The sequence below is a fragment of the Catharus ustulatus genome, chromosome 28, assembly GCF_009819885.2.
Source record: "Catharus ustulatus isolate bCatUst1 chromosome 28, bCatUst1.pri.v2, whole genome shotgun sequence".
Classification (NCBI taxonomy): Eukaryota; Metazoa; Chordata; class Aves; order Passeriformes; family Turdidae; genus Catharus; species Catharus ustulatus.
This window is the reverse complement of record NC_046248.1, coordinates 4,893,134-5,008,582: the sequence shown is the minus strand read 5'-3', so window position 1 is coordinate 5,008,582 and position 115,449 is coordinate 4,893,134. Positions and strand designations below refer to the sequence as shown.

The window sequence follows — 115,449 nt, the reverse complement described above, 5'->3', positions numbered from 1 at the left end:
AGCAGTGCCAGGGCTAAACCCGGCCTTCCAGTGCCACCTCTGGACATGGAACACCTTCCCCAAGGCAGCTGCACAGTGCCAGGAGATCCTGGCACAAAAACAACGCTGGGTTTGCAGCTTGTGCCCACACAGCCAGGGAATCCTGCCCTGCAGGCACTGTCCCCTTGTGCTGTGACCTCTGCCAGCCCTCCCAGTGCCCCCGTGGTGCTCGGGGTGAGGACAAGCTGTGACAGGCACCAGAGAGGTGACAGCACTGCCTTCAGGGCACTTTGCTGAGCTGGGCTCAGCTGGGGATTATTCAGCTCATGTTTTGGTGTTTTGTTTCTGTTCAACAAGATGGGGACAATGAGGGGAGGGAAGGGTGGGATTTAAGGATTTAAGCTCTGTCACCAGACCTCCCTGCAGCCAGGGTCAAGGGTAGGATGGTGCATTGGGAGTCAGAGGGCAAGGGGATGGGCTGGGGGTCAGGGAGAAGGGTGGATAGGGTGGGCTGGGGGTCAAGGGGCAGAGTGATGGGTCTGGGGGTCCAGGGGCAGAGAGATGGTGCTGGATATCGAGGGAAAGGCTGCTGAGGGTGGGCTGGGAGCAGGGCAACAAGGACAGGGATGGACTCGGGGTTGGGATTCAGGAGCAGCGTGGCCAGAGTGGAATGTGCTGGGTGGGCACCAGAGATGCAGGGAGGGCAGAGAGAGGTGCAAGGACAGCACAGGGATGCAGGGAGGGCAGAGAGGGGTGCAAGGACAGCACAGGGATGCAGGGAGAAGTGCAGGGAGGGCACAGAGGTGTGGGCACACAAATGTGAGGGGTGGGCACGCAGGGATGCAGGGTGGGCACAGAGAGATGTAGAAAGGGCACACAGGGATGCGTGGAGGGCAGAGAACAGTGCAAGGAGGGCACAGAGGTGCAGGGTGGGCACAGAGATGTGCAAGGTGGGCACACAGGGATGAGGGGTGGGCACACAGATGTGCATGGTGGACACACAGCGGTGCAGGGTGGGCACACAGGGATGCAGGGTGGGCACACAGGGATGCAGAAAGGGCACATAGGGATGAAGAGAGGGCACATAGGGATGCAAAGAGGGCACACAGGGATGCAGAGAGGGAACACAGGGATGAAGAGAGGGCACACAGGGATGCAGAGTGGGCACACAAATGTGCGGAGTGGGCACACAGGGATGAAGAGAGGGCACCCAGATGTGCACAGAGGGCACCCAGCTGTGCACGGTGGGCACCCAGATGTGCACGGTGGGCACACAGATGTGCGCGGGGGGCACACAGGGATGCAGAGAGGGCACACAGGGATGCAGAGAGGGCACATAGGGATGCAGAGAGGGCACACAGGGATGCAGAGAGGGCACACAGCTGTGCACGGAGGGCACCCAGATGTGCACGGTGGGCACCCAGCTGTGCACGGAGGCCACCCAGATGTGCCGGTCCCCCTGCCCCCCCGGGCAGAGCTCTCAGCCCAGCCGAAGCCCCGCTCGGCGGTGCCCGCAGAGCCCGGTCCCGAGCAGCAGCCGAGCCGATCCTGCCGTGCCTCCTCCCTCCTCCTCCCCGCCCTCCCCGCTCCCTCCTGCCTTGGCAGCCCGCATCGCCTGCCGGGCGAGGTGACCCCGAAACGGCCCCGGACGGGGGTGCGGGGGCCCGGGGGGACAGAGCGGGGCTTACCGGACATCCCGAGCCGGAGCGGGCAGAGCCTCGCCAGGTGCCCGCAGCAGCAGCAGAGGTGGCCCCGGCCCCGGCCCCACGAGCTGGCCAAGGGGGCAACAGGAGTCAGGCTTGAAATTTGGGGGTGAAGGGACCTGCCTGCCTGGTGGCAACGGCAGGTGGATCCCGACAATATTATTGTTTTATCCCTACGGGTATAAGTTTGAGTTTTTCTCTCCTAATGCCAAGTATTTAAAACCTCTAGAAACCAATGATTTGACAATCAATGATTGCGCGATACTTTCAATTTGAATATTCAAAGGCTCCACAAAATGGGCTATCTTTTTGTGAAACCGAGCACATCCCCATCTAGCAGAGGGTCTGGGGGAATAGGATTTGGTGGGGTCACCCTCCCCACCCTTTGCTTTTGGGACATTTGCAGGGTTTTATCCATCTTTCCCTGAATGAAGCAGATGCCTCCAAACCTGCTCAGTGTTTTCCCCTCAGATGCACAGGCTGGGCTCCAGCCCTCTCATATTTCATTTGCTGCCTGCAGTGAGCACTCTGCAAGGGGCTGACTTAATTTTTGCACATTTTTTCACGTTTTAAGGCCAAATTCTGAGGATTTGGGGCCAAACTGGCAGCGGGCAGGTGTGGCCTAACAAAGAGGCTGCCCAGGGCACCCAGGTTGCTGAAGTTACCTGAACCCCACTTCTTCCCACAGCATCCCCTCCCTCTGCCTGGCTGCTGGGCTCACACTGGAGTTTATTTGTGTTCTCCCCCAATTCAGGATGTTTGCCTGTGCTGCACAAATCGGCCTTTTCCTCCCAAGCCTCAGTGCTGGCCTGCCCTGGGAGCTGCAGGTGTGGGGTTCAGTGTGTGGCTCAGAGTTTTGGGATGTCCATCCCCTCACAGCACTGCCCTAACTGGGTTTTTGGGCTGCCTTTAAGCTTTTCCCTGGGGACCACGGCCTCTGCCACGGGCAGGGAGTCGAGGCAGGGAGCAGGCCAGGCTGTTAATCATCTACCAGCAGCTCAGGCTGGCTGTTGTCACGGCCAAATCTTTTATTTTCCTTCCAGTTGAACAAATAACACTTGATTTCTGCGGGGAGTGAGGCCATTCCTGGCTCTGAAATGTGGCCCTGCAGCTCCTGGTAGGCCAAGCCTTGCCTGGGACAGCTTTATAGGTACACATCCCTCCAGGAGAGGAGTCCACCTGCCCCAGAGCACAAAGGAATGTGCTGGGCAGGGAGGGGGGGTTCTCACTGAGGAATTTGGGATCTGAAACCCTTCCCTTAGTGGGGCTGGGATGATGGTTCCCCTGTGAGCAGAGGGCAGAGCCTGCCCGGCTGGATGCCTTCAGGGAACATGAGGTAGCTGAGTTCTGGCTGTTCCTGCAGGGCTTCAGAGCGTTTCCAGGCTGATAAAAACCCTGCCTTGACTGGGAGCTGAATGCCTGAGTGGGTCAAACACTTGGAAGACAGCTCAAAAGCTGTCTCTGCTTCTCCCTCAGCTCAGAGCAGCCCCTGGCTGGGGGAACAGCTGAGATGGTCACTGGGATTCAGCTGGGGAGTGGGACAAAGCTGGACTCAGGTTTGGGGCAGCAGGGGCACCCTGAGGTCATGGGGGAACAGCTCTGGCTGGGCAGGGACCACCCCAGGATGCTCCACACCTGCCCCTCATGGTGGTGGAAGCTGCTGTGAAGGCTTCAAATGCCCCAGCAGCACCAGGAATTGAGGATAAAAGACAAGAAGGGATTTAAAGCTTCTCATCCCTGCACATTCCCGGGGGTTGGGATGCTCCAGAGCCTCTTGGTGCTGCTGCTGTGGGTGCCAGGGGTGAGCTGGGCAGAGGGGTGACCTCCTCCTTGGGAGCAGCAGCCGGGATGTGCTGGCTCTGAAAGGGTTCGGCTGGCTGTGTTCGTGTGTGCAGAGCTACCTCTAGTGGCCACGGGCCCCCGAGTGTCCTGTCCGGTCCTGTCCCTGTGCCAGCACACCTGGAGCAGCCAGGTGGGGATGGATCTGGTGTGGGCAGGGAGGGAGGGGCTGTGCCGTTCAAAGGGGATGTTGGGGAGGGGGCGTTTGGTGCTCTGGGGTCAGCAGGGCAGTGCCCACACCCCGCAGAACCTCTAAAGCACTGAGGCTGGAAAAGCCCTCTGAGAAGGGATCCTTGTTGGGAGGAAAAGCCTGCAGAGCACAGGCGTTTTTCAGGCTGAGTGTTTTGCTTGTGGGGCTGGGAGAAATTCCTTCCACGAGGCACTAGAAGGCACCAGTCTGAGCTAAGGGTGGTGTGTCCAATGATTGTATTTCTAACCAGAGCACAAAGCATCACGTTTGAAGGAGCAGTTTTAGGGAGGAGTGTAAAATTTGCTTCAATAATCATCTGCTTCTCTTTCCTCCAGCTCTTCTCTCCCCTCAATAAGTTCTCCTGCCTTCATAAGTCCCCCAGAGGGCACTTCCATCCTCTTTAGGCCAGGCAGAGTGCTCAGGAAGGTGTGCTGGCTCCGAGGGCTGCTCCAGGCACTGGTGGCTCATCCTGGAGGGTTCATTGGCCACGGCCACGAACGGGGACAAGCTGTAGGGCGAGGTGGCAGCGTAGCTGGAAGAGTAGTGGACATCTTCTAGGGGGTGCAGAGGGTAGGGCTGGGCTCCAGGGATGGCTGGGGTCCAACCTGAGCCTCGGAACGGGGAAACACCTCCGGATTCAGGCAGGGAGAGGCAGCTGGAGCTGGCAGGGAGCGCCTGCAGAGGGTCTGAGCAGGCACTGTCAGAATGGCTGAGGCTCTCGGGTGAGGTCTGCTCCCACGGCTCTCTCTGCAGGGAAACAGGGAGACAAGGCAAGAAAACCTTTAGGAACAAAAGCCTGTCCTGGAGGTAATGGAATATCTATCCCCAGAGGGTTTCTGTGGCTCTGGAGCAGTGTTTGGTGCTCTGTGAAAGGAAACATCCATCCTGTCAGGGCCTGGAATGGGGTCCCAGTGGGAATGAGCAGCCCTGATCCTACAGGATCCAGGAGCTCTGTGGTGGGGCTCTGATCCTGGGAAGTGACAGGAACAGGCCTGGAGTCACCAAGGAGAGTTTCTAGAAACTCAAGGAGAGAGGGTCAATAAAATCCTAAAATCACAGAGTATCCTGAGCTGGAAGGGATCCACCAGGATCAAATCCCACTCCTGGCCCTGCACAGGACACCCCAGCAATCCCACCCTGTGCCTGGGAGCAGTGTCCAGAGCAGAATGGGATGTCCCCAGAGATGTCTCCAACACGAAGAGGGGACAATTAGATGGAACCAAAGAGAAAAATCTTTCCCCCAAAGCCCTGCCCCACCTGCCATGGCTGCTCCCCCACGAGTGCCTCTGACTGAACCCCACATTTCCCTGGGTTCTGGGGCACAGAACCATGGAGCCACTCACGAGCAGGAAGTGCCCAGTGTCGCTGGGGAAGGATGGCAGCAGAGGCGGCACGGCCGGAGGGTTGAAGAAGGAGCTGGTGGCAGCTGGGAGAGCAGGAGCACGGTGATCCCCAAACTGCTCACTGAGATAGGGCTCCAGGAGGGCTGGGTAGCCCTGGGGGGCAGAGGAGTCACAGGAGAAGGGCTTGGAGGCCAGAGGGGAGGAGTAGACATCGCTGACAAACTGCTTGGTGCTGTGGAAATCCAGCTCGGCTGGGAAGGATCTGCGCACGCCGTAGTAACCAGCCGTGGTGGGTGAGCCTGGGGGCCACAAAAAAGGGTGGGAAACTGTAAAGAAAACTCCAACAGCTGCCACAGAACGATGGACACCTCTGTGGGTGCAGAGCAGAGCCCTTTTCTGTGCAGCATCACCCAGGAATCCATCCTGCCTTGGCACAGGTGTGTGAGCCCAGAGGTGCTTTTGGTTCCATCTGGTGACCTCCATCTGCAGCAAACCAAAAGTGTTTGGGGAGCTTTGAATAGGAGGGCAGGGAGACCGAGGTCAGCTCAGCCAGGCTGTGCTTTTTCCTTCCTCTGCTACAGCCCCTGGGGAGGAGGTTCCAGCCTCACTCTGCTTCCCCTGCTGAGAGCTCAAGGGATAAAACAGGTCAGCTCCTGACTTTGTGCTTTGTCTCTCCAGCTCCAGGGAAAATGGGAAAGCACAGGAGGAAAAGGAGGGATTGTGTTTGGCTCCTCTGCTAAAAGAGGTGGGAACCACTCTCTTTGAGGATTTTACACAAGATTATTTCTGTTCTTTTTTAAAATTATTTTAATTACTCTCCTCCTGGGCTCCCTCTGAGGGGTGGCCCCGCTCTGGGGTTTGTTTCACATCCTCTGCAGGAGGACAGACAGGGCTGTGCCACTCTCCCACCTGCATGGAAGGTGTTCAGCAGCGGAGGGAAAAGCTCACCTGGCATTTGGCCAAAGGGCGACTGCGCTGTGCTGGTGCTGCCCTGCAAAAGATAAAGAGATGTTTGAAAAAAAAAAAGACTTTTCAAAGCAAGGCAGCTCTCTGATGTAATTCACGTGCATTATTCGAGCCTGGCTACTCTGAAAGGTTTAACTCCATGATTTCCTCGGAGGTATTAACTGATGTAGGCTAAGCAGAGATTTTGAAGGTCTTGTGCAGAGCTCAGAAGGGGAGTATCAAGATAACTGGCTTCTTCCTCCTGTCCCACAGGGCCCCTCAAAGCAGGCAGAGTGCTGAGGAGTCCTCTTGGTGTTGGCACAAGCCAGGCAAGGTGAGATCTGAGCCCTTGAGTGGCCAGAATGGGCAGATTCCAGCCCATGTTCCAGCTCAGCTGTGCTGCCCCACAGCTGCTTTACCTGGCTGGGTGGAGAGAGAGTTCCTAGATCCTATTTGGGTCCTACAGCAATGGTTATCATCATCATCATCACCATCATCATCATCAAATTTTCTCTCTTCTTGATCCCCAGGTGAAGGAGTATTCCTCCTGGAGTGACCCTGATGCTCCCAGTCCCTAATTCCTTACAAAGCACCCTGGCAAAGGCACCTGCTCCTCTGGAATCCCAGTGAGTTCTGGTTTTGGGAGCTCCAACCCCCCAGGGCAGGAATGCAGAGCCCCCAGCTCGCTGCTGTCAGCTCTGCTGTCCCCTGGCCAGTGCTGGTGGCACACTCTGGCCAGTTTGCATAGTGCAAACAGGAGGTTCCTGCCATAGCAGGCAACCAAATTTAGAGGTTTAGATTTGAATTAAATTTGCCAGCTCTGAGGACTTCCTTCTACTGCTCAGGGAAGGTTTGCAGCTGTTCCCTGCTCTGTCATGGAAATGAGCTCTGAGCCTGCACAGGCCACACGGGCTGCAGAGGTGGCAGGAGGTGACAGGAGGTGACAGGAGGTGGCAGGAGGAGCCCCTGGGCTTGTGGACAGAGCAGTGTTGGTGTCACACAGGCAGGGCTTGCACCTGTCCCCAGCTGAAGTCATCACATGCAAATCCAGGTCCTCTCCCAGCATCCAGGTCACTTTTAGAGGGAAAAGCTGAGCTGGGAGGTTCAAGCAGCACAAGAGGACGAGGGGCTGCAGTGAGGGGAGCTGGGATGCTCTGCTGGAGGGACAGGAATGTCCCTGGGTTCCTGGGCACAGCTGGCAGCCTCCAGCAGGGATCATTTCCAGTTGCCAGAGCATTTAATCTTTGATCCTGTCTGTTCAACAGCTGCTGGAACTGCCTGGCTGTGTGTACACACCTGTGGTGGAGACTCCCAGGGGTGCCAGGAGCTACCAGGGCTTTACCTGCCTGAATTCAGGTGCAGGAGCCTCTGCTGCAGCCCATCCTTGGCCTCATCATGCAGAGCCCTGCATTTCATTCCTCTCCTCGCTCCTTAATTGAGACCCATTATTTCATTTCCTCCCTGCACTGCTTCCTTTCCCTGTCAGGGGAATGGGGAGCCTGGATCTGCTGCAGGTCTGCTCAGCCTCCCTGGGGCCCACAGCCTGTCCAGCTGTTGATAAGCTGGGGCTCAGCCTGCCCTGCCCATGGCCAGGCACAGATCCTGCCTCGGATCTCTCCAGAGAGCTCTGCTGCCTCACTGCCTCCCAGCTCACCTACAAATCTGCCTCAATTTAAGGATCCAGCTCAAAATAATGACCTGGCCCTGGCCTTTGGCAATGCTTTGGCTTCAGAGCATCACCTCTCTGGGCCCAGTGTGTAGTAGAGCAGCTGAAGGAATAAAAATTGTCTGTGAAAGCAAAGCTGAGCCTGGGCAGGGCACTGCTGAATGTGTGTCCCTGGTCTGGGAGCACTGCTGGGCACTCAGCAATGAATTCTCTTCAAACCAGAGTGCTTCACCTGTGCAGGTGTCCATGTGCACACCTCAGAGAGGACAGGAATCCTTTCACCCTGCAGAGGACAACTGCAGGTTCATCCCTAAGCAAAGGCAAAGCCAGAGCCTCCCTAAAGCCCAGCTCTGAGCTCTGCACTTGGTGCAGAATCCCCAATTTTGTGTGGCTCTCCTCACAGCACACCCTGATTTCCCATCACTCGATGTGTGCAGGGCCTGGCTGTCAGGAAATTGTTGAAACCTCAGCCCAAAACTCTTCTCTGCTGAGCTCTGGCCTTCCCTGCTCAGCACAGGCCTTCCCTCACACCAACAACAGCCAAGGGAATTTTTTTTTATTATTTTTACTGGACCAAAGATCACCCTCAAACAAAAGATGCAGCTGAATTACCCTGTGCATCATCAACAGCCAAAGGGGTGTTCAGTTATCTGCCCCTGGCTTTGTTTCTGGGCTCTATTCTGCCAGACAAACAGAGCTGCACTTACAGCTGCTCTTTTCATGATACGTCTGAGCAAATACGGATGTTTGCCCTGCACAATAATTTTTTGTCTCTCGTGAGGAATGAGCAGCAGGGCTGGTTTTGCATCAGATACACACACACACAACTGCTGGGCTCTGCAGCACAAAGCCAAGGGCAATAAAGCAAGGAGGATTTTACAGTTCCAGGGAGTTTGATTGTGGCTGTTGAAGCTGCCGCCTCCAGAGAGGGAGCAGGTAAATGTGATAGCATCAACCAGGGGCTGTTTTCTCAGCTGCTTCCTGCTGCTCCCCAAAGAGCTCTTCCCAAATGTCTGCCTGCTGGGAGTGACTCTCCACGGCCCAGGGGGCTTCTGCCTTCCTGCAGCAGCTGAAGCCTGTGGGGATGGGGCTGTGGCTGCATTTTGCTGGGTTTGGTGATGCCCAATCCTGGGTTTTTAATTTTTTCCCTGTTTTGTCACACAGAGTTAATGGGCCTGAAAGTCACAGCAGGAAAAGTAAGTCCCTGTGAGGCCTCTTCAGCAAAAAAAAAAAAAGCCAGAGGTGAATGGCTTTTGGGGAAAAAAAGCATCAGAATTCCCAGTTTCTCTGCTCAGAATTTGCAGTTTCTGTGTTCCAGTGATCCAGGGCTCTGCTCTCTCTCTCTCTCTCTCCTTCCAGGACACAGCTCCAGCTCCCCCTCCTGTGCCAGTGCCCAGAGCTCCCAGCCAGCCTGCGAGTGAGGAGCTGCTGCCCAGCAAAGGTGAGTCCCAGCAGCAGCCAGGGAAGGGCTGGTTGTGCCACTGGATGCCACCACATCCAACACTGTGTCCCCTTCTGGGGACAGCCTCGCTTTTCTGGCTGTCAATTGAGGAATAAAAACAATGTTGTGTAGTAGGACTTGGCTTTCCTGTTGCCATAGAACCACTTAAAGAGGAAATCATCTCTTCCAAGCTGATGCTTGGCCTCTTTCCAGCCCATCACATCCCTGCAGCTCCCCTGGCTCTCCCAGAGGAGCTGGAAGGAGCTCAGCACTCGGGGAAGAGCAGCTATTTTCAGGGCTCTGACTTGCCCAAGTGCAGCTGGTGGCAAAGGAAGTTGTCTTGGGAAGGTGTCACATGTAGGATGTGAAAGAAAAGAGGAATTTCACATCACTGAAATTGAACATTGAAAAAAAACCCAAGGGCTTTGAGGCATTTAAGGTTCACAGATATGAAAATCAAGGAGCCATCAGTGATGCTTTGGGGTGAGCATTAGTGCTGCAAATGGTTTTGCTGTTGTGTTAATATTGGCAAACTCTCTTCAAAGCAGGGGATGGGATGGGGTGACTTTATGGGGTTAAAAAGGGCTGGGGGGACGGGACTCACGCCGAAGGAGCCGCTGCTCTGCCGGGATCGCTTCTCAGCCAGCAGATCCTTGACCGTGTGCTTCACTCGCACGCCTTGGTACACGCGCTTGCCAAAATCTGCGGGGACTGAGGGAATGCACGGGTCAGGGGCAGCACAGAGCAGGGAAAAAGCAAATTCATCACCTCTGTGCATCGAGCTGGGGAGGGAAAATACAAACCTGCAGCTGTTAGATACAGAAATACAGACATGTTTCTAATGCAGAAATATTTCTAATACAGACACAATATTTCTAGTACAGAAATATTTCTAATACAGAAATATTTCTAATACAGAAATATTTCTAATACAGTAATATTTCTAATACAGTAATATTTCTAATATATATAAATATTTCTAATATATAAAAATATTTCTTATATATATAAATATTTCTAATATATATAAATATTTCTAATATAGGAATATAGGAATCTAGAAAGTTATAGAAGATGTATACAAGATATAGAAGATATATACAAGATATAGAAAATATATAGATTTATAGAAAATACAGAAAATATATAGGAGATATAGATTTATAGAAGATACAGAAAATATATAGGAGATATAAAAGATATATAGAAGATATAGAAGATATATAGGAGATATAAAAGATATATAGCAGATATAGAAGATATATACAAGATATAGAAGATATATAGAAGATCTATAGAAGATATATATGATATATAAAAAATATATAGAATATATAGAAAATATATAGAAGATGGAGAAGATATATAGAAGGTATAGAAGATATAGAAATATATATGATATATAAGATATAGAAAATATAAATATTTAAATATTAGTATTATTAATGTTAATTAAATGTAGTGTATTAATAATAATAGTAAATAATATGTATTAATCTATTCATATATACATATGCATACTATAGAAATATTTCAATCTAGGAAATCATCCTTAGGAGCCTGACAGTGAGAGCAGAGGAAGGATTGATGTGTTTTTCCATGCAGGTCTCTCCCTCTGCCTGGTGGTTTGTGGATTTTGTTTTTCCAAGGGGAAGCCCACAATTCCCCTTTGGGCCAGCAAATGTTTCTTTAGCTGCTGCTTTCAGCAGAGGGGGGGTGGCCCAGCCCTGCTCAGCTCTGGTGCCATGGAATGCCCTCCATGGATGCAGTGACTCCTCTGAACCCCAAAGGAGAGAGGAGCTCAGCCTGTTTTGTCTCCACAGCAGGCACAGGCAGGTGTTTGGGGGCTCTGTTTTTATCCAGGTTTTTGGGAGGGCACAAAGTGTCCCCTGCCGTGGCACCTGGAGGGTCTGGCCCTGGTTTTTTGCCCTGGAACACAGCACAACCTAAAGCAGCTCTGGGTGGCTTTGGCACGAGGGATCTGCACTCTCCCTCTGCCTGGATGGAATTTTGGGAGCTGTGCACAGAGGTTTTGGCACAGGTGAGGTGCAGAGCTGAGGGACAATGGCAGGGACAGCTTTTTTATCCTGGCCTGAACTCAGAGCTCGCACCTGTGGAGCCAGGGAGGAGTTTCCACGAAGCTTTTATTGAATTATCCCGGAAAAAAGCTCCCTAACTTTGAAGTTAATCCCTTGGAAAACACAGAGGCACGCTCTCCTGAGGGAAAACAAACTGCCAGTGCCCAGCTGATGTGTTTGATGTCTAGGGTTTATCATTTGGCTCTTCTGCTCTTCAGGATGTGTCCCTTGGCTCCGTCTCTGGTGGCATTGTGACCCCAGGTGCACTCACACAGGGGGGATGAGAGGCTTTAAACAGCACAGTGCTGCCTTGGCCTTGCCCCAGATGGGTTTATTTTGGGTCCCAGCAGCTGCAAATTTAGGCAAGTGGAATTTTATTTTGGTGTTTGAGTGCTGAGCAGAGTTTCAGCCAAGGCCAGGCACAAAGCAAACACAAAGCAAGGGATAGGTTCCCAAAAACGAGGGGAAGATGAGAGTCTCACACCAAAAAGCAACAGAAGTGGCCAGAAATGGAGATCAGCTCTCACAGGGAGAGGAATTCCAGCAGGTGTGGTGCTCTGCAGGTTCTCCTGACACCTTTGCTGTGCTCTAAAGGAATTAAAAAGCACTTCCACACCCCTCTGCTTTTACACTCTGTGCTGTGCTGTGCTGTTGAAGTCACTTCACTCACATCCTCAGTTATTATATTTTAATTAAGCAATGCTCAGCCCCCTAACCCTGATCTGAAGTTATCACACAGCTGAACCTGTTGCTTCCAGGGAATTATCCAGAGGCATCTGATGCTGAGCTGTCAAAACTTCAGAGAACTCTGCCACTGGCTGCACTGGGGAAGAAAATGCTAATTCAGGCCTGAGTTTATATCATTTCCAAGCAAATTGAGTCCAATTTCACATCACTTTGATCTAATTGCCTTTTGAAAAAAAAAAAATAAAGCATTGCACTGTGAAGGAATATAAATTCAGTCTGGAGAAGGCAGAACATGCTAATTAAATTCTTGGGACATTAAGATGTCACATGGCTATTTTAGACAAATTTTTGTGGGGTTTGTTTGGGTTTTTTTTTCAACAAGAGCCCAAGGACAGCAGAGTTTTTTCCTTCCCTGATATTACCATGAAGATGCCTCAACTATTGAAAATCTGAGCTGCTGGAACTCACCTGTTTCCATTGTTGGTGCTGCTGAAGAGTCCCAGCTCCCAGATCCTGCAGGAATTTGGGGAAGATCTGTCCCTCATGAGCTTCCCAGAGCAGAGTGAAGCCTGTGCTCATAATTCCCTGGGAAACTTCCAGCTGAGCCTGGCGGAAATGGATTTTCTAGAATTTAGGGATGTCTCCAGCACCATACCTCGATTGGGATTTGCTTAAATGCAAATCCCTGGATCTGTGTTTCACTCCAATTTGCATGGTCAGTGCTGGTCCTTCCCCAGGAGCCTCCTTCCTGTCCAAGCTGACATTTCATGGATGAAAACGAGAGGTTTATGGGCAGAAAAACCTGGGGGTGAACTGAAAGTCTGGCAAGGGAGGAACATTTCCTTACAGGAGAGGAATCTGGCTGGGAAAACAAGCCTTGGGATGAGCATTTTCTCTGTGTGAGTCTGAGATGCTCATGAGCTGTTGGAGACCCTACCTGGGCAGGAATTCTGCTTTTCTGGGAGCCCACTGACTGCTCTGGGCTTTCCACAACCCAAACTGTGCCTGGGAACCTGGGGGGCTTTGCAGGGAGAGGGACAAGATCCAGGAGAGGGAGGGGCAGGAGCATCCCTGGGTTTGGCTCCCTGTTATCAACTGAGGGTTGAGGAGAGGGAACAGCAGCCAGGAGAGGAGCTCCTGACCCAGGTTAAAGGTTCTGGTGGCCAGAACTGCCATGGCCACTCCTCTGTGGGCAGCAAGACTTGATTGTGCAATATCCTGATGCCTTTTGGGGCTACCTAAAAAAAAAAAAGAGGCCAGACATAGTAAAGGGAATAAAAGCAGTTATATTTATTTAAGGGTTTTCAGATATCTTTAGGGTAGACAAAGCCACCCAGGGGCTACACCCAAAATGGACAATGGGTCCCAGGTTTGCACACTTTGATAAGTTTGGTCCATTTGCATATTGGAGGTTAATCTTCCAATTACAGCTTCAGCTAATGAAGGGCAAATATCTCCTCCAAATTGATATCAGGAAGTTGGGGGGGGTGAGTTTTATTTTACAGTGAAAGGGGCCAGCATTTATATCCAGGTCCCTCTAAACCTAAGGGCCTAACCCTAACAGGCTCCCAAAAATGAGGTGAAGATGAGAGTCTCACCCCAAAAAGCAACAAAAGTGGCCAGAAATGGAGATCAGCTCTCACAGGTAGAGGAATTCCAGCAGGTCTAGGCCTAACCCTCACACTAAGACCCTAACCTTAATGACCTAACCCTATCCTAAGGGCTAACCCTAACCTTAAGTGCCTAAACCCCAAGTTTGCTCCCCCAACTCACTTTTGTTTCCATCTCTCAGGGCCTGGGACAGGAATTGTTTTGTCTGACCAAAATGGGAGAGCAGCAGCTCCCACTGGATTTGGAGCTTAGAGTTCTACACTAAAGAGCTACAGGATTACAAATAGATGAAAACCAGAAAAGCTAAAATCCTAAGGCATCAACAGAACCAAGAGCCTTTAAACCCTTCTTTAACCACTGGAATCCTGCTCTGAGACATCCCCACGTTTGCTGTTTGCCTTTTCCCTGCAGGGTGGCTGGCCCAGAGGATCTCTGGGGTGTCCAGCAGTGAGGGCTGAGCACCCCAAAGATCCTCTGTGCCTCTGCAGGGTGGCTGGGCTCATCTGGCAGGGCAGGAGCAGCCTGGGCTGGGCTCATCTGGCAGGGCAGGAGCAGCCTGGGCTGGGCTCATCTGGCAGGGCAGGAGCAGCCTGGCGCCGGGATGCTGCTCCTAATTAAATCTCTCTCCTGCTGGAGTCTGCTGCCAACTCGTGGGGCCATTAGGTAAAATCCTGCCCTCCTGCTCCTTCCATGAGCTCTGCCCAGCAGATTCATTCGGCCTCTCACGTGGTCTGCCTTCCTGGGAAAGGTTTTTTGGTTTTTTTTTAAAGTGTAATGATTTTTTAAGTGTAATTATTCTTTCCCTTTCGGAAGAAATTAAGAAGTACCAAGAGCAGCAGCAGCAGCTGGGCAAGGCAGGTCTGGAACAACATCCTGGGTAATTCCCAATGAATTTAGCCTCAGAATCTCTGCCTGCTCAGGGCTGGGAGGACACCACACCATGAACACTCAAGCCCCCATGTGCAGACTCTTTCCCAATGTGTGTGAGAAACAATGCTCACTCTCTGAATAATTTTTTAAAAGTTTAATAAAGGACAATAATAAAAGAGACAATATCCAGCACTGAGGCATTTCTAGCTTAAAACAATATTCTTATATACTGATCCATTACAGGGGTATATGCATATTCATGAGGTTTATTCATTATTCAAACATTCCTGTGAGTTTAGGTGTTCCAGGAATTCTTTTGCTCGTTTTTAAGCTTTGACTTGTCTGCATGCCATCCTTCAGATTAAATCAATATATTTTATTTCTTCTCATGGTTCCATCCTGTTGTTTTTACACTCCCTGATAATGAGGAGTCAGTAAATTGGCCTCTGGTTTTTTTCACTGTAATCTTATAATTCAGATGAGATAGTCCACAAATGTGAGGAACAACATAATTATTTTGCACCATTCTCTGAGTTATTTACATAAAAAAAAAATTTTAACATTACATAGTCTCTATTTTAATATTATGCTAAGGCCTAAGATACATTTATCACACAACAATTTATATATATAGGATATATGGTGCATACATAAACTGATAGATTATATTATATATGTTAAAAGGTATATAACATACTTTTTTATTATATTATTATATAATATATATTATACCTGTTAATAGGTTAAAAGCAGCTACAAGGGAATTATAAATTGTTCCATATTAAAATCTTTGTGATTAATAACAATATGCAAAAGGTAATACACAAATGGGAAAGCCAATACTGTATTGTTATTTAGAACACCAGTGTCTGGGTGGATTTCTATATAAAAAACAGAAATATCCTTCCCCTTTTTGGGGAGGATATTCAGGTTAAATCCCAGCCTCATTCCGTGTCTGCTCAGTCCAGGTGTTTTCTGTGCTGACTGCAAAGTAATTCCATTGGAACCAACCAAACAGAGAGAAAACAAAAGCTCAGCCAGGCTTGTTTTGAAATTAAAACCTCTCACCTGGTGTTTTCTTTTCGAAAATCATCACACCCATATTTTCTGGCTAGTTTGGTGGATTTGGGCACGTGTTTTCCATTCACATCAGGGCAGAGCTGGGGTGAGGTTTGCAGAAGCTTTTGTGTCTTGACACGACACACTCTGGGCACGTTCTGTACAACCCCTGTCTAAAAGGAGTTTAAACCCTTTAAAACGCTTTTTAAAGGCGGTTTAAACCCTTTAAAACCCTTTTCAAAATCCGTTTACCTGTGCCAAAGAAAACTTTGGGAACTGTGCTCTGTGTAACAAAGAGCCTGGCACAGCAGCTGGGACAGTCAGCGCGTATTTAATGCAATCTGTCTACTGATGGAGCAGGGAGAATTTGTTGCATTATCTGCTAGCAGAACTGCTGGGTTTTGTGTTCAGTGTTTGCCGGGATGGGTCTTCAGTATCAGGACTCTTGGTTAAGCAAGGAATTATTCCGGAAGCACAAAAAATTGACTTGGAATCACGGAATGGTTTGAGTTGGAAGGAACTTTAAAGCTTCTACCGTTCTACCCCTGCCATGGGCAAGGACACCTTCCACTACCCCAGGTTCCAGGCATGGAATATCCACAGCTTCTTTTCAGTGAACAGCGCTCCTGAGACCGGCTTTTTCCCAAACCCGAAGAGGAATTAATGCATGATAATTAATTAATTCTCCAAGACCCGAAAGAATCCCGGAACCTTTGTGTCACAGCGCTGTTTCCTGGCGGGGCCGCTTGGCCGCCGCACGCAGGCAGCGGGATCCTGCACGGTGATTGGCTGGCGGGCGGGCGGCGGCGGCTGTGATTGGCTGGCGGGCGGGCGCGGTCCGTCGCGTTGCGGGGCCCCCCGCGGGGCAGCGGCGGGCGGAGGGGCGGCGGGGAGGGGGTCGCGACCCCGCTCTCCCCGGACTCCGCGGGTCCCGCCGGGCTCGGGACCGATTCCGGACAGCAACGGGAGCCCTGGGCGGCCCTGCACCAGCCCGGCCATGCCGCCGGCCCGCGGCGGCGGTAAGGGGGCTGTGGTGCTGCAGTGCGAGTGGCAGCAATGCTCCTTCGTGGCCTCGGAGATGGAGGAGTTCTGCGGGCACGTGGCGCAGCACCTGCAGCAGCACCTCCCTGGCGGGCACCGCGACGAGCTTGACCCTCTGGGTAAGGCTCAGGGAGGACCTGGCTCTGCACGAGTTCCTGACAGGAAAGGGCAGCCAGGGGGACGTTCAGCTTGGACATGAGGGGGAATTCCCTTATGGGAAAAGTGGTCAGGCATTGGAAGGGGCTACCCAGAGAGGTTTGGTGTCCCCATCACTGGAGGTGTCCAAGGAAGGGCTGGAGGTGGCACTCAGTGCTCTGGGCTGGGCACAAGGTGAGGGTGGGGCACAGCTTGGACTTGCTGTTCTTGGAGGGCTTCTCCAGCCTAAATAACTATGGTTTTTTGACAAGAGAAAGCTTCTGGCCTTTATTCACTTCTCCCTGAGTAGAGCAGGGCTGGGATTTCAGGAAAATACACGCGGTGTTGGTTCTGTGTGGCACAGGAGCAGTTTGAGTGGCACAGGAGCAGTTTGAGTGGCACAGGAACAGTCTGTGTTGCAGAGGAGCAGTCTGTGTGGCACAGGAGCTGTTTGAGGGACACAGGAGCTGTTTGTGTGGCACAGGAGCTGTTTGAGGGACACAGGAGCAGTTTGTGTGGCACAGGAGCTGTTTGTGTGGCCCAGGAGCAGTGTGTGTGGCACAGGAACTGTTTGTGTGGCACAGGAGCAGTTTGTGTGGCCCAGGAGCAGTTTGAGTGGCACAGGAGCAGTTTGTGTGACACAGGAACAGTTTGTGTGACACAGGAGTTGTTTGTCTCTGTTCCAGAGGAATACACGTGCCTGTGGCAGGACTGTGGTTTCTGCTCCCCGGAGAGCTCAGCCGATCTGGTGCGCCACGTCTACTTCCACTGCTACCACACCAAGCTCAAGCAGTGGGGGCTGAAGGCCCTGCAGAGCCAGACAGATGTCAGCCACTGCCAGCTGGACTTCCAGAGCAGGAATATCATCCCTGAGATCCAGGAGAACTTCCTGTGCCTCTGGGAGTACTGTGAGGTGAGAGCAGGGGGGCTCAGTGTGAAAGGGGAGGTGTGCTGTGCTGCAGCTCACCTGCACAGCAGCTCACCTGCACAGCTGCACAGCTGCTGGCTCTGTCTGGAGCTTTGCAGGAGCATCTGGGCTTGTTTTGGTCTCTTTTACCCTGTTCTGTCTGTCCTTGCCCCCCCTCAGAGGTCGTTTGACAACCCTGAGTGGTTCTACCGGCACGTGGAGGATCACAGCTTCTGCTCCGAGTACAAGGCAGCAGGGAAGGAGAACCACGTGGTGCTCTGTGGCTGGAAAGGTTTGTGGCAGCCTGCAGGGCCTCTGCAGAGAGCTTTGGGCTGGATGGCAAACATGTACAGGGGAACAGGTTTCAGAGAGCCCCTTGGCCTTTAAAAATCCTTGTGTGCATGGTTTTGAGTGAAATATTCCTGCAAAACTTCCTTCAGGGAATCCAGATGAGTGCTTAGTACAGAAGTTCCTGTTTATATGTAATCAGTACTTGGGAGAAGAGGCTACAGCTGGTTTCTTTTGTACTTTGACTTTTTTTTCATTAATTTCTCCTGTGTTTGTGCAATTGCCTTAACTGCTTGTGGGGGGCACACTGGTTGTACTGTGGTGATGTCACCCTGCTCTGTGGGGATTTTGGAGCCTTGCTGGCCAAAACAGGATGAAGAGGCTGCTGTTCAGTGAGGCTGTGTCCCATGGGAGGGCTCTCAGCTGTGCTCTCCCTCCCCAGACTGCAACTGCAGCTTCAAGGGCCGCTGCAAACTGCGGGAGCACCTGCGCAGCCACACGCAGGAGAAGGTGGTGGCCTGTCCCACCTGTGGGGGGATGTTTGCCAACAACACCAAGTTCTTCGACCACATCCGCCGCCAGACCGCCCTGGACCGTAAGCCCTGGGGGCAGGGAGGGGCTGGGGGAGTCCTGGGCTGGGATACTGGGGTTGCTGGAGCTGCCTGTACCCTGTGAGCCAAGGGCAGGGTGTGCTTGGAACAGCCTGGCTCCTCTGCTGACTGATGGGAGTCACAGAATTCCAGAATTGTTTAGATAGGAAAAGAGGTCTGGGATTGAGTCCAGCCTGTGGTTGATCAGCCAGCCATGTCCTGACCAGGGGTAGGGACTCTCCCACCTCCCTGGACAGCCCCTTCCATCATCTCATCACCCTTTCCATGAAGAAATTCCTCCTGATGTCCCACCCGAGCCTCCCCTGGCCCAGCTTGAGGCCGTGTCCTCTGGGAAGTGTCTCCTTGCAGAGGCAGGATGGAGGCTGTTCCTCCTGTGGGGACACCAAACCCCCTGTGACACCTCTGCTCACTGCTCTCTGTGCTGTCCCCTCCCTGCTCTCTGCTGTCCCCTCCCTGCTCTCTGCTGTCCCCTCCCTGCCCCACTGCTGCAGAGCAGAGGTTTCAGTGCTCCCACTGCTCCAAGAGGTTTGCCACCGAGAGGCTGCTCCGCGACCACATGAGGAACCATGGTGAGTGAAGGCCCCTGCTCCCAGCTCAGCCTCTGGGGGCTGTGTGCTCTGCCCTGCTCTGGGCTGATGTTTCTCCCCCCTTTTGGCCCAGTGAACCACTACAAGTGCCCCCTGTGTGACATGACGTGCCCGCTGCCCTCCTCGCTGCGCAACCACATCCGCTTCCGGCACAGCGAGGAGCGTCCCTTCAAGTGTGACTACTGTGACTACAGGTGAGGGCTGGGGCTGGCCCTGTCCCCAGACCACCCAGAGGCCTCTGTGTGTGTGTGTGTCCTGCATCTTTGTTCCCTCACTTTGTGCCTCCAGCTGCAAGAACCTCATTGACCTGCGGAAGCACCTGGACACGCACAGCAAGGAGCCGGCGTATCGCTGCGAGTTCGAGGCCTGCAGCTTCTCTGCACGGTCCCTCTGCTCCATCAAACTGCACTACAGGAAAGTCCATGAGGTGGGAAGGCAGCAGAGCTTGCATTGCTCGTGGTAGCCCATGGCAGTCTTCTCAGGGAACTTCCCTTCCCTGCACCTGTGGGCTCATGGGGTGCTGACATCTCTCTGTGTCCCTCAGGGTGACTCCGAGCCCCGCTACAAGTGCCACGTGTGTGACAAGTGCTTCACACGGGGCAACAACCTCACTGTGCACCTCAGGAAGAAGCACCAGTTCAAATGGCCCTCGGGACATCCTCGCTTCAGGTACTGCCCACCTTGAGCTCCCCAGCACCTCCTCTCCAGTGCAGGACACAACTGGAGCTGCATCCTGCATTGTGCTGGCAGTGTAAATTTGTTCAAGACCCTTTTCCCAGTCAGTAAACATTCAGTGGGATCTGAGCAGTGCTGGGTGCCAGCTCAGGGCAGTGCTGCCATCACTGCTGCCTCTGGTGGGACACTTCTGAGCTCGGCAGGGGCCAGGTCCAGGTGTTCCCCTCTAAAGAGATGAATCTTGGGACAGAAGCCTCTGCTGCACCCTCTCTAGGAAATTCCAAAGAGTTTCCAAAGCCTGAAAGCTGGGAGGGGAAGAGGATGGGGTTGAAATGCTCCCAGTGAAACAGAGTGGTGGAAGGAGGTGGGCTGGGGAGGTGACTGAGCCTGGCACAAAGCTCAGAAGCTGCCACATGGGTGTGCTTTTGGGGAAGTAGAGGCTGAAATGCCATCTGTGCAGCACAGGGATTGAAACCTGGGATGTTGTGCCCTTTCTTGGCTGTTGCCCATCTCCTGGGAAGGGGAGTGTGCCTGGCTGACCCCTCCTGTCTGTGCCCAGGTACAGGGAGCACGAGGACGGCTACATGAGGCTGCAGCTGGTGCGCTACGAGAGCGTGGAGCTGACAGAGCAGCTGCTCAAGGACAGGGAGAAGCGTGGGGAGGCTCTGGATGGCTCCAACGAGTGCATGGTGCTGCCTGAGGGCGAGGGCAACCTGCAGGGCATCCTCCTGGAGCCACCAGCAAACCCTGCCCTGGCAGAGAACAGGATGCCTGAGCTGCCCGTGGCCCCAGCCCTGTGCTCTGCTCCCAGCCCTGAGCCAGCACGGCCAAACCCCTTCCCAGGAGCTTCCTCCTCCTCCTCCTCCTCCTCAGAGCCAGGAGCCAGCAGCACAAGCAGCCCCATCATCCGTGTGGTGAACAGGACCAACGAGCAGGGCCACAGTGAGACTGTGTATTACGTGATGGCCAGCACGGCCTCGGAGGAGCAGGGCACAGCCCCCCTGCCCGTGGAGCTGGAGGAGAACGTCATGGACAGGCTGCAGAAAACTGCTGAGGAGCTGGGCATCCACATTGTCTGAGGGGAGCTTCAGCCTCCTTGGGATGTGCTGGTGGAGGAGTGCTTGGGGACAGGGCTGGGCTTGTCTTCAGCCCAGCCTCGCTGGCTGCTGGTTCTGGTTGGCAGGGGAGAGGGGAGGGACAGATCTCCCTGGTGTGAATCGAGGGATCTGAGCTGGAAAAGCTGTCTGCCTCCTCCTTTTGGGGGCTAGGGCCTCTCCCACCCTTCTGGGAGGTTTGGTCTAGGCCTGGCAGGGTGGAGTGGTCACCAGCTGTGCCCTTCTGAGCTGATCCCCGGGCAGGATGGTGTGTGGAGCACACACTGGTGCTGAAGCCTCTTCCCTGGGAACATGTGTGGCCTGTCCTGCCCCATCCATGCCTTCCCCAGGGGATATCATGCCTTCATCAGCACTTCTGCACACATTTCCTGTCTCACCTGGTGCTGTGGTGTTTGCCTCCTTGATCCTATAACCAGCACTGGTCTCAGGGGGACAGTGCTGCAGGTTCTGTCCCTTGCAGACCAGTGCAGCACTGGAACACTGGGAGCTTTTTGCTGCTTGTGACATCCCCTGGCTGTCCTCCCCACATTGGGGTTTGGGCTCCTGGGTGGGCAAAGTGTACTTTGGCAAGACAAATAAACATCAGGCTGCCAGGCCCTGCAGTGTGTGGATGTTTTTCTGTGCAGCCCTATCCCTGCCAGCTGTGGTGAGGTGGGAGGATGGCACTGGGACAGCTGCAGCCTGCAGTGCGGGAGGGGGGCACTGAGCAGCTGCCAGGCTCTCCTGGTGCTGGAGTGTGCTGCTCCCCAGAGGTGGCACTGCAAGGCCAGGTTCAGCTCTGGCATTGTGTTCCTGCTCTGGGGCTGAGTTTTGCTGCCTCCCCCAGGGCTGTCTGCTGCCTGCTCTTGAATGCAGGGAGTAGCTGGGCTTGAGAGCAGAGCCAGCTCATCCTCAGTTGAGTGACTGGACAAGGACAGTGAATTTGGGCTCCCTGGGGTGCCATTTAGCCCCTCCCTGCCCTGTGTGTGGAGGTGATGGACGCAGGGAGGCACCTTGCTGCTCTTGGCTGGGCACTGACTTTCCCCCATTGCTCCTTTCTCAAGCAGCTGAACAAAAGCCGTTGGAATTCCAGGTTGCTGGGGGAAAGCACTGGATCCCAGCAGCCCTGGGGGGAGGCAGAAGCTGTCCCTGACAGCACACACTGCTGCAGGCAGTGAATCCCTGCCCTTGGCACTCAGCATGGCTTGCCCAGCCTGCCTGGCCCCTGCTCCTGGCCTTGGCAGAGCTGTGCTGAGGCTGCCTTCGAGAGAAGGGCCCTGTGCCAGCTTTGCATTCGCAGCACTCCCAGCCTGGCCCTCTTTCCAGGCTGCTCCAAAGGCACGGCTGTGCCTGCATTCTGCTGGCTTTGGGTGCTGGGAGTGTCCCTTTAAACACTGGGTCCAGGCTGGGTAATCTGCCAGAGATTATCTGCTGGGGAGAGGATTGGCATTAAAGGGAATGTCTCCTCCCTTCCCCCATGTCCTGCAGCGTCCCCTGGCCTGGGTGTGAGTGTGGAAACCAAGTTCACTTTCTCCTGGGTGAGGAGAGAGGGGGCTGTGGTTGGAGGGGCGAGGGGAGGAGGGCAGATGATGGCACTGGGCCTCCTCTTCCTCACCGTGCTGGCCATGCTCGTCTCCTGCCAGGACCCAGAAGGTAACGACAGGAGGCTTGGGGGATGAGGGGGGTTTATGGGCACCAGTCCTGCCCAGTAAGGAGCAGGACCAAGGCTTGGCACAGGGGAGCTGAGGTGCCCAGCAGCTCCATGTGGGGCTCTGAGGGCTGGGCAGCTGCTGGCAGTGGTGTCCAGCTCCCCCAGCCCAGCTCAGCCCTGCCTTGCCCCCCAGGAGACCTGGACACTTACTGGTCTGGCACGGCTCCCATCTGCCTGGGGGGCTGCAAGGGGAGGCACAAGGAGCTCAAGAGGAGCCAGTGTGGGAACGGCAGCTGCTGCTGGCTGGGCTACAAGTCCTTCTGCAGAGGTACAGCCCGGGGGAAGGACGGGGGATCCCGGGCATGCTGCAGGGCTTTGTGCCACCCTCCCGTGTGCGAGTGCCTCCACGTGGGGACACAGCCTGGGCCACCACAGCCTTGTCTGGGTGACCTTGGGGTTGCCCCCGTGGCCAGCAGGCTGCCCAGGCTGCCAAGTCCGCTTGTTGGCAGTGAACTGTGGGCGGCCCGAGGCGGATTTTAACTCGGTGGTGCACGGCAATGACTGGTGGGTGGGCTCCGTGGTGCGCTACAGCTGCCGGCCCGGATTCCTGCTGCTGGGGGACCCTGCCAGCGCCTGCCAGTCCGACGGCCACTGGACCCCCAAGCCCTCCTGCCTCCGTGAGTGCCCCTGCAGGATCGTCCCCAAGCTCTCCTTGTCCCGGAGGGCTCCAGGAGAGCACGCTGTGATGGCTCTGTCCTGTCCCTGTCCCTGTCCCTGTCCCTGTCCCTGCAGGGATCTGCCTGCGCGGCCGCATCCAGATCAGCGAGCGGGACATCACCGGCAAGTGCTCCTCGTCCTGCAGCAGCCAGGCTCACCTGGGAGCCTTCCTCAACCACGGCTGCATCAAGATCTCGGGCTGTGTCACCAAGCTGTCGGGCTGGCCCCGCTGGTTCCAGCGCTGTGACACCTGCGAGTGTGACTGCCACGTGCCCTGTGGTGCGTCCGGGCTGGCACTGCCCAGCTGAGCCTCACTGAAGGTCAGCACTGGGAGAGGGGAGCTGCAAACAGCTCAAAATCTGCTGTCTTTGCTCTCCTCAGGTTCTTCCAGGTAGAGCTGTGGCCACTGGCCCCGTGCTGAGGGAGGCTTCCAGCCTGGTTCTGCTTCCCTTCACCACGTGTGTCCATTGCTGTGCTCCTTCCATGAACTCTGTCTGTCCCGAGGCTGTCAGCTGAGAGGAGAAGAGATGTTCTGGACTCGCTCTTGCAGGGCTGGCTCATCCCAGGACTCTCCAGGGGCAGGGGAGCAGCAGGTGCTGGGATCTGTGTGTGCAGCTGGCCTTGGGGACAGTGGTGTCACCATCCATTGGCCTGGGGCAGCACCTGTGCCTGTTGCAAAATACCTGTCCTTTGATGCTGCAGGTTGTGATTTCTCGTGTCAGGTAATTGCAGGCCCTCTGAGAGGTGGAGCTGCCCTCTGAGCTGCTGAGGCCAGCTGCCCTCTGAGCTGCTGAGGCCAGCAGAGTGTGGCATCTGTCCCCATGCCACGGGCAGAGCAGCGTGGCCAGGGCACAGCACCCACTGCTGAGGAATCCAGTGGGTCAAACTGCCCTGCAGCCCCCCTGGCAGTGCAGGGTGGGGAAAGGTCTCATCTCCCAGGTGGAAAATCTTTCCTACTGGCTGCTGGTCCTTCTCCTTCCAGGGGATCTGTGCTTTCCCCATGGGCTTCTCCTCCCAGCAGCTTGGGGCCACAAAGGGAGAGATTTGGCTGCAGCCAGGAGCAGCTTTGTGCCCCTTGAGGACACCTCTGGCTCTCTAGAAAGCAGCCATGGAAGCGGTTTTATTGCCCCAGGGAAGGAGAGGGTGGGCTGGAGCACATGTGGTGGCATTGCTGAGGGTGCAGGTCATTAAAGATGTATTTGCAGGGAATCACACGGGTTTTCCTGTCATGTACAGAGGTTCTGCTGCCTGCTCTGTCCCTGCAGCCCTGAACACAGATGACAGCACCAGGACAGGCTCCCTCTGCCACTGTCCTGAGCAAGTGAGCCACCACGAGGTCACAGCTGTGGACAAGGCCACTTTGGGAAGGTCCCAGCTGGGGATCAGAGGGATGTGAATGTGCCATGGCACTGGGCTCCATCCCTGCCACCTTCCACCTTGAAATGACTCCCCAGCAGCTGCTGGTTGCTTCCTGGCCACCAGTTTGGGCCCAGCTGAGCAGAAAGGGGTTTAGCATCAATGAGGTCACTCCCAGGCCCTCCTTCTGCCCTTCTGCTGTTTGGCACTGCACAGAGCAGGTCTGGGCAGGGACCTGCTCACGGGGACTGCCCCAGGGATGGGAGGCAGCTGTGTGCAGACACAACTGGCTGAGTGCCACGTGCCTTCTGCTCCGTGACAAGGTGACTTAAGAGCTCCACGAGGAGCTTGGCTCCATGGATAACTCCTGGTGCCCTCCCCTGGTCTCCTCTGCCTGCATCCCACCCTGAGATGTGTCCCAGCCCTAAGCTGGGAAAGCTGTCCTTGGCTCAACAGATGGGTTTTTTAATTAATACTCTTGCTGGTGCCACTCATTTCCATATGTCTTTCGTGTTTAAGTGCTGTGGTGGGTGAGAGGTGTGAGTAACAGCGAGGAGGGAGCCAGGCGTGGTGCTGGGGAGGTGCAGGGGGATCCAGGTCCTGCAGCATGAGCTGCAGCAGGGAGGGTGTGCTGGGGGCAAAGCCCTGAAGGGACACCCCCTTGCCATGACCCTTTGTGAGCAGCTGTCACCTCCCTGGCTGTCCCAAGCCCTGGCAGCCCTGCTTGCCCCCCGTGCCTGTGTTGGGGTGTCTGCACAGGGGTCTGTGCAGGGCTGAGTGGGTTTAGGGCGTGCTGGGCTCACTCAGGGGGGTTTGGGCTGAGGGGGCAGTGGGGGGAGCTGCGGGGGCTGTGTCCCAGATGTGAAAAGGAGCCGGCACTGAGGTGCAGGGGGGTGCAGGGGCAGGGCTGCCAAACCCCAGGCGTGCGCTCAGGGATGCTCAGGGCCTGCTGGCAGGCAGCGAGAGGAAATAAGGCCGGTCCCTTTAAGAGGATTTTTCGCTGCCTGGCAGCTCTGCCCGCCCGGGCAGCCCATCCATCCATCCATCCATCCATCCTGCTGCCCATCCTGCTCCCCGCACGGCAGCACCGGCCACAGGGCTGGCGGAGAGGGGCGCCCCCGAGCCCGGGGGGCTGCTAGCCACTGCGGGGCTTCTGCTAGCCACTGCGGGGCTGGGGCCGGAGCGCCCCCCGCCCGCCCTGCCCACCCAGCCCCGCGGAGGGATGGGGAGGAGACCCGGGCCGGGCACCCGCGGGGGCAGCGCCCAGCCCGGCTGCGGCCGCTGAGCACCGGATCGGATCCGAACCGAGCCGAGCCGAGCCGAGCCGGGCTCCCCGGGCATCGCCCCTTTGTCTGCGGAGGAGGCGAGGCGGGGGCGCTGCGGGAGCGGAGCCGCCGCCCCGCACCCTGCCAGGTGAGCCTGCGGGAGAGCCGAGAGCATCCCCGGGGCCGGGGGGGCTGGGGCGGAGGGGGCCGGCGGGGAGCAGGGATGAAGGAAGAGCATCCTCGGGCAAAGCCTTCCCGTCCCCACCCCGCGCCTCGGGGCTGGGCTAAGCCGCCGAGAGCCGCTTGCGGGATTTAGCGCTCCGTGAACGCCCAGCCGGAGGAGTCAAGGTGAGCCCGAGGGCGCTCCGAGCCCGCTGCCCCCCACCGCCACCCCCGAGCCCCCCGCTCCTGCACCCCGCCGATGCTGGGAGGGGACCCGCGGGCTGGGAACCCCCCACCCCTCCTTCTCCGGGGCTGGGCTGGCTTCCTTCCAGCCCTGAGCGGGGTCTGCCTGCGGCAGGGAGTGGGCTGGGGGATCTCCCGCAGCTGCCGGCATCCCTCGCGGGCCGTGTGTGCGCGCTGCAGCCGCAGCCCGGCTGATGTAGGTTAGCGAGGCGGTGGGACCCGGGATGGGAGGCGAGATGGGTGCAGGGCACAGCGCGCTCAGGCACAGCCCGAGCTCCTTTTCCTGCAGCCGGGAGCATCCCCGATCCTCTCCCAGCCCCGGAGAGCCGCGGTGAGCGTGCTCCCCGCCCTGCTTGGCTCAGCATCCCCCGGCACCGCAGAGTCCCCGAGCCCAGCAGACGCGAGGAGCTCGGCCGTGCTGCAGCCGGCTGAGGAGCACTGCAGGCAGGAGAGGGCTGGGGCAGGTGTATCAGCGTCATGGCCCCAGTTCAGTGCTGGCCTGGCCTCTGAGGTGTGCTCTAAGAGCCCCGAAGGTGAAATGATGAGCTGAGGAAGGCAGAGAAGGAATGGCACCAGCAGGGCCCCCTCCCTGCTCTCTTAAGGCTCTCCCAGCAAGCCCAGGGGGACCCCAGGCACTCTCTGAGGGTCTGATTGATCCAGGACTGCTCTGCCCCAGGAGCACGGCATGCTTTGTCCATTAAACCAGCTGGAATAATCTGCTTGTTTAGGATTTCATACCTGTGTTCCCTAAGGCCAGGGCAGGGCTGGATCCCGGTGAGTCCTTGGGGACTCAGGTGTAGGGCAGGACATCAGCTCTCCCACCTCCCATCCTGCACCCACCGGGACAAATGGGATTGGGGCAGGAAGCCCTGGGATTGGGGGAGCTGAGCAGCTCCGGCAGCAGAGCTGGACCAAGCTGCAGGAGGTGCATGAATTATTGACTGTGGAGCGGAACAAAATCCTGCTGCTCCTCACCCCGAGCCCCTCAGCGCAGGCTCAGCATCCCTGGCTGGGTCCATCCTTCCAGCCAGATGTGAGAGCTGGCCACAGCTGGGCGGAGGGGACAGCGAGGCCTGGAGCCAGCAGGAGAAGGAGAGACAGGACTGGCTGTGGGCTGGTCCCTGCAGTGCCTGGAAGAGGGAGCCCGCTGCGAGCCCATCCCCGTGCGCTCCCCACAGAGCAGCAGGATGGCGGAGAAGGGCATGGATCCCGCCTGTGTCTCCATCGCCCTGGAGGACACGGTGTGCCACGCCGGCCCTCCGGACGCCCCGCTGCTCACCACCCACTTGAAGAAGGTGGAGAACCACATCACAGAGGCCCAGAGGTTTTCCCACCTCCCGAAGCGCTCGGCTGTCAACATCGAGTTCATCGACCTGTCCTACTCCGTGCGGGAGGGATCCTGGTGGAGGAAGAGAGGTAGGAGCTGGCGGGTGGGGAAGGGCAGGGAGGGGAGGGCACCTGCAGGGCTCTCACACCCCGTTCCCATTCTGCATGCCATGATCTCACCCTGCTCTGCCTGGGTGCCCCCTGGCACCCCCCCGGCTCTTTGTGGCCGGTTGTTTGTTCTGGGTGCCCGTGGCAGGAGGAGGCAAGGCTGGTGTCCCGCAGAATTGGTGCTGTGCCATCCCAGGGCAAGGCTGGGGTACTTCCCCAATTCCAGGGAAACCTCTGGCCAGGGCAGATGTCCAGGAGGAGTGGGGTGGGATTCCCCAGCACTGCTGTTTGGGGTGTGATGGCTGTGTGGGATTCAGCAGGAGACCCCAGGGGTGGCCCAGCTCAGAGGCTGGCAAGGAGAAGGTGTGGTTTGTGGGGGATTTCCTCTCCCTGTGCAGCCCAGGCCGTGGCTCCCTTCCCTGTGTGCAAGGGAAGGGGAGAGGGGAGGCAGATGGCGGCTGGTGGGTGGTAGTCTGCTTTAATTAGCGCTCTCAGTTAATGGGATGCCAATCAGGCAGCCCGGTAAGATGGAGGGTGAGCTGATCTGCAGAAGCTGAAGCGGGGACCGAGGTCACAGGGCTGCTCGGTGAGGGGCTCTGCCAGCCAGGAGTGGCTCTGCCCTGTCCCCAGGCTGTGCAGCTCGGGAAACCGAGGCGCTGGAACACGGTGGGAGCAGCCCCGACATCTGCCGGGCTGGTGCCTCGCTGTTTATCCGGGATGGTGCCTCGCTGTTTATCCGGGATGGTGCCTCGCTGTTTATCCGGGATGCTGAGGGAGCATCCCAGGAGGATCCATGGCACCACCGCGGGCTGGCCAGGGCGCATTGTGCCGGAGCACCCAGGAGGGAACCGGCTGCTTGCCAATGCCCTGCAGGGAGGGAGGGGGAAAGGCTGGCACAGCTGGACCGGGTGGGAGCAAGGCGAGGGGTGGCGGTGTCACTGGGATGGCGGTGGGAGGGATGCTTTTCTCCCCGCGTTGAGGCAGAGCTTTGAGGCTTTGGCCACAGCCCCCAGCTCCGGCTGGCCCGCTGTGCTGAGGCAGGAGGTTACTGGCAGTCAATGAACGTGAGTAACCGCTGCGCAAGCTGCAGTGGCGCCGACGTGAGCAGCATGCGCGGTGCGGAGCCCTGCGCTGCCGGGGGGCTGCTGGCCCTGCTCGCCACTGGCCACCCTGAGCAGCCCCCTGCCCTCCCCTGGCCGCCCCTCTGCCCGCGGGACCCCCTCCTGCTGCGGGGTTCCTGACCCCGAGGGTGCTGGATGAGCTGTCCTGGGGATGGACGAGCCCCAGGGCACCCCCAGTGAGGTGGGACTGTCCCTGGGGTTGCCTCAGTTTGAATTGGTTGCCCCAGCTTGGATTGTTTGCCCCAGCTTGGATTGTTTGCCCCAGCCTGGATTGTTTGCCCCAGCTGGTGTTTGTTGCCCTTGCTGTCTGGGGCACAGAAGGGACACAGTTCCATTAAGGGGATGCTCAGGCTCGGTCCATGGTGTTATCACCCCCTATCCCGTTGCTGCTCAGCCAGGGCTCCATTTCAGGGGCAGCTCCTGAGAGCCTGAGGCTGTGCTTGTTCCTTACTCCCGACACATCATGTTCCTTCTGCCAGAAAATGCTAATCAGCCGCGTTTAAAGCAGAGATAATTCCAGGTCTGATTAGCAGTGGCTGCTGCCGGGTGCCACAGCGTGAATGCCAATGAAGGCAACAGCCGGATTGGGAATTCTGCCTGCCCCCTGCTGCCCTGCTCCGCGCTGTCCCTCCCCCCCTGGCCTTAGGGATCAGCATCTGAAGTCGTGCCCAGGACCAGTGTCACAGCCTGGTAATCTTCCTTAGCAGCTCTGTGACCTGACCCGGGGATTTCCCTGGTCTTTGCTGTGATCCAGGTCAGGAGCTTCTTCAGCACTGGGAATGTGTGGGACCAGCCAAGGACCAGGGGCAGGGATCATGCTGGAGGTGACAGCATGATGTCACTGTGGCCATAGCCCTGGGCTCACACAGTCCTGGCATGGCACATGGAGGTCCTGAGGTGCCCCAGGTGCTGGGATGGCATCGCAGTCCCTGTAGCAGCGCTGTCCTGGGAAGCCAAACTCTGCTGCTCTCTCCCTCCAGGGTACAAGACTCTCCTGAAATGCCTGTCAGGGAAGTTCTGCCAGCGGGAGCTCATTGGGATCATGGGCCCCTCGGGAGCTGGGAAATCCACACTCATGAACATCCTGGCTGGCTACAGGTGAGGCTGGGGGGAGCTGGGGGGCTGGGGGTGCAGGGCTGTGCTGCACTGCCCCACTCCTCTTTCCTGCAGGGAGACTGGGATGAAGGGGCAGATCCTGGTGAACGGGCGGCCGCGGGACCTGCGCACCTTCCGCAAGATGTCCTGCTACATCATGCAGGATGACATGCTCCTGCCACACCTCACCGTGCTCGAGGCCATGATGGTGAGCTCTGCAGGACACCCTGTGGGCTGTCTCCTTGTGGGCACTGAGCCCACACTGACATCAGGCATTTCCAAGGGCTCTGGGATGTGGGAACAAAATCCTGCTGTCTGTGCGCCCTTCATCCTGAGCTGACGGGGTGGAACCAGGGTGCAGCCAGTTCTGTTCCCTACATCTGACATGGTGTCTCCCTGGCCATCCTCTCCCTGCAGGTCTCTGCCAACCTGAAGCTGAGCGAGAAGCAGGAGGTGAAGAAAGAACTGGTGAGTGCTGAGGAGAGTGGGCCCAGACCCCCTCATCTCTCCCCAAGATGGGGATAAGGGGAGCAGGTGACGGGGAGGTGGCAGGGGTGGGATGAAAGCCCATGAAAACCCTTGTCTGTCTCACAGGTGAATGAGATCCTGACGGCCCTGGGGCTGCTGGAGTGCTCGTACACGCGCACCAGCTCCCTGTCGGGGGGCCAGCGCAAGCGCCTGGCCATCGCCCTGGAGCTGGTCAACAACCCTCCCGTCATGTTCTTCGATGAGCCCACCAGGTGAGGCCACAGGGGCTCCTGCACTGCCTGCCCAGCTGGGCTGCCCCTGCTGGCATGGCCAGTGCCCTCTGTGCCCACCTGAGCAAGGGATGGGACTGTGCCCCTGGGGCTGATGCTCTTCTGCATCCATCTGAGGGGAGTGGGGGCATCTTTAGGGTGTTCTTCTTCCCCTCTCAACTCTCCCCTTCTCTCTCTGCTGTCTGTTTCTCCTCACAGTGGTCTGGACAGTGCCTCCTGCTTCCAGGTGGTGTCCCTGATGCGGTCCCTGGCTCAGGGTGGGCGCACCATCATCTGCACCATCCACCAGCCCAGCGCCAAGCTCTTCGAGATGTTCGACAAGGTTTGGGCTGGGACAGGCTCCCTCTGGCCCCAGGACCCAGGAGAGAGGCCATGGGAGGGGTGGGCTGCAGGCATTGGGGCTGGGGCAGGGTGGTGGGCAGGGTGACAATGCCCTGGCTGCCCTGCACCTGCCACATCCTGACTTTCTCCTGCAGCTCTACATCCTGAGCCAGGGCCAGTGCATCTTCAAGGGCGTCGTGACCAACCTCATCCCCTACCTGAAGGGCCTTGGCCTCCACTGCCCCACATACCACAACCCTGCTGATTTCAGTGAGTGTCCTGACCCCAGCAGAGGATGGTGAGGTCCAAACCCAGTGCCCAAGCCCTGGGAGATGCCCAGGTTGCCCAAGAGAGACACCTGTGCCCTTCCTGTTGGGTGCTCAGCACCGCTCAGGGGTCCTGTCCTCCTCCACAGTCATCGAGGTGGCCTCAGGAGAGTACGGGGACCTCAACCCCGTCCTGTTCCGCGCTGTCCAGAACGGGATGTGCACCATGGCTGAGAAGAAGAGCAGCCCTGACAAGGCGGATTCATCGTGCCCACCGTGTGGGACGGTGAGTGGGGGTCAGAGGAGCCTCCTGTGCCAGCAGGGGCCCCGTGGTGTCAGCCTGACCCACGTCCCTGTGGTCTTGCAGGATGTGGATCACATCGAGAGCCACACATTTGCCACCAGCACCTCAACTCAGTTCTGCATCCTCTTCAAGAGAACCTTTGTCTGCATCCTAAGGGACACGGTGAGGGCAGGGCCAGGGCTCGGCGCTGGGCTCTTTGTGGGCTGGCAGCACCAAGGAGTTAAACGGGGTCTGCTGCTCCTTTGGGATGTTTTTGGGGGCCTTGCTGAGCCCCCCCTGTGCCTGCAGGTGCTGACCCACCTGAGGTTCATGTCCCACATCTGCATCGGGGTGCTCATCGGGCTGCTCTACCTGCACATCGGCAACGACGCGGGCAAGGTCTTCAACAACACCGGCTTCCTCTTCTTCTCCATGCTCTTCCTCATGTTCGCTGCCCTCATGCCCACCATCCTCACCTGTAAGGAGCTCCTTGCCCCAAAACCCCCTTGCTGCTCCCAGCTGTTGGGGTGCTCCTGGGCAGGGTGTGGGGAGACACAGGGATTGGGCAAAAGGGGGAAAATACGAGAAAAGAGAAAAAAAAATTGAAGAACCAGGGGAAAAGCTTCTGTTTGCCTGTATTGCAGTTCTGCCCTTTATTTGGCTATAATTTGGTTATTTGACTTGTGTTAGCTCAAAGCAGAATGCTGGAATTTAAAAATTTTGTTTTTGCAATCTGAGAAAATGTGCGTAAATCTGTATTTTCTGCTTCCCTTCTTTGCTTAAAAAGCCCCACCCAATCTGACTTTTCCACATGGAAATTTCCCATATCAGTCACCGATTTTTTTTTCCCCACTGAAAGTTTGAGCACCCTGTCATGATGCAGGCAGGGAGGTTACCTGGTGAATCCCACCTGCCTGCACCAGAGTAGGTGGGAGAGGGGCTGGAGCACCCCAGGGCAGGAAATTGCTTTGTTTCATTCCTTGTTTCCCTGCAGTCCCCCAGGAGATGACCGTGTTCCTGAGGGAGCACTTGAACTACTGGTACAGCCTCAAAGCTTATTACCTGGCAAAGACCATGGCAGATGTGCCCTTCCAGGTGAGCTTTCCGTGGGTGTACCCACCGCCCTGATGCCCACATGGCACAGCCAATTGCCACCAGGCTGGCTGTGGAGGAGTCCCTCCCTCCTGCAGGGAGCTCTGTGGGTGGGGATGGCCCAGCAGGACGGTGTCTCTGTCACTGTGTCCCCTCTGTCCCCGTGCAGGTGATCTGCCCCATCGCCTACTGCAGCATCGTGTACTGGATGACGGGCCAGCCCCCCGAGGCCACGCGCTTCCTGCTCTTCTCCGCCCTGGCCACCGCCACCGCCCTGGTGGCCCAGTCCCTCGGGCTTCTCATCGGAGCTGCTTCCACTTCCCTGCAGGTGTGACGGGGCTTTGCCTCTTCTCTGGCCCCAGTTTGGGGTGGGCAGGGATGTGACCCCCACGGCCTCTGCTCCCCAGGTGGCCACCTTTGTGGGACCCGTCACTGCCATCCCCGTGCTGCTCTTCTCGGGCTTCTTCGTCAGCTTCAAGACCATCCCCACCTACCTGCAGTGGAGCTCCTACGTCTCCTACGTCAGGTGGGCCCCCAGCTCTGGCCAGAGCTCCCTGTGCTGGGCTCCCCTGGTGACCCTGGGCTCCCTGGTGACGCTGGGGTGTGCTGTGCCCTAGGTATGGCTTCGAGGGGGTCATCCTCACCATCTACGCCATGGAGCGCGAGGACCTGGAGTGCCTCGAGGACTTCTGCCCTTTCCAAAAACCCATCAAGATCCTGCAGGAGCTGGACGTGGAGGAGGCCAAGCTCTACCTGGACTTCCTCATCCTGGGCATCTTCTTCGTCATCCTGCGGCTCCTGGCTTACCTGGTCCTCAGGTACAAGGTCAAGTCTGAGAGATAAAGGGGCCGTGGGGTCCCGGTGCCGTTCCCGGGCCTGGCCTGCTGTGAGAGATGTTCTGCAGATGGACACGGTGCTCCTGCAGGTCCCAGACCGTGGCAGAGGCACTGGGAGGTGCCAGCCAGGCCTGGCTCAGTCGAGAAGGGTTTTGAGACATCTCGGAACTGTTTTAACCTTTCCACACACTCTTCATTGCAAAACGTTTTGTACAGCCCTGGCATGTGCCACCCTTCCCTCCAGGACCAATAAGCCCCACGGAGCTTGGGTCCCCTCTGGTGGTCCCTGCCCTGGGGACAGCAGGGACAGTCCTGCAGAGGTGGTTTGTGCTGAGCACGGAGCCTGCCCCGTGCAGGGGGAGCAGGGGCTGGGCTGGGCTGGCAGGACAGAGCTGCACAGTTGGAAGCACAGCTCATTGCCCCGCTCCTCGCCCTCTGTGAGTCAGTGCTGAGAAGAGCCCAAAGATGCCACCATAGGTGAAGTTGCACAAGGCTTTAGTGTTTCCTGTCTCCGTAGCCACAGAGATTGCATCTCCCTTTCTGCATAAATCCTCCTTCTTTTTATTCCCTTTTTCTTTCTTTTTCTTTTTTTTTTTTCCCCCACAAACCCCACTGCATCCCAGTCTTCATGGAAGGGAAAGGGAGCCAGCAGAACTTGGGGTTCTGTCTCAGACTCCTGCCATCCTCAGAGATGAGATCTTCAAACCAGGGTCTGTAGGAGCAGGACAGTGTTCTCAGACCTTAGGGAGTCTCACATTCAGTCCCTGCTGTCTCTGGGGTCTGAGACAAGAGGGTCTGAACCAAATCAACCAACACGGAGAGAAGAGACTGTTCCCTTACATGGAGCCAGGAGGATTTAGGTTCCCAGGCCCTGCCGGTTCCAGGAGGCTGAAGAACAGGGCTGGGCTCAGCTGTGTCATCACTGGAGCCTCTGCTGCAGGAGGAGAGCTGGCCCTGAGCCCTTCCCCTGCACCCTCTCTTCCCCCAGCACCACTGGGGCTGTCTCAGCAGGACAGGGCGGACGAGCCTCGCTCAGCACCGACTGTGCAAGGAGGGGATGCCAAGGACACCCAGCCTGTCACAGTGCCAGCCCAGGGTGACACTGTGCAGAAGGGGGTCCCAGCAGAGCCTGAACTGGAAACCAGGTGAGATCCCAGAGTGGTTTGTTTGCAGCGGGCAGCCTGGACACTGGGAAGGCTTTTGCACTTTGTGACTGGTACAGGAAAAGTCCCTTTTGGCACAGGGCTCTGTGGCTGCTCCAAAGTCACACACCTTGCAGAGGGAAGGCAATTCAGCACCTTGCTGGCTCTCCAGAGGAACTGAGCTGAGCCCAGAGCTGGTGGGGCATCTGCACGTGCTGCTGTGCTGGGAACACAGCGCCCTGCTTACCTGCACAGCACAGGCTCCGTGGGCGTGCTGGCACTGCTGGCACCGGGCTGCACTGTCACCCACAGACATGGGAACCCAAAGGGTTTTGGTGAGCATGGACGTGGGAGAGGCACCTGCCCCACCCTGGCAGGCTGGCCCTGGTTCAGGTCAGCCTGAGGGATCCTGCTCCTGGCACTCTGAGCAGCCAGGGATTGCAGGGCAAATGTCAGATTGCAGCAGAGGAATTCCTGGAGGCTGATCTTTGGTTTTACTGGCTTGGGTTGGGGCTGCACAGCAGAGTCTGGCTGGGCTGGCCCTGCTGCTGGGCACTCAGCAAGGCTGAGTTTCCCCTGCCTGAAGAATATCAAGGAATGTTTGGCCATGGGGCCCTCCTGCACAGAGGGTCTGGAAGCAGGACACATCCTGCTGCCCTTTCCATGCTGAGCATCGGGATTTTCCCCAGGGTTGTCTGACTTTTCACTATCCCTCACAAAATTCCCCTCTGCTCCTGGATCTTCCTTCAGTGCTGTGCTCTGCAGTGGAGCTGTGCCAGCTGGAGGGCTGCAGTGCTGCCAGCCACAGCCACAGGGGCTCGGGGGAGTGGGGACAGTCCCTGTGCCTGCTCTGTCACAAGGTGCATGGATGGGCAGGGAGCTGGGGGATGTGGGACTGTCACCCTTCTCCATCTCCTTGTCCCTGGAGTTGATGGGAATGATGCTCTGCTTCTGTCCTGCTCTTGGGCTGGGACTAGTTGAGCCTGGCCTAGCACAGAGCGTGCTCTGCTGGGCTGAGGCTTTTCCCTGGCTGGATCCCAAGATGCAGGTGACAGTGGGGCAGCTTTGCACAGCTCCTGCTTCCTCCCTGGAATTTGGGGCTCTCATGGTGGGTCCTGTCTTCTGCACCCTGGAGGTGCTGCTGTCCCCAGTGCTGTGTCCTGGACACCCCTGTGCCATCACAGCCAGGGCCACCCCTGCTCCCAGGAGGACCAGGACAAGATGGACTAGTGTGTGGAGCAAAGGGGCTACCAGCAGGCACTGCCCATGTCCCCCACACACAGGAAAGGCTTTGTTGACCAGGCTCTGCTGCTTGCAGAGAAATGCTGTGGAACAGGCTTCCCCAGCTTGGAGCACCCTGCCAGGGCAGGTGGCTCCCAGGGCCTGGGATGGGGCAGCTGGCAGCACCCCCGGGGTGTCCAGGAGGGCTCAGCACAGCCTGTGCCTCCTGTGCCCATCAGATGCAGTGTCCAGCTGAGCAGCTATGTGGCCACTGCAGGGCAGAGGGCCAGGACAAACCCTGGAGCTGCAGGATGGCTGTCCCTGAGCTGGGCAAGGGTCGGGGGAGTGGAGGTGATGGGACTCATCCCTGAGGCAGCAGAACACAGCGAATGTGTTGGTATGAAAGGGCTGATGAGTGAGGGATGTGGCACAGGGCAAAGGCTCTGAGGAGCTGAGCCAAGGTGGCATTGCCCTTTCCCCCTCTTCAAGGACACTCCCAGAGGTGGTGAAAGGTGCAGGGAAATTCAAGAAGCACGTTTGCACTGAGCCCCCAGGCTGGCGTGGCTGGGCTGGGCACCTCGGGGTTTATTGCCTGGGTGGTCCCTGCCCTGCAGGAGCAGGGCAGGAGGGGTTTTCTCTGCCCAGGCATGGCAGAGGGATGGGGTGCAGCCATTCTGCTCCAGAGGGCCCTTAGGGAGGCAGCAAGGATGCACTTTATCAGAGCAGGGAAGCGGAGCCATGGGTACTCCTGGCTGCAGGAATCCCACGAGACAACGCGTCTGGATAATCACGAGGAGTGTGATGGAGGAGAGCAGGCTTCTTCCCCCACATCTCCTCTGCTGGCCCTGCCTTCCCTTGTGATGCACTTTGAGTGGATGAGGCTGGGGTTCAAGCTGTGGCTCTGGGTCCCTGGGAACACCGGTTGAGCCTCAACCCACCAAAAACTGCTTCAGCCCCTTTGGCCCACGGCTGGATCAGGTTCTGCCCCTCCTGGGCGCTGTGATGGCAGGCAGGGCTATGGCCACTCACCTCCATGCATGTCCAGGCCCCCTTTGTCACACGCACAAGAAGAGCAAATGCTTCATCACCCGGCTGGGGTTTGCTGGAGGGGAGACTGGGCTAGAACAGGGAGGGGATGGGGCTTCTCCCAGGGTTTCACCCCTCTCCCAAATCAGGCAATAAAACAGTGTTTCCTTCTCACTGTGTGTGGACACCATTTGTCCTGTCCCTCTGCCACGCTGGACCCTGTGGTTTCCCAGCCCTCACCGTGTCCACACGTGCAGAGCAGGCTGGACAGTGCTGGGCACAGAGAAGTGCAGCCATCCAAACTCACATTTCCACAAGACCACAGGTGTGAGCTGCTTTCTCCCTGTGACAGCTTGCCAAAATAAGATGCAGGTAACAGCTCAGAGGCCGAGGGAGACTGCTGGCACAGCTCTGTTGTGGCAGCTGCTCGGGTGGCATTTGCCCAGATCTTTCTGCCTTGCTGGGAGCAGGCTGTGAAGCAGAACCAGGGCAGTGCTGCCCACAGGTGCAGCCTGGCAGGAACCAGGCAGGGTGGAGGTGAGGCCCTGGGCTCTCCAGGCTGGGCTGCACAAGCAGGTAAGTGCCCCGCAGGGACGGGTGCCAGGTGCCAGCTTGCTGCTGGCGCTCACCAGTGCCAGAGGGTCCCGGGAGCTGTTGGGCAGGAGGAGCTGTTGTGGTTTGTGTCGGTGTTTCCGAGGTGCCAGCTGTACTTGTTGGATTTCACACATCAATAAAACTTATATTTATAGTGTACTGCCTGGATGTCTCCCGTTCCTGAGAGGCTCGAGGGTGTGATGGAGGGTGTTGAATTTGGGGTAATCTCAGTCCCAGCACCCCTGGGTGGGCTGGCACCTCCCGGAACAGCATCCAGGGACTGAGAAGAGTGCGTGTGACACCGCTGTCCCTTGCTGGGTGTGCCAGCAGCAGAGGGCAGGTACTGGTGTGGCTGTTTGTGTGTTAAACAAGCACAACCGGGCGCTGCCAGCACAGCCTCCTCCCGCTGGGGAGGGATTCTCTGCACAGCAGAGCTGACCCTTGCCGGCTCCAGCCGCACAGCCGGGCAGCAGCTGGCGATCAGACCCGCCAGATGTGTCCGCACATCCCCGCCTCGCAGCACATCTGGTAAAACCGCAGCCGCCCCAATTCCCCGCGTGTCGGGGCGGCCGAGGAGGGCAGGCGGGTGTTCCTGCCGGCTCCAGCCGCTCTCCCATCCTGCGGGGGGAGCTGGCAGCCGCGGCCGTGGGGCGGGACGGGGTGGGATGGCGTTGCAGGAAGTTCTGCCGGCGGAGCCGCCGCCTCCGCAGGCCCGCTATGTGCGCTCCGGCACGGGCAGCTCGGCTTTCCCGGCTGGAATCCTGCTGGACGAGGTAACCCCGCCGCTGTCGCTGTGTCGCTGTGTCGCTGTCGCCTCGCTCGGTGTCCCGGGCTGCTGTCCCCGCTCCCCACGGCCTCGGCATGGAGCTGGCAGGACACGAGTGCCACCGGTCCCCAAAGGTTCTGCAGCTCAGAGCCCCCGGCTCGGCACAAGGGCTGGGAAGGGGCTGCGAACCGGCCATGAGACACCCTGGGGTTTGTTTTGTGCAAAGGTCGGGACACTTGTGTTCAAGGTCAGCTCCTCCCGTCCCTGTGCCTCAGTTTGTTTGTCTGGATGATATAAAAATGGACTGTAAACAGCGTGGCTTGTGGGAGGTGTCAGTGAGCGAGCTGTCACCCTACTCGTCCCTTTCTCTCTTTTGCTTATATCTTTCTCCCCCGTGCCTCAGTTTCCCAGGATGCTGGGGGCTGTGAGCACCGCCCGTGCTCCTGGAGGATCGCCCTGCTGAGCCTGAGTCACGCCAGCACAGCCGGTTCTGCCGGACTGCACCGCGCTGGGGCAGGTAAGGCTGGGCAGGGCTCTGCTGCAGCACATCCCCCTGAGCTCTGCTGAGCACCCTGGAGCCCCTCACTCACCTCCCTTTATCTTTCAGCTTCAGGATGTCCCGGGCCATGCAGTGCCAGAGCTGCCTGCCCTGGGGCAGCTGGGCACAGCTGGCACGGTCCCTGGCAGGGAGCAGGGGTGTGTCCGTGTGTGCTGCTGCCGTGCCAGGTGAGCTGGGCTCTGTGCCTCAGGGACATCCCTCCCCAGCTCTGCAGGGATGTGGGGCACCCTAGCAAGCTGTGAAGCCAGCGGGCTGGGTGGTGGAGGCGGCCATCCCTGACCATGTGCGTTCTTCCATCCCCCCAGGTCCTGCAGGCAGGTGTTTCCTCAGGAAGAGCCTTCACACCAGCAGGTACAGTCAGTGTCACACGGCTGGGACTCTGCCACAGCACCTGGGTGGCTGAGCTGGCACCAGGGGCACTGCTTTGCTTCCACCTAGAAAAACGCTCAGACCCACCTCCCTGCCTGCTCTGACTCCAGCCCACCTCCTGTGCCTCACCTCGGGTTTTCTGGGAATGCACAGCCCACAGCTTGCTGACCTGCCTTCACCTCCCAGCTGTGCCCCTGCACTCTCCCGTGCTGTGGGGGAAGGAAGGGGTGAGCTGGCTCCTCTCAGCACTTCCCACAGCCTCACTTGTGGTCTGTCCCAGGAAGGGTTTGGAGCTGCTCCCCTGATGCTCTCCCTCCTCCTGCAGGGGCTGTGTTCGCTACCAGGGAGACTCCCAGGAGAGCTCTGCTCAGCACAGCTCCTCTCACCATGGTCAGTCCCATCTGAGGGACTTTTCTGGTGAGTTGGCAGCTCTGGTCTGGAGGGAGGGTCCTACACAGTGGGGTGGGGGCAGCTGCTGTCCTGGGCAGTGTGAGGGTTCCCCAAAACTGGATGTTGTCCCCTCTCTGTAGTGGCTTGGGGCATGAAACTTCCCTAGTACCCCCCATTGAACAACCGTTGTCATGTCCAACACCTTCCTCCTTCCAGGTGCCATCAAGAAGCACCAGAAGAGCCTGTCTGCGTGGTTCAGCCACCAGCCCAATGAGGAGAGGCAGTTCGGCCCTTCCTTCTCACTGGATGCCGTCCACGTGGACCCAGTGATCCGGGAGAGCTCCCTGGAGGAGATTCTGAAGCCTTCCCCTGATTTAACCGTGCAGAACCAGCTCCAGCAGCCCTGTAGAAAGGTTATCAGCCTCCACAACCTCTTTGACGTGGACGCCTGCGGGCGGCAGGTGAAGAACGTGGTGCTCTACGGCACCGTGGGCACGGGCAAGAGCACCCTCATCAAGAAGATGGTGGTGGACTGGTGCCACGGGCGCCTGCCCCGCTTCGAGCTGGTCATCCCCTTCTCCTGCGAGGACCTGTCCCACAGCCATGCCCACGTGTCCCTGCGGCGCCTCGTCACCAAGAAGTACCAGCACCTGCGGGACGTGGTGCCGGTGCTGGAAGCTTCCAACCTCAAGGTGCTCTTCATCCTCAACGGCCTGGAGCGCCTCAACTTGGATTTCCGCCTGGCTGGCACAGAGCTGTGCTGTGACCCCAACGAGCCCGTGCCTCCCTCTGCCATCGTGGTCAACCTGCTGCGGAAATACCTCCTGCCCGAGGTCGGTGTTGTGCTGGGAAAAGTTGGGGGTGGGCCCTGAGGCATCGCAGGGCTGCTGTGATAATTATTTGGCTGGGAGCAAGCAGGCAGCCTCTGTTCCTGGAGGGACTTGCCAAGGTGGCCTCATGTAATGGTGGGGTCTTTGGGGAGGCGTGGTGAGGTAATGAAGGCTGTGGTTTTCCAGCCTTTATTTATGTCTGGGAGGGAATGGGGAAAGTTCTTCTGTCCCCTCTGCCTGGGCCAGGTTGGATCCAGCGCCCTTTGTGCAGCAGCTTTGTGAACCCAAACCTTTGGATGGGGTGATCCCTGTGGGTTATGCCCTGCTGGGCAGCCCCAAACTCTTCCATCCCTGTGTCCCCAGGCCAGCATCATCGTCACCACGCGCCCGTCGGCCGTGCGCCGCATCCCCGGCAAGTACGTGGGACGCTACGCCGAGATCTGCGGCTTCTCCGACACCAACCTGCAGAAACTCTACTTCCAGATGCGCCTCAGCCAGCCCGGCTGCTCCGGAGAGGAGAGCCAGGATCGCAGCTCAGCGGAGCAGGAGAACCTGGTGGAGATGTTGTCGAGGAACTTGGAGCGCCACAACCAAATAACGGCTGCCTGCTTCTTGCCCTCCTACTGCTGGCTGGTGTGCACCACCCTGCACTTCCTCTACTTCACCAGGACGGTTCCTCCCAGCCAGACCCTGACTGGCATCTACACCAGCTTCCTGAGGCTCAACTTCAGCGGGGAGGTGGTGGACAGCACCGACCCCACCCACATCTCCATGATGAAGTACGTGGCCAAGACAGTGGGCAAGCTGGCCTACGAGGGGGTGATGTCCCGCAAGACCTGCTTCTCAGAGGAGGACCTGCGGCAGTGCTTCGAGGTGGAGATGAAGACTGAAAGCGAGCTCAACCTGCTGGAGGTTTTCCGCAGCGACGTCTTCCGCTTCTTCCTCAGCCCGTGCGTGCAGCCGGGCAAGGAGCACACCTTTGTGTTCACCATCCCCGCCATGCAGGAGTACCTGGCAGCCCTGTACGTGGTGCTGGGCGAGAAGAAAACCCTGGCCCAGAGAGTGGGGAAGGAGCTGTCAGAGGTCCTCGGGAAGGTGAGCGAGGACGTGGCTGTGGTGGTGAACATCATCTCCAAGGTGCTGCCCCTGCGCTTCCTCCCCGTGCTCTTCAACCTGCTCAAGATCTTCCCTCGCTACTTCTCCCGGGTGAGCGGCAAGGACAGGGACGCCATTGCGCACACCATGGCACAGGAGCTGTTCAAAGAGGAGGACTACTACAACGACGATGTCTTGGACCAGATCAACTCCAGCATTCTGGGCGTGGAGGGCCCCATGCGCCACCCCGACGAGGCCCCGGATGATGAGGTCTTCGAGCTCTTCCCCATTTTCATGGGCGGGATCCTGTCCCGCCGCAACCGCGCCATCCTGGAGCAGCTGGGCTGCTCCATCAAGAACCTGGCGGCCTTCGAGATCGCCAAGGCCATGAAGAAGACGGTGATCAGGAAGGGCCGCAGGGGCCTGCCCCCCTCTGAGCTCATGGACTACCTGTTCTTCCTGCACGAGTTCCAGAACGAGCGCTTCACGGCCGAGGCCGTCCGCTCCCTGCGCGCTGTCAACCTCTCCTCCGTCAAGATGACCCCTCTGAAGTGCTCTGTGCTGGCGTCTGTCATGAGCACCACGGGTCATGAGGTGGAGGAGCTGAACCTGACCTCCTGCAACCTGGACAGCAGCAGCTTGAGGACCCTCTTCCCTGTCCTGCTGCGATGCAAAGCTCTCCAGTGAGTACACCCCCTCCTGCCCTTGGGCACTGCCCAAAACCTGGGTTCTTTCTGCCCATCACAGGGATGCTTTAGGAGCCCAGTTATGGAAAAGCTAAGGATGGGAATGTTTATCCTCAGTGCAGACCTAGGGAACTACAGCTTCCAACATGCAACACTCCTGGAGCAGCCTTTCTAGGGCACTGCATGCTGGGATTTGCAGTCCCAGCTCACCCTCCCGCAGGAATTTTTGGGAAGTTCCCTGCAGCTGGTACAGGCTGGGCTGGCTGCCAGCTGTCCTGGCAGAACCGAGTCCCTACGGGGAGTTACCCGGCATTCCTGTTAGCTCTGTGAGGAGTTTGCTGTCCCAAAGGTGGGAGTCTGGGCTGTGCAGATGTTCCCACACACGTTCCAGAACATTTGTGGAGCTGCAGGTCTTCCTGCCGCCCAGGTGGTGGCGAGACGTGCTCAGCACAGATGGATCGGGCTGTGCAGCTGGGCTGTGCCGCACTTCCTTCCTCCAGATGCTCAGGAGGGTTTGATGGAGCCCTGATCCCTCCTCTGACCTTCACCCACCCCCTGAAGACTCCGCCATCCCCTTCCCCTTGCCCTGCTCCTGCTGGCACTGGCTCTGCTGGCTCATGCTCCGGTGCGGTGTCACTGTGCTCCCTTTTGGGGAGGAAACCTGGAGTGGCCTAGTTTGGGGAGCCCAGGGAGGATGGTGATGGGCAAAATGGAGTGGGCAGGGCTGCCAGGCTCACAGGTAACAGCCATTTTCTTCCTGTCACCCCCGTGTCTTGCTCTGCACCAGTCTGCAGCTCAACAGCCTGGGCTCCGACGCCTGCAAGGAAATTCGTGACCTGCTCCTGCATGACAAGTGTGTGGTGAGCAACCTGCGGTGAGTACGGCCCCCACCCCTGCATGACACTGCCAGTGCTGCCCAGCACGTGCCTGGGCACTCCCTGAGCTCCCGTGTCCGCAGGCTGGCCAATAACCCCGTGGGCGAGCAGGGCGCTCGGTACCTGGCCGAGGCGCTGGCCAAGAACCGCTCGCTGACCCAGCTGTCCCTGCTGCACACCGGGCTGGGGGACCCCGGCGCCGAGGCCATCGCCCAGCACCTGGCTGAGAACCAGCACCTGCAGGAGCTCAACCTGGGCTACAACTCCCTGACGGACACGGCGGCCCTGCGCGTGGTGGAGGTGGCCAAAAGGCACGAGACGCTGGACAAAGTGCAGTGAGTCCATTCTGCTGCATCCCTGCCCTTTTGCCCATGCAGTGTCCTTGTCCTGTCTGCCTCTGTCCTTCCCCTCAGCCCTCACCAGTGTCTCCTGCTGCTTTCCCAGCCTCTACTTCAATGACATCAGTGAGGATGGCAAGAGGGCACTCGACAGCCTGCGCATGGACCGGGACGGTGTCAGGGCTCTGGTTTTCCTCACGGCAGGCACCGACGTCTCTGATTACTGGTCCTACATCCTGAGTGTGGTGCAGAGGAACCTGCCCTTCTGGGACCGTGAGCGGGTCCAGCAGCACCTCGCCCTCCTGCTGCAGGACCTGGAGAGCAGCCGCAGCCAGACTGCCAATCCCTGGAGGAAAGCCAAGTTCCTGCGAGTCGAGAGCGAGGTCAAGAAAATGCTGGGGAAACTGCAGGATGGGAGCCTCTAACCTGCTGCCCATCCACCAGCCAGGGGTGAGGCAGTGGAGTGTGCCCAGCAGCACATTCCCTGTGCCCTTACCCACCTGGAGATGCTGTGTGGATGGTGCTGTCAAAGGTGCTGGGGGTGTGGGGCTCAGCCTCACCTGCAGGAGGCTGAAGTGTGGGAATGGGACAGAAACCAGGCCAGGAGCAAATGGGACTTGTTCTTCTGGGCTTGTGGAAAGCCAGCCCCTGCACCTTGGCCAGAGTGGTGGCAGGGAGCAGGATTGGGGGTGTCTGTGAATCTTTTGGGAGCATTAAAGTGCACCACTTTGTTTCCACTGAAGCACACTAGTACCGAGACTTGACCTCCTCTTTTGGCCCTTCCTGGGAAGGGATGTGGAGCTGCCCCTCCAGCAGCTGCAGTGGAGGGTTCTGCCTTTCCCCATCTCACAGCATTGGCATGCAGCAGCTCACCTCTGCTCCAGTGCTGAGCCAGTCATTCTCCCCTCCATGTGTCCCCCCTGGAAGCCACCAGGAGCTGTCCCCAAGCTGGGTGTCCCAAGGTGCTGGTCCCTGCTCCCAGCTCCGACTGGCAGTGCCCTGGGGCTGGGAGGGCAGGGGAGACTCGGGGCTGTTTAACCATTAAACCTGGGGCGTCTTGGAAGAGGCGGGGACACTTCCCTGCCACTTCACCCTGTACCTTGCTCCCTCCGGCAATCCCTGCAGCCATGAAGCAAACAAAAGGTATGTGAATCCTCTGGAGACCCTTCCCCACACACAGACCCTGGGCCAGATGGAGCAGGACAATGTCAGAGCCCAGGCAGCCTGTGGAAAGGAGCCTGAGGCATGCAGGAAAATGTCTCCTTGTGGGGATGCTGGGGAGGAATCCCGTCTCTGGGTGTGGGGTTCCTTGTGCCCAAAGAGGTGTGAAGGGGTTTAGGGGTGGGGGGGGTGTGCCAGGGAAGGTTTCTGTTTCCTTCTTCTGGCTCCAGCAGCTCTCTGGGGTCCTGGTGAACCTTCTCACCTCTCACTGAAGAACCCTGTAAACCTCCAGGACTGAGCCCCATCTGCTTGGCCCTGCTTTGGCCCCAGCAGTGAGTGGGACCTGAGCAGCAGGTCCTGCTGTTGGGAATGCAGGAGGACAGTGGTGACAGGGCCAAGGAACAACCTGTGCTGAGAGACAGAGGGTCTTGGGGGCTGTGTGGGCTTAGCAAACCCCTCACCTGGCATGGCAGGCTCAGCCTGCAGGTGGACAAGCCGAGAGTGCTCGAGAGCTCCCAGCCCACCACCTCCTGTGCTGACCTCTCCTCTCCCTCTGCAGGGCTCGAGGGAGACAAGATGTCCATCATGTAAGTGCTGATCTCCCCTTGACCAGGGGCTTTCTGGGGCACAGGAGAGATGTGGGGAATGGTCCAGGAGGGAAATCCCTTCTGGCTTTGCCCAAAAAGGAAGCACAGGCTCCCCAAGGATGGGGGAGGCAGGGGCAAGGCCATCCTGCACTAATGTGGCCTCTCCTGCCCTTTATCATTGCAGAAAATTTGAATTTAACCCCAAAGTTGGGATCGACAACCCTGCCTTGACACTGACTGAGGACACGGGTAAATACCTGCCCTCATCTCCCAGGGTGTCCTTGTGTCTGCACGGGGTTGTGGCACCTGGGTGTCCTTGTGTCTGCACGGGGTTGTGGCACCTGGGCACTGCTGGGGTCCTGAGCTCTCTCACACTGGGGACCTGTGGGAGGTGAACACAGAAGGGATGAGCAGATCCTCAGCTCAGTGTGGGGTGGAGAACTTGTGTGAGGATCCCTGCAGAGCCCTGTTCACAGGCTGTGCCCCCACACAGACGGTGAGGGAGTGGGGGAGCCCCGCTTCTACCTCCTGACCAAGGAGAACACAGAGACCTTCGGCTTCTGCCTGCATGAGGAGCTGGTCTGCCCTGGCCACATCATCCGGCAGATTGAGATGGGGGGGGTGGCCCAGCGCAGGGGGCTGCAGGACGGGGACCGGCTGCTCCAGGTCAATGGTCACTTTGTGGACGACATGGACCACCTCAGGGTAAGCTGGGAGCATCCTATGGGGTCCACCCCAGCCGGGGGCACAGAGGATGCATGACCCCTGCTGACCACAGGGACCCTGATCCCACCCCATCAGAGGGGTTCCTGCCCAGGGCTCACAGCCTGGGTCCTTGCAGGTGGTGCAGAAGATCAAGGCCAGTGGGAACCAGGTCCTGCTGGCCGTGCTGGACGGTGACTCCTACGAAGCAGCCAAGTCCCTGGGCAGGGACCTGTCCCAGATGCTGCCGGATGACATCCGCCCGCGCCTCTGCCACGTCACCAGGGACAAAAGTGGCTTTGGCTTCAGTGTGTCGTGTCCAGAAGGTAAAGCAGGATGCTGCCACCATGAGCCTCCCCTTATAGCACCTCACTCATCCCAGAGTGCCTCTTCTCCTCCTCCTGCAGGCACCAAGGGCACCTTCCAGCTGTCGGTGCTGCAGGACGGGCCAGCGGACAGAGCAGGGGTGCCACCGGGCTCCTGGCTGCTGGAGCTCAACGGGGACAGCGTCAAGAGCTACTCCCACACACAGCTCACCAGAAAGGTGCCTGCTCCTGGTATAGGGGATGAGGGACGGGGCTGGGAATGTCACTGAGCACCCTGTGCTTCCAATCCAGCTACTCCCACACACAGCTCACCAGAAAGGTGCCTGCTCCTGGTATAGGGGATGAGGGACGGGGCTGGGAATGTCACTGAGCACCCTGTGCTTCCCATCCAGCTCAAGCAGAGTGGCAACAAGGTGACACTGCTGGTGGCATCCAGCGCCGTGGAGGAGTTTTATCGCCTGCGGGGCCTGCGGGTCACGGCTGCCTTGGCAGACACCTCCAGGCTGCCCTTCAAGGTCCGGGAGCTGCACCTGGTGAAGGGTCCTGCTGGCTACGGGTTCCTGCTCAAGGAGGATGACTGCAGCTCGGGGGGAGTAGGTGAGGGGGCTGAGAGGGGCAGTTTGTAGCTGAGCAAGGCATTTCTGAGGGTTGGGAAGAGGTGACAGCTCTGTGCCTGCAATGGGACCCTGTCCCCACCTGCACACGGGGCTCAGCAGAGGCAGGTCCCTCTGCGAGCCTCTCCCCATCCCTGTGCCCTGCTGTGGCAGGCCAGTTCCTGTGGGATGTGGATGCGGGGCTGCCGGCTGAGCAGGCAGGGATGAAGGAAGGGGACCGGGTGCTGGCAGTGAACGGGGAGAGCATCGAGGGGCTGGACCACGAGCAGACCGTGGACAGGATCCGCGCCCGCGAGGACCAGGTGACGCTGCTGGTCATCGACCCCGCTGCTGATGAGTTCTATCACTCGGTAGGTGTTGGCTGGGCTGGGGAGCCCTGGGGTGCTCTGAGGCTGCACGTGGATGGGTGTTGTCCACAGGGGTTGTGTGTCCATCCTTCTTCTGCTCTTCCAGATCGGGCTGTCCCCCCTGCAGTTCTTTGAGGACAGTGACCCCGCCTCAGGCTCCTGCACGCCCTCCCCGCCCTCTCGGAGTGGCTCCCCTGCACTCTGTGATGTGGAGGTGGCACCCAAGGGACCCATGTCCTGGCTGATGGCTGCTGCCAACAGTATAGAGATCATACAGGTAACTCCTCAGGGCAGTGTTCACAGCCTGGCAGTGCTCTGAGTGCTGCCACCCTCCTGTTGTGCCCATCCTGACATTCCCCTAGCACCTGTGGTGCTGCCAGGAGGAGGCTGTGTGGTCCCCTGACCACAAGGGCCAGGCAGAAAGACCCCTCCAACCTGTGTCCCCACAGAGCCAGCGCCAGGAGGAACACACGAAGCTGTGCCAGGCATTCTAACAGCCCAGGAGCCTCTGGACAGGCTCTCCCACACAGCACCTCCACACAGGCCACATCCAGCCCCTCGGGCCTCAGCACTGCTCAGCATGGACCCTGCACACGCAGCTCCTGTGTCTCCATGCCTGGCTCACAGCATGACACTCCCAGGGACTCGTCTCTGCTCACCGAGGCTGGCTCAGAGCTTTTACCAACCACAGTGGCAGCTCCTTGCAACCTGACCGCAGACCTGTGTCTTTACCTGCCCAGCTACCTCCAGGGATTTCTCAGGACATTGCACTGAAGCCCTCGCCCAGCTCCAGGCTCTGGGAGTTCCCAGGAGAGCTGAGGCACTGCCTTCTGCACCATGGGACTTGAGGGTTGGTTCAGATCTGCACGTGCATGGACATCTCTCCTGTGCTTCTGCTCTCCCTGAACCTGTGGGCAGTGAGTGTCCACCACCACCCTGTTCCTGCACCGCCCTTTTGGGGTGTGATTAAAGGACAAATCCACACTGCTGTTCGTGTGGTGATGTTATGGACAGCACTGCGACTTGGCAGCACTTCCCAGGGCCAGATCCATGCTCTCTTCCCAAGCCTGGAGTTGGACAGTGGATGTAGGAAGCTCTCCAGGTGTGCTGCTGAGAGGGTAGGGACTGAGAGCCATCCTGAGAGCCCCTGAGAGAGCAGTTACCTCCAGGAATTTGAGGACAAACTCCTGTAGCAAACTCCATGGAGAAACATCTCTTGTGCTCCATGGCCAGGATTGTTCCTGAGGGTTCCCCTCGCAGGTGACACATCAGGAGCATCGGTTCCTGTCCTGCAAGGCCTGTGACAATGCTGGGGGAGGGGGACAGGGGGGAATCCCAGCAGGGGAAGTTTCACCTCTCTGCTGAGCGTGGGAGAGTGAAAATGAGCACGGAGTTTTGCATGTGGCCAAGAACCGCAAACCTCTGGCTGAGGTTTTATCTCGGCCCCTTCCCGAGTGCGAACAGAAACACAACACTGGAGCATCACCCATCAGGCAGGGAAGTTCTGCCTCTGTGTCCTCTGAGCTCAGTGCAGGCATCTGGGCTGCAAGAAGTTCTTGTGCAGAGCCTTTGGCGGCTGACAGCTCGGGAAGGAGCAGGGCTGGCCTGCTCCAGGCTGGTTTGGGGCTGAACGGTCAAGGGAAGAGTTGGGAAAGCTTGGCTGGGAGCCCCCAGCAGCACTGAGGTGTGGGGTCCCTGCACCCAGCAGTACCAAGTGAAACCCTCCCAAGAGTCCCAAGTGAGACAGCCACAACAGTCCCAAGCAAAATCAACCTTTGCTTGAAGTCTCACACACAGCTACAGCCCCGACGTGGAGTGAATCATGCCCAGAGAAGCAGATAGGCAGGAATGCAATTACTCAAGCGTGTTCCCTGATCTCTTTGGATCAGAGCCATGGTGATTTTTGTACTTGGCTCTCACAAAGCCAGTGTTGCCCTCCCCAGTTCTCTCCCCAGGTACTTGTGGTAGAGTGGAGCTGGCCAGGGCACCTGCTGGTGGTCAATCCGGCTTGACTATTAGCCAGAATCCATTAGCACCTAATGGGAAAAGCCTCAGGAACACGGCCTCAATAAACGTTGACATATTTGAGGTCAATATAATCCTTAGGAAAATTTGCCCAGGTAATTAAAGCCAGACGAGGAGTTGCCTGTCCTAGAAATATTTACCAAGCTTTACCAAAGGCAATAAAATGAAAGCAGGGAGTTTTATAACCAATCCATGCCGGGCTCCCTTGTTGTGTTTAGTGCTGCTTCCTGCTGTGGTGGATGCTGTGTCCATCTTGCTCCTCAGCAAGTGGGTGCCACAGGGGAAGCAAAACTCCCTCGAGAAGGTTGGATCCAGAGGTTGGGGCTGTGTGTCCAACCCCCAGGCCTGAGTTTGGGGTGCTCACGTTGACAGAACTGCAGCACCCCCAGTTTTCCTCTGCCTGGTTTCCCGTCGCAGCCCCTGCGGTGAGGCTGACGCCGTGTGGTACCAGCCACAGCTGGTTTGTGCAAAAGGACGTGTCTTTCTGCCTGGGAGAGGAGATGAAAAGAGGATCTGAAGGCAGCAAAGAAACAGAACTCAACTGACTTTCAAACCCATGTTGCAATTTTTTTAAAGTTTGGTGGTGTCAGCTCTGACAAACTCACTCCTTGGTTCCCTTTAAATTCCTTTTTCTCTCTTGTCTCCTTTTCTCCCTCTGGTTCGTTTTCTTCCCTGGTCCTTTTTCTCCCCCTGGTCCCCTTTTCACTCTCTGTTCCCTTTTCATTCCCTGGCCCCCTTTTCACTGCCCAGTCCCATTTTCTCTCCCGGGTCCTCTTTGCTCTCCCTGCCCTGTTCCTGCTCCTTCTCCCGTTGGAGCCGGGATGTTGAGAACAGGAGCTCGGCCCTGGTGGGCGCTGTCTCCCCCGCCTTTGCCAGGAGATGCCTCAGGTACCTGCCCGGTGCACTGGACTCTCTCCCGTTCCCGTTCCCATTCCCTCCCTGCCATGGGGATGCCGGTGCTGTTCCTGCCTCGGGCACATCCCTCTCTGCGAGAGGGGGGGGATGCCGCGCCGCTTCCCCGCGTCCGGGCCGTTCTTAGAAAAGGGAACGCGTCTTCAGGAAAGGGGAAGCGCTCCTGTTTCGCAAGCTCGGCGAGGGGCACGGGAAGGGCCGCGAAGGCCGCGGGTCCCTGCCGGGGGCGGCGGGGCGAGCGCGGCCCCCGCGTTCCCATGGCGACCGCGCCCCGCCCCGCCCCGCCCGCACCAAACATGGCCGCCGCGCCGCCCTCACGCCGCCTCGCCGCGCACGCGCCCCCTCCCTCCGCCAATCAGCGCCGGCTCCTCCCCGGCGGAGGGGGCGTGGCCGGGCGCGCCGGGGGGCGGGCGGCCAATCAGCGCCGGCGAGGAGGGCGGGGCCTCGCTGGAACCGGGCACCGCCGCCGCCGCCACCGCCCACGGCCGCCGCCGCCGCCCTGCCCGGCCCGGCCCGGCCCGGAGCGCCCTCAGCCCGGTCCCCTCCAGGGCCGCGGCCCCGGTGCCGGACGGGCCCCACGGGCCGGGTGTGGGCGCCCCCATGTCGGCACCGCTGAAGAAGGGCCCCGGCGGGCTCATCGGGCTGATGAAGGACGCGTTCCAGCCGCACCACCACCACCTCGGGCCGCACCAGCCCGGCGCCGTGGACAAGAAGATGGTGGAGAAGTGCTGGAAGCTCATGGATAAGGTGGGGAGGGCGGTGGGATGGGAGCGGCCGCGGGGGTTGGCGTGGCTGTGAGACAGGGCTGGCCTGGGGGGTTTGGGACTCTGGGATCTGGGGGGATCTGGGATGAGCCTGCGGCTGGGGCTTGGCTGGGAGAGAGGGGTCTGTGGCTCCAGGGGAGATACCTGGGGGGCTGAGAGGTGTGCGGGTGCAGAATGGGGTGCAGCGCTTGGGGGGAAGGATGTAGTGAGCATGGAGTGACAGGACAAGGGGAAATGGTTCACACTGATGGAAGGCAGGGTTAGATGGGCTATTGGGAAGAAACTTTTCCCTGGGAGGGTGGGCAGGCCCTGGCACAGGGTGCCCAGAGCAGCTGGGGCTGCCCCTGGATCCCTGGAAGTGTCCAAGGCCAGGTTGGACATGTCTTGGAGCAACCTGGGACAGTGGAAGGTGTCCCTGCCAGGGACTGGGACAGGATGGGCTTTAAGGTCCTTCCAACCACAACCATTCTGTGATTCCATGTGAAGCCTGATGGAGAGGTGAGCGATGGACGAGAGGCCAGAGGCAAGATGGGAATGGGATGCCAGGATGGGAAGGTATGGAGGGAGATCAGCAGCTCTGCAAAGCAGAAGGACAATTTGGAACGGAGGATTCAGACCTGCCTAAGAGGATCTGGGATGCTTCCCCAGGGCAGTGGTCACAGAGCTCAGCATTTGGACAACACTCTCAGACACAGGCTGGGATTGTTGGGGTGTCCTGTGCAAGGCCAGGATTTGCACTGGATGATCCTTGTGGGTCCCTTCCAAGCCAAGATATTCTGTGACATCTGCATTAATCTATACAAGTATAGATAATGCCACTCCTGTAGGTGCTGGGGTGGCACTGGTGGTGCTGGGAATGGGTAGGGGCTGGTGGAGAGCTGCAGGTAGTGACAGCAGCAGGACAAGGGAGAAGTCTGGGATTTGCTCCTTGGAAGGTTTGCCTTGGCCTGTGATAGAGCCTGGTGTGTGGGTAGAGGATGGGGAAGCTTTGTGACAGGTCAGGTTATTCCCTTTGGAATGGACAAGAATGTGTTGCTGCACTCAAGACAAAACCTTTTCCTTAAAAGTGGGAGCTGAGGAAAAACTAGAAACCTGACTGAACCGTTTTGCAATAACTGTAACATGTAGTTACAGAAAGATAAAGTATCAAGTGATGTTAGACAAGAAAAACTCGTGGCGTAGGAGTTGGAAAGGCCTTTTCCAGTCCCACACCTTTAGGAGGGGCTCTCTGGGGTCATTAAGACTCTCCTCTCCTCCTCCTCCTCCTTTTAAAATGCCAGGAAATGGCTCTTGCCGGGGGCAGGACACCAGACCTTTTGGCCTGTTGGTGTGATGGGATATTTGATTTACTGGCCTGGCTAGGTGTGCTGGTCAGTCCAGTGTTTTCAGAAATCCTGGGGAGTTGTCAGGAAATGATCAAGTGAGTGAGTGCAGGCACTCAGAAATAGGCACAAAATAAAAATGTAACGTTTTTGTGGAATGTTTATTGATAGTAACTGTTCAACCCTGAAATCAAGGCTGGGCTTGACATGTTGCAGTCTGAAATGTGCAGTGCATTTTATGACACTGAGTTCAGGGCTCTAAAAGTAGTGTGCAGTAAGAGCATCACCCAAGTTGCCCCCAGGCCTTGGGGACTGTCACCTGGCCACCTCCTTCCCCTCTGGGAGCAGAGCAGGCAGGGATTTTGGGCATCCCTCATGCAATTGCCCCTCAGGCTTCTGCATTTTCCTTGTCTTTGCCCTGCATTGTTTATCCATGCAGTGTCTGAACCTCCTGCAGTAGGTGCTAAAAGCAGGCAGAGCAAATGACTTCTTTAAAACGTATTAAATTATATTCCTGCCAAGAAATCACTCTGTGCTGGCTGGCTCAACAAAAGCCACAGTTTATAGTTGTGCCTTGCTGTGCCTGTGATGAGCTTTGATCACCTACAGCGAGACTGGGGCAGAGGAAAAAACCCTTCTGAGAAGTGCCTGGTACAGACACTGAGGGCCAAGCACAAGGGCTGATGTAGGAGAGGCAGTTTGGGCATGGAAACAAGACCCTAAATAAATGTAAGCTGTAAGAATGCACATCTTCATGTACAGAATGTGTAACTTGTGTTTGACCTCATAACACGCTCTATTCAAAGGAAAAGCCAGCCTGGAAAAAAAGCTGATTATCATGGCATTTTAAAATGCAGTGGGATGTGTTTTGGGGGGGAAATTTCACAGCTTTAGGTCTTTGTAGCAGGTTGGATGTGTTCTCTCTCCACTGACAGAAAAGCCAAGGCTGCTGCTGTGTTTGTCACAAGTTACATCAACCTCTTTGGACTCCAGGTTTGCTCATAGGCAGCATCCAGACACTCTCAGGCTTGAAGTCTTGCTCAGTCTGATTTGTACAAAAGGGGAGATCTGGCTCAGAAAAACCTTTCAGATTTCAGTTAGATTTCAGCTGTACTTATGCACACTGAGAACACATCTGAATTAAAATCTTTTTAGTGGTGTAGCAAACACCCAGAGAATCTTATGGGGAGAAGGGCTAAATGAATGGAAGGTGTTGAGAACAAGTTAGATTTCTGGGCCAAGAATGTGAAATTCCAGGTGCAGATAACAAACCTGCTTGTGTGCATGTTTAATAGATGATGTTTTTGCTTCTGAGAGCTGCGTGCTGTGTCTGTGTGGGTACACTACACTCACGACCTCATTTGTTAGTCTGCATAATTAGCTGATGTTGTCAAAGTATTCGTGCATCTCTGCTTTGGGATGTGACTGATGAATTTCCTATGCAAGTTGATTCTTGTCCAAATATTTCCCCTGTAATGCTCTCCATAAGCTGCCTGATGTATTTATGTCTTTCAGATTCTTTCATTTGAAGCCCTCATTTTTTTGTCAGTACCATTCCTCCCCCAGCTCCACGTGGTCACACAAAATAGCCCTTTCCATCCCTGTTGGATGTTCCCTTCCAGCTGAACGAGGTGATATTGATGCATTTCTGTGCAGAACAGAGATGAAATGCAGCCCCCTGGAGCTCCCTGCTGTGGGTGGGATTTGAGGAGTAGGTGGGTTAGTCATGAGCTGCTTGGGATGGAGCAGAGTGGAATAAATGTGGGAAGGCACGGAGGAGGAAGAGGAGCTTTGAGATAAAGCTTCTCTAAAGGGTTTCCTGATGCCATTCAGTTCCTAGAACTGATATAGAGAAGTGCCACTGCAGGTCACCTTCATTGTGAGGAGAAGAAAGGCCAGACACAAGCCTAGCAAGAGATAAGAGATGTTTGACTAGGTTTTGTTTTGCTGTTGGCTTGTACTGGTCAGTTGGCTGTTCAGCTGCTAAAGGAAGGGAAAAATGCGTTTTCAGAACTGCCCTGGAAGGGAAAACCTTACCTGGGAGTAGCCCCTGGATGTTCATCAGGCTCTTAAAGGCAGAATTAGTCAAGGAAAGCTGCAGATTATTGAGGGGAAAGATTCAGTTCCAGGCCTCAATTAGATGAGATTATTTTTCCTAGAATAAGCAGATAACAGACTCTTCCCTCAAAACTCAGTTGGGAAATCTGGGTTTTTTTATTTATTTTTTTCTCCTCTTGCATTTGGAAAATGGAAAATGGGTGAAGTCAATTTTCAGGTTCTTCACAGACCCACCTCTCTTCTTGCAAAGCTTTATTGGTGTGTCTAAAAACCCAAAAATGTCTCCCTAAAAGGCTTGTTCCTCAGAGAACACAACACAAATCCAGGCAAACTTTTGGATGATAATTTAAAACCATGGATTGCTTCTGTTCGTTACCATCACACCTAAACAAAAAAATATTTTTTTTGCTTTTTTTCTTGATTTCCTTCCACGTTGCTGGTCCCTGTGGAAGGCTGCTGAGGGGCAGCTGTTCCCAGGGCTGGGAACATTCCTTTGCATGTTGTCATGATGCTGCAAGTGCACACGTTAGAGAAACAAGGAAAATGCCACTGCTTTTGTGGCTGCTGTGCTCTAAAAGCACCAAGTTTGCTCAGGAAGCAGCAGTTATGCAGTTCCTAGTTGTGCAGTGTTGTTTAACTGCTCTCTTAGCTAATTTTGGTCTGCTTGGTAAATAAAGAAGCTGATTTGATAGTAGAATACCAGCAGTTTTGACCTTTCTGTTAACTCTTTGTGGTATCTGCTTCTTGGGAAACATTTTCCAGGGGTTCTGAGAATGAGCAGTTTGCAGAATTCTGCTGCTGTGGGGGAATTGTTCTAACTGATATCAAAGTCTGAAATGCAGCAGGTCTGCTGGGTGTTTTCAGAGGGTAACAGCCAGATTGTTCTCTATTTCCAGCTGACTGAGGGAAGTGCAGGCTCTGCTTGCTTCATGTGGCTTCCTCCTCAGAGCTGACTGTGTTAAGGTTTTAAACCCACTGTAGAATAAACAATTTCTGCTGAAGAAAAGGTTTTGCTGCCCAGAGTGCAGCTCAGCTGGGTCTGAGGAGCATATTTAGAACCTATTCATGCTCATAGTGAAACTACTTTATTTTTCAGGGGACAAATGTGTTGACTCAATTTGTTGATATGGTTCACTGTACAATGTTCACAGGCTCCAAGGAAGCAGCAGTTGAGGCATCAGCATCAATTGGCTAAGTCAGCTGTCTGGCCATCCATCTCTTTATCTTAAAACCTTGGCAGCCTCCTCAAAATGGAGGGAAAGTTTGGGTAGTTTGTTTTTCCCATGTATTCTTGCTGAGGCTTTTTTAGGTGTTTATATTTTTTTTACCGTCAGTCTGATTTTTCTGGTTTGAGTTTTGATACACTGTGTTCATTTCTCTTGGCTGGAATTGGGACTTTCTCAGGTCAGCTGTTGGTACAGGCACTGCTGTAATTCAGATAAAATTGGAGGTGTCACATCACAAGGTTGCTTTTTGCACATGCCCTAAATGGCAAAGTGAAATGCTGAAGCACTGTTTCAGAAGGAATGACTCTGTTTACCATCCATGTTTAAGGGAAGTAGGTATTTAAGTGTGCACTGCGGGGAACTGCTCAATTCCTCTTGAAGGTTTCACAAGGTTTTGTGGAAATGAGGTACTGCAAAAAGATGTTAAATTGTTCTGCTTTTTATCCACTTAAGTTTTGCATTCTGCACTGTTTGATATCTGTAATTCCCTCATACCTGGCAGTGTCGTGAGTTTAGACCTCATTTATGTGCTGGGTGTGAAGCAGCCAGATAATACTCATTATAGGGAAGAACTTTGGGAAAATGTAGCTACATTTTGTGCTAAAGTTTATTGGAAATCACAGAATCTAGAAGTGTTAGACTACTGCTTCTTACCTTGCAAACTTGATCCAAACCTGACCTCACAAATCTAATTCCAGCCTTTTCTATAACTGAAAATTCACCACTTAATTTTTCAAGTGGTTGCTTTGCCATCAACTCTCCCTTTAATTCTCTCAGTTTAGATAATGGAAAAATTTGGCTATGGCGGATGGTGAAGTGGCTTCCTTTCCCCTCCCCTGTCACATAAATTTATTATCATGAGTTTCATCAGTCCACATGCACTTCAGCCTAGAAATTGCATTCTTTTATGGTGGCTGGAGAAAATAGCCTGGAGAAAAGGAGGCTCAGGGGAGACCTTATCACTCTAAAACTCCCTGGAAAAAAAAGTTCCAGCGAGCTAGGGGGTGGGCTCTGCCCCAAGCAGTGACAAGAGTGAGGAAATTATCTCAAGCTGCAGCAGGGAAGGGTCAGGTGGGACATCAGGAGGAATTTCTGCATGGAAAGGATAGTCAGGCTTGGGAAGGGGCTGCCCAGGAGTGCCTGGATGTGGCACTCAGTGCTCTGGTCTGGTCGGTGAGGTGGGGACCAGGTTCACTCAATCTCAGAGGTCTTTTCCAGCCTCACTGGCTCTGTGATTCCATCTGGACTCGACCAACAAACAGGAATTGTTGCAGCAAACGTTTCAGAGCGTTGTGTTTGCACCAGTAAATTGTGTTGAACCCCTGCTGGTGCGTTTCACCAAGCTCCTTTCTCCCTGCCCAAACGGGAATTGTTGCAGCAAACCTTTCACAGCGCTGTGAATTGTGCAGAACCCCTGCTGGTACTCCTCTCCCTGCCTTTTCACCAAGCTCCTTTCTCCCTGCCCACAGGTGGTGCGTCTGTGCCAAAACCCCAAGCTGGCCCTGAAGAACAGCCCTCCCTACATCCTGGACCTGCTGCCTGACACCTACCAGCACCTGCGCACCATCCTGTCCCGCTACGAGGGCAAGATGGAGACCCTGGGTGAGAACGAGTATTTCAGGGTCTTCATGGAGAACCTGATGAAAAAAACCAAGCAGACCATCAGCCTCTTCAAGGAAGGGAAGGAACGGATGTATGAGGAGAACTCCCAGCCTAGGTAAAGCAGAGAAATGGTTTCAAGTGTTTGTTGTAGGAATTCAGTGTGTTGGAAGCGTTAGAAGAGTTGTCAGCTCATCTTTCATTTGGTACAAAGGCATAGCTGAGCTCAAGGGGCATCTTCAAGGTGAGCAGCACTTCAAGGTGGAGGTAGAAGCTGCACTTGCTGAATGTAAGGCTCTCTGGAACAAAATAATACAAATTTAATGTAGCTGAGAAGGTGTTAGCTCATTACTTTAAGGAAAGGAAAGACAAGGTGATTTAAGAGGAGAATAAAGCTGTGGGAAAGATGAATCTTGCACATTTGCAGAGATATACAAGGCAAACATTTGTAACACTCATGTCAGTTTTTTGATGTAGATGCTGAAGTTTTTAAAAAAAGGGTGGAAAAAAGTGTGAAAACCACCCAGTGGCTGAACATAATTGCCCTGGGGAGAATGTGGTTAACGGCCTGGCAACAGCTTGGAATTACTGGAAGGGGAGAAAGTGCTGGCACATGTTTCTGGTTTAATATTGAACTCTGTTTAGCTTATTCCATGATACTGTGACAGTGGCTCCAGAAGGCATTGCTGGTGCTGCTTGGATTGCTGCTGACTGTGTGCAAGAGTGGATTAAGAAATGGAAGTTTCTTTCTGGAGTGTTGTTAACTGTGTGTGTCAAATCTGGACCATCTGATGAGTAACTGATGGCTGTGTCAATCATGAATCCAAAATCCCAGCTCCAGTGCCTTGGTTTTTCAGAGAGGAGCAAAGAGAAGTAATTCCAGAGGGTTAATCATCCTGGTTGGTTTGTAATGCAGCTAATTGACTAGAGGGAGCAGGGGAAATGCAGATGATAGATGTGAATGTCAGGACTGCAGCACAGGCTGCTGTTCTCACAGCAGGCATGGCAGTCCTGGGGGAATTGCTAATTGTCCCATTTATGAATAAACAGCTTTAGCAGGGAAGGAACTGTGGGGAGACTTGTGTTAAACACAAGCATTAAAACAGCATCACATCCTGGCCACTCTCATGGCATCTTCCTCAGCTTCTGCACAGCCCAGGAAGCAGCAGTGGCTGATCCTGAAGGGGTAAAGCAGAGAGCTTTTCCTTGTGCTGGTGCTGGGCTTGGGAGCATTCTCAATTCTTTCATTTGTCACAGAAAGGGACAAGATTGGAGCAGTCAGTGCATGTGGTTTGGGTGCAGGTTCAAGAGATACCTGCACAAAGAATGAGGGTTTTGCTTTTGGAGGTTCTGTTAAATGCTGCACTGCCAAGTTCCATGGTTGTGGGAGCTCTTGGAGCACAATCACTTCAGTGCTCTTTGTTAATTAAATTAAATTAATTTCTGCTATAAATGCACCTATGGATATAAAATACATGTATGAATCTAAGGCAAGGAAACTGAAATTTTCTCACCTTGCTAAGAGCTGAAGAAAAATAGTCTTTTTTTTTGCAAGAATTAATAAATTAATATTTTCAAAATTAATAATAATCTGTAATAATTTATTTGTACATTAATAAATTTGTGTACTCCAAGTGTGGGAGGAACTTTCTGGAAGATGGTCAAAAGCAAACAAATAGAACCTGAATCTGGTATTCACTGGGAATGTACTCATGGCAGTGTGTATATGTGCATATATATATTTTTATATATTAATTTTATATATAATCTAGTTGCTGTTGGTCTCATGGAGGTTTGTGGCCTTTAATCTACAGTGTTTTAAGAATAGGATTTTAAAAGTTTAATAAATGTGTTGTTTTGATTTTTCTGACTTTTTTTCCCTGGTGTTAGGAAGCTTTTTTCCTCCTCCCTTCCAGACTTTGCATTCATTTTGCCTCCTGTCGTGTATGACCTTATTTTCTCCCCCAAATGGCTCCTGGTGTAGAGAAAAAGGCACAGTTTTGACATTTGCATCAGCAGTGGCAAAGCTGTAGTTTGCTCCTACAGAGCAGTCATGAGAAATGACTGAAGGAGGATCAGAACTGCCCTGATCACTTGAGCATCACCCTCCTGTTGTTATTTCCAACTTGCTCTTTGTGTTTTTCCTCTCAGACACTTGGGAGGTCTCTGCAGCTCTGTTTTGGTGTGCAGTGGTTCAGCCTATAAATATATAAATTAAAATATAAATTAAAATATAAATTAAATATATAAATTAACCATGGCTGTACCTCTCCTGCCTTAAACTCACCCTGCCATTTTTGTGAGGAGAACTCACTTATTTTGTTAGGAGAGCTTTCAAGATGCAATTTAAATTCTGCTTTAGCTCACTTCCATGTCTGTTTAAAAATTCATGCTGCTGAGGGTGCTTTTAAAGCTCTGTGTGCACTTCCTGACTGATAGGTACAAGCAGTAACTTCTGGGTGCTGTTTAAAACTGAATTTTAATTTTTAAACCAGATGCAACTCGGTGACTTTGGGGTTTTTAGCAGAGATACTGTGTTGCTCCTCTGAGTTTTGATAGCTAGAAGTAACATCTTGGAATCAAATAGTATTTCTGGAGTTAATAATTTTGGATATTGTGTTTCATGTTGTAATAAGGTAAAGGCAAATCATCCAATGGTTGGTTGGCTGTGTGCAGTAATTAGGAATTCGTGAGGCTGAGCACATTTCCAGAGGTGCTGCTTCCTTTTCTTGCTATATCCAGGGGTAAATATGTGACTTCTCTATTGAGTTTCTGTTTTAACAAAAAAAAAAGGATGTAATAAACATATTTTTCCCTGCAATGTGTGGTTCCATTGCCTGACAGTGCCACTGTGACTCTGAACATGCTGAACCTGCTCAGATCTCGATTTCAGTTTCATTTCCAGGCTTGCTGGTTTTGCTGGGCTATTTTTTTTTTCTGTTTCCATTGCAGAAAGCTTTTACTTCTCAGCCCTCTTGCTTGCACAGAGGAGCTGCAATTTGTCAGCTTTCCACACTACATAAATGACTTCTTGCAGCAGTGGTTTTGCAGTTGTGTAAATAGATTATACTTGACATAGCAGGAGTGAAAAATAGCTTGTTGATTAGGAGGCAGGTAGAGGAATTGTCTGTTCCTTGGGAAAGGATTAATTAAGCTGAAGAGTCCATTTTTCACTAAAGAATCAAATTTACTAATTATATTAAACCAGTCTATAACGAGGGAAAATTCAGAGAGGTTATTTTCTAAATAAAATCAGAGCACTGCAAATATTTCCACATTAGAACACAGCTGTAGAAGCTGCAGGGTGAGTGGGGAGAAGTAATTTTTCAGGATGTGGACTGGATGTTTAAGGAATAGAACAAGTTATTTTTCTAGTTCAGCTGGCTGTTAACAATGCCAGTTAAAAATAAATATATCTGTAGAGAAAATGGGGTTAAGCAGAGAATATAATAAACTGAAAAAAGCTTTAATTGTTTAATTGTTCTGACAACAGCTTAGGGGATGCTGGCTCAGCAGGATTTCATATTCTTCTCCAGCTCCAATGTTAAGACTCACTAATTTACACAGGAAAAAGCTACCAGTGTTTAATGTCTCCTGGAAATGACCGTGCATATCTCTGAAGGGGAAGGAAGTGCATGAAGAATGACTTGGAGAAGAAAAAAAAAAAAAAAAGGTTGGAATTTAAAGAGATTTAAAGAGGAAAAAGTTGGAAAACACTTGTGTTAACCCCTGAACCAGAAAAGCCTCTGGGAGGAGGAGGGCTGGTGCTGTAATCTCATTTTTGAGACCTCTTGCACACATTCCTGCCCAGTGAAAATGAGATAGTGCAAAATGTGGAACTCAAAATGGTGCGTGAGTCCTCTTTCTGTCACTTCCTTCTAATACAGCAGCACTTTTTTTTTTTTGTAAACAAAACCCACTAGTGTGAAGTCTACATCTGCATTTAAATTAGAACATCTTAAAGAAAAGAACAGGCTCCAAAGCTGCCCACAAGAAAGGTTTCCTTGCCAGGCTCCAGCATATGAACACTAACTAACTGCTTATTACCCAAGAAGAAATTCATTATCATGTAAATGTTGTTGGAGGGGAGGAATGTGAATTATTTCTTTCTAATTTGGTTTTAAATTGCAGTTTAGGTGATAGTTTTGGAACTTAAGTAACACTTAGCATAATTGGCTGAAGCTTGCATTCATTATAGTTTTCTCTCTGCCTAAAATTGGACCAGCGTCTTGAAAATCAATTTGTGGACAAATGCAAGATTTCAGATGATTGCATAATAAGGAAGGAAGATTTTTATTCCTCTTTCCTCTCAGAGCCTGTAAAATTGTAGAGTTTTATGGGAAGCTGTGGACTTGCTGCTGTGGGTGGAATTACAAGCACGTTGGTTCATTTGTAGTAATTATCATTGGAAATGGGATGGATTTCTCCTTGCTGGCAAAAAGGTGTTGCTGCTGCTGGTTAACAAGTGTGCTGTGTCTCTTGGCTGGGGTGTTCAGGGCTGGGATGCCACATTTGGGATTTTTGGGGTTGGATTTTAGCCCATCCCACCCCCTGTCAGGGGCAACCTCACCTTGGGCACTCCCAGGGATGGGGCAGCTGTTCCCACCCTTAGAATAAAGAATTATTGCATAAATAATGGATTAAATAATTAAATAAACAATAAAAATAGATATTAAAGATTTTTAATATCTGGCTCCTTGTCATTCCCCCTTGGTATCCAAGACAGTTTTGAGGTGGCTGGAGATGAATCATGAAATATGGAATTTTCCTTGATTTGGAGACAGGGCTTTTGTGCTCTGGTTTTCTCTTTAACTGTTGCAAATAGCCCCTGAAATACAAATTTTGATTCCAGTGCAGAGAGCCCAGAATTAGGTGTAATGAGAAGTGTCCTGAGCAGTACATTTTTGTGTAATCCCCTTGAATCTTGTAAAATAAATTAATCTGTTACCTAAGTGAGAGTTTTATCCTTTACCTTGTCAATCCTCTGAATATGTGTTGAGCTCTTTAAAACCCATTAATATCAAATATATTCCTCTATTTAAAGCATTTCCTCTAAAATTAAAATTTTAAAAGTGGATTTTTAGCTTCTTAGCAGTGAAAAAAAAATATAACACCAAGACTTGTACCTAAAATAAGAAGCCCAGATCCTTTAAAGGTCTCTTGGTTTGGTCCTTGTGGTCAGCACAGTGACCTGATGTCCTTTCTGCTTCACACCACTCACAACCATTTGCATACTGATAAAAATATATAACAGCTTGGGGTGGTTTATGGCCTGCAGTGTGTTTGTGTGACTGAAGTGATGGGCAGGCTCTGCTCACAGAGCTCAAGGTGTTAAAATTTATTTATGTGACGTAAAAAGTGCCAGGGTTCAGCAGAGCACAAGGAAACTGCCCTGTAAAACATAAAGCACTGAAAAGGGAGCTCTAGAACAAGCAATAAATTGAATTTAATCTGTTCTTTTAGCTACTCTGAGGAACTCCTGTAAATGTTACTCTCTAAGGTGCCTTCTGTTGAGCCAGCAATAGTTAAGTGGAATTTCATTCACTTCCTGTGTTGCAAGTTTTGTTGAAAGTAGTTCCGCTGTTTCTATTTTTAACCTCGATGGCTGCGTGGAGAGGAGCAGCCTCAGGGTTACAAAAAACAGCTTGGGATCACCTCGAGCATTTCCACTCACTGCTGCTGTGAACATGAGCACAGAAAACTCCTGGCACAGCATCTTCTTCTGTTTGAAAAATAGAAATCAAACTGCTCGTGCCTGGTGTGTCTGAAAGCCCCTGTGACATGAGTGCTCACATCTTTGTGGTTTCTGAAAGGTGTATTTTACTTGTTGGAGTCGTTAAAAAGCTGGTTGGTTTTGGTTTGGTTTGTTTTTTTTTTATTTAATTAAGTTTTTTTAGCTCTTCAAGTATAAAATTGTAAGATGTAGTTACAGGAAAAAACCTGTGGGTTTGTGGTTTATTTTCATGAGTAGTGGAGCTTGCACTTTATCCAGTGTCACCTAAACAGAACCTGGTGGTAAAAATGTGAGAATAAGAAATAAGGACAATAACTGCAGAGAAGTGAAGCATTTTGAGGTTGGTTTCTTGTGCACAGCTCATAATTCCTCTGTGTTTGTAGCATGCCTTCAGCAGAATGAGCTTCACAGACACGACTGCATGCACATCAAATGATGGCATGTGAGCACAATATTGTGACTAAATCAGCCTGTGGAGCTGATCCCTGCTCCGTGTGAGGAGCTAAATTATACTGTGTCAGCTCTGAGGTAGGTGAAATACTGGAAGAAAATGAAAAAGTCATAGCTGGCAGTGGCAGAAATGGTTGTGCCACGTTGACGTTGCCTTGAGGGGAAAAGGCATTTAGTCACAAAGCACATTAATTTAACTAATTGTGTCAGTGTGGCTGACAGAGACATCCCTGCTTAAACCATCCTCTGCCTTCCATGGCCTTCCAAGACTGAGCCCATCCAGTGGAAAAACACTTCTGTCCAGGAAACTGGGGAAGAAAAATCTGCTGAGAGTCTGGAGGGAGCCAACACCACCAGAACCCCCAGGTGGGGCTGGCAGCGGGGGCTGCACCTGGAATTTTCTCCTCAGCCTCTGGAATTGCACAGAAATGTGTGGAGCAAACCCATCCTGAGGCAGGAAGGAAGGAGCAGAACCACAGCAGAGGGGGCTCAGAGCAGGAAGGAGGGGGAACCTGGGGTAACTGAAGGAACTCCTGCTTGGTGCTGGTTTTGGTTCCCCAAAGTTGTGTTCAGAGCACGGTGGTGTTGAGGCAGCAGGGACTGAACAGGCTCTGGAGCTGAGTCTGGGCTGATCAAAACAATTCTCAGCTCACTCTGTGTGCACAAGGACTGATCCCTCCATGCTCGAGCTGCAGCTGTTCCTCCCAAGTGCAACACTTGTTTACTGTACACAGTGGAAAAAACATTTGGCTTTTTGCTTGTTGATTCATTATTTCCAACCAGAATAAACCGAAAGCTTTGCACGGATGTGTGAAAGCACTGGGGGCTGTGAAATCCCACCTGAGCTGTTGCTGTGAGCACAGAACACAGAGCAGGCTCTGCTTCTTTGAAGCTGGCCCAGGTGTTGTTGCAGCTGCCTGCACACACTGGGGACACTTCACTGATGTAACATTTTCAGCCCTGCTTGGGTGACACTTGAAATTCCCCAGCAGCAGGATTTAGGTGCTGCACTCAGCTCTTCTCAAACTGGGCTTTCCATTTAATTCTTCTACTTGTAAGATTTAATTTTAATTAATTTTTGTAAGATGTAATTCTAACTTGTAAGATTTAATTCTTGAACTTGTAAGTTAACTTGTGGTGGAGCCCTTGGTGACATTTTTTGTGTGGATTACTGTGTTTAGATCAAATTTTGAAAAATGGCCATCATGGGGCATTGCTGGAGGTCTGTGGCCAAAACTGTTTGGGAATCTCCAGTCTAAGAGCCACAAATGTTCTTTGAATACATTCCCCTTTTTCTGGGAGTACATTCACATCTGTTTAGCTGAAGCAATGGCAATAAGGACACTTCTGATGTTACTAAAAATAAAACATAGTCATCAGTAAGCTTTGATATGCCAATAAAAATATTCTCTGTAATTGCAAGTGTTTATTTGGTCTGCATAGATTTACAAATATGTAAATTGTCAAAATAAAGACAATGTTTGTCCTTTCAGCATAGGATTGGTAACTGCTGTATATAAAAGTCAGTAACAAACTATTCTGCAATTTGCTGCTCTTTATGTTCACTTCCTGTGGTTTTTCCTGTAATTCACCTACAATATAGCTGAATAAATATAAAAAATATAAAATATGATAACCTTGAGACTTTAAAATGTTCAGCTAGGCAAAATGGTTTTGGAAACAGAGTCCTTCAATGTGTGTGTGTAAAACCATTTGTTTATCCATATTCAAGCCTGAGGAAGTTCTTACTTCTCTCATTAACTGATGTGCTCAGCTGAGTGCAAGCACTTCCTGGAGTTCAGCTGAGGCAGAAGAGATAAACAACTGGGCCCAGGAATATTCCCTGGCTGCTTCTTGCAGTGTTTTCTTTAAACCATGCACTTGTTCAGGGTCAGAAATGCATCAGTGCTTGTCTGTCATACCCAAACTTCCCCACATTGTGCTGGGCAGCAATGGGACAGTACAAAATCAGCAGGTTTATTAAAACCTCTATTTTTATAAACTCAATAAAAAAAGCCATAATTTTTCACTGGATGGATTAAATGATTGGTAAGAGCCTGGTGTTTGCTTTTTCTTCTTGCACTAACACAAACTCTCCTCTTTTCTTTTTGCCATTTTATTTTATGGGAGGGCTTTCAGAAATCCACAGCTCACACCTCTGATTTGCAGTTTTTCTGGTGTTTATCAGATAAAGGCATTGCAGGGACATGGTGGGAGGGAACTGGGGTGTGAATTTACAGTGCAATCATCTTCCTGTATCACGAGCTCACAATCTGAGCCTTCCCCTTGCAAATGCAAAGACACAGCTTTGAATTACTGAACATGCCCAAGCCAATCTCTGAACTGCTTTCAAACACCCAGTTTGAGTGTGTAACACATCCAGAGACAGCTGGGGAATGGGACAGCTCCTGCAAGAGCAGCTGGGGCTTTTCCTTGTGTTAATCCCAAGCACCTGCTGTTGTTGGACACATATGAAATGGCAAAAACCAGAATTCCTTCTTTAGCTGGTGCCTTCCATAAACACTTTGAGTGGCTTTCACTGCTGTGCACTAATTAAAATGTAGCTGAATAAATATGGGTAAGACAGAACTGCTGTCAGAGAAAATTCAGAGTTTTGGGTCCTTCTAATCTACCCAGATTGTCAGGATATGGAGAAAGAGCTCATAAGGGACTGAGTAAATACTAAATATATGCCAAGCAATGTTATCACTTCCAGTTGAGTCTAGACCCTGTGAAAATATGGGAAATGTCCCAAATGTCCAGGGAATTTCTGTGGAAAGGCTGAAGGCCAGTTCTGCAGTCAGGCACATTAAGAGGAAAAGTCTTTCAAGTAGAAATAGCATGTTTGGAGCAAGTGGCATCTGAAAAACATCCAAGATGAAGTGCACAGGAACCAACCCAACCAGAATACCAGAAAGTGGTGAAAGGCTGGAGCCTGGGGAGTGGAGTTTGCTGCCATCACCAGTGTCTTCTGCAGCAGCAGCAAACTCAGGGAGAGAGATGGGACAAGAAGAAAATCCAATGTGACTGGGGATGTTCCCTCCCTGTGTGGTTCAATATTTAAATAATCAGTGCCATGAGTGAGTCTGTGCCATGCCTGGGTGGCTGATGCAGTTCTCTGACCAGCTCTGCTGTGTTGTTCTTGCCCACATGATTCAAATTCCTTCTTTTACCTTCAAGCACGTGATGAAAAAAAATCCTCTGGCCTAGAAATCTCCCTGTCTCTTTTCAGGAAGTTTTCCTAGCAATGGAGTGGAGGAGAAGAGAGGCATCCTTTATTTGGATAAAATAGTGAGAGAAAGGTGCCTGTGGTGAATAGAGTAACAGAAAATATCTATTCTCTTCTTCAGCTTTATCCTGTGGGATAGAGCACTCCTGATGTCTCAGTGTCATCAGGCAGAGAAGGGATTTGAGGTAGCAGCTGTAATTCAAATTGGATAATTAAACACAATACATCTGAGAGCTCTGGCCATGGAGCTTTTTTGTGCAAGTTGTTACCATTTCAGGAAAAACCTGCAGGTGTTTTTGCATTCCCTTGGGAACTGGGGCCTGTTAGGATCAGTTTGACATTCCCTGAGCAAATCTATTGTGTTGGGAGCCTCTGGAGACCTGGAAAGACATTCAGCTTCCATTGTCTGGGGCAGGAGTAGTTTTATGTGCTCTCAGAAGGAATTTTCAGAGCCAAGGCTGATGAAGTTTTGTCTTCAATACTCAATAGGTGAGGTCTGAGTACTGATTTTGCACATTTTCTGCGATTATGTTCTTCCATGGGAGGATTTTTGGCTGTCCACTTTATAGAGATTATACAGATTTTGTGGAAGATATCTTGACAAACACACACCTTGCTGGTAGTTCCCATGTTTTGGATGTTCTGAATGCTGGGGAAACACTTCAAAGAGAGCCCCAAATGAGTTGTGCATGCTGGGATCATTCTTGAATTGCAACAAGTGCTGGTTCTGCTTTGCTCAGAAAGCTAAACTCTTGTTTTTCTAAAAGAAACAATTTCTGTGGTCCTTTGCAGGAGGAACCTGACCAAATTGTCCCTGATATTCAGCCACATGCTGGCAGAACTCAAAGGGATTTTCCCCAGCGGCCTCTTCCAGGGAGACACGTTCAGGATCACCAAGGCAGATGCTGCAGAATTTTGGAGAAAGGCTTTTGGTGAAAAGTAAGTTTGTAACTGTGCTGAGAAATAGAGGTGTGGGAGCAAATTGCACACAGTGTTTCTTAAGAATTCTGTTCAGAAAGGTTAAAATAAATGATGGGAGAGACCTGCTGGTCATTTGGTCCTTCTCTGGGGCGAGGTAAAGAATTATTCCTGCATTAAATTTCCCAGTTTTTGTCCTGTCTGGTTTTAAATGTGTGTGAATGAATCTTTCCCCAGGAGACTCTTTTATTGTCACAGTGCTTCCCGTGATTATTCAGCTCAAATTTTCCTCTCCTTGATTTATTTCTTTAACTTGTAAGTAAGCTCTACAAGCTATGCAAAATAATCCTTTATTCTTCCAAAGGTTACCATACCCCCAACATGGGTTGTGCTTTAGCTAAGCCATAATATTCTATTCTTTTCATCTTCCCTCCAATTAGTCTTTCTAATCATTTACTCACCTCTCTCCTTCTCTGAATTTCTGTTTGCAAAATGGCATTGCTGAGAGTGAAGGGGAAAGGGAAACGCAGCAATCTTTGTGTGCAGACTGCTGAAATGTCAGCTTTAATTTCTGTGTCTAATGAAACACTGACTAAATGAACCATGGAGGTGTTCACAGCAATGTTTGGGGATTAAAGTTAATGGATTGGGTACTGCTTTCAAACTGAGGGAGCTGAGGTACTTCACCTAAAGAGTTTAATTAGTAGCTGTCAGAACAAAAAGCCATAATGTATTTACTCATGAATAGCACAGTTGTCTGAAGTGAGGCTCTTTTTTTCTCTGCTTCTATGCCACTTGATATATTTAAAAAAGGAAAATATTCCTTTAAACAGGAGCCTGTGTTTTGGCTTCTGATTAGCTTCCTTCTCCAGTTAATCCTTCCTTAGAGAGTTGTTTGCAGCTTTTTTTTTTTAATCATATAGACTTAACTCCTTCTCTGCCAGCTGCAACATTGTGAAATTATTGTCAAGTGATGCTGTGGTAGAACTGCAGAAAGAGGGAAAAGAGAAACCGGGGGGGACTTCTAATTCCAGAATTTTGCATGTGCAGAGAAAATTGTCTGAAGTTCATTTGGCTGCTGATTTCCTGCAGTACCAAGCAATCCATGTTTGTGTGACCTGAGTAAATCTGTGGAGCTATTTGTGATTTTTCTCTGTTCTATTCTCACACCATGGATGCTGACAGGGATGGTGTAGGTGTGTACATGGTGGTGCTGCTCCTCAGCCATTCCCATTCCCTGCTTTTCCCCAGGACCATTGTTCCTTGGAAGAGTTTCAGGCAGGCCCTGCACGAGGTGCATCCCATCAGCTCTGGGCTGGAGGCCATGGCCCTGAAATCCACCATCGACCTGACCTGCAATGATTACATCTCAGTCTTCGAGTTTGACATCTTCACACGACTCTTCCAGGTAAGGATTGAGGAATGGCAATCACCTCAAGTGTCTCAGTGCTTCAGGTTCTGCTCTTTTTTATGCAGGCCAATACTTTACACACATTATTTATACTCTGTGGCATTTGCTTGTCTTACCCTCCTTAAAGAGTAATATTTTAGATCCCCATATTGCAGTAAAAGTGGATGATATTTCTGGCTGTAGAATTAAAAAAAATCCCTAAATATACACTGCAACTCCCAGGCACATTCAACATCCTGCCATGAATCAGGTTTTCTCTTTCAAAGGTCACTTTGAGACTGAAGCTCTGACACAGCTTCTGCAAGCCAGGAAATGTGAAGCTTAGTTTATCACTCTCTTCCCTCATCCTTTTCTTTATTGTCAGATTTTTTTTCCATGGAGGGGGGGGTTGTTCAGGATGGAGCTCAAACATGGAAATTTGGGCTTCCTATCTTTTGAACTGACTCAGCCAGGATGTTGTGAACGTGTCTGTGTGTGTGAGAAATCTCTGTGTCACTGAAGGGATATTAATAGTAGGTATAATTCTTCTCCACAATCTCTAATAGTGCTAAATTCAAAAACACAGCTTCTGCTGGTACAATTGGGTATTTACAAGAACAATCACTTACTTCTTTGGCTCTGACTTGTCTTTTCCCATGTGATGGGGTGGGTTGTAATTAAGATATGTCTAGATGAAAAATTCCCATGTTTGGTGTTGCAATGTAGCTGATCTCATTCAGCACTTTTCCCAAGTGTTGTACATAAAGAACAAGTCAAGAGCTGCTGCACATTCCAGGGGATGCAGAGTTCTTAGGGAGTGCTGATACCTTCTTGTAGAGCAGTTAAAAAACTTGGAAAAATGAAGTGAGATTTACACACCCAAGCCTTTCTCAGGGGTGGGAGATTTCAAATGCTTGCTGTGCCTTTTGGGGCATCATTTTAAGCAGTATTTGAGATGTGTGTGCTGGTTTCTTTATTCAGATCTGAGCCCAGGCACAGTCCTTGCCACACCCTGGTGAGGTTGGGTTGGTGAGGAATAGTCACAAGTTACAGACAGTGAAACTGAGCCACAGAGGGGAGGTCACTGTCCCCAGGCCATGCAGGAAGTCGGTGTTGGAGAGCAGACCAGTCATGGTTCCTGGGCCTGTGCATAATCTCATTAAACTCCTGCCTCTATCCCTGTCTGGGGAATGAGTCATGTTCTCTGCAGAAGCAGCACAATTGATGGCTATTCTTAAGCTGTGACCTCAGTGACTTCTCCTTTTGTATTTATTAAAGGAGTTTTGATTAAGGTCTGTCTTAGGTGATGATTTTATTTTCCAGCAGCCAAGGAACTGAAATGCCAAGTGCTGCATGGGAATGAAGGTTTTGGTTCCTCTGCTGGATTCCTGGTGGAACAGCAACATGTTTCTCTAAGTGAGGAACCCTTTGATTCAGGAATATTGACCCTTCCCAGAAGTGTGTGGTTAATTTGTTTCTTTGGTGCTTCCCCAGCCCTGGTCATCTTTGCTGAGGAACTGGAACAGCCTGGCAGTGACTCACCCTGGCTATATGGCATTCCTCACCTATGACGAGGTCAAGGCCCGGCTGCAGAAATTCATTCACAAACCTGGCAGGTGAGAGGGAGCTCAGGCAGCAGGGCCCTGCTGGGAGTCCTGATTGCAGCAGGGCTGGCACATCAGCTCTGGGCCTTTCTGCAGCTTGTGTGCTTATTCCTGAGCTGCTTTTAAACATGGAAACCTCCTGCTATCTGTTTGTTTGTTGGCTTTTTGAAAGTTGATTTGAAACAAATGATTTTAAGGATGTTAACTTCTCTTGCTCTGGATTCTGGGTTTAATTTCACCTGGAGACCAATGCTTGGATTCTTTTCTTATTTTGTATCATATTGCAAAGTTCCCCTTTGAAACTGCTACAAATCATCAAGTTATTCCTACTAATTTTATTTGCTGTCTTGATATGGCCAGACAATGGCTGCCTGCTTGTCACTGAATCTTTTCTGTCTGTTCCAAGCTGAAGTTTCTTTTCCTCTGTGTGTTCTCAGTTACATTTTCCGACTGAGCTGCACCCGCCTGGGTCAGTGGGCCATCGGCTACGTCACTGCAGATGGGAACATTCTCCAGACAATCCCCCACAACAAACCCCTTTTCCAAGCACTGATTGATGGCTTCAGGGAAGGCTTGTAAGTAATTTTATAAAAATTAGCACAACAAAGCATTACATTTTGAATAGTCCCATTGCTGGTAATGGAATAACTCATTGCTGAACTATTTTGGCACTCAGGAATTACTGACAGCTGTCTTTGCACTGGAGAGCTGTGCAGTAGCAGATGAAAAATGTGCAGCAGTGTTTCCCTTCTCATAAATCCTTTTTTTTTTGTCAAACCCTTAATCTTTTAAGAATATATGTTTAATTTTGCTCCAATCATAAAATTCTTCCAAAACTTTAGAATTCAGAATACCTTGACTTCCCACCCTTTGCTTTTCACACTCATTTTTTCTTTCCTTCCCACCTCCAAAAGAAACTTTAGATATGTGTGTCTGTACATGTGTGTACAGGCACATACAGAGATTTTTTTTTTCCCCAACTTCTTCCAGTTATTTATTTCCTGACGGCCGGAATCAGAATCCTGACTTGACTGGCCTGTGTGAGCCCACACCTCAGGACCACATTAAAGTTACACAGGTGAGTAAAATATTCCATTCCATCAAACTCTGCCTTTCTCCCTGATTTCTCCCCTCCTCAGCTATTCATCCACTTCTGTCATATTTGGTATTCCCAAGATTTGTTTTTAGGGTTGTGGTATTTTACAGGAATTACAGAAATCTTTGCACAGTAAGGATGGGCAGATGAGATTGCAAAGACAGATTTTAAGGGTTTATTTTTAGAATTTTCTGCCAGCACTGATGCTTTTGTTCCATTCAACATGTCTGAACCTTGCTTTTCTTTAGTCATCTTGGGATGATTAAATGAAAATTATTGGATAATTTGAATTCCACTTTTTTCAGAGCTTGATAGATGCATCAATGATGGTGAAATCTTTACTATTTCTGTTCTCCCTGTGATTTATGCTGTCTTTCCCTCAGGAGCAATATGAGCTGTACTGTGAGATGGGCTCCACCTTCCAGCTGTGTAAAATCTGTGCTGAGAACGACAAGGATGTGAAGATTGAACCTTGTGGGCACCTGATGTGCACCTCCTGTCTCACAGCCTGGCAGGTGAGCCTTGGCCTCTGTGTGTCTCTGAGGGCAGCTCCTTGATCTTTCACAGAACTGTTCAGGTGTGGAGAGAAGGTAGCAGAAACATTGTCCATAATGTCACTGCATCAGAAGCTGTTTAGATGGCTGATCTCTTAAAAACTTCCTAAAGTGCTGTTTTTCTACTTCAAGGAGAAAATATTCCATATTTCTAGCCCAGTTTGCTGTTGTCTTCCTGTGAGTTGAAAGCTCCCTTCCAAAAAGCAGGTTAAAAGCTGAGTGTTGATGAAGCAGGTGATAATTTGTGCTCCCCCAAGGCTGCTGTGACAGATCTCTTGTGTCCCCTGCAGGAATCAGAAGGCCAAGGTTGTCCCTTCTGTCGCTGTGAGATCAAAGGCACGGAGCCAATCGTGGTGGATCCATTTGATCCCAGAGGAGGAGGAGGATTGTCCAGGCAAGGGGCAGAAGGAACCCCCTCTCCCAATTATGATGATGATGATGATGACAAAGCTGATGATTCCCTCTTCATGATGAAAGAACTCGCTGGTACCAAAGTAAGGTCACTGGGATGGGTGCTGATAAATGTGGCAGTGCAGTTTTCTCTTGGTGATTTGTTGGCAGACTGCAGAGCAGTAAAGATCCTGCTGCCTGTGGAAAACAGGGATTTAGGTCCAGTTTTGTCAGCTCACTTCACACTGTTCATTTTGGGATCACACTTGGAAGCCTTTGATCTTTTATGTGTTGTCTTGGAGGAATGGCCAGAGGGGTGAAAAAGCTGGCCTGACCTGTTGGAATGGAAGAGCTGGGTTTGGAACACTCCTCTGTGTGTTAGATTTTGATTCCTTAGCCAGAATTCACCCAGATCAGCAGAAATTCATCCATTTCTCCCCAGTGATGGATACAGCCAGGCAGGTACAGCCTTTCCAAGGTCCTGATGAATAGAGGGCAGGCAGTTCTGCTGAGGAGCTCAATTTGGCTGTCACCTTTTCATATGGTGGCTGATAAATCTGTCTAATAAAGGTGTGATAACTCTGCCATTAGTGCTGCTTCCCTCCAGGAGCTGTGTACAGGCATTCATTTTTTTTTTTTACTTTTCATTTCTCATTTCACAGTCTGATTGCTACTCTTGCATTTTTTTAATGCATAGGGAAGTGGGGTTGAATTTGGCTAATTTTTAATAGCTGAATCAACTGAAATAAGCTGCATTTCCTGATCAGAAAGAATCTTCACCTCTGGTTTACCTGGTGTCTTATTTCCCTTTATTTTCCATCCTGTGGAATAATGCACTAATCAGTAATCACTATTCCTGGAGGGCTTTTTATACATATTTTGGGGAAGCAGAGCAATTTTCCTGGTGTGACATCCTGTCAGTGTTGGTATCTTTTTTTTTGCTTTAGTGAGCTCAAACATATGTGAAGCTTTTCAAAATTAAACAGCACTACCTTTGCTTGCAAAAAAGAGAAAACAAAGAGAATAACAGGCACTGTGCTGCTTTAAGTGCAAAAGCAGCTTTCCAGGGACAAAAATGGAGGGTTTGGTGCTCTGTGGTGAAAGGAGTTTGCACAGGGAGGAGGTTTAGCAGCAGATTGTGCCCTCTGGTGTTGAAAAGCAGCTTGTCCCTGCTCAGGGCCCACTGGGACAGGCTTGTTGCTCCATCAGAACAGCCTGGTTTGTGTTTCCAAGTGTGCATTTCAGTGTCTCACAGCTCAGCCTGGATTGCTCCAAGCGCTGCAGTGCTGGCCACTGGCTCCATTCCTGTGAGGTACTCACAGAGCAGTTTGTCACCAGTGGAGCTGCAGAGCCTCTCCAGAGAGCAGGAACTGTGTGTGCTGAGCCATGTGCTGACTTTGCCATTGCCCTGTGTCAGGTGGAACGTCCTCCCTCGCCGTTCTCGGTGGCTCCTCAGGCCGCGCTCCCTCCCGTGCCCCCCCGGCTGGACCTGCTGCAGCAGAGAGTGGCCAATCCCCCTGGGGCCTCCAGCCCTGGCACCACCTCCAAGGTCAGACACAGCTCCCTCCCCTTCCTTCAGCTGCAATTTGGGTGACCCCAATGTCTTCTCTCTGATATCCTCAAGTATTTTCTTCCTTTTCTGTCTGACCTCCCTTACTGACAAATTATTATTATTACCTTCATATTCTCTGGTTTTCAGCCTCAATCCCTTCTCCCTTCACCCTTCCTATTTTCTTCTAGTTAATACAGAAGATATCATATTTCTCTCCTAACTTTTCTGGACTTGTTTTTGTATCAAGCATGTTTTATGTAGAAAATGAGGGAAGGAATTCAATGTGTGTGACTGGAGAAATGAGCTGGCTTTCTGATTGATCAGCAGAAGGCAGTAGGATGATCTTGGTGGCATTAAGTTAATGGTTCTTGAGATGCAGCAGTTCTTCATCTGGTGCAGATGAAATAATGGAATTAAGAAAGTTCAGGCAGTAGAAAATACCTGTTTCTGTGAATACTCATCACTGACTGATGAATGTTAACTTGTACAAATAACCCACAATTGAATCATTTTTTAAATAATGAGGAGGCTCTGTTTGGAATGCAATCTGAGGCTGCTGTAAGCTCATGTTTTCCCTCAAGAAGAGGAATCTGAGGTGTTCAAAGCCTGGCTGGAGTGCACATAGTTCTGTGTTATCTCCTCAAGCCTGTTCAGAAGGTGTGGAGATATCTCCAGATAAAACCACCCTGCTGCCGCACTCCCTCCTGTTTATCTTTCCTTGCTGAGCTTTGCTGAGCCCTGTTTCACTCTGCTCCTCCCCACAGGCTGCCCCTGGTGCTCTGCACAAGGACAAACCTCTGCCCATCCCACCCACGCTCCGGGACCTGCCCCCGCCGCCGCCGCCGGACCGGCCGCACTCGCTGGGCACCGAGAGCCGCCCGCAGCGCCGGCCGCTGCCCTGCACCCCTGGTGACTGTCCCAGCAGCAGGGACAAGCCACCCCCGCTGCCCTCCGGCCGCCAGGGCGACCTGTGGCCAGGCAGGCCCATGCCCAAAGCCCCGGCCGTGGGTGTGGGCGCTGCGGAGCCGTGGGCTGGCAGGGAATTGTCCAACAGGCACTCGCTTCCCTTCTCGCTGCCCTCCCAGGTGGAATCCAGGGCTGAGAGCCTGAGGCTTGGCAGTACCCTCAGCCTGGACAGCCCGGGGGTGAGTAGGAGGGGTGGGGTTGGAGGTAATCTGGGAGAAAAGGCAGCCTCTTCTCACACCAAGGAGTGGAATTTTGGCATGGGAGGGATGGGAAGAACCTGGTGAATTCCAGGCGAGGGAAATGCTCTCATTCCTCTTGGGAACAAGGCTGAAATCCCAGTTTCAGCAATCCCACTTTCAGCAGTCATGAGCCACACTTGCCTGATCATTGTTCACCTTTCATTGTTCACTTTTCATTGTTCACCTTTCATTGTTCACCTTCCATTGTTCACCTTTCACTGTTCACCTTTCGCTGTTCACCTTTCACTGTTCACCTCTCATTGTTCACCTTTCACTGTTCACCTTTCACCGTTCACCTCTCATTGTTCAGCTTTCATTGTTCACCTTTCATTGTTCACCTTTCATTGTTCACCTTTCAGTGTTCACCTTTCACTGTTCACCTTTCACTGTTCACCTTTGATTTTTTACCTTTCATTGTTCACCTCTCATTGTTCACCTTTCAATGTTGAAAAGCTGTGAATGTTTTGTTACATGAAAAAGTCTGATTTACTCTGGTGGCTTTTCAGCCCTGAGATACCTACACACATCAGCTGTCAGGAGTTTGGGTAAAATCTGAGTTCAGGTCACCTGCAGGACACTGTTATCAGTGGATTGAGTAGTCCAACATTTTGTTCTCTAAAAGAAATTGCAGGCAGTTTTGCTTTCCTTGATTCCATTTCCTTAATTTTTCCTTCTAATGCTTCCAGCTTTCTAAAATTGAAAGCAAGCACATTTTTAGCCAGATTTTCTAAGAAAATGGCACGTGCACAGTTGTTATCCTGTCTCCAAATATGTTTGCTTGTCTGCATCCTTTTCCTCTTGGCTCCTACTTTGGCCTGTTTCAGCTGAATTTGCCAAGGCCTTTGGAATCTCAAAACATGTGAAGTTCTTCCTGCAGGAAAGCCCCTGCAGTGTCCTCACTGAGGGAAAGCTGTCAGAGAATTCCTAGATTTGGAGGTGTCAGTAAATTCAGTGGAATTAATGAGGATTTCATTTCCACAGAGGCTGTTGAATGAGTGGCCTTGCAGCTACACTGGGACATGCATTTTTTCTGAGTCCTGGTTTGGAATTTTGTCTTCCAGAGCTCCAGCAGTGGCCCAGCAGCAACCTCAGAGTGTGAACACCCCAAAATCAAACCCTCCTCGTCTGCCAATGCTATCTACTCCTTAGCTGCCAGGTCTGTTGGGATTTTTCACACCTTCCAGAGTGGGAATTGCAGGGTGCTGGTGCCATGACAGAGCTGGCACAACTCTTTCAGTCTTAAACTCAAAGCACAATTTAGAGAAAGCAGCTGAAATCAGCATCCCAAAGAGCTGTGGGGAGTGGTGGGAGTTCCCCTGGGCTGTGGCAACAGGAATCAAGCTCCAGTTGCCATCAGCTCTTTAATAAATTCACTTTTGAGTGGGGCTTTGTGTGATGTAAATGTGATGATGTTGTCACTTGCTTTTGCATCATGACCTTCTGCTGATGTGACCTTGTGGGCTGCATCCTGAAAACCAAATTATTTCTGTAGACAGACTTGCTGTGAGGTGACTGTGGATTTTAAAAGGCACCTTGGTATTAATTAGATTTGGTGTAAATGTTTTATATCTTATTTCTCTTGCCTCCAGACCACTGCCTGTACCAAAACTGCCTCCTGGGGAGCAGTCTGAGAGCGATGAGGACACTGAATACATGTCACCATCCTCTCTGCCTGTGGTGCCTCCAGGTCCTGCTGTGCAAAAACCAGAGCTCAAAATGCCTTTGGAAATGACTCAGAGTTTACGGTGAGATTGTGGCTGGCTTTGCTCTTCCTCCTCCCAGCTCTGGGGCAGCACATTTGGGACATCAGGGTGGGAATTTTGCTTGCTCAGATTTCTGAATTCCCCCAGTGATATTCACCAGATCTTGACTAAAATAGCAATAAAGGAAATGTGACCACTGCTCTTGAGCAGAGTCCTTGTACAGTATTGAAGGACTCAGATATCCCCTTCCTTCCCACTCTCCCTGCCAAGAATCTTTTGAGAGCAGAAATTCAAAACTCTTATTAAAATGTAATTTTTGGTGGTATCAGTTTTGCTGGTATCATTTGAACTCTTTGAAGCTGAGATGCTGTACAGAAATAAACATTAATAGAGCATTTTCTAGAACAAATATTTCACAGAGCACTGGTGATTTCACCTTGAGACAAGAAGCTGTGCACAAACTCTGTCACAGAGACAGGGTGGAGGTGGTGGCCACTGCCACCTGTGTGAAGGGAATGTGTTCTCTCCCTCAGAGTTTTGGACTGTGACCAGCAGCCTGAGGGCTCCATGTATGAAGCAATGTACAACATTCACTCCCAAGCAGCATCCTCTGCTTTCGAGGCTGTCAACACTTCTGGTGAGTGGGTGTGCTAAAAAGCAGCTGAGGAACAATGAATTGCTCCCAGTGGAGCAGCATTTTGGGCTGAATTAAAGGAATTACATTTGTTTTTGTTGTTAAAATAGCTGGGATGTACGTGGAAATATGAGTCTGTGCATGCACACTGCATCTGTATGGAAAGAACTGCCATTAAATGTGAGGTTTTAACAGCAGAACTTTAGTTTGTGTCTTGTGAGTGTTTGGAAAAGTGGGGAGCAGAGTCTGCCTTGAGAGACAGCTCAGCCCAGAGCTCAGAAGGTGCCTCCTGTTGCAGATGAAGGGAACCTGGCAGCAGCCCCTGCCAGCAATGGCCCTGAGGAGTCCGAGAATGAAGAGGATGGCTACGATGTCCCCAAGCCGCCGCTGCCCGTGGCCACTGCGCGTCGCACACTGTCTGATATCTCCAATGCCACCCCTGCCTTCAGCCGAATGTCCTTGGAGAACGACCCTGTCACAGGTCAGACAGCTCTTGGGTCTCTTCTTGCTGCTGCTGGCTGCCTCTGCAGCTTTGAAACTTGTGTCACTCGCTGAAGGCTTTGGATGTGAGGTGGAAAATCAGGTTTATGAGGCTGGTTCTTGTTTGATTTATTTTGGCTTCTGTTTGATTTATAGCTTGGAATGTGCTGCCTTGGACATTTAATCCCTGAGCTTGCAAATCACACTGAAATCACAGTTTGGAAAAGCTTTTTTTCAGCTTAAAGTAGATTCCTTAAACCACTGTTTCCTACAAGGCATAGGATATTTTTGTAGCAGGGCGTGAGACAGGATTTTCCATTCCTGGAAGTGTCCAAGGCCAGGTTGGATTTGGGGTTGGAGCACTCTGAGATAATGGAAGGTCCTTGCCCATGGCAGAGTGAGAAGGAGATGAGCTTTGAGGTCCCTTCCAGCCCAGACCATTCAGGGATTGTGTCCCCATTCCCAGTGGAGGATCCAGGGCTGGCCTGGCAGGGTTTGTGGCTCTGCCAGTGCCTGCAGATGGCACAAGTGCTCTGCAATGCTCTCAGCTCCTCTGAGCAGGGAGCAGTGGCTCAGCAAGGTCAGCTTTTTGTCCCTGGGGAATAGAGGACATCGTGTCCTTCTGGCTGCAAGGCACATTCTCTGAGGGAAAAACTAAAGCCTCGTGTCTCCAAGAGCCTTTCTGAATAATAATTGACTTATTCCCTGCTCAGCAGCTCTTAGGGAAGCTCTGAAACTCTTCCTGTTGGGGGTTTTCAGTCTGAATTTCAGTGCTGGGGATTTGCCAAGGAGGAGGAATGAGTTTATTATTCCTTCTGGAGGCAGAACCTCCTGTACCCAGAACCCCTTCCCCCAGTGAGTATTCTCTTTTCCTGCTTCACCATTCCATATCCCTGTCCTTCTTTAGCACAGAGAAGAGTTTCTTAGTGCAGAAAAGTTTGTTAGTTTTGCCCCACCTCCCTTTTTCACTTTTTCAATCTGTCCCTGTGTCTGTAGAATTTGGCTGAAAGGGATAAAAAAGGAACAGAGCAAGTCCCACCCCCCCTTCTCCCAGATGAAGTACTGAGCTTAATCATTGACACTGTGTTTCTACAGCCCTGAAATAACACTGCTGTTGTCCTGCTTTAGGGGTAGGAAAATGGAAAATGTGGAAAATGCTGATGGTTACTGCTGTGGGAAGCAAGGCACTGGTGCAGGCAAGCCTGACTGCTGTGGGATTCATCTTGGCAGATTTATGCTCTCAGGAGCTGGACCCTGCAGTTTTAATTAATGATTTACCAAAATAACTGTCTTAGCAGTTGTCCTTTCAGACTGACCCATGGTCTGTGAAACTTGATCCAGCTCGAGCTGAAACAGCTATTCCAGAAGGCAGTTTGGGGCAGAGGAGTGGGCAGACCTTTTTCTCACATTTACAAAAAGCTTTTTATGTGTGAGAACTTGAATTCTGAAGATGAGGGAGTTGGACTGAGCTGTGGTTGATGAGGAAGCTTCAGGGAATCTGATTCCTGAAGAGCCTTCTCTGTCTTAGGACTTTTGGGGCAAGTTTTTCAGAAAGGCCCCACAATGCTCATTCTCTGAACAGGCTGCAGTGCTCACTCTTAAAAAGGGATTGTGTGGACATGATTTGTCTGTTGTACTCCAGTTCTGCTGCCAGAAAACTCTGTAGGGTGCCTTGAGGATTTTTTCCAGGAGACAAATAAATCTTTCTCTGAGATTTCTTTAAGGTGATGTCAAATATCCACACAGAAAAGTTTCCTGTGACTGGCAAAAATGCTTTCTGCACTAATACAAGGAGGTTAAAACTCAGAAATGGTCAGATGCTGGATGAACACATTAAACAATGTGTTTTTTCCTTGGAGAGTTTGGTGACTTGGTTGGTTGATTGGCTGTTATTTCCTCTTCCCAGCAGTGCATGATGAGGCTGCAGGGCAGTGTCACATCACAATGACTCAGGGAAAAGCAGAACAGGCTGAGCTTTATTGATCTGCCATTAGGCAGGGAGAGCTTCAGCAGAGGAAGAGGAGAACATAATTCAGTTGCTGGCCCTTCAGAGAGCATAATTCAGTTGCTGAAGCAATTGTGGTGGCTGAGTTGGGACTGAGTTTGTGCCCACAGAGAGGAGCAGCCTCTGCACAGTTAAACTGGGGGGTTCTGTCTGACTCTGGAAGGAAATGGGATGTCTGGTGAATTTAATACTCACTGTGTCATTTTTTTCTGATTCTGAGGCTGATATCTGAGCTCTGCTTACACACATAGATCCTATGCTATTTTTATATGGTTTTATGTTAATTGATGAGCCCTGCTAATTAAGACAAACCTCCACAGTTGTTTTTGCACACAGGAGGGAGGATAAAAGGTTTGGAGAAAGTGGCAGAGCTCAGTGACAGCTTTTTGAAGTGCCATTTATCTCCCTGATGTCATCTCAGCTTTGTTCCAAGCAAAATTTCCAGATCTTTTCGTTGAAGTGATGCACTTGTTCCTCCTTGCAGGTTTCTCGGACGGCTCCCAAGTCCCCGAGCGGCCGCCAAAGCCGCTGCCCCGGCGGATAAATTCCGAGCGGAAAGCCGGGAGCTGCCAGGCAGGAGGAGCCAGCAGCGGGGCCAGCTCCTCCCTGCACCTCTCCAGCGAGATCGAGAACCTCATGAGCCAAGGCTACTCATATCAGGACATCCAGAAAGCTCTGGTCATTGCACATAACAATATTGAGATGGCCAAGAATATTCTGCGGGAGTTCGTGTCCATCTCCTCCCCGGCGCACGTGGCCACATAGCACACGAGCACCTCCACACCTGAGCTGCTGTAGGACCAACTGCCTGGGCAGCTGCTGCCCAGCTGTGCACCAAAGGGGAAGGGGGTTCCTTTAGAGACTTCGTGCTGAGGTCAGTCCTGCCTCTTTAAGAGAATCAGTTATCAGGTTTTCGTGGTTCCAGATTTCAAAGCAGTGGGATGGAACGGAGCGGAGCGGTGTTTTATACAGTGTGTGTCTTGGAGTCCTTTACCCCTACCTCTTGTCTGAGAGAACAGATTTATTTCCAGGGTGTTGGTAGAGAAAGGTATCGTGACAAGGGATCCCCGAGCCGATGCCCTGGAGGCTGGGGGGAGTTGTTTTGTGCTGTGAATTTTAAGTGGATGCTCAGAGAACAAAGTCTCGAGGTCGGTGTGGTGTGTCCTGTGGTTCATGGTACTAGGTTTGGATCTGTTCGCTGCTGTGTGTCTGGCTCAGGCTTTTTAGAAAAGCTGGGAGGTCACTTTCTGCTGGGAATTTATAGGAGACCTTGGAAGAATCATTTGATTGCTTCCTTTTGTTGGCTGTGGTGTGTCCCTCTTGCCTATAATAATAGCAGTTATTGCTTCTGATTCCAGTCCTCCCTCGCTGCCTGGACATAGCAGGATGAGCTTCTGTCAGGGGTTTTGATCCTGGCAGTGCTTGGGCTTGGATTTCTCTCATGTGTGTGTGCTGCTCCTGCACCAGATTCCAGCAGCTGGAGGAGCTTGGCGTGGTTTTGAGGGAGAGGGAGCAAAGAATTTGAGCAAGAGCAAAGAACTGGGGCTGCTGCTTCTCCTCTCTTAGCCTTGAGCATTTTGTGCTTCAGTGCTCAGATTTGATTTGTGGCCCTGCTGGGCTGGAGCAGCCGTCACTGGACACTCCCATTGCTCTTCCCTAGGAATGTTGCACCTGGTAAATTGGATGTTTTATTTATCTTCATTGCATGGTGGCTGTTGCAGACTAGTGGCCTTCACACCCATTCCTCCAGAGAGCTTTTGCAGGAGCCATCGTCGTGCCAGGGTGTTTTGTGGAATTGGTAGATGCAGCTGATGTGTTTGTTGGAATCTCACCTGCTTTGCAGTCACAGAAATGCAGCAGTTCTCTGCATGGCTGTGCAAACAACCTGGGGGCTCTCCTTTCCATTTCCATTTCTCTGAGGTATTGCCAGGTCTGGTGTTAAAAGAGACCTGGGGAAAAAATTCTTTGTTTGTGAAGTGATCACATGGTTTTAAAGGTCAGAACTCAGCTGTTGCATTGGAAAAACCTGACTTGCCTACTCAGCTACTTAACTCTGTTCATCCTGCAGGAGTGGATGGTTCCTTTGGAGAGGATTTAGATCCAGGAGGCACAGACAGATCACAGCCTGACAGCCTGAGAGGCTCTTGGCCTTTGGAGCATGTCCAGCATTATTTGCACCTCCCTGAGGTCAGCAGAGGTCACCAGGCTAAGGGCTGCAGCTTGGAATATTGCTGGAGTGATTCTGGCACTCGGGTGCAGTTTGGCCTTTTGAGGAATCCAGAGGCTGGGCCAGATGGCTGCAGTTGGCAGAGAGGCCTTGAGGAGTGTTAGCAGAGCAGAAAGTGGGGTTTTAATTACAGTTGAGGTTTCTCTCTAGACCTACAGCTTTCTGAATTGCTGCAGTGGCTTCCAGGCAGGCTGAACTGTCTCTCTTTCCTCCTCTCCTTTCTGTGGTGGAGAAAACACTCTGGGGCAGGGTGAGGAGATCTGCCATGCTCTGAGACACCACCCTGTGCTGGTTTGGGCTCAGGGCTGGCATGGGCAGGGTGCTCTGCAGGGCACAGCCCTGGGGAAGTGGGGTCAGTCCTGGGGGAAGAAGAAGAAGGGGAGGAAGAGCTGCTCTTCCTCCTGTGCCAGGGGTGCCAGCCCTGCTCCCCGTGGGAGCCTCTGCAGGAGCTGGGGACAGCTGTGGCTGTTGTGTCACCCTGGGGAGCCTGAGCAGCCAAGCAGTCCCTAGTGCTGGAGATCCAGGTGCAAACCCTTCAGTGAGGGGTTTCTTTCCCTCTGTCTCACACTGCCACTCGGCTCTGTGCTGGTTTGGAGCCCTTGGTGTCACTCCTGCCATGGCTGAGCAAGGGCTGAGTCCAGCCAGCTCCAAAGCCTTAAGTCCTGTCCTGCCCAGTGTGTGTGACCAGACCAGTGAGTCCCTGTCCCCTCCAAGCCCCTCAGGGCAGGCTGGCTGTAATTTCCATGAAATCCTGCTTGGCAGAGCTGTTCCAGGCCTGTCTTTGGGGTCTATGTGCCAAGAGATGTTCCTGTGGGTGTTGTTCTGGGTATTAGAGATTAGAGAGAGCAATCTTTGTGGCATGTATCACTGATTTCTCTGCATGTGTCCTTTCTGTGCACTTGTTTATGTCTCAAACTGATTTAAGAAACTTAAGTCTTGCCTTTTCTTCCTTAGACACGTTAAGAATTTGCTGATTCCGCTGAGGGCAGCAGAGTCCTGGCCATGTCTTGTGGCTGTGCTCTGCCAGCTCAATCCAGGCACTGCCCCGTGGATTTTTCTTGTTCTTTCTAAGCCCAAGATTGATTGCTCTTCTTTCCCTTCACCTCCCTCATCTTTATTCTTTAGAAAATTAACTTTTCAAAGGAAAAACAACCCAAATGCCTAGTGCCTTTCTTAAGGGGATGCTGCATGGCCAGGCTGGATGCAAGAATCCCCTGTGGGAAAATGAGCAGAGCTGGACAAGCAGCACCAAAGTGCTTTGGGAAGGGGTGAGAAGGAGAGCAGGAGAGATGGGCAATGCTCCCTTGGACTCTGACACTGTTTTTGTAGCATTTCAGCCGTGGAGCTTCCGTGCCTGGACTGGTGCTGTGCCGAGCTCGGGGCCAAGTCGGGATCGTGCCGTGGCCTTGGCTGGGGTAAAAAATGCTGGGTTGTCCTCCAGCTGTCCCCAAAAGGAGCAGGAAACACTCCCCAAGGAGCAGGAAACACTCCCAAAGGAATGGGGAGCACTCCCCAAGGAGCAGGAGCTGTGGGAAGCGGGAGGTGCCTCCTGAGCAGGATCCAGGTGATTTCCTGTGTCCAGAGCCCAGCAGGAATCCCAAATCTTTCCCTTTTTTTGTGCATGTCCCTGCCCCAGGGCCAGGCAGGCTCAGGGCCCAGCATGTGGCCTCCTGCACCAGACTGGTGACATTACTGTAGCTAATCCTGAGGCAGGCTCGTTACTGTAAATGTGGTTTGGTTTGTTGGGTTTTTGTTCTTTTTTTTTTTTTTTTTTTTTTTTCAGTTGAGCAAGAAAAAATGCAACTCCCAGGGCACCTTCTCAAAGGTGCCACTTTAAAGATTAGTGGGGAATAAGGACATTTTTTTTTAAAGTTCCTCCTAGAAACCTTTTTGGTTTGAAATTCCCAGTGGAGGAAGAACTGCTGTTGCTGTTGTTCTTTCTCATGGATGACAAATACCAATTTGTAAAATATCAGTGTTAAAAAATGTTGAGATTTTCACGAGATATTTTAAAAAAAAAAGTATAATAGTGTCATTAATATAAAATTATAATAGCAGTATTTAATCCTTTCAGATCTGTAAAGAATAAGGAAAAACAGAAGGTAAATATTCTTACAGAGAGTAGCTGAGCTTTAAGGTTCACTTGGTTTAAAGTCCTCATTTTGTTTGCAGATGCATTGTTAATGTTTAGAGGTTATACTAATGTTATTTATTAATTGTTTCCATCCTTGTATGCTGCCCACTAAGAGCTTCTTTGTTTGGGATTTCATTCACCTGTGTCAGTAAGAAAGAAAACAAAACAAAGTTTTATTTTTAAATAAAATTTCCTTTGTTGTAGCAGATGGTGTGTGTGTGTTGTGGTGCTTCTGTGAGTGCTGGAAAAACAATATTTTAGGATTTCAATCTCCTGGATCCTTTGCAGACTGACTTTGGAGTTAGAATTTTTACCACAATTACCTGTTTAATTCAGATTTATATTCTGGCCACTGACAGAGGCCAGGATAGGTTTAAAGATTATAATAATTAAACATGTTCTGAGAGAATCAGTGAATGAAGGCTCCAATCCATCAGGACCACGAAGGACATGAAGTTACCACCCAGGAAAAGAATCCAAGGGAATCCATGGGAATCTTCTGGAGACTTTTAAAGTTATTGCATAGAAATAAATAAATAAATAAATAAATATCTCACACAACTCTAGAATTACATGGGCATCTATCACACCTCTAGAATAGAATTAATAGAACATATTATGTATTATTTATAGAGAGCAGAAAATAATTACATATTTGCATATTATTAATTGACTACTCATTGATATCTATTAATATATATCGAGATGTGAATATTTTACAAATAAAGTAAAATAATAAATCTGGGTTCCAATGGAACAAACAGGGCCCAGCTGAGACCCCAGGACTTCTGGGGCCAGGGGACACCACTTGGGGACAAAGGGGGACACTCAGTGGGAAGCCACAGCCAGGACAGGGAGGGTAACTGGGGACATGGGGGATAAATGAACTTAGGAAAAATCCCTCAGAGGAGCCACTGTGGGCTCAAATCAACACATGGGGTTACTTGAGGTCATTTGGGGGGGGGTCCCAGTTGGGGTTACTTGAGGTCGTTTGGGTCATCTGAGGTCATTTGGGGACCCAGTCAGGGTCATTTGAGGTCATTGGGGTCCCAGTTGGGGTTACTTGAGGTCATTGGGGGGTCATTCAAGATCATTTGGGGACCCAGTCAGGGTCATTTGGGGTCCCAGTTGGGGTTACTTGAGGTCATTGGGGTCATTCAAGGTCACAGGGGTTACTTGAGGTCATTTAAGTCTCAAAACCGAGTTCCTTGGGGTTGCTTTGGGTCATTTGAGCCCTCTTTGGGGTCATTTGAGGTCCTGCTCGGGGTTACTTCAGGTCATTGGGGTCCCAGTCGGGGTTACTTGAGGTCATTGGGGTCATTCGAGGTCATTTTTGGTCCTGCTTGGGGTTACTTCAGGCCATTGGGGTTACTTTAGGTCATTTGAGTCCCCAATAATTGATCAAAGGCTCAGATGAGGCCTCTGGAGTGAATTCATGATTGTGAGCTGGGCCCAAAGGAGAAGGGGCACTTTGGTGCTTTTATTAATTAATGGTATTAGTTTATTAGTGTTTATTATCATCTGTATGCATTAGCATCTATGGTGTTGTATTAGCTATTAAAACAATCATCAATAAACTCAAATGTGAAATTCTATTTACAATATTATTTCTTAAGATCCAGTGGTATAATCACCCATTACAACCTAAAATTAGGATTATTTCTTAGAATAAATAGATTAATGAGCATTGCTAGTAATTAGTGTATTACTGGAATATTAAATGGGTCCTGCTGGAACCTCCATGGGATTCTGGAATGCCCTGTGGGAACAAACTCCACCACTCAGCTTTGAATCCGTACTTTATTTTCACATATATAAAAAAAAAAACTTTGCAAGTATCGGACAAAAAAAAACCAAAAAGAAAAATAAAACTCCTGGAAATGTACACACAATCCAACAAAAATATATATAAACCAAAGCTTTTGCTCAGACACCACGTGTAGCAGGCAGGGATGGCTCCCTCTGCTCAGGGCTGGGACAGCCAGGGGACAAAGGGGCCAGCAGAGCTCAGAGGAGGTGAGGGACAGGCAGGAGGGGCTGGTCCCTCAGGGTGAGCCAGGGCAGGGCTGGCACAGAAGCTCGGGCAGGTTCTTGTCCATCTCCCCCCTCCCCGTGGGGCCAGAGGTGCCAGCCAAGCACAGAGAGGAGCTGGACCTGGGGCTGAGCACAAAAAACCCTGAGACGTCACTGACTGGCCCAAATATTGAATTTCAGTCTGTGGGGTCCTGCTGGGGCAGTGTCCCTGCACCAAACCCAGTTCAGAGGGGAGAGGGGAGCCCTGTCCCTCGGGTCAGCACAGCTCCAAAGCACACAGCCCTGAGCCTTTGGGGGCACTGGCTCCAAAGCACAAATCCCAAAGCTTTTGTGGGTACTGGCTCCAAAGCACACACCCCAAAGTCTTTGTGGCCACTGGCTCCAAAGCACAGACCCCAAAACCTTTGTGGCCAGTGGCTCCAAAGCACACACCCCAAAGCTTTTGTGGGCACTGGCTCCAAAGCACACACCCCAAAGCCTTTGTGGTCACTGGCTCCCCTTCCTTGCTCTGCCAGGTCCTCTCCTCCTGTGGGATCACAGCACTGACCCAGGCACACTCAAAGACAAAGCAAAGCACTCAGAACCTCTTAGAGCTGCAAACACTTCTCTAACACATCCCTTCCACTCCTCTCTCCTCCAACCTGCACCCACTACAGCTAAGGTGCCTCAGACATCCCAAAAAACCAAATTTCACCAGCCTCTCTGAGCAAGGTCAGGGTAAAAAGAACGCATCAAAACCTTCCCACAACACGTACAGCACAGATTACCTGAAAGCCTCAAATCCTTCCACCAAGTAGGGATTAATGGGATATAGTTCTTCCTAATATTGCTGTGGCTTCTCTGGAGTAGTAAAGCGAGTCCAGCTTGGCTGATAAGGCAACACCTGCAAGCCCAGGGCTGAGGTAATGGCCAGGTGAGTCAGGGAGGTGTCCCCTGCACGCCCAGCACGGTGACACACGGGGGGTCTCTGGCCGTGCTCCCCAGGGGCTGGAGCAGGGGTGGGAGAAGGCAATCCAAGAGCAGGAAAGGTTGGAAGGAAGAAAGCACTTAGGAGGTTTCCGCTCTAGTTTCTCAGATCGATGTATTTCTCGCTCTTCAGTTCCACCAAAAGAGAAATGGGGAGGGAAAACACCAGGGTTAAGGATGAACACAAATCCAGACTGCTGCAGGTGGGGTGGTGACACTGACAGTGGGGTGGGGAACACTGGGGCACCCCAAGGGGAGGGGAGGGAAGTGTGAGCTGTGCAGAGCCAGGCAGGGGCTCCAGAGGCAAATAAAACACAGTGGGCTCAGGGGCTGCAGCTTGTGGCTGCCGTGGACAGTGGTGGCCCAGCAGTGACACTGTGAAAGCTGCTCCATCCCAGGTGAGGGGAAAGCAAGTGTCCCAAAAAACTCATCCCAAGATCTCTGCCTCAGAGCACCCATTCCTGCAGCCTCTGCTCTGACTTCTGGCCAGAGATCTTTCTATTTTAGGCTCCTGGGGAGCCTGGCTGCTGCTCCAGGGAAGGAGGCAGAACCGAGCAGGGCAGGCAGTGGGCACTGCCAGGGAGCTGAGCTTTGTCACCTCCCGGAATTGTCCCCTCCCACGGCCCCAAAGAGCGCTGCTGATGGATGATGGAGGCCCATGCAGGGTGGGCAGTGCTGGAGGAGGGGAGCAAAGCATTACCTGGGTGCAGCCCCGGCCCTGAGCTGGCCCTGGCCGGGACGGGCAGTGCCCGGCGCTCTGTCCTACCTGGTCAGCTGCGGCTCTCTTCTCGCCGTTGGCGCCCTGCAGCAGCCCCGCCTCTTCGGAAAGTTTATCTGACTTAACTTCAACTACAATCTTGTCTTTACGGGCCTCTGGCTTTGTGCTAGGGGAGGGAGGTGACAATTTTTGAGACACGTTTGTGATACCCGGGAGGGCACGTGGCCGGCCGAGCCCTGGGGCTCCATCTCAGGGGATGCTCTGCACTGGGACTGGGGCTCAGAGCGCTGGGCTCAAAGAGACTCCAGCTCACAGAAAGCTTTGGACTGCCCAGGGAGGGGGAAATTGGCTGCTCTACCACTCTGCTGTCTCCTCTCTGCACAGCAGTGCCCTGTGGGAAGCTGGAAAAGCCGCTGAGCCCCCAGCACTGTGCCCCCAAGGCCGTGCTCCCGCAGGGAGCAGCTGGAGCGATGGGATGGGATGGGATGGGAAGCATGAGTGATATCAAGCACCCCCAGCCCCACGGGCCCCTGGGGGACAGCTGGCAGTGCTTACATGTCCTGCTTCCCAGCACGGCCACACGGGATCTTGCCTTTCTTGTGCAGGAAGTAGATGACAGCGCCCAGCACAGCCACCACCAGGATGGCCACGATGATGGCCACGATGATCACCCCTTGGCTCTCTGCTGTTGACTTTTGATCTAAACACAACAGGAAAAGGAAGAAATTAATGCCTGTCCCACCGTGACCCACTCCAGCTTCCCTTCTGTGTTAGGAAAGGGCCCCTTCTCCCAGAAAAGCTCCAGTGCATCCCCAGCTGCCTGCAGGATGCAGATTTCAGTACAGAAATGCTGCGTTAGGGCAGTTTCTGTAGGAACACAGATCCCACGTGCCACAGGAGGGTGAATAACAGGAATTCCTGCAAGGCACCAGGCCATCCCTCTGCTCCCTTGCTCAGCAGGTTTGGGCTGCAAGAAGCTGCACTTGGTGGCCTCAGTGAGGACAAGCAGGGACTGCTGAGGACAGAGCCTCTGCCTCCCTCCTGCCTTGCCAGGGAGAGAAGCAGTGCAGAGGCAGCAGCCAAGCTCCCTCCCCAGGCTAGAGATGAGCATAACTCATGTCCTGATGGACACCAGCAGCAGACTGATCTTTCCTGATGGAATCATCTAGAAGAGCAGGAAGGGAGGAACTCAGCCACCCCACGGCAGCACAGCACAGCCAGCACCTGGGCCAGGGGGGACTGACACTGCTGGGGACCCCTGGGACAGAAAGCAGTGCCTGACACTCACCCACCAGCTGGATGTGCTTCTCACTGACACCCAGACTGTTGGACACCCGGCACATGGCTCCTGCCTGCAGCAGGTCGTGGCTCACCCGCACCGTCAGGTTGCTGGCGATGTGCTGCTTGTCCGTGTACTCGTGAGTCTGGGCAGGGCAGGCAGAGCAGGATTCAGTGCCTGGGCAGCCCCTCAGACATCCCAGCCTGGCCCCTCCCAGCTCTCACCGTGCCATTGATGCTCCACTGGAAATTGGGCCGGGGGAAGGCGATGGCCTTGCAGGTCAGGTTGACAATCTCGTCCTGGCGCACGTACAGCGGGGAGCTGATGGCCACGATGCGGGGCTTCCCTGTGGGCAGGGGACATCAGCACCCACAGCTCCTGAGAGTGCTGGGCAGGCAGGGCTCACTCTGCACCCACAGCTCCTGAGAGTGCTGGGCAGGCAGGGCTCACTCTGCACCCACAGCTCCTCAGAGCGCTGGGCAGGCAGGGCTCACTCTGCACCCACAGTTCCTGAGAACGCTGGGCAGGCAGGGCTCACTCTGCACCCACAGCGCCTCAGAGTGCTGGGCAGGCAGGGCTCACTCTGCACCCACAGCTCCTGAGAGTGCTGGGCAGGCAGGGCTCACTCTGCACCCACAGCTCCTGAGTGCTGGGCAGGCAGGGCTCACTCTGCACCCACAGGTCTCAGGGAATGGGTGCTGGGCAGGCAGGGCTCACTCTGCACCCAGGCCAGGTCTTACCTTCGACAGCCACAGACACTTTCTTGCTCTGCTCCAGCCCCGGCACGCTCGGGGCCATCACCTTGCAGCTGACAGTGTTGGAGGTTTCGAAGGTGAGGTTTCTCAGGGTGAGCTGGCTCCCAACACCCACCTCCTTGCCCTGTTGGGAAGGAATGTCCACAGCATTGAGCCCTCTGTGTCCATGTCCCAAAGGGTTTCAGACCTCTCATGCACAGTTAAGAGTCTGCAAGCACAGGATCTCCCTGCAGTACTGGCCAGGAGGTGACAATATTGGCATGGACAATGCAGGTCCATGAAAGAGGGAATCCTTCCCTCGGCCTCTCAGGAGAGATGGAGCAAGATCCTGACTCTATCTAATTTGCTGCAAATCCTAGGCTGAGCCTGAACACGAGAGAACTGGGATCCCTACTCACCTTCTCATCCCTCCACTGGTACTGCAGGTCCACAGGGCTCTGGGCACCACAGATCAGCTTCACACTCTCCCCTTCACGAACAGTTGAGGACGGCTCCATCTTCACATGGACCCCTTCAATGTCTAGGAGAGGGATGGAGACCAGGGCAGGGTGAGCAGGAGGGACAAAGCACACAGCATGAGGTCCACAGGGTGCAGTCCCCTCCCTCTTACAGTTCACAACAAGATCCACAGTGTCCTGTTTCTGTGACATATCAGCCTCCAGGTCCAGGGACTGGCACATGTATCTGCCACTGCTGCTCTTGTTCACATCGCGCAGGTTCAGGATCCCGCCGTCGGAGTCTGTCAGCTCCTGCCACTCATCCAGCTGCTGTGGGCACAAAGCAGAGTCCTGAGCCCCACACAGGCCCCCTCCCACCCAGCCACTGCACCCCCCTCCCCAGCACCCTGCAGGCAGGGGACAAGGAGCAGCCAGGAGATGTTTGCCAAGGGAAAGGCGCCACAGTCCCCTCCAGCCTCACGTTTTTCTTAAAGAAGCTGAAGATAGGTTGTGGATTCCCATCAGCCTCACAGACCAGTGTCACATTGTCCCCTTCCTTCACCAGCGCCGAGGATGGCACCACCTGCAGCTTCAGGGTCTCCACAGGGTCTGGGGGCAGGGAGGGGCAGAGTCAGTGCCCAGCCCCACTGCAGGGCAGCAGCACGGCTCCCCCAGCCCCAGACTCACAGAAGATGTCGACCTTGACCTCCTTTGACTTCAGGGTATGGCTCTGGCCCCGAACCAAGTAGTGCACGGTGCAGTGGTAGCGGGACAGGCGATCCTCGCGCGTGACGAACGCCAGCAGCTTGCTGCTCACCGTGTACAGCCCGCTGGACTCGCGCGTCACCGTCATCTGGATCTGCACCTCTGCAGGGGACACAGCCACACAGCAGGGCTCCCTTGGCTTCTCTGGGTGCCAGCTCCCTCTCCCGAGGTTGCCCATCCCCACCCAACTCACGGTTCTCCTCGGCATGCAGCTCTTCCCCGTTCTTGTGCCAAGTGATGTTGGGAAGAGGGAAGCCGTTTTTGCTCTCGCACCTGGCAATCTGTGGTGGCAGAGACAGCAGTGAGCACGGGTTAGGCTTAGCAGGGAGCCTCCCCCTCCCCTGTGTGCAGCCTCTCCTCACCTCTGAGATTTCAGCGCTGCTCACAGGGATGCCCGCTGAGTTGGGCACGATCTCCGGGGTCTGGGGGACCTCTGGAAAGAGAAGCCACCCCACACGTGTTAGGAGGGATAGGGTGGGATGGGATGGGATGGGATGGGATGGGATGGGATGGGATGGGATGGGATGGGATGGGATGGGATCCCCAGAACAGCTGCCCAGCCGTGCTGCCCTCCTGTGTCACTCACTGTAGACTCTGAGCTCAGTGCTGCTCTCGCCCACGCCGTAGCTGCCAGCTGCAACCTGGCACACGAAGGTCCTGGCGTCCTGCACTGTCACTGGACTGATGGACAGGGCCTTGTCCTGCCCCAGTGACACCCGGTTCTTGTAGTCTGTGCTGTCCTCCACGACCTCGCTGGCCGTGATGTGGTACAGCCTCACCTGCTTGTCGCCGCGGTCCACCTGCAAGGCGAGGGGTGAGGCTGGGCTGGGCAGCCCAGCAGGAAGCCCTGGGCTGGTTTCCACCCCAGCCCACCAGCCAGAGCTGCTCTCCCAGGCCAGCACTCACATAGAACCAGTCGATGTAGGAGTAGGAAGCATTTTCAGGGATGTGGAAGTTGCACTCAATCCTGGCTGTGCCCCCGAACTCCACTTCCAGCTCAGCTGGCATGGAGATCTCCAGCTTGCTGGCTGCAGCTGTGGGACGGAATTTGCTGTTAGAGGCAGGAAGAATGGGGAATAATGGGCTGTCCAAGCACAGCCTGTCCCCATCTCCATCCCCCAAAAACTGAGGGGGGGCTCTTGTGCTCTACACACTGTCCCAGTCCAGCAGGAGTGACAGCCAGGACCCCACTGCCACTCTGCCTTCAGCATCCACACAGCACCCATGGGCTCATCCTGCTCCCAAAGAGGGGACATGGCATGTTGTGCCCCCACCAGCTGTGTCCCCAGGACACCGTTGGGAGGCAGCACATCCCCAGCCACCACGGCCCTGGCACAGCCAGGACTCCCAGGTCCCTCCCCAAGCTGCCACCCCAGCAGGAGCCCAGCAGCCACAGCATCCATCCCAGCAGCACTGCCAAGGCTTCCCCTCAGTGCTGCTCCGCTCCCTGCCCAGCTCTGCCCACGCACAGCGCCCCTGTGAGCAGAGCTGGCCCATCCCTGCACCCCACCTTCCCTCCCAGCCCAGCAGTAATGGAGCTGCTGGCCCTGCTCCAGAGAGGATGGGAAAGGTAATGGCTATTGATCCAGGACAGGGCACGGAGCAGCTCCCCAAGGGATTGGGAGCAGAGCAATCCCAGCTGGGTGGAGCAGAGAACAAGGGCGGCATCACAGCAAGGCTGGGAGTGTCACTGCCACCACCCCTGCCAAAGCAAAGGGGGGTCTGCATGCCCTGCAGAGGGGACAACAGCTTGTCCCCAAGCAATAGAGCCGGCCCAGGTATGGGAGCTGGGGACAAGAGGCTTGGAGGAAGCAGCTGTGTCAACATCTCCCTTGATAGCGCCCGCTCCATAACAGCCACCACGGGAGGACTTCAAAGGGCAGCGCTGTGCCCACAAAATGCTCTTTGTTTGCAGCGGGTATGGGATGGCACCAAGCCAAAATGCAGCCAGGGGCCCTTCTGCCACAGCAAAGGCCCCGACACGCAGGACCAGCCGCCTCAGACACAAACACAGGTTTTGGCCCTCGCCCATCCCGTCAGTTATTACAGTTGGCACCAGGCAAAAAGGGATGAGCAAATCACAGCACGGCAAAGAAGGTGCTGGAAAAGCAGGTGAAAGTCCCGGAGATAAGCACCAAGCAGGGACAGGAAACTGGCTGAAACACAAAGGAAAAGATAACTGCAGGCAGCTGCCCAACCTGTACGGCCACAACTTGGCTGCCTGCTGCAGGAGAGCACCTGCACAACTGGGCAAGCCTGGGGCTGGGGTGTGTCCCCCTGACCCCACAGAGCCTCCCCTGAGCCCTGCCACTCTGGACTGCAGGCAGCCAGGCCAGACATCGCCTCTCCATCATTTTCAGACCTTCGGCATGGGCCCCAGGCAGAGCCAGCCCCGGGGAGAGCAGCTGGCCCTCCCCCTGACCCGCTCGGCATGAGAGCCCTCAACCAGGCAGCGGAGCAACCGAAACCGTGAGCTCAGAGCTGGAGAATGGCTGGCATCCGGGGCTGGCATGAGGATCACAACCCTCCCAGCCATCCACTGCCCTTGAGGAGGCTGACAGGGTCGCTGCAGCCCCCACCCTGCCTGGAACAAGGGCTCACTGCTCCCCACCTCCTCTGGAACACTCACAAGGGGACACTCACAAGGTCCCCCACAACCCTGGGAGCACAAGGCTTGCTTCCACAGCTCCAAGACCTTTTGCTATGTGCGTGGGCAGTCTAGAGAGGCGCTGGGCACAGCCAGCCTGGCACAGCAGGCTCCAGGGACTTGGCCATCCTCCCTTGGGCCCGGCGCAGCTGCAGGTTTGGGGATGGAACCTGGGGAGATCCATCAGCCACGCGTGGAGCAGCCCAGCTGCAGCACCGAGCTCCATCCACCCCAAGTGCCTGGCACAGCTCCAGGCGGAGACCTGGAGATCTGGAGAGGGCGCCTGCAGGGAGCGAGCAGGGAAGGAAGGAGAGCCCCCGTGCCTTTTCCATCTGGCTGGCGGACAGCCGGCCGGCAGCCAGAGCTCCACAAGAACAAAGATTTGCTTTTAGAGCTGGGGAAGGGGGTGGGGAGCAGCACAGTCCCTCGCCAGCCTCCTGCAGAGCCGAGGTGTGCGGGGAGACGGCGAGAAGCGCGGCTGCGTTGGCGGCAGAGCCCCCGGCACTGAGCCCCCAGCCCGGAGCAAGAGCAGAGGCACCACAGGGGTCTGGAGCTGCACATGGGATGCCTGAGGTTTCCGTGGGTTTGTGTTCCCCTCTCAGGAAAACCAGCTGTGGCCAGATCCCACAGCCACAATGCTACCCTGCTATTCCCCAGCTGAGCTGCACAGATACCCAAGCCGGGGTGCCCCAGCTCGCATGGAACAGCATCAGCAACACCCTGTGTTCTTCACAGAGACAAGAAACAGGGTGCAGAGTCCCAGCTCCACAGGACACAGCACCATCCCAACACCTCTGCCCACCAAACACCATCCTGACGGGCATGGGGACAGAGTCAGGGCTCTGCTACAGTGAGCACCAGCACCTTGCACCCCAAAATAACCCCAGAACCCTGTCAGGACCCCGTCATTTGCACCTGGAGAGGCAAAGCTCTCAACCCCACCCGGCAGCTCGGTGACAACATCCAGACACCTCTCTAACAGCCAGACCGCGGTGCTCAAAGGGATGGGGTGGCTCAGGCAGCCCCGGGGTGGGCTCAGCCCCCCGTTCCAGCAGCCCTGGCTGGGAATGTCTTGGCCGTGGCCCCTTGTGCTTCTGGGAAGCATCAAGCCTTTCACGTGGCTGGGCTTCCAAATACACCGACGCCGCCAACCATTGAGAGACTCCTGGCTCGGCACATGGGCTGTGGGAAGGGGATCCCGGCACGGGACGGGGGTGGGAGCAGCCTGCTCTAGACTCCGCTCTGAGCCTGACTTTGGCTCCAACACCTCGGCCTGGGCAGGTTCCCAGCGCCGGGGCCACCTCCGCAGCTCAGCGGGGCAGGGAGCAGCCAGCGCACCGGGACCGCTCCCGGGCCCCCGGCGAGGGGAGGGCAGGGAAGGATGCGAGGAGCGGGGCAGGGCAGGAAGCGCAGCCACCCCCCGAGGGTGAAAATGGACTGGAAAGTGGATAAAAAAAGAAAGCGCGAAAAAAAGCCAAGAGAAACAGAGCGCTCGGAGGAAAACTCCTTAGAAGGAAAGGGGTGGATGCTTCCTAACAACAACCAGATCACCCCGGTGCGCGCTGAACGCACGTGGGTCCCCCCTCAACCTGCCCTGCCCTGGGGGAGCCGCAGAGGGGCCCCGGGAGCGGGACGGGGCACCCAGCGCAGACCCGCCCCGCCGCGGATCGCGGGGCCGTCCGGGCGGCTCCCAGGCTGGGAAGGGCCGATCCCACCTGGGCTGCCCCGACCCCGCGATCCGAGCATTCCCGGAGCCGCGCCAGGCACCGCCCGAGGGGCGCAGCGCTCCCGGCTGCTGCGGGCGCTGCCTCCGCCGCGGCTCTGCGGGGACACCCCTCCGGCTGCCACCTCGGGGAGCCGCACAGGGGCAGAGTCCAGCCCCGCACACCCCCCCGCTGCAGCCCGGTGTGCCCCGCGGTGCGGGACATCCCTGCCGCGGCTCCGCGGGACCCCGGAGCGCTCCGCAGGTGCGCGCGTCCGCCCGGCCCGCACCGCCCGGCCCCGCAGCGCAGCGCCCGGCCCCGCAGCGCATCCACTCACCGCAGCACAGCAGCAGGCAGCAGCCCCAGCCCAGGGCGAGCCCCGCCGGCCGCCGCCCCCCAGCCATGCCCGCCGCCGGCCGCCCGAGACTGAGCGGGGCCGCGGGCTGACGTCAGGCGGAGGAGGAGGAGAGGAGGAGAGGAGGAGGAGGAGGAGGAGGAAGGCGCGGTGCCTGCCCACCGCCCCGCAGCCGCTTATCACCCCCAGCAGCAGCCGGGCGGGCGCCGTCGCCGCCCAGCCCCGCAGCGCCGTGTCCGGCCCCGCACAGCAGCGCTCGGCCCGGCCCGGCCCGGTTCGGTTCGGTTCGGTTCGGTTCGGTTCCCAGCACGGCCCCGCCGCGCTCGGGCCGTTCCCAGCTGCGCCGGAGGGGCTCGCAGACCTGCCCGCTCCTGCCTGTCCGGGCGTGCACGGGCTGAGCCAGGCAGACAGCCGGGCGCTGGAGGTGGAATCGCTCACAGACCCAGAGAAGGGGGCTGAAGCGTGGGATGTGTTTTTCAAGAGTGTTTGGGGAACGTCGGCGACAGTCCCTGAGAGTCCAATGTGCAGGTAGCTGTGGCGATAATCACAAGTGACCTGCTGCCCTGCTCAGCCCCACACTGCCCCAAAGCCCAGCCGCAGCTGCTGGGTCACCTTTGAACCCACGCCAAACAAGGACAGACCCAAAACAAGCGAGGCAAAACGCTGTTTGTCATTGTCTGCGCTCCGACGGACACCTGGGGGCAGTTTGGGAGCAGGGTCGTGTCCCAGGCAGGTCACCACGGTCTGCAGGGTTGGCACCCCAGCCCCGCCGGGAGCCCCGTGCTGTCCCCAAGGCGGGGCCCCAGGGCATCACAGCGATCGCAGCCGAGCCCCCGCGCAGCTGTTGTTGAATGGGGCGGCTGTGGAGAAGCTGCTCCCTGCGGCGGCCGGGGCAGCAGCCTGGCCGGGGGCCGGCCCGGGGGCGGGGGGGTGAGCGGGGCTGCACAAGGCTCCCATTATCCAGGGGTAATCACCCAGCCCAACACGGCCCGGCCCCTCCGGCAGCCCGGGGCAGAGCCGGGAGGAGCGCAGCAAACCCCGCCAGGTGCTGCGAGCTGCCCACAGCTAGCCCGGCAGGACAGCCGGCCCCCAGTGTCCCTGTCCTGTCACAGCCTGGCTCCGTGCCTCAGTTTCCCCCAGGTCAATCCGAGCCAGAGGGGCTATTGGAGGACAAAGGTTTTCTTCTTCTTCTCCTTCCCCATTCACCCGAAACTCATTGATTCAGGTTCATCACACGAGGACAGACCCAGGGGCTGCCCAAACTCCCAGGAGCTGTGTCAGTGCTCTCCTCCCGTTCTCAGCCTAGAGGCTCTGAACTTTTGCACATCCTTTCCTCTCCTCCACCTGCTTTCCCTGCAGCATTCCTGTCCCCCGGCAGCAGGAGCCGCATCCCTCCGACCCTCCCTGAGCCACCCAAGGGCTGGGCTGCAGGTTCCCCTGAGGCACAGCATTCCTCCTGGGAATGTCTCAGCACCTCTCCCACGGCCAGCCCCCTGTGCTGGCCCCCGGCCCCAGCGCTGCTCCCCGGCTGGTGCCATGCAGGGGCCCTTCCCATGCCCTCCTCCACCTCCTCCTCCTCCTCCTCCTCTGCATGCCTGACCAGCACCCCCTCACAAGACTTTCCCAGCCAAACACTCAGTGATTCATCGGAAATGATTAAGTTTTTTCCCCAGGAGATCAGTTGCTTAAAATGGCAATGCTGGGCAGAGATAAGGCTCAGAGCCCTCGTGCTGCTGCTGGACAGGGGAGGCCTCCTCCCTTTGCTGGGAAGAACAAGTGCAAGGGAGCTGTGCCAGGATGCTCAGGAGCTGCTCTCCGGCCCTACAGCCACAGTTTGGGGATTCTGTCACACCTTATGGCAGGAACTCCCTGTCTGTGGTGGGGACATCCACCCTGAGTGGGTCCCCCAGGCTCAGGGACTCTGTGACAATGTTCTCACTCTTCCCCTCCCTCCAAAGGTCAGGATGAAGCACCGGAGGAGCCTCAGGCTCTGCTGTCCTTGGAGAAGGGAAAGGGATGTTCGTCTTGGCACAAAACACCCCAAAAATGCCACCCCGAGAGGGAAGGAAGCCCAGGGGAAAGCAACCACCAAAGTCAAACAAACAAAGCGGGAGAACGCGGCTGACACGCCCCTGGTGCATTTTGTTCTGGGGCTAACTTTTATTCCACGTTAAAAATAAAGCAGAATGTTGCTAAGAAAACCTCTGCAGAAATTTCCCAGCAGTTGGAAAGGGCAATGCCAATCCCTGGGGAAAACAGGCTGAGGAGCATGCCACCCTCAGACAGCCTCCTGCTCTCACTGCATGGCTCTGCCTCCAGCTGGTCAGGCTTCAGCCTGCTTAACTTTGAAGAAAATTCAAAGTGCTTTTTTCCCCCATCACTGATAAACGAATGGTTCTGGGGAAGAGGGGCAGGGTTTGAAGGCAAAGCATGAACAGATGGCATTAAATCACCCTGCCACGCTGTGTGTGGCACCCGGCGGGCTCGGGGACTCTGCGTGGGGAGCGTGGCAGGCTGGCCACCTTCATCTTCCCTCCCTGCTGCCTGATCTCACGCCTTCTTGTTTATCTGCTTGCTTAATGGATTTGACTGCAGGCCCCACTCGCAGCGATGCTCACAAGCTGTGGATGAGGCTCCCGTGTCGCAGTCCCACGCACACAGCTGGGGTGGGAAAGGCAGGGAGCAGAGGTCTGGCTCCCCCTGAGGCACAGAGCAGCTCCCACAGCTCTGGCAGTGGAGGGAACATTGGTGCCTGGGCCCCCACAGCTCCCAGCGCTCTCCTCCTCCATCCCTCCTGCCACCTCTCAGACGAGGCTGTGCCTGGGCAGGCAGTTCTGCCTCTGGCAGTGGTGGGGCTTTGCCAGTCCCTGGCACAGCTGCTGGAAACCTGGGATCCACAGGACCCTGCCCAGGGCAGGGCTGATTTCCCGGCATTATCTGAGCATCGCAGGTTGCAGAAATGATCTGCAAGTGTGCAATTGCATTTGCCTCCCTCCTCTGCCTCCTGCTGGGCCTGGCTCTCTGCAGCCGGAGGGGAGCGATGGCCAGCACGGAGCCAGGCCTGGGGCTGTGCATCCCAGCACACACCACAGCCCCTTCCACCCTTTCCTGCACTCCCACATAGATCCCTGCTGATACGGGAGCCTTGGGATGCTGCCAGAGGGAGCTGGCCCAGCGTGGGCCGTGCCTGTGCCTGTCCTGACACGCGGCTCAGCGTGTCCCAGGTGGGACGGGGGCCCTGTGCCTCCCCCAGGCCCTGCAGCCAGGCCCAGAGGGGCTGGGGGGAGCTTGGGGTGACAGCTCTGTGACAGCTGCCCCCAGTGAACCCCACCAGTGCCCATGGGCTGGGACTGGCCCACAGCAGTGCCCATGGACTGGGGGCTGGCCCACACCAGTGCCCATGGACTGGGGGCTGGCCCACAGCAGTGCCCATGGACTGGGGGCTGGCCCACACCAGTGCCTGTGGGCTGGGGACTGACCCACACCAGTGCCCATGGGCTGGGGGCTGACCCACACCAGTGCCCATGGCTGGGGGCTGGCCCACACCAGTGCCCATGGGCTGGGGACTGACCCACACCAGTGCCCATGGCTGGGGACTGGCCCACACCAGTGCCTGTGGGCTGGGGACTGACCCACACCAGTGCCCATGGGCTGGGGGCTGGCCCACACCAGTGCCCATGGGCTGGGGGCTGGCCCACACCAGTGCCCATGGCTGGGGGCTGGCCCACACCAGTTCCCATGGGCTGGGGGCTGGCCCACACCAGTGTCCATGGGCTGGGGGCTGGCCCACACCAGTGCCCATGGGCTGGGGACTGGCCTGGTTCTGGTGCCCATGGGCTTTGCACTCCTGTGCTGTCCAGCCTTGGGCTCTCTGCTCCCTGGGTGCCATGAGGTCACTTTAGGGTACCCCTGCCCCATGTCTGTTCACCTCTGGGAGCTCTCTTCGAGGCCTGTATCCTCCAGCTCAGGAAAACGCCTCCTTCCACCCCCCTTCCTCGGCTTGGCTCCCAGCAGCTCCTTTGTGTCTCCCCTCTCCTTCCTCTCCTCTTGTGCAGGGCCTTTCTGTGGGGATTATTAACCATGGCTACGGGGCCTTTGTTCAGGAGGGGCTGGAGCGGAGTGAGGAGCGGGGAGGGTGGAGGAAGGAAGGACAGGAGCGGAAGGAGAGAAGGAAGGTGGGAGGGAGGGGGAAAGGAAGGTGACATCTGGATTTCTGTCACGGAGGACTGCGATTTTTGGAGCAGCTGTGCCGGGGGATCAACGGATGCAGAGCGGTGGCAAAGCCCCAAAAAGGAACTGAGAGCAGTGGCAAAGCCCCAAAAAGGAACTGAGCTGGCAAGGTGCACCCAGCCCAGTGTAGAGCGCTCATCACCCTGCCCTGCTGATGGTGACAGAGGACAGAAGCAGCACCCCAGGGCTCCAGGAGTGGCTTTGGGTGCACAGGGGTGGCAGGGAAGGCTCTGGAGCCATGCAGCCCTTCCCTCGCTCCCTGGCTCAGGAGCTGCATGCGGGGCGGATGGACAAGGACAGCTGGGGCACGCCTGGGAGAACCTTATCCAGCTGAGAGCCACTGCCAGGGCACGAGGAGAAGGAGCCCTCAGGCCAGGGCTGTCACTCGACATCCTGGGGGTACAGGAGCCCCCCAGCCCGGAGCAGGTGCAGCCCTGGGACAGGGTGTGACAGCCACGTCCTGCCATGGCTCACGCACGTTCAGCTGGGCTGCTCACGTCTGGCTCCCAGGCTGCTCTCCCAGCTGGGGAGCACTGCAGGCACAGAGCAAGGGCCAGGATATGGGGATGGCAGCCGATGGGGTGGCTTGGGGAAGCCAGGAGTTATTTATAAACTGTCCTTTTCCTTGGGAGCACTTCCGAGTCCATCTCCCCCCGTGCCGGCCGGAAAAAGGCCCCATTGTGCTGGCGCCGGCTGGGACAGGGCTGGGCACTCACCCACACAATGGGGCACACGATGGGCTCGGCTCTGGGGTCTGCCCAGGGTCCCAGCCATGCTCAGCCAGCACTTGTCAACGCCACAGCTGAGGAGGAGCGGCCAGGAGGAACAGCCCTGCGCTGTGCTCCCTGTCACCCAGCTTTTCCTGCTCCCTGCTGCCAAGGAAGGGAGGAGAAGCCGGGATGGGGACACAGCATCACTCCCTGGGCTCGCCTGCAGGGATCTCTTCCTCCTGGCTTTGTCTGCAGGGCTCCCCCAGGACGACTCATTAGCATCATCTGTGACAAAGCCAAATGAAATATCAGCCCTGTCAGGCCCAGCTTTGGGGGAGCCCCTCTTGCAGGGGATCCCTCTGGAGGTCCTTGGGGAAGGTTCCCTGTGCAAAGGGGTGGTGGCAGCCAAGGGCTGCCCTGGATGAGGCAGCACGCAGGGCACAGTCCCACAGCACTGGGGACACAATGAAGTACAAGGGCCCAGGGGAATGGTGGGGCTGGCCTGGCCAAAGAGGAATTTCTTCTTGCAGCACTTTCCCATGGAAGAGCACTTGCTTTTCCCAGAGCTGTCTGGCCATGCTCCAGGAGGAGATAGATATCCCAGCTCCCATTGTGGGGAGACACAAAACCCTCCAGGAACCCGGCGAGCAGCGCTCGTGCTCCTGCTCTCGCACAGGGCTGCAGGGTGAGCGAAGGCAGGGCAGGCTGTGGCTGCTGGGGACACCGGGCTGGGCTCCCTGCAGCTCCACATCCTTCCTCAGGGTCTCCCCTGCAGCCTGGGGCTGTTCCCTGCCCACGGGGTACGTGCTGTGGGGATTCCATCACCTGCCCTTCAAAGAACAGAGGAAGAGCGAGGCAGAGCGTCCTGGAGCAGAGCCCGAGTGCGGCCGGGGGATTTTCCGGAGCGGATGCAGCCAATGAGCCATTGTTCCACTGTGGGCTGCGAGCACGGGGCTGCAGGTGCCTGCCACGGGCTGCCCCACGCTGGGCAGGGCTGTCCTCAGGGGACCCCAGGTAAGGCTGATGCAGTGCCCAGCAGGACCGAGCTGCGGCCTTGGCCCGGCTGTCGGGGCTGCCACACGCCCGGGATGTGCAGGGAAGGACACCCTGGGGATGGTCCCTGCTGCTGGGGCAACTGGGAGCAAACTGGGAGTGCTGGAGTGATGCCAGCAGCACCCACATCACCCACACTCCAGAAATTCCTTCAGGAGGTGCCCAAGGAACAAAGGTGGCAGGACAAGATTATGGGGCTGGAATATCCACCCAGGTATGCCAGGCTGCAGAGAATCCCTCAAGCACTGGGACACCTCCCTGTCTGCCTCTGCTTCCAGATCAATCCAGAAGGACTCAGGGCTGTGGCAGCCCTGGATCTGCCATCCTCTGGCTGCTGTTTTTCTGGAATGCAGGGTGAGCTCAGCAGAGGGAAGGCAGCTCAGAGCAGTGATGCAGCAGCCCCGTGGCCGGGCTCGGTGCCAGCACAGTCACTGCTCCTTTCTCGGGGCTCCCGCCTCGCTGCCCGGGGTGTGCTGCTTCCCTCCTTGGCCCCACACTGGCCAGAGCCTCCTGTGCTGCACATGGCTTTCCCCTAGGTCATCATCCACTGTACTCACACTCTCCTTCCTTAAAAAGCCTTGAGCTGCATTTTCCTGAACTTGTCATCACCTTGAGGGCAGCAGGGCTGGACCATCCCCTGGGCCTGCTCCAGGTAACCTCGATCTGAGCCACGGCCATGGCTTTATTTTTATATCTCCTGCAGGAAACTGCTTGGTGGGATGAGAACAGCTCTGCCCTGTCCCCGCAGGGGATCCTGCTGGCAAGTGCACACCTTCCCTGTGCCAGGGCTGAGGCTGGCACAGACTCATCTCATGTATGCACACTGCAGTCCATGGGTGCCCCCTGTGCTGTTTGGAACCAGGGTCGGGGCTGGTACCAAGCCCTGTCCATCCCATGCATGGTGCCTGCTCTGTCCTGGCTCCTGAACCCCATCCCATCACTCCATCCCTTCTCCCAAATTCCTCTCCAACTCTCCCAGAGCCCCTTTTGGCACTGGAAGGGGCTCCAAGGTCTCGTCCTCCTGTTCTCCAAGCTGGACAGTCCCAGCTCTCCCAGGCTGGCTCCAGAGCAGAGCTGCTGCATCCCCTGAGCATCCCTGTGCCCTCCTCTGGGACTGAGGCACGGTTAGATGGGATAACAGGGAGAAATTCCTCCCTGTGAAGGTGGTGAGGCCCTGGCACAGGATGGCCAGAGAAGCTGTGGCTGCCCCATCCCTGCAGTGTCCAAGGCCAGGTTGGACAGGGTGTGCATCAATCTGGGGTATGGGAAAGTGTCCCTGCACCATGAGCTTTAGCTCTTACTGTAGTGGTCAGGCAAATCCACTTCCACAAGAGATCAGTAACTAGCTCCGTATTATAATACTGATTCATATGCATATTCATTTCTGTTCCATTGGAATATACCAGTATACAATTTAAATAAAAGCATATTAATGAATATAAGCACATTCACTAATTAAATCGTTATTAATACTATATAACATTCACAAACACTTCATTTCCTCGTTGAACAAACTGCCAAAACCCAGCGGCGCGAGCGCGGGGAGCGAGGACTTTAAACGAGTGACCACTGTTGTGACCCCACCGGGAGCCACTCCCCGGCCACCTCCGGCCCCGCGGCGCTCACCAGCAGCCAGCAGCCATCCGGCGACGCCCATCGCGGAAGAGCTGCGGAGCCTCAAGGACGGGAAGGACCACGGGGGGACCATGGATGGGCAGCGGGAGCTACGGAGGGGGCTGCGCCTGCTGCGGGACGGGCTGATGCTGCTGCTGGAGCTGAGCTCCGCGCTGTGCTCCTGGCTGCTGGCCGCGCTGCTGTGGCTGCTGCTGTGGCTGCTGTGGCTACCGCTGGCCGCGGCCGCGCTGCTGTGGCTCTTGTGGCTGCTGCTGGCGCTGCTGCGCGGGTGCTGCGCGGGCACGGAGCGGCTGTCGGGGCTGTCGGGGCTGTCGGGGCTGTCGGGGCTGTCAGGACCTTCGGCCCCGGTGCAGCTCGGGCAGGCGCTGGGCGTTGGCACCTGGATGCTGATGGACCCTGGCACAGTGTGCGTGGCTGGCGCACGGAGCCTCTCTACACTGCTCGCTGCCCTCTGGGACTCGCTGGCTGGGTCTGTTCTCAGTGCCAGGGAACTGCTGGCCCCGTTCCTGGCGCACGTGGCCACTACAGCCCCTGCCGTGGCCATCCGACTTTGGCTGCACTTCCAGCACCTCTATTCTGCCACTGTGGTCTTCATCAATGTCTACTTCGTCGTCTACAACCTGGCTGTTGTGTGTCACAGTGGTGCCCAGAGCCTCCACACGCTGTTTGTCACCCTCTGGGACTCACTCCCCCGTCTCATTTTCGGGGTCACTGACCTACTGGCAGTATTCCTAGCACATGTGTCCAGTGGTGCCATTGCCATATCCATGCTGCTCTGGTGGCCCTGCCACATGGTCTTTCAGCTCCTCTGCTTCATCACCAAGGTCTTCATCAGCATCTGGGTTCTGGTCAGCAACCAGGTCAAGAGCCTGCTCAGCCTGTGCCTGATGGGCAGTCAGTACCTGTCCACACTGCTGGCCATCCTCTGGGACTTTCTGTCCAGTCAGATTCTCAGGGTCACCAGCGTGCTGGTGATGGTCCTGGCGTACGTGTTCAGGGTCCTGTTTTTCCTGCTGTGGTTGCCCTTCCAGCTGGTTGTCCTGCTCCACTCCTTCACCACACAGATCATCACCAGCATCTTCCTTGTCGGTGTTTACATGCTGTGGTTGCCCTTCCAGCTGGTCATCCTGCTCCACTCCTTCACCACACAGATCATCACCAGCATCTTCCTTGTCGGTGTTTACATGCTGGGGTCGCCCTTGCGCATTGCATTTTCCATTGTCATTTTCAGATTCATTTACTACAAACGGGAGCTGCTGTGGGTGCTGGCAGTGCAGGCGCTGCACTCCTTCCACCGCCGGCAGTGGGATGTGAGGTGGCTCTGCCAGGTGACTGTGTGGAAACTGGGCATGATGACCCTGGGCATGGCCATAATGACCCTGGGCATGGCCGGGTGGACCCTGTGGGTGGCCATGACCTCCCAACCCTGGCACAGGATGGTGGACTGGGTCGTGGAGGTGACCAGCAGGAGCCAAGCAGGCAGGATGATGACCCATGGAAGGAACCAGCTAAATGCAGGGCAGGGGCCACAGCCACGTGCTGCTCTGAGCCATCCCCAGACACCCAGGGAGGAGCCAGGCACGTCCTGGTGGAAAGCCCCAAGGAAACAGCAGCTGAATGCGACAACCAGGAACGCTGAGGGAACCCCCGACAACGACCCCTGGGTGCTGCTGAAAGAACAAGAGGAGCGTAAGAAATGTGTCATCTGCCAGGACCAGACCAAGACAGTCCTGCTGCTGCCCTGCAGGCACCTGTGCCTGTGCCAGGAGTGCACAGAGGTGCTCCTGCAGCAGGACATCTACCAGCGCAACTGCCCCCTGTGCCGCCAGGTGATCCGGGACACTGTCACCGTCTACCTGTGAGCCCACAGGAGGTTTTGGACTGTTTTCCCAGGAATTCAAGGGCACTCCTGTCTGCACTTCCCAGAGCTGCCAGGAGCAGCTTCCAAAGAACTGGATGGTGCTGGAAGGGCAGAACACTGTGGGGTGTCTGCTGGTCTCATTTGCTGCCTAACTAGGTTGTAGCTCTTGCTAGCAAGCACAATACTGATCTCTGCAGCAAGCTGGAAGAGTTACCTGTAGTTTTCTTGACAACATTTGCTGTTCCAAGGTCTGTTGGTTGCCTTGAGCATGCAGGAGCCCGAGATCTACAGCAGAGCACAAAAGGAGGTCTGGTCCTTCCTAGCCATCTTATCCAGCTGAGAGCCACTGCCTGGGCACAGGGGGACAGAGAGCTCTGTGGGCTCCCAAGATTTGGAGATGGGTACTGACAGGGTGGCTTGGGGAAGGTGCTTGGAGGTCCTTGGGGAAGGTTCCCTGTGCAGAGAGTGGGTGGCAGCCAAGGGCTGACCTGGATGAGGCAGCACGCAGGGCACAGTCCCACAGCACTGGGGACACAAGGTAGCACCAGGGCCCAGGGGAACGGTGGGGCTGGGCTGGCCAAAGACCAATTTCTTCTTGCAGCACTTTCCCATGGAAGAGCACTTGCTTTTCTCAGTCCTGGAGCAGAGCCCGAGTGGGGCCGGGGGATTTTCCAGAGCAGATGCAGCCAATGAGCCATTGTTCCACTGTGGGCTGCGAGCTCGGGGCTGCAGGTGCCTGCCTCGGGCTGCCCCACGCTGGGCAGGGCTGTCCTCAGGGGACCCCAGGTAAGGCTGATGCAGTGCCCAGCAGGACCGAGCTGCAGCCTTGGCCCGGCTGTCGGGGCTGCCACACGCCCGGGATGTGCAGGGGAGGGCACCCTGCGGATGGTCCCTGATGCTGGGGCAACTGGGAGCAAACTGGGAGTGCTGGAGTGATGCCAGTAGCACCCACATCACCCACACTCCAGAAATTCCTTCAGGAGGTGCCCAAGGAACAAGGGTGGCAGGACAAGATGATGGGGCTGGGATATCCACCCAGGCATGCTGAGCTCCAGAGAATCCCTCAAGCACTGGGACACCTCCCTGTCTGCCTCTGCTTCCAGATCAATCCAGAAGGACTCAGGGCTGTGGCAGCCTGGATCTGGCATCCTCTGGCTGCTGTTTTTCTGGAATGCAGGGTGAGCTCAGCAGCGGGAAGGCAGCTCAGAGCAGTGATGCAGCAGCCCCGTGGCCGGGCTCGGTGCCAGCACAATCGGTGCTGCCCAGCCCCGCTTTCCAGGCAGGGTGGGGCTGCAGGAGTCACACAGTGCCGGGCTCTGCGCTCTCAGGGCTGGCTCTGGTGGTCCCAGACAGCAGCAGAGCTTTACCTGCCCCATGCTCCGTGAGGCTGTGATGGGGATCACAAGCAGGGAGCACCTTGTCCTGCTCCCAGAAGCCGCCACGGGCACAGCTGGGTGTGCAGTGGCACCATCCCAGAGCTCCAGCACATTCATGAACATCTGGGGGACTGTCCTTGTGAGGAGGGGTCCCACCCACAGCCTGGCTGCCAGGCACCTTGGTGGAGAGCTCTGTGTCCCCACAGAGCCCTGGGAAGTGTTTCCATCCACAGCCCCACTCTACTCCCAAATCTCTGTCCCAGTCTGAGCTGCTACCAGGTGTTCCCAGCCCCTTGCACCCCTCCTCGCCCCTGTGCCTCTCTCCTGCAGGTCTGGACACCCTGGAGCTGCACATCCTACCGGAATGAGAGCGGGCAGAGCTCCCCTCCATCCCACGGAGCACGGAGAAGCTCTGCAATGGAGCCACGACCTCTGAATGCTGCAGCCACTGCCCCCCGGCCCAGCAGTGGGGAGCCCACCAGGGTGCCCCGGGCATGGCAGGGCATGGGCAGGCACCAGGAGCAGGGAGGGTGAGGCAGGTGCTCTCCAGAGGCAGGGAACGAGTGGAGCACGCCCAGCCCTTGGCTCGGCTCTCTTTTCCCTTCTCCTGTTTGGGAAAGCGACGAGAAATCCAAACATTACCATAAATGCTGAAAGCATCCTGACTCCGTCACTGGCGTGCGCTCCCTGGGGATCCGGGCGCCCGCTGCCTCGGAGCCACAGGGCCGGCCTGGCGGGGGCCAGACAGCAGCACAGACCCAGCAGGGACAGACAGACAGACAGACAGACACGGATGTGCCACCCCGACCCCAGCTCCGTTGGGGCTTCTGCCTCGCTGCCCGGGGTGTGGTGCTTGGCCCCTCACTTGGTCCAGGAGCCTCCTGCGCTGCACATGGCTTTCCCCTAGGTCATCATCCACTGTATTCACGCTTTCCTTCCTTAAAAAGCCTTGGGCTTAAGGGCTGCATTTTCCTGGACTTGTCATCACCTTGAGGGCAGCAGGGCTGGACCATCCCCTGGGGCACAGCAGAGCCAAGGCTTTGACAGCCCCATGCCTGGCTGGGATCCAGCAGAGAGGGCAGGGCCTGCTCCAGGGCTGTAACCTTGATCTGGGCCACGGCCATGGCTTTATGTGCAAACCTCCTGCAGGAAACTGCTTGGCTGGGTGACCCTGGGCTGACTGTGTCCCAAACAGGCCCAGGGGATCCTGCTGGCAAGTGCACTCCTTCCCTGTGCCAGGGCTGAGGCTGGCACAGACTCATCTCATGCATGAACACTGCAGTCCAGGGGTGCCCCCTGTGCTGTTTGGAACCAGGGTCGGGACTGGACAGTCCCAGCTCTCCCAGGCTGGCTCCAGAGCAGAGCTGCTGCATCCCCTGAGCATCCCTGTGCCCTCCTCTGGGACTGAGGCAGGGTTAGATGGGATAACAGGAAGAAATTCCTCCCTGTGAGGCCCTGGCACAGGATGGCCAGAGATGCTGTGGCTGCCCCATCCCTGGAGTGTCCAAGGCCAGGTTGGATGGGGCGTGCATCAATCTGGGGTATGGGAAAGCGTCCCTCCGCCATGAGCTTTTCCTCTTACCGTAGTGGTCAGGCAGGTCTACTTCCGTAAAGAGATAGGGAATTACCTCGATAGTCTTCATTCTGCAATTAAAAAACTGCAAAAACCGATGTCGCGCGTGGTGAAGCGAACGGTTCGTGCTAACGGGAGCTACTGGCCCTTTAAATCAACGGCAGTGGGCGTGCCCAAGCTCGAGCCCCTGCTGGAAGCCACGCCCCCGCCGCGCCCCCGCCGCATCCTGCGAACCGACCAATGGGAGGCGAGCCCAGGCTCAGCCCTCGCCGCTGATTGGTCGCTTCGCCGCACGGCGGCGGGTGCCAAGATGGCTGCGCCCATGGCGGAGGGGCCCCGCGGCTGAGCTGCCGTACGGGCCCCGCGGCGAGCATGGACGTGCTGTTCGCGCTGCTCCGCGGGCTGCGCCTGCTGCTCGACCTGCTGCTGCTGGTGCTCGACCTCAACTTCTTCCTGGTGTCCTCGCTGGTGTCCGCGCTGCTGTGGCTGCTGGCCGCGGTGTCCAGCCTGCCCGCGGCCGCGGCCGGCGCGGTGGTGGCGTGCTGGGATGCGCTGGTGCTGGTGCGGGGATGCTGCGGGGCCATGGAGGCCATGCGGGCGGCCGGGCACCTGGTGTCGCACCTGGCGCTGCGGGGCCGGGAGCTGGCGCAGCGAGGGCTGGGCGCCGTGCTGGGCTGCGGGCAGGCGCTGGGCCGGCAGCTGTGCGAGGCGCTGGCCATCGGCACCAGCCTGCTGATGTACCTGGTCAACAGCCTGGTGAACGTGTGTCTCATCGGCACGCAGAACCTCTTCACGCTGCTCGCCGCCCTCTGGGACTCGCTGGTCGGGCCCGTCGTTAGGGTCACTGACCTGCTGGCCGCCTTCCTGGCACATGTGTCCAGCGGTGCCATCGCCGTGTCCATCCTGCTGTGGTCGCCCTGCCAGATGGCCTTCGAGCTGCTCTGCTCCGCCACCGAGCTCTTCATCAGCGTCTTCTTCGTCAATGTTTATGGGCTAGGCTTGCTGCTGCTCATCGTGGTGGTCAGCGCCTTCGTGTTCAACCCCGGGCTGCTGTGGACGCTGACGGGATACCTGCTGGGCTACTTCCACACGCTGCCCTCCTTCCGCCGCCTGCAGCGGGACGCGTGGCGGCTCTACCAGGTGGCCGTGCTGACCCTGGGGGTGGCCATGACCTCCCAGCCCTGGCGCAGGCTGGTGGACTGGATCCTGCAGGTGACCGACTGGAGCCTGCAGGTGACCAGCTGGAGCCGGGGAGGCAGGATGGTGAACCAGGGCAGTGAGCAGCGCCGGGCTGCGGCTGCCCCCAGAGCCGCGGCCACCGGCAGGGTGACGGCCGAGCAGGAGGAGCAGCCGGGTGCAGAACAAGGGCCACAGCCCCGTCCTGCTCTGAGCCGTGCTGGGGCAGGGCAGCGTCCCCAGACAGCCAGGGAGGAGCCAGGCACGTCCTGGTGGAAAGCCCCAAGGAAACAGCAGCTGAATGCGACAACCAGGAACGCCGAGGGAACCCCCGACAATGACCCCTGGGTGCTGCTGAAAGAACAAGAGGAGCGTAAGAAATGTGTCATCTGCCAGGACCAGACCAAGACAGTCCTGCTGCTGCCCTGCAGGCACCTGTGCCTGTGCCAGGAGTGCACAGAGGTGCTCCTGCAGCAGGACATCTACCAGCGCAACTGCCCCCTGTGCCGCCAGGTGATCCTGCAGACTCTCAATGTCTACCTGTGAGCCCACGGGGGGCTTGGGCTTTTTTCCCAGGAGGTCAAGGACACCCCTGTCTGCACTTCCCAGAGCTGCCAGGAGCAGCTTCCAAAGAACTGTGGATGGTGCTGGAAGAGCAGAAGCTGTGAGGTGTCTGCTGGTCACATTTGCTGCCTAACTAGGTTGTAGCTCTTGCTAGCAAGCACAATACTGATCTCTGCAGCAAGCTGGAAGAGTTACCTGGTTTTTTGTTGACAACATTTGCTGTTTCAGGGCCTGTTGCCTTGTGCCTGCAGCCTGAGATCCAAAGCAGAGCTCAGAAAAATGCTCTGGTCTCTCCTAGCCAAAGCTGATTGGAAGGTCAAAGGCTGTGCCCTCCTGGCAATCACAGAGGGTGGTTCAAGGCAAGGGAGGCTTTTTTCCCAAGGTCTCACTAGAAAATTACCTGGCAGGCTGCATCCAGGCCTGTTTCCTCCTCCCACCATCAAAGTGGAGGAGCTCTGTGGGAAAAGGGAAGAGTGCTCTGTTTGCAAGGCCCAGGGAGAGCACGAAGCACACTCGAGTTTTCTAGTGTTTACTGAGCCTGGCTCTCAGCTGGAGAGCAGCTTTCTGGGGTACTTCAACACCTCAGTGGCTTTACTTTGAGAGGGATCTCGCTTGCCAGGGCAGCATGGAGCTGTGATGAACTCGGGCTCCCTGCAGAGCTCAGTGTTGCTGCTGCTTCCACGCATCACCTATGCAAGACTAGCGAGCACACGGCAGGTTACCTGCACGGGGAGGCTGGGGGGAGCCACTCCTCTGCAGGGCTGGTGGTGCTGTTTGGGGACCCTGAGGAGTGGCCCCCCAGCCAGTTCTCCCAGCTCTGGCAACAGCAGCAGCCCAGATTTGAGCCAAGGCTGGAGAATCCTCTCCAAAAAGCACACATTTGCAGGCTGAGAGTGCCATGGAACAGGGAGGGTCACTCCAGAGCTTGCTGGCTCCTTCCCAGGCTGGGCTGGCTAGAGGAAGGAACTCTTTGGGAGGAGAGGGAGCATCCCAAAGCTCCTGGGAGCTCACAGACATTCCAGCTCCAGGCACAGTTTCTGCACATCCATGCTGTGGATCTGCAGTTGTGTGCACGGAGCAGTACCAGGACCATGGATATCTTGGATGAGGGCAGGGCTGTACTGTTCTTTTGTCTTGTTGTCTGTCACAGTGTAGCTCCTTTCATTCAGAAGTGTCCCCTGAAGTCCACCAAGTGCATCCCATCCTGTCTGGGGGAGGCCTGAGATGGCTCATCCCAGCTTGGGCAACCAGCACCATTCCAAGAAATGGCTGGGCTGCAAAAGGCCCTCACTCTAAAAAGCTTTTCCTTTTCCAGCTGCTTGCCTGAGGTCAGCCACACGCCACAGCCAATTTTGGCTGGAACCAAACCGGGGAGAGTCTTGACTCTGGACTGCAAGCCAAGAGCCTGAGGGCAGCTGGCATGGTTCTCCTTCTATTTTCCTTCTTGATTAGCAATTTAAGCCAAAACAGAAGGAGCAGAGAGGCCAGACTGAGCTGAGAGATGCCTCTGAGCTGTAAAGCTGAGCTCTAGCAAGGAACTATCTTCTTGTTGAGTGGCTTTGCTTGGAAAGGCTCTGCCAGGGCTGGTTGCTCTCACATTTCCTGGGAGCTGGAAGGATTCCCTGAGCCAAGCCAGGCTCTTGAGCACTAATGGGTGTTAGAAGGGCTCTCAGCTGCTTCCACTCCACTTCAAAGGGATGCAAAGTTCCCCATTACTCAAACTCTTGTCCCCACACTCCTCCCTTGGTCATGTTGGCTCTCTCCAGCCACCAACACTTGGGAGCAGCCAAACTCTCACCAGGGAAGGGAGTGTGAGCCCAGGCTCTGGCTTGTCCCAGGCACTTGCAGAGGAGTCAGGGAGCTGCACCTGGAGTCACTCAGGAGTGGGATTGTGGCCACAGGCAGCAGCATTCCCTTGGGACCAGCTCATGGATCAGGAGGTGCAACGTTCCCTACATGAGTTACAGGCTGGGGGGGAAAGGACACCTCCCCAAAACTGCAGTTTGTTCCCTTAACCCCCTTTTTTTTTTTTTTGTATTATTATAGCAGTCACGCTTGTTTGTCTAGGGCCTGTTTGCTGTTTATAAGAGAAGGCTTTGCCTTAAGTAACTCTTTGCACTATGTACTAGATACTGAGCAGATTAAAATCTCCTTTACCAAAAACTGGGCATTACCTCATCCTTGGAAAGGTTTTCTTTTTTTGAAATGTGTGTTTATGTCTCCTTTATCCACCCCTGGAAAGCCCATGACTCCCCACAAAAGGTCATCATCACCTGCAGGCTCAGGGGTGTCTGCCCCCAGAAAAGCAGAGCTGTGGGATACCCTGGAGCCCAGCTGCTGCACAGGGAAAATCCAGCACCCAGGAAATGAATTTACACCCAAACCCACTCTGGGTGGGCTTGGCAGAGCTGGCAGCCCCCAACTCCTGCTCTGCCAACCCACAAGGAGAGGAGCTGGTTGTGATGTACCCCACCAGGGGACAGGGAGAAGGGGCTGGGGTTTCCCAGCATGTTCCAGGCTGGCAGGAACATGCTGGGACATGTTCATTCCTGTTCCTGCACGTATCTGATGCCTCAACATCCTGTACCAGACTGTTCCTGGGATGGAGGCAGCACCAGGGCCTTGCACAAAGGCTGTGGCAGGCTCAGGGTTACCATGAGCAGATGCATTTGCTGCACAAGGAGCTACTCCCTGGCTGGGATCTGAGCTCCTGGCAGGTTGCTTTGTGCTTTTATAAGCACTCTCTGCTTCCCCAGCATCCTCATAAATTGTTTGGACCCTGATGGGCAGAGACTCCAGGAGTCCTGGCTTGCCCTGCCCTGGCAGGACCATGCCAGCAAAGTGGCTCATTTTAATCAGGATGGGAAGCAGGAGAGAGGAGATGGGAGCTGCTGGGAGGGCAGAAAGAGGCAGATATCTGCTCAGGCACAGGGAGGAGGGCAGTGCTGGCAGATGGGTGATAACTGGGTGAACTGAGGCACTTCTCTTGCTGCCAGGGTGTGACCCGAGGCTGGCTGGGCAGCAGAAGGGGCAGGAGGGTGGGATCAGCAGGGGAATATCTGCTGCCATGCCCTGCACAGGCAGGATACTCCCAGCCCAGCACCCCCAGCAGGGGATGGGAAGGGTGTTGGGCCACCTCAGGCCACTGCTTTCCCAGAGAGGACAGGATGTGCAGGACACAGCCCTCCCCCGGGAGCCATCCTGCACACACTTGGCTCCATCTCTGCTCGAGCAGCCAGCAATTGCAGGAGGAAAATGAAAATGCACCCACCTCCCTGCTAATGGGCGAGGTCTGTGAGCCCTGCCTGCCTTGGCACTTTGGTTTTTGGTGCAGGGCAGCAGCAATACCCACAGACCACTCCAGGAGAAGATTTGGAGTCCTCGGGGTATTCCCTGCTGCAGAACATGCTTGGGAGGCTCCCACATGGCTGCTCTCAGCTCATCAAAGTTCCGAGAGCCTTCCCCAAGGAGGGAGGAACGTGATGCTGCCGGGTGACCCCAGTTTGGGGTGGTCGGCTCTGGCAGCCCGCTGAAAGCAGGAGCCCCCAGGCGCTGGGAAAAATCCCATTGTCAGCCCAGCTGCAGCTCCCCCGCCCTAATGAGCGGCTTGTCACAGCCTGGGGACAACAGGCACGGTCTGCCTGCCAGCAGGGAGCGGGGGGACAGCCGGGAGCGCAGATGTGGCACAGCAGGAGCGGGGAGTGATACCCGGCCGGGAGGGAGGGAGCAGGTGAGGATCAGCAGCACAACCACGGGGGGCCTTTGGGCTGCTGCCGGCACCAGCCTGGGCTCTCATTAGTGACCCAGCACAGGGACACGGAGGGGCTGAGGCTGGCGGGGACATCGAGGTCACCCAGCCTAGAGCAGCTTGCATGGCACTGGGGACAGTGGGGTTCCCAAAATCTCAGTGTAGGGAGACTCTGCTGCGCCTCTGAGCAGCCATGCCAGGGTTTGATCAGCACAGAGATGCTGGCACCTCATCCCTGCTTGTTGGGAAGGGCTTGAGTTTGGAGGAGCTGATCCTTCATCCTCTTGGACACCTCTCCAGGACATCCCTGAAGGAGCCAGTGTCTGCTCTCCTAAAGTCCAGGCTTTTAGAAGTGGTCCTTTTCTTGCCCACCCCACTCCCATGTGAGCAAGGACTGTCCCCTCCCCTGCCATTCCAGGTTCAAGGTCTCCTTACCAGGTCAGCAGTCCTGAAGATGTCTGGGAGGGTTCCCTGCACTTGTCAGCGATGAGGCCTCTCAACCTGGGCTGTAACCAAACTTTTGGCTGGAGCAGGAGCCCTCCTGCTGCTGCCAGGAGTCACCAGGCCACCCTTCACCACTGGGGGCATTTCCACTCTCCGACACCATAAGCACTGTGCAGCTGCAGGGTCTCACAGATGATCCAGTTGATCTCTTTAATCTCTGCTGCCTGCTGACCTCTTCAGGTGACCTTGGAATGCCAAGGACATGGTGCTGCTCTTAAAAGAGGTGCAGGCATTTATTTTTGTTTCTAAAAACCACAAAAACCTCAAAAGAATCAACAAAACAACCCAACTGCTGCCTCTGTCGGCTGTACTGCAGCACCTGTGGGCTCAGCCTGGCTCTTATATCGGCTTCTCACTCACCCTGGCTGAGGATGCTGGCCCCTCCCTAACCTGGGCACAGCTGGAACAGGGCCCCCAAGCTCTCCTAACTCAAGGGGAAGCTTGCAGAGCTCAACAAAAGCAGCTGGAGCTTGCTAGGAACTTGTCAAAGTCTCCTGCGGCTCTCCTTCCCTTTTCCTTTTCCTTTCCTTGCCCTCTCCCTCATCCTCCCTAGGCAGCAGCAGACATCCTCACGTTCTCACAGGAGCTCCCCCTGATCCCAAAGTGTCCACACAACCAAGAGCATCCCAAAGGAAGCAGAATCCAGGAACTGCTGTGCCAATGCCCTGTGGCTGGCTGTGCTGACCGTGTTCCTCCACATGGTGACAGGGACCAGGGAACGCTCCCAACCCCCACACACCTCATCCAGAAAATTCCCTTTCCTGCTCCCAGAATAGCCATCGATCTGCTCTGCGGTGCTGTTTGCCCCCTGAGCAGCTCTGCTTACAGAAAAAGCCATTTCCAACCCAAACAGAGGCTTCTGCTGCAGCCCGACCCCAGGGCTGGCCGAGGAGAGCTCAGGGCAGCTCCAGCAGAGCCCCTGTGCCCCCCAAAGGTGCCACCCCTGTGCCACCCAAAGGTGCCACCCCTGCTCCCAGCCCCTCCACAGGTCCCACGGGTTGGGGATGGCCCAGGCAGGTTGCAGTGATGTGCCCATGGTGCTCAGTCGGGAGTGGGGGCTCCCCTAGGGGGTGGCACTGGCGCACGGGTGTCCCCACGGGTGTCCCCACGGGTGTCCCCAGCCTGCTGCAGTCCCGGGTGAGCAGGACACGGGGGCTGCTCCTCCCGGTGGG

At 54.6% G+C, this 115,449-nt stretch overlaps 10 protein-coding genes across 12 annotated transcripts; 8 read left to right on the top strand and 2 right to left on the bottom strand.

The window, feature by feature from the left end:
• Positions 1–4,059: 4,059 nt before the first annotated feature.
• C28H11orf53 (chromosome 28 C11orf53 homolog) lies at positions 4,060–9,884 on the bottom strand. Its single transcript, XM_033081508.1, has 4 exons — positions 9,711–9,884; positions 6,003–6,045; positions 5,055–5,353; positions 4,060–4,458 (listed from the first exon to the last, which is right to left on the bottom strand). The coding sequence occupies exons 1-4, from the start codon at positions 9,882–9,884 to the stop codon at positions 4,060–4,062; spliced, it is 915 nt and encodes a 304-aa protein (XP_032937399.1).
• Positions 9,885–16,299: 6,415 nt separating this feature from the next.
• LOC117008204 (histone H4 transcription factor) lies at positions 16,300–21,368 on the top strand. Its single transcript, XM_033081879.2, has 9 exons — positions 16,300–16,571; positions 17,274–17,500; positions 17,675–17,786; positions 18,225–18,377; positions 18,885–18,962; positions 19,054–19,174; positions 19,269–19,407; positions 19,525–19,649; positions 20,215–21,368. Exons 1-9 carry the CDS (start codon positions 16,409–16,411, stop codon positions 20,732–20,734), a joined length of 1,638 nt encoding a protein of 545 aa, XP_032937770.1. The 5' UTR covers positions 16,300–16,408; the 3' UTR covers positions 20,735–21,368.
• Positions 21,369–22,105: 737 nt separating this feature from the next.
• Positions 22,106–23,512, top strand: LOC117008007 (sushi, von Willebrand factor type A, EGF and pentraxin domain-containing protein 1-like). Its single transcript, XM_033081507.1, has 5 exons — positions 22,106–22,402; positions 22,594–22,728; positions 22,910–23,077; positions 23,193–23,396; positions 23,499–23,512. The coding sequence occupies exons 1-5, from the start codon at positions 22,336–22,338 to the stop codon at positions 23,510–23,512; spliced, it is 588 nt and encodes a 195-aa protein (XP_032937398.1). The 5' UTR covers positions 22,106–22,335.
• A 1,985-nt stretch (positions 23,513–25,497) lies between these two features.
• ABCG4 (ATP binding cassette subfamily G member 4) lies at positions 25,498–33,913 on the top strand. Of its 2 annotated transcripts, none has more exons than XM_033081714.2 (15): positions 25,498–25,886; positions 27,322–27,559; positions 29,679–29,796; positions 29,869–30,001; positions 30,211–30,261; positions 30,388–30,533; positions 30,750–30,873; positions 31,028–31,142; positions 31,288–31,424; positions 31,506–31,604; positions 31,731–31,899; positions 32,416–32,516; positions 32,683–32,841; positions 32,921–33,039; positions 33,131–33,913. In XM_033081714.2, exons 2-15 carry the CDS (start codon positions 27,331–27,333, stop codon positions 33,354–33,356), a joined length of 1,926 nt encoding a protein of 641 aa, XP_032937605.1. In that variant the 5' UTR covers positions 25,498–25,886; positions 27,322–27,330; the 3' UTR covers positions 33,357–33,913. The 2 variants fall into 2 exon arrangements, with proteins under 2 accessions (XP_032937605.1, XP_032937606.1); XM_033081715.2 differs by lacking the exon at positions 25,498–25,886 and adding an exon at positions 25,951–26,086.
• Positions 33,914–37,776: 3,863 nt separating this feature from the next.
• Positions 37,777–43,982, top strand: NLRX1 (NLR family member X1). 2 transcript variants are annotated; one of them, XM_033081738.1, is made up of 10 exons: positions 37,777–37,860; positions 38,502–38,615; positions 38,706–38,824; positions 38,963–39,008; positions 39,352–39,443; positions 39,633–40,249; positions 40,610–42,024; positions 42,815–42,901; positions 42,986–43,237; positions 43,347–43,982. In XM_033081738.1, the coding sequence occupies exons 3-10, from the start codon at positions 38,713–38,715 to the stop codon at positions 43,663–43,665; spliced, it is 2,940 nt and encodes a 979-aa protein (XP_032937629.1). In that variant the 5' UTR covers positions 37,777–37,860; positions 38,502–38,615; positions 38,706–38,712; the 3' UTR covers positions 43,666–43,982. The 2 variants fall into 2 exon arrangements, with proteins under 2 accessions (XP_032937629.1, XP_032937628.1); XM_033081737.1 differs by lacking the exon at positions 37,777–37,860 and adding an exon at positions 37,988–38,105.
• A 101-nt stretch (positions 43,983–44,083) lies between these two features.
• PDZD3 (PDZ domain containing 3) lies at positions 44,084–47,964 on the top strand. Its single transcript, XM_033081739.2, has 10 exons — positions 44,084–44,733; positions 44,961–44,988; positions 45,173–45,237; positions 45,482–45,693; positions 45,830–46,016; positions 46,098–46,234; positions 46,409–46,613; positions 46,784–46,980; positions 47,084–47,254; positions 47,427–47,964. The coding sequence occupies exons 2-10, from the start codon at positions 44,978–44,980 to the stop codon at positions 47,469–47,471; spliced, it is 1,230 nt and encodes a 409-aa protein (XP_032937630.1). The 5' UTR covers positions 44,084–44,733; positions 44,961–44,977; the 3' UTR covers positions 47,472–47,964.
• Positions 47,965–50,336: 2,372 nt separating this feature from the next.
• On the top strand, positions 50,337–82,424 carry CBL (Cbl proto-oncogene). The gene is made up of 16 exons (XM_033081713.1): positions 50,337–50,661; positions 56,754–57,001; positions 67,089–67,235; positions 68,466–68,622; positions 70,099–70,220; positions 70,646–70,783; positions 71,199–71,286; positions 71,688–71,819; positions 72,149–72,352; positions 73,666–73,797; positions 74,565–74,945; positions 76,067–76,161; positions 76,595–76,750; positions 77,242–77,345; positions 77,641–77,823; positions 80,312–82,424. The coding sequence occupies exons 1-16, from the start codon at positions 50,515–50,517 to the stop codon at positions 80,590–80,592; spliced, it is 2,715 nt and encodes a 904-aa protein (XP_032937604.1). The 5' UTR covers positions 50,337–50,514; the 3' UTR covers positions 80,593–82,424.
• Positions 82,425–85,969: 3,545 nt separating this feature from the next.
• MCAM (melanoma cell adhesion molecule) lies at positions 85,970–95,911 on the bottom strand. The gene is made up of 15 exons (XM_033081828.1): positions 95,830–95,911; positions 92,049–92,176; positions 91,729–91,942; positions 91,505–91,575; positions 91,336–91,423; positions 91,065–91,244; positions 90,859–90,986; positions 90,551–90,704; positions 90,339–90,460; positions 89,926–90,064; positions 89,410–89,531; positions 89,195–89,330; positions 88,462–88,606; positions 87,955–88,072; positions 85,970–87,315 (listed from the first exon to the last, which is right to left on the bottom strand). The coding sequence occupies exons 1-15, from the start codon at positions 95,894–95,896 to the stop codon at positions 87,286–87,288; spliced, it is 1,842 nt and encodes a 613-aa protein (XP_032937719.1). The 5' UTR covers positions 95,897–95,911; the 3' UTR covers positions 85,970–87,285.
• A 7,860-nt stretch (positions 95,912–103,771) lies between these two features.
• LOC117008155 (E3 ubiquitin-protein ligase RNF26-like) lies at positions 103,772–105,540 on the top strand. Its single transcript, XM_033081757.1, has 2 exons — positions 103,772–104,572; positions 104,660–105,540. The coding sequence occupies exons 1-2, from the start codon at positions 103,859–103,861 to the stop codon at positions 105,335–105,337; spliced, it is 1,392 nt and encodes a 463-aa protein (XP_032937648.1). The 5' UTR covers positions 103,772–103,858; the 3' UTR covers positions 105,338–105,540.
• Positions 105,541–108,581: 3,041 nt separating this feature from the next.
• Positions 108,582–112,188, top strand: RNF26 (ring finger protein 26). Its single transcript, XM_033081758.2, has one exon. The coding sequence runs from the start codon at positions 108,658–108,660 to the stop codon at positions 110,005–110,007; it is 1,350 nt and encodes a 449-aa protein (XP_032937649.1). The 5' UTR covers positions 108,582–108,657; the 3' UTR covers positions 110,008–112,188.
• The last annotated feature ends 3,261 nt before the right edge of the window (positions 112,189–115,449 follow it).

Bases quoted from the DNA above. Each gene is read 5' to 3' on its own strand.
- ABCG4 (XM_033081714.2), top strand. From the start codon at position 27,331: ATGGCGGAGAAGGGCATGGATCCCGCCTGTGTCTCCATCGCCCTGGAG. The intron at 27,560-29,678 runs GTAGGAGCTGGC...CTCTCCCTCCAG, and splicing joins ATCCTGGTGGAGGAAGAGAG to GGTACAAGACTCTCCTGAAA. The intron at 32,517-32,682 runs GTGAGCTTTCCG...GTCCCCGTGCAG, and splicing joins TGGCAGATGTGCCCTTCCAG to GTGATCTGCCCCATCGCCTA.
- C28H11orf53 (XM_033081508.1), bottom strand. From the start codon at position 9,884: ATGCACAGAGGTGATGAATTTGCTTTTTCCCTGCTCTGTGCTGCCCCT. The intron at 6,046-9,710 runs GTGAGTCCCGTC...TATCTTTTGCAG, and splicing joins AGAGCAGCGGCTCCTTCGGC to GGCAGCACCAGCACAGCGCA. The intron at 4,459-5,054 runs GTGAGTGGCTCC...GTTTCCCTGCAG, and splicing joins ACACTGGGCACTTCCTGCTC to AGAGAGCCGTGGGAGCAGAC.
- PDZD3 (XM_033081739.2), top strand. The intron at 46,981-47,083 runs GTAGGTGTTGGC...CTGCTCTTCCAG, and splicing joins CTGATGAGTTCTATCACTCG to ATCGGGCTGTCCCCCCTGCA. The intron at 47,255-47,426 runs GTAACTCCTCAG...GTGTCCCCACAG, and splicing joins ACAGTATAGAGATCATACAG to AGCCAGCGCCAGGAGGAACA.
- MCAM (XM_033081828.1), bottom strand. From the start codon at position 95,896: ATGGCTGGGGGGCGGCGGCCGGCGGGGCTCGCCCTGGGCTGGGGCTGC. The intron at 91,424-91,504 runs GTGAGGAGAGGC...CTGCCACCACAG, and splicing joins GCAGCGCTGAAATCTCAGAG to ATTGCCAGGTGCGAGAGCAA. The intron at 91,245-91,335 runs GTGAGTTGGGTG...TGTCCCCTGCAG, and splicing joins GCTGCATGCCGAGGAGAACC to AGGTGCAGATCCAGATGACG.
- LOC117008155 (XM_033081757.1), top strand. From the start codon at position 103,859: ATGCTGATGGACCCTGGCACAGTGTGCGTGGCTGGCGCACGGAGCCTC. The intron at 104,573-104,659 runs ATGCTGTGGTTG...GTCGGTGTTTAC, and splicing joins TCTTCCTTGTCGGTGTTTAC to ATGCTGGGGTCGCCCTTGCG.
- RNF26 (XM_033081758.2), top strand. From the start codon at position 108,658: ATGGACGTGCTGTTCGCGCTGCTCCGCGGGCTGCGCCTGCTGCTCGAC.
- CBL (XM_033081713.1), top strand. From the start codon at position 50,515: ATGTCGGCACCGCTGAAGAAGGGCCCCGGCGGGCTCATCGGGCTGATG. The intron at 68,623-70,098 runs GTAAGGATTGAG...GTGCTTCCCCAG, and splicing joins TCTTCACACGACTCTTCCAG to CCCTGGTCATCTTTGCTGAG. The intron at 77,346-77,640 runs GTGAGTGGGTGT...CTCCTGTTGCAG, and splicing joins CGAGGCTGTCAACACTTCTG to ATGAAGGGAACCTGGCAGCA.
- LOC117008204 (XM_033081879.2), top strand. From the start codon at position 16,409: ATGCCGCCGGCCCGCGGCGGCGGTAAGGGGGCTGTGGTGCTGCAGTGC. The intron at 17,501-17,674 runs GTGAGAGCAGGG...GCCCCCCCTCAG, and splicing joins GCCTCTGGGAGTACTGTGAG to AGGTCGTTTGACAACCCTGA. The intron at 18,378-18,884 runs GTAAGCCCTGGG...CCACTGCTGCAG, and splicing joins CCGCCAGACCGCCCTGGACC to AGCAGAGGTTTCAGTGCTCC.
- NLRX1 (XM_033081738.1), top strand. From the start codon at position 38,713: ATGTCCCGGGCCATGCAGTGCCAGAGCTGCCTGCCCTGGGGCAGCTGG. The intron at 42,025-42,814 runs GTGAGTACACCC...GCTCTGCACCAG, and splicing joins CTGCGATGCAAAGCTCTCCA to TCTGCAGCTCAACAGCCTGG. The intron at 43,238-43,346 runs GTGAGTCCATTC...CTGCTTTCCCAG, and splicing joins GAGACGCTGGACAAAGTGCA to CCTCTACTTCAATGACATCA.
- LOC117008007 (XM_033081507.1), top strand. From the start codon at position 22,336: ATGATGGCACTGGGCCTCCTCTTCCTCACCGTGCTGGCCATGCTCGTC. The intron at 22,403-22,593 runs GTAACGACAGGA...CTTGCCCCCCAG, and splicing joins CTCCTGCCAGGACCCAGAAG to GAGACCTGGACACTTACTGG. The intron at 22,729-22,909 runs GTACAGCCCGGG...GCTTGTTGGCAG, and splicing joins CTACAAGTCCTTCTGCAGAG to TGAACTGTGGGCGGCCCGAG.